This window comes from Phocoena sinus, chromosome 1, assembly GCF_008692025.1.
Source record: "Phocoena sinus isolate mPhoSin1 chromosome 1, mPhoSin1.pri, whole genome shotgun sequence".
Taxonomy (NCBI): Eukaryota; Metazoa; Chordata; class Mammalia; order Artiodactyla; family Phocoenidae; genus Phocoena; species Phocoena sinus.
The window spans coordinates 129214428-129358606 of record NC_045763.1 but is presented as its reverse complement, the minus strand read 5'-3'; the positions used below and the strand labels follow the sequence as shown (position 1 = coordinate 129358606).

General features: G+C 38.2%; 2 protein-coding genes and 1 non-coding gene across 9 annotated transcripts in view; 1 reads left to right on the top strand and 2 right to left on the bottom strand.

Moving 5' to 3' along the window:
- Positions 1-7672, bottom strand: part of FASLG (Fas ligand) — a 7917-nt gene extending 245 nt beyond the window's left edge. The window contains exons 1-4 of the mRNA XM_032603074.1: positions 7161-7672; positions 6541-6586; positions 2244-2300; positions 1-1024 (exon numbers count right to left, since the gene is read on the bottom strand). The exon at positions 1-1024 is cut by the window's left edge and continues 245 nt beyond it. Of these exons, the coding sequence (XP_032458965.1) occupies positions 630-1024; positions 2244-2300; positions 6541-6586; positions 7161-7451 (789 nt within the window). The 5' untranslated portion in view covers positions 7452-7672 and the 3' untranslated portion in view covers positions 1-629. The remainder of the gene's footprint in view (positions 1025-2243; positions 2301-6540; positions 6587-7160) is intronic.
- Positions 7673-61888: 54216 nt separating this feature from the next.
- LOC116745320 lies at positions 61889-61992 on the top strand. The gene has a single exon (XR_004347381.1). It is a non-coding gene; the product is annotated as a U6 spliceosomal RNA (small nuclear RNA).
- A 1415-nt stretch (positions 61993-63407) lies between these two features.
- On the bottom strand, positions 63408-143893 carry SUCO (SUN domain containing ossification factor). 7 transcript variants are annotated; one of them, XM_032634026.1, is made up of 24 exons: positions 143397-143881; positions 123501-123609; positions 121676-121786; positions 118878-119032; positions 113013-113150; positions 112628-112778; positions 109055-109178; positions 108168-108304; positions 107030-107097; positions 99511-99618; positions 97655-97760; positions 95118-95138; positions 94860-94915; positions 94037-94128; positions 92954-93019; positions 87405-87473; positions 86354-86444; positions 82221-83378; positions 79482-79569; positions 76674-76778; positions 74957-75111; positions 74041-74132; positions 66532-66587; positions 63408-65432 (listed from the first exon to the last, which is right to left on the bottom strand). In XM_032634026.1, exons 1-24 carry the CDS (start codon positions 143456-143458, stop codon positions 64989-64991), a joined length of 3762 nt encoding a protein of 1253 aa, XP_032489917.1. In that variant the 5' UTR covers positions 143459-143881; the 3' UTR covers positions 63408-64988. The 7 variants fall into 7 exon arrangements, with proteins under 7 accessions (XP_032489917.1, XP_032489934.1, XP_032489925.1 ...); XM_032634043.1 differs by having other exon boundaries at positions 108168-108292; XM_032634034.1 differs by lacking the exon at positions 95118-95138 and having other exon boundaries at positions 97631-97760; positions 108168-108292; positions 143397-143893.
- Between the last annotated feature and the right edge of the window lie 286 nt (positions 143894-144179).

Below are 144179 nucleotides of genomic sequence, written 5' to 3'. Positions count from 1 at the left end.
TCTAGTCACGCGCGCACACACACACACACACACACCCCTACAATTGCACTGGAAATGTACATGCTGTATAGGGAATGGGCTGAGTCCTCAAAAGATCTCCCTTGCTTCTCTGTTAGCATCACCTGATGGCTCAGGCTATGCATTTAGAAGTAAAGATGCTGCCAGTGGGACACTGGCCTTTTAGTCTCTTTAGCTTATCATGTAAGCCTAGCCCTCTTTTCCCACCCCTTATACATTCATGTTGCATCCATATACGTGAAAGACAGCCTCCCCTGAGGTAGACAGTAGACCCACCCCAAGAGGTGAGTTAAAAGGTGCCATTTTCAGTGTACCAAAGTGTGCTAGGCCACTTAAGATGAGTGTAGAACACCCTGGTAGCTGCTTTTCCCTGTCTCTGCAGCTTCACATGGCAGCCCAGAGTTTCATGTTCATGTCCTCCTCCTGTCTGGCTCGTGGACCTTAGGTGAGATGAGGAACTGTAGAACTGCTGGACCCTGTGGTCTCAAGATCCTCTTGGTTCATGTCTTCTCTCTTGACCTCAAGTGGACTTAAGAAGACCCTCATTCAAGACAACATTCTCAGTGCCTATAACAAGAAACCATAATGGAGAGAATCCCAAAGTGCTTTTCTTAGAGCTTATATAAGCCAAAAAATGTCTTAGATTCCTCAAAATTGACCAGAGAGGGCTCAGATACATTGACATATAAATGGTCAGCATTGGTGAGATTGAACACAGCCCCCAGGTAGCTGCTGCGGGCCCACATCTGGCCAGTAGTGCAGTAGTCCATCATCTTCCCCTCCATGAGCACCAGGTCCTGGGGGTACCTAAAATTCCTCGTGTAAACCTTGTGGTTCAGGGGCTGGTTGTTGCAGGACTGACCCCGGAAGTACACTTTGGAATACACAAAATACAGCCCAGTTTCATTGATCACAAGGCTGCCTTTCTTATACTTCACCCCAGAGACCAGGGCAATTCCATAAGTGTCTTCCCATTCCAGAGGGATGGATCTTGAGTTGGGCTTGCCTGAAACCAAACCAGAGAGGAGCTTTCAGCCAGGAATGCTCATGTATCAACAAACCAAGCCTCCAAGGCAAAATTGTGCACCATGCCTTGAGCAAATGCTTTTTACCCCAAATGACATAGCCCATATTGAGCCAGGTGACGGATCAGGCCTGACCTGTTACTGAATTTCTTCACACCTTTATCAAATTGACGTCTTCAATTTTATCATCCACACAACTGGGACAATAGCATATACCCCTAATCAACTGCAGTGAGAAATGATTGGGATGATTTTAGCTCTCTGGAACAAAGGTTCAGAACTAGTACCAAAACTACTAGGGTTTGAGGTCCCTTCATGAGGTGCAAAATCAAATCCAAGGAACTTTGAAGTTCTAAAGTTGGGAAGGACCTTAGGGATCATCTAGTCCAATCTTTACCTGCACTAAGGATTCTTCAGTGTGGGCGAAAATCCCCTTTCATTTGTATCCCCACAGCATTATGTACATTCTTAAGCAGAGAATGCTGGAATTATTGCTTATGCACCTGTCTTTCCCTGTTAGATTGTAAGCTCCTTGAAGGCAGGAGCCGTGTGTGGTTCATCTCCATGTCCCCCAGGCTTGGCACACAGCATGTGCTCAAGAAATGTCTATTTATCTAAATTGGATCATTTTACAGCCTCTGCTGAAATAGTTTCAGGGACAGCAGCATACCACTTTCCATGATACTTATCCACTTTTCAGATATTTGTGGACTTTACACTGGGAATGCCCATACCACCTTGCTATCAAATCATTTCACTCCGCTACACGACCACTAGTGCCAGGACTGGGGCTCCCCTCTCCTTTTTCTACCCATGGAGAAAGCAGAGTAAATCTCTTACAGAAAACCAAGGAAACACGTACTAAAATAATTCATCATTCCCCATCTCCCCAGCTCTCACCGCTTGGATCTGTGCCCCAAATTCCCTAAGGGTCATTGGAGTGAGTGAAAAGAGTGTGCTCCTTATGGGCAAGGATCACGCCATAAGCAGCTCCATTTCTCCAGTTTAGAACAGGGCCTTGTCCCGAGTAGGGGCTCAATGTGTGTGTGAGGTTGACCTGACTAGAAAGATGTAACTACTCTTGGGTTTCAAATACTGTCACTGGAAAGTATCAACTACTGCAGAGCACAGTCATGGAGACCAGCCAGCTCTTCTGCTTTCTGCCAAAGGCTTTCCCAAGCCCATCTTCCAGATACAGACCTGTTAAATGAGCTGCCTTTCTCAGCTCCGTTTTCTCAGAGGATGGATTGGGGTGACCTGTTTCATAGAGAGATGAAAGATATATGTAAAAAATGACATAACAACTATTCTTTTTGTGGGACTCTAAGCAGGGCATTTAAATAAAAGAAGTTTTATGAGCATAAATGGCAACAGTCTAACATAGCCAACTCATTCAAGTCCAAATTGTAGGAATTACAACAGCCTGTATTTCAGAAACAGAGAGGTAAAAAGGAACTAAATTAAAATAGACACATGCATAAATTATAATGCTACAATAAAATAATAGAAAGGTTAGTTTATAAAGATGTGCCATATAAGTTATTGCATTTATAACTGGCCACAACTCTTTGAGGTAGAGATTACTGTCCCATCTTATAGATGGCAAAATGAGCTTAAAAGTTGGGTGACTTGTATACGTATAACTGAATCACTTTGCTGTACACCTGAAACTAACACAACGCTGTTAATCAACTATACTCCAATATAAAATAAAAAGTTATTTCCTGATAAAAAAAATAACAAGTTGGGTGACTTATCCAAGAAGACCTGTTTACTCAGTGTCAGAGTGGGACTGACACTCAGGTCTCCTGAGTCCAAATCCAAGGCTCTTTCCTCTCTGGCTCAGCTGCCCTTAGGACTCTGCAGGACAAAGCCTGAAGACTGCTAATCTCCAGGCCACTAGGTCTTCCCCAATGGCATTCTACAATCTGCCCCAAATAAATTATCCTAAGATCTCAAACACCTTGAATGCTCCTCATTGAACGTGTAATTATGTACAAGTGTCCCCAACCATGTGATCTCTGCCTATCTGTCCAGCCTTATCTTGCTTACTCACCCACACTAGACATAGCTGTACAACAGTTCTGAACACACCCAGCTTCCCTGCCTCTGTGCCTTTGCCCATGCTGTTCCTTCTGCCTGGGATGCCCTCCCAAACAGATCTCTGTGCTAAATTCCTATCAACCCTGCAAATACCAGCTAAAATACCTCTTTTCTTGCAAAACATTCCCAAGCCTTTCTAATCAAATATGCTTGTTTCCGCCTTTGAAACCTAGAAGCACTCTGTCTTCACCCCTCTTGTCAGTTTTGACTCCTCTTTTTCTGTGGTAACTGTATAATTCATCTTACTCCCCAAATAAATGGCAAATTCCTTACTATATGTTTAATCCACCAGAGTAATTAGCTCGGTTTCTACCCCAAGGCACGTGATCAGTACCTGTTTGCTAAATTAAATGGAAAGATTTAAAATAGACAACAGTTCTCAAAATAGGTACTATTTCTCTGACTTTAGATATTTCAGTGGAATAGCTCTACCACTTAACCAATGAATTTAGCTAAGATGTTCAAGAAAGTTTCATAGAAAGGCACTCATCCACATCAGGCTCTTAATGATTAGCCTGTAAAACTCTATATGGCCTGAGAGTGCTCCAATCAGCTGAGAATATGATGTAAGCAATTATTACCTCTGTAGCCACCCAAGACCACCCACCATGAACGAGGTGAGGTGTTAGTGAACAGGAAAGGCAAAACAGTCTCTTCTATATTCCTACACCACAAACCATCTGTGCAGCTGATCTGGCATTCAGCCATGAACTGACAGGAAATGGAACAGAGAATCACATGTTGTATATCCCTCGCAGTGTTATTCTCATAGAAGGTACTCAATAAAAATATCTGCTGGATAAATGATGGAATAAATAAAGTAGAAATATATCCTATATTTTGGTGATGACTGTATCCTGCTCCAGGGTCTCTGCACATGCCATTCTCAGTGCTGGAATGATGTCCCCAGCCTCCTACCCGCCCATACACATCCACACATCCACATTAACAACGCCTCCTTAGAGGGGACTTTGCAGACCACTCAATCTTAGGTCACACTTAGTACAACTTAAAAGTTTGTTGTCTGCTTGCTTGCTTTTGTTTATCTTCTCTAGCATGCTAAGAGCTCCATGAGGGCAAGCCACTTGTCTCTCATTCTGTCATCACCCACTACCCAACACCCAGCCTGGCACACAGGAAATACTCCAAGAACATTTGTGAACGAATAAAAGATTTAATGAGTTAACTGTGGAAAAATGAAAGTGAACCAAATAAGAAAGTTTAAGTAACCTACAAGAGTACCTTCCAGAGAAAAATCACAGTTAAACTGTTGGAGTATAAATCCTTCTAGATGTTTACTAAGAATATAAAAATATGCATATGTCAATATTAAACTGAACACACTGATTTATAGCTTGTCTTTTATCCAACAATATAGAATGCACAATCTCTATGGCATTAAATGTCCTTCTAACATATAGCTTTTAGTTGCTGCGTACTATGCTCTCATCTGAATACACTGTAATGTATTTAACTAATTTCCTATTAAGAAGTATTTAACTTTCTTCTGACTGGTTTATTATAAGTAGCCTTATAAGGAAGTGATGAACATCCTTATTATAAATTTTCAGGCACATTTTGATTCTTTTCTTAAATACTAAAGCCTTAGTGATGAGATTACAAGGTAAATTAACAGTTTTATCCTGTGATATTTTTTTCCCAACTGCTCTTTAGAAAGGTGTAGCAATTTACATGCCCACTGACTCTCAACTGTTGAAGCAGACCCTTTTCTCTCACATTTTTGCCAACCTGGGGTTCTGTGTTTTTTTTTTAAACTTCACTAATTTGATGGATAAACCTGGGTATCCCCCCTTTTTAAATTTGCATCTCTTAGCTCATTAGTAAAGTTGCTAATTTGATTTCTGTGTGATAATTCACCAATTTCTGGTCCATCTGGGTTGATCTAGGAAAGATACTTGATACTTGTTTAGTGGGACAAGTGGACCTGACTTATCTGTTCACTTGACTTTTAATTACTAAAATGACTCCAGAAAGTGGGTGAAAGATGAGTAATTAGGTACCCATTTTACCAGCCACGTTCCACTGATTTTCAAATCTATCTTATTTTAGAAATCCTCCAGAGGCTTTATTTTTCTAACAAATGTTTTTACTCTGCTTCGGTACATCTGGAATTTCTAACTCTTTAGGAACTCAGACCCAGAACTAGAAACCAGAGGATCCTATGGATGGCTCCTACAAGAGCCTACCTGCTAGGGCAATAGGGTGACTTGGGTTTCTCAGGCATATCCTAAGAAACTGGAACAGCCTCCCCTTATTGGGTAGCCAGTGCTGTCTTCTGTTTTCTTCCCAATTTCTAAGGATGAGATTTAACTATTGTCTTTGCAGAGGCATCTTGCTTGTCATCTTTATTCTCATTCCATGGCCATCAGAAAAAGACAGGAGTTTCCCTATGTCATGAGGCACCAGAGCATGTGCTGGGAAGCACTATAAGTGACAAGGCATTAGGAGCCTATGTTCCTTCTCACCCCAGTTTCACACCAGTAGTGTTGGGCACATCACGTAATCTATCTGGTGTTTTGTTTCTCTTCTGAAAAATGAGATGACTGGACCAGATGTTCTCTAAGCTCCCTTCCAACTCTTACCAAATCTAAAGTTCAGTGAATCTTAGTTTAATGAGTTGCAGTATTCTAAATCTATCTGTCCGCAGTTTCCAAACTATGTCCTGAACTTTAGAAGGTCAATGGTTTAACATTTCATCTTCTTCCTGTCCTGGATCTCATACAAAGGTTTTTCCTTTATTATCAAAGGTAGCTCACGATTGCCTCTGTGAGTGAAGTGGGACTACCCTTTGAACAATGGCAAAAGTCTTCCTCCAAGCTTTCCAGTGGCTGCAAAAGAACCATCCTAATGGGGATGATTGGTTGCCCACTTTTTAAAAGCTTAAATATATCCTATGAAAATATTTAAAATAAGGTCTGACTCTTAACTAATCTCTTATAGAGATTAAATAGGAGAGCACAGGTCTTTCCCAGCAGCAGCTTTCTCTGCCTTTACCTCCCCTTCTCTCCCGAGAAGTTATAGCCACAGCCCTGTGCATGGGAACCAGGAGGCCTGAGGAAGGGGACAGGCCTGGAGCCAACTGCTAAGGGCAAAGGTCCAGGTTGTATATGTGTGTTGCTCTTTCCAAATTCAAGCAGAAATATTTTTACTTTTGTTGTGATACTCAGCTACACTAATTTTGAACAATTAAATTCACTTCATGTTTTAGGGCAGCTCAAAGAATCAAAATGACCAGAGATTCAGTATTGGTTAGGATTCCTCTTCCATAGTATACATATGCCCAGGAATGAGATGGAATTCAAGGCATTCCCCCAACATGGTTCAGCGCTAAGGACTATCTTTCTAACTCATGTACACGCATGAAAGGACTCACCTATTTGCTTCTCCAAAGACGATTCTGTATGCCTTTGGCTGGTGGACTGGTGAAACAAAAAGAGAAAAGGTATATAATAAATATGAAGTTCTTTAAGCAAAGGAGGCAGAATTGGCAAATAAACTAAGCACTGGAAAGGGAATCTAAACACCTTAGAACCTCTGCTAACTCAGACTCCGGCCAAGTTGGGCCTCCCCATGCCTCAGTTTTGTGATTTGGAATAGTTCCAATATTGTTAAGTATTTTCAAGGAAATTTAGTTTGTCCATTTGAACAAATTCACTTGTAAGCAAGATTCCAAGTTCCTTTTCTTTCTTGAATCACTGAGTATAAGGTAGGTAGCAACCAACTGAGAAAAGAACTCTAGTTACCAGTCCTAATTTGGCTCTGATCCTTCCCAACATAGATAATATTCCTTCCACTCATTTGAGCCCCCATTTCTCTGCATATAGAACAGGATGGCTAGAGCGATTCATTTCTAAGACAGGAAAAAAGGATTGTGAAGTACTTTGCAAGCAAGACTGTGGTCCATATGGATCACTGTCACCTTCCTCCCTCCACTACAGCAGGGCTGTCTCACACCCATGCCTTCAGGGCACAGCAATCCACAGGGCAGCTTACCTCTCTGAGTTCGGCCAGTTCCTTCTGCAGGTGGAAGAGCTGAAATAGTCCCAGTCCCAATCCAACCAGGGCCACCAGAACCATGAAAAACATCACAAGGAGACACAGGCCTGTGTTGTGGCCCCTCCTCTTCTTCAGAGGTGGTGGTAGTGGCGGTGGCCTCCTTTGCCCGGGCCTTCCTGGCACAGAGGACGGACAGGGGAAGACTGACCCTGGAGAAGCCCAGGGAGAGCTGGCACTGCTGTCCACCCAGAAAATCTGGGGGTACGGGTAATTCAAGGGCTGCTGCATGGCAGCCAGTGCCTCGGGCCAGCCCCCAGCCAAGGGTTTTTCTCCTTCTCAATCCTGGGGAGTCCCAGGTGTCAAGGACGGGACTCCTGTTTCGTACTGCTCGAGAGAAAGGAGCCGGCTCTCTCTTTATAGAGTTCCCAGAACCCAGGGAAACACCTCTCTTTTGTTCTTTCTTTCCCCCTTTCTGCTTCTCAAAGAGACACCCACTCGCTTTGCATCTGAAGCTGAGAAGCCTCAAGAAGCTCAGAGCAAACCCGGGGCAGTTTCCGCCCACAATCTACTGATAAAAGCTTTCAAAACCCCAATTGCTGCTGCCTTGCTGCCTGAAAGGCTGGTAGGGCGGGCTCGTCTCCTCAGGCCCCGCGAGAGCAGGTAGCAGCAGCACAGCCCTGTCGACTTCGGCCACTGCCCGGCTATGGGGAGAGTGGCCAGTGGGGCTCACTCAGGCACTGAGGGGCGAGAGCACGGAGTCGTGGCCAGAGAAGCCGCTTCTATGTCTCACCTTTTGCAGGAGGGAATCGTCCCCCTGCTGCCAGCCCTTCCCCACACCCAAATACTATTCACCCCGACAGAGCAGAGCAACATAATTTACAGGTTACAAACCTGCTCCACCCACTTTGTAGAGGTCAGATCAGAGGTTACAAACCCGTCACCCATATGCCTTACGGAGCCCACAGACCTGGTTTGCTTGTGCCTCACAAGTGTTCTTTCTACTGATTGTCCCCTTTAAAAATGTGGATATTCCATATATTTTTAAATTTATATTATCTTTATATTATGTTTTGAACCGCTAGACTATTGGACCGTCTGGAGACCCTCTCTGCACAGCCAACCAGCTGGGCAGCAGCTGCTCTTGGGGATGGGACACAGACGTTCCAGGCTGCCCAGCCTGCACACCCTCCACTATATTTCTCACGCACCTCACTGTGTGAAACGGCTTTCCTGGTCCCTGTAGGCCTTTCTGTTTGCCGTATCTGTTATGGTCGTCAGATGGCGCCCAGTTAAATTTGGATCTCAAATAATAACTAGTTTTTTAGGATAAGTACGTCTTAAACATTGCATGGAATATAGTAAAAATTACTCCATTTTTATCTGAAGTTCAAATTTAACTGGTTATCCTATTTTTTTTTTTTTTTAACTAAAGGTGGGACTCTACCTAAACTTATTTCACATTTTCTCTGGCTTCAAATACCATTTACAGTAATTTCCAAGTGCTCAGCTCCACATAACTCATATAAACCTCTCATAAATCCCTATTTTCCATTTTATTAAAGGGTTCTGCCTTTGAAGTTTCATCAGTTATTATATCATGTTTTGGCATTTCTATGACTATCATTCTGGCTCTTCACCTGAACCAAACCAACAACAAACTTATTTCCCTGCCCCATTCTGCCCACCCCCGTTCCCAATACAACCTGTTTCACCTGAGGTCACTCTTTATGGTGACAAATTCCACTCCACCTCTTCCCCTCCTCCAGCATTGCACTAGTCACGCAGGACTGTCGATTTTACCTGAGCCATGTTTGTCACATGAGCACGCTCCCTCCCTACTGTCATTGCCTGAGGTCAGACTTTTATCATCTCACCTGAAATATTGCAGTGATACTCTAACTGGTTTCCAGGCCACCAGCCTTTCCCAAGCCCAAGTCACCCTGCATAATGCTGCAAGAATGATGTTTTAAAAAACATATTCAGTTATCTCACTTCCTTGCCTAAAATCTTCTGTCAGAAAGTTTGATTCTGGGAGTGGTCCAAATGCCTTAGTGTGACACACAAGGCAGTCTGTTGAAATCAGACTCCAACATCTGTCACTGCCCGCTCTCCAGGCACTTCTGCCCACATCCCAGTCTCCATGCATGAAACAGGGAGACAGATGAAATCAGAATGACTGCACAATGTTCTCACTCTCTTTTACAGATGGGCAGAGGTTACGTGTTTTAGAACTCACATACGGCTTTCTTCATAGTCGTGAAAAATGATGTTTATAATTAATAATCAGAAAATATAATTTTAAGAATTCCACCATATGTACAACCAAAAGCACAACCCTTAAAGTATCCTGAAATAACTCTTAATAACAGTTGAATAGAATCATATTTTTTTTTTTTTTTTTTTTTTTTTTAATAAATTTATTTATTTATTTATAATTTATCTTTGCTGTGCTGGGTCTTCGTTTCTGTGCGAGGGCTTTCTCTAGTTGCGGCGAGCGGGGGGCCACTCTTCATCGCGGTGCGCGGGCCTCTCACTGTCGCGGCCTCTCTTGTCGCGGAGCACAGGCTCCGGACGCGCAGGCTCAGTAGTTGTGGCTCAAGGGCCCAGTTGCCCCGTGGCATGTGGGATCTTCCCAGACCAGGTCTCGAACCCGCGTCCCCTTCGTTGGCGGGCAGATTCTCAACCACTGCGCCACCAGGGAAGCCCCATATTTTTTAAACTATAAAAATTTTCCTAAAACTGACAAATATTCAGCTAAATGGAAAAAATACACCATATCCTGGATGAGGAGGATAGAAGGAAAGTGTCACACGATGGTTAGGGTGTGTGCTTCTGGAGTTAAACTGCCTGGGTTCAAATCCCAGTTCTTCCATTTATTAGCTGTGTGAACTGGACAGGTCACTTTCCCTCCTCTGTGCCACAGTTTTCTCATCTATAAAAATGGGCATGATCACAATAGTACCTATTTCATAGGGCATTATGAAAATTAAACGAGTCAAAACATTTGATACACTTAAAATAGTCCTCAACATCAAAGTAAGCACTCAAAAAATGTTGCTGTTCTTGTTGTTGTAAATACAGTGTATCTTCCCACAAATGATTCATCTGTAGACTTCATGTAATTTACCTTCTTTCACTAAGGATAAAAGAAGGTAGAGGGGGTGGAGATGGGGGAGAGATGTTGCAGGGAAAAGTACAAGTCAATGTCTGACATCAGTATCTGAGTGTCAAGTTGAGTCCCTTGACACCATGATGATCTTACCCTATGTCCTCATCTCTACTTGGTATTATCCACTTTTCTAATTTTTACCAAGTGCTAATATTTTTTCTGATTTCTTGTGAGGTTGAACATCTTGTCATATTTTTGTTATACAAATGTTTTCCCTTTTGTGTATATTTCCTGTTTTGTACACCATGCCCATTTTTCAATTGGGTTTCTTATCTCTTTTTGTTTATTCACAGGATTTCCTTGTACTTTATATTCTAGATATTAATCTATTGTTACTTTTAGACATTGAAAATATGTCACACCATCGCAGATTTCGTGTATAGGCTTTAACCTATCTGGAGTTCATCTTTGTTTGTGGTATAAAAGAGTTCATCTTTGTTTTTCTCCATGTATGAACCAGTTTTCCCAACACAATCTATATTTTCCCCAACTGAATTACAGTGGTATATTTATCATATATGAAGTTTATACATGTAGTCGGGTCTTTTTCTGGGTTCTTATCTCTGTTTCATTGATTTATTTCTCTATTCCAGTACTAGGGTCATACAGTTTTCACAATTATGGCTTTCTAAAATGTCTTGAGAGCTAGAATGGTAAAATTTTCCCTCTTTGATCTTCTTTTTCAAAATTGACATAACTATTTGAGTATAGTTAATCTCTCCTATATGTATTAAGAAAAGAAAAACTATCATGGTCTTAAAATGTTCTACTGGACTATTAACAGTAATTGCACTAATTTAGGGGAAGTGTTTTCTTTACAATGTTTTTGCCCTATCCACAGTTTTCCATGTGTTCTTTATGACTTTAAAAATTTTTCTTCAGGATGGTCTTATCCATTCTTTCTTAGATTAATTGCTTGATATTTTGTAATTTTGTTGTGATTATAAATGTTGTAATTTTCTGTGGCTTTTTTAGATTCTGCGGTAAGCAACCTCTAAGATGACCCCAGTGACCCCCCCACCACCTGGTATTCATGCCCTTTCATAATTCCCTCCTCTTGAGTGTGGGCTGGACCTACTGACTCACTTCTAACTAATAGAATACAGTAGAAGTGTTGGGATAGCACTTCCCAGATTAAGTTATAAAAAGACTGCAGCTTCTGCACTGCAGATAGCTGCCTTCTCATTGTATCCTCACATGGTGGAAAGAGAGAGGAAGCAAGCTCTCTCCTGGCTCTTATAAGGGTAATAATCCTATTCATGAGGGCCCCACCTTCATGACATCATCTAATCCTAGTTATTTTCAAAAAGCCCCACTTCCTAATACCATCACATTGGGACACAGAATTTTAAGTTATGAATTTGGGAGGGACACAAACATTCAGTTCCATAACACCCACCTAAACCAACCTTGAATTCCTGACCACAGAAATTTTAAGATAAATATTTTTTATTTTAAGCCATTATGTTTTGGGGTCATTTGTTATGCAGCAATAGATAACTATTACAGATGACTATAACTGGTTTAAATAAATGTTCTTCACTTTGTAACAAATAATCTTGAATCTTACAAACTTGTGGAACTCTCTTTTTATTTCTGATAGTGTGTCTATTGATTTCTGGGGTTTTTTCTATATAGATATACATTATCAGTGGACAAAATGAGAAGTTTTAATCTTCCCTTCCAATCCTTATGCCTCATTCTTTTACTTTTGTTTTTGTATTGTCTCAAACCTCAAAGGAGAACTATATAAAACAGTAACTGTGATTGTGGGTATCTATGTCTTGTCCCTAATCACAGAGACTGCACCTAAAGTTTCTCACAGTAAGTATGATGTTTTCCTAAGGTTTTTGTTTTTTATATATCACTTTTGTCAATAAAAGTTTCCTATTGTATCATCAGCATCTCGTCAGCACACAGATGAAACACAAATTAGGATAGCTTGAGAAGGACTTAATAAAAAGGACTGTTTACAAACATAGAGGTAAGGTGTAGGGAAATCAAAAAGGATAGTATAATATTCTAGCAATATTATAAGGAACAGGGCCGTTATGACCACTAGTCAAGGGGAAAGGTAAGCTATTGGAACCTAAGAAGGAGAGAATTGTGTGGAGAAGACAGCCTAAACAGGAATTGTGACTTCCAGTCAAGAATTGCAGCCAGCCCTAGATGAGCCTGGAGAATAAATACCCTGTCCTACCACCTTCCCCCTTCCCTCCTGCTGGGGCTCCACACTAGGCAAATTCAACCCAAAACCAGAAGGTGAGGAAGTCCATTGATGTAGTCCATACAGGGTAAATTCACAGGAGAGAGAGCAAAATAGAGTCTCATTCCCCACCGTCACCTTCATCATGTTCGTACTGCCTAAAATTTTAATTCTGGCTTGTGATAGAGTCTTATGGTCCCTTTTTACCAATATTTAAATGGTAATTTAATTGGATATATATTTCCAAATCTGATGTTCTTTATCTCTCTTTTTTTCAAAATTTTGCAAATATTACTCTTTGTCTTCTCACATCCAGATTAGTGAGAAGTCTGTGGTCAAACCAACTCCTATTCTTTTCAGGCATTTTTCTTTTTCCCCTCCAGAAAGTTTCAGAATATTCTCTTTGCATTATTAATTTCACTAAAATGAATATATATCACTTGGTTTTTCCAACATAGCCTATGTGGTACTTTACAAGCCTTTTCAGACTAAGGTCTTTTACCTTTCTTTAATTTGGAGAAATTGTTTAAATATTTCTTTCTCTACATTTATTTTGTTTTCTTCTGGAACTCCTATTACAAGGATGCTGACACTTCAATTTCTACTCTCCTGGCCTCTACGCTTTTCTTTCAAAATACTTTTCTACTTTTTTGATGCTTTGCAGCGTTCAGAAATCTTCCAGCTCAGTAATACATTCTTCAGCTGTATCGTTTCCACAACTTAACATAGCCATTAAGATTTTTATTTCAACGATTACATTTTTCAAACCCAATATTTCCAATTAGTTCTTCTTTGAATTGTTTTTCTTGACTAATGTTATCAGTATTTCACCTTTATATTTTTTGAGGGTATTTCTCCTGCTTATTTTAAACTTATTTTCTCTGGTCTGTTCATTTTCTCTGCCCGGTGTATTTTGTTCAGCATGTTGTCTTTCTTATAGAGCAGTGTACTCCTCGTGTGTCTGATGAATTTCCCCTGTGAGCTTGTACTCACTCTCCTGGGAATGTCATCTATCATGGAGGATAACGTGCAGCATGTATGTGGGAGTTGGAGGTCGGGAGAGGTGAAGGTGGCTAAAGCCCAGGGATCCAGGAGTACCTTGTGCCCTTCCTAGAGAGCTTAGGGAGTTGGCAGATGGTCACTCCTTCGGAGGAAGAGCCTCTGGCATTGTACTCTGGGGTCAGTCATCCCCTGTTTGTCACCTACCTACCTTACCAAGTAAAACTTCCCGAGTTTCTGCCTGGCATTGCTCTTTTTCAAGAGATTTCTTCCTCAGTTGGAGTCACCTGCCTATACCTGCTGTTGACTCTTCCCCATCTCAGCCAGATTCCAGCATTATCTTGATATTCCCCCCCAGTGCTGCTGGGCAATCACTGCTGTTTATCTGCCTCAAAATGACAACCAAGCAAGATAGGAAAGAGAAACACCCAGAACCATAAACCTCTGGCCCAACCTATCTTCCTATGACATCTGACCCCCTTCTCCCGTGTGCTGCTGTAAACATATACCCACATGTACACTGAGAGCCAACAACCACCCTTTTCCCCTCACGAGTTTCTCATGCTTATGTCAGTTTTTCAGGCCCATCAAGACACATCCTGTTTCTTGGAGTTGTTTCAAGGGACAGAGTCAGAAACTCATGTTCATATGTCAACTTGTCAGGCCTGCTATGTTCTTTGCAGCCGTTGCCTCTAGCATTACCGTGGGGATTAATTAAATGAGTTCATTCTCGTGAGGCACTTTAAGAGAGTGTTTGGAATATAGTACATGCTCTATACCTGTTAGCTGCAATTATTATTTATCATCATCATTATTAATATACATAATAAGTCTATGAAAATGAGTATATTATCTTCATAGATGAGTAATTGGATTCAGAGGAGAAAAGTAACCCTGGTAAGAGTTTGAACTAGGGTTCAGTCACATCCAAGTCCATTGGATCTCCAAAGAGTGTGCTCTTCCTACTGTTCTTTTTATAGATGGCCCTTTTCTACTCCCACCTCACAAGATCTGATTGGCTCAGGAAAATTTGCAAGATGTTGAAGGCTTTTTAATTCACTTTACTAGGTAGATGACCACAACTTTCTTTGTGCTTCAATTTGATCTCTTGTCTCCAAGAGAAAGGCAACTTTGATGTTCTTTTCTAGTATAAAAGAATGGATTGGGGAATAAGCTATCAAGGGGAACTCTTGTTTCTCCAGGCCACAGCAAGTTGAAGGGGGAAAATCAGGAAGCTGTGGATGACAGTAGCAATGGGGCTAAAATTATCCTTCAGCCCTGCCACCCCATGCAACACTATTATTGGATGTCAAGACTACTCTACTGTCCTTTGTGTATCAGTTGGAGTCTGGTCAGGGAAACAGAAGCCACTCTAAGTATGCAAAGTGGGGAAGGATTAATACAGGAATTAAAGACTGGACAAGCAAAGGTCGGGAAGGACAGTTTTAGGAAAATCTGAAGTGCAAAACCTATGCTACAACCAATAGTTTCAGCTTCCAGCAACACTGAAGTTGGTGATTCTTAGGAGGACAGCAGAAAGCTGTAGGAAAACCCCACGCTACCTCTGTTGTCCCCACACCACACCACACATCAGTAGCTGCTGTGACAACTAATGGCTTCTCCTTTACCATCTTCCAAATCTCATGCAATGGTTTCTCATTGGTGGAATCTAATTGGGATCCCACTTGCAATGGAGTGTAGGAATTGTAATTTCTAGGCTTTATGCTCCTAGGAACAGAAAAGAGGGTAAAAAGACAGGGATAGTACTGAGTATTAACAACTTACCTGTGGTACACTGTGTCTATCTTGTTCAACATCACTGGGTAAAAACTCAACGAACATATACTGGCTGAATTAATCAGTGCAGGAGGGTCCCAGGTCAGGCAAAGCACTCTTTGGTGGGAACTGAGATGCTTCTGCCACCTCATTCAGTGATGCTCTGGGCTCCACCTCCTGATGATACTCTGCACGTGCTACTGGCCTGCTGCTGACTTATTGTAGAAGCATGGCAACATTGTATTTCTTCACCTTCCACGGAGGTGGGCCATGTCACTTCTTCAGTTGTCACTGATGCAAATGTAAATCTGATCATGTCAATTTGCTTTTTAAAAGTATCACTTCAGTGGCTGCCTATTGCCTTTAGAACAAAATCTGAACTCTTTATCATGACTTCCAAGCCCTTGCATTATCTGGGTTCTTCCTAACTCTCCAACTTAGCTCTTTCTACTTTCTTCTTCTCTCACCACACTAAGGCCACACCGACTTTTCAGTTCATCAAATATGGCCAGTTCTTTCCTACCTCAAGACCTTTGCCTGCGATGCTGCCTGGAAAGTTCTTTGCCCCACTTATATTTGACCAGGTGCTAGAACGCTTCAATCCTAAACTAAATATCACTTCCTCAAAGAGGCCTTCACTTGTCACTCCATCTAAATTAGATAATTACTATTTTCTTAATAATACTCTGGGGGTATTTTTCCTCTTCTGGTACTTATCACAATATCATAGTTACAGATATAAAATCCTGTCTATACTCTGCACTTGATTGTATACCCAGCCCAGCACAGTGCCTGACAACTAATAGGCACTCAATAAATAAATGTTGAAACTCTTTGCAGACTCCTCATAAAGTAACTTTACAGAATGCTCAAGTTACAATTTACTTCCTCAATTTCTCTTCAATTGTTGGCTTTTAAACCCTGAGACAAGTCAGAAGGCATTTGAAAGGAAAAACAGACTTACTCCTAAAGTCATCTACGACCATTAACAATCCAATTGGATCCCAAGCATCCTTTGGTCTTTCCTGCCTCCAGATGACCTTCTTCACACCCAAAGTATGTCCCAAGAAGCCAGGGAGATACTCTGTCCTCCCTCCTGGCTCAAACGTTTTAATACCATTCAGTGCATTACTACTTCTCTCAGGAGGTTCATCATGTTCTCCTGCAGTTAGAACCTGGGTGGCTGACCTTGACATGGCAAGTTAGGTATGGCCTTGCAGATTGACCATCTTTTATTCTCAGTCCTTGTATGCGAGCATGATAATACATTGTGTACAACAGGGAACAGTGTCAGAGGTCATACATTGGTTACCTAAATTTTCTCAGTGACTAATTGTTTTAATTTCTCGAAGAGAAATGGCTAAACATGAATTCTAAGCCTAGAATAGTGCCTTGTATTAGAGGCATTCAATAAATATCTATTGATTATATGAATATAGATGAAGAAACTGACACTTAAATAGGTTAAGTGACTTGCTTAAAGCCACACAGACTGTTGGTGTTTGAGCCAAAATTCTAATCCAAAAAGGACACAATGTGAGAGGGATTATGAAACAAGAATACTCAAGACTACACTGTGAGCAGTATTCCCAAGTATATAGGGCTGGGAACCCACTGCCTATAGGGCAGTAAGTAAGCAGGATAGAGACAATATCTATTAAGAATGGAAACGTCTGAAGAAATGTAAAGATCAGAGCAGAAATAAATGAAATAGAGACTGAAAAAACAATAGAAAAATTAAACTAAGAGCTGGTTCTTTGAAAAGATAAACAAAATTTATAAACCTTTAGCCAGACATCAAGAAAAAAAGAGAGGGCCCAAATCAATAAAATCAGAAATAGTAAAGGAGAAGTTACAATCAATACCACAGAAATACAAAGGATCATAGAGATTACTACAAACAGTTAGACACCAATAAAATGGACAATCTCCCAAGATGGAACCAGGAAGAAATAGAAAATATGAACAGATCAACTACCAGTAATAAAACTGAATTAGGAATTTTTTAAAAAACTGGATGTGATGGCTTCACAGATTAAATTTACCAAACGTTTAGAGAAGAGTTAATGCTGATCCTTCTCACACTATTCCCAAAAGTTACAGAGGAAAGAATGCTTTTTAACTCATTCTATGAGGCCAGCATCACCCTAATACCAAAACTAGACAAAGATATCACACAAAAAGAAAATTACAGGCCAATATCACTGATGAACATAGATGCAAAAACCCTCAACAAAATTCAACAATACCTCTAAACAAATTCAACAATACATTAAAAGAATCATACACCATGATCAAGTGGGATTAATCCCAGGGATTCAAGGATGGTTCAATATCCACAAACCAATCAATGTGATACACCACATTAACATATTAAAGAATAAAAATCATATGATCATTTCAATAGATGCAGAGAAAACTTTTGATAAAATCCAACATCTATTTATGATAAAAACTCTCACAAAGTAGGTATAGAGGGAACATACCTGAACATAATAAAGGCCATGTATGACAAGCCCATGACCAAAATCATACTCAACAGTGAAATGCTGAAAGCATTTCCTTTAAGATTAGGAAAAAGACAAGGATGCCCACTCTCGCCACTTTTATTCAACATACTGCTGGAAGTCCTAGGCACAGCAATCAGACAATAAAAAGAAATAAAAGGAATCCAAATTGAAAAGGAAGAAATAAAACTGCTACTGTTTGCAGATGACATGATACTAGACACCACCAAAAAACTACTAGAACTCATCACTGAATTTGGTAAAATTAATATACAGAAATCTGTTGCATTTCTATATACTAACAACAAAGTATCAAAAAGAGAAATTAAGAAAACAATCCCATTTACAACCACATCAAAATAATAAAAATAAATCTAAGGAGAAAAAAGAACTGTACTCAGAAAACTACAAGACACTGATAAAAGAAACTGAAGGCAAGACAAACAGATGGAAAGATATCTCATGTTCGTAGATTGGAAGAATTAATATTGTTAAAAAGAGCATACTACCCAATGCAATCTACAGATTCAATGCAATCCCTACCAAAATATCAATGGCATTTTTCACAGAACTAGAACAAATAATTCTAAAATTTTTATGGAAACACAAAAGACCTTAAACAGCCAAAATGATCTTAAGAAAGAACAAAGCTGGAGGTATCGTGCTCCCTGATTTCAAACTATACCTCAAAGTTAGAGTAATCAAAACAGTATGTACTGGCACAGAAATAGACACATAATTCAATGGAACAAGATAGAGATCCCAGAAATAAAACCACACTATTATGGGTAATCAATCTATGACAAAGGAGGCAAGAATATGATAGAGAAAAAATAGCCTCTTCAACGAATGATGTTGGGAAAACTGTACAGCTACAGGCAAAAGAATCAAACTGGACTACTCTCTCACATCATGCACAAAAATAAATTCAAAATGGATTAAAGACAAAAATAAGAACTGAAACCATAAAACATCTAGAAAAAAACATAAAGCACTAAGCTCTTTGGCATCAGTCTTAGCAATATATTTTTGGATGTGTCACCTCAGGCAAGGGGAAAAAAAGCAAAAATAAACAAACAGGACTACAGCAAACTAAAAAGCTTTGGCACAGTGAAAGAAACTATTGACAAAACAAAAAGTCAGCCTACTAAACGGGAGTGAAGGCGAGAAGATATTTGCAAACAATATATCCAATAAGGGGGTAATATGCAAAATTTTTTTTTTTAAAAATCATACAACTCAACATCAAAAATACAAACAACCCAACTGAAAATGGACAGAGGATCTGAACAGACATTCTTCCAAGGAATACATACAGTTGGCCAACAGGAACATGAAAATATGCTCACATCACTAATCATCAGGGAAATGCAAATCAAAACCACAATGAGATATCATCTCACACTTGTCAGAATGGCTATTATCAAAAAGACAACAATGGAGAGATATACCATGTTCTTGGATTGGAAGAATCAACATTGTGAAAATGACTCTACTACCCAAAGTAATCTACAGATTCAATGCAATTCCTATCAAACTACCAATGGCATTTTTTACAGAACTAGAACAAAAAATGTCACAATATGTATGGAAACACAAAAGATCTCAGATAGCCAAAGCAATCTTGAGAAAGAAAAACACCTGGAGAAATCAGGCTCCCAGACTTCAGACTATACTACAAAGCTACAGTAATCAAGACAGTATGGAACTGGCACAAAAGCAGAAACATAGAACAATGGAACAGGATAGAAAGCCCAGAGATAAACCCATGCATATATGGTTGCCTTATTTTTGATAAAGGAGGCAAGAATATACAATGGAGAAAAGACAGCCTCTTCAATAAGTGGTGCTGGGAATACTGGACAGATACATGTAAAAGAATGAAATTAGAACACTCCCTAACACCACATACAAAAATAAACTCAAAATGGATTAAAGACCTAACTGTAAGGCCAGACACTATAAAACTCTTAGAGGAAAACATAGGCAGAACACTCTATGACATAGATCACTGTAAGATCCTTTTTGACCCACCTCCTAGAGAAATGGAAATAAAAACAAAAAGAAACAAATGGGACCTAATGAAACTTAAAAGTTTTTTACAGCAAAGGAAACCATAAACAAGACCAAAAGACAACCCTCAGAATGGGAGAAAATATTTGCAAATGAAGCAACTGACAAAGGATTAATCTTCAACATTTACAAGCAGCTCATGCAGCTCAATATCAAACAATATCAAAAAAGCAAACAACCCAATCCAAAATGGGCAGACGACCTAAATAGACATTTCTCCAAAGAAGATATACAGATTGACAACAAACACATGAAAGAATGCTCAACATCACTAATCACTAGAGAAATGCAAATGAAAACTACAATGAGGTATCACCTCGCACGGGTCAGAATGGCCATCATCAAAAAATCTACAAACAATAAATGCTGGAGAGTGTGTGGAGAAAAGGGAACCCTCTTTCACTGATGGTGGGAATGTAAATTGATACAGCCACTATGGAGAAAAGTATGGAGGTTCCTTAAAAAACTAAAAATAGAACTACCATATGACCCAGCAATCCCACTACTGGGCATATACCCTGAGAAAACCATAATTCAAAAAGAGTCATGTACCACAATGTTCACTGCGGCTCTGTTTACAATAGCCAGGTCATGGAAGCAACCAAAGTGTCCATCAAGAGATGAATGGATAAAGATGTGGCACATGTATACAATGGAATATTACTCAGCCATAAAAAGGAACAAAATTGAGTTATTTGTAGTGAGGTGGATAGACCTAGAGTCTGTCATACAGAGTGAAGTAAGTCAGAAAGAGGAAAACAAATACTGTATGTTAACACATATATATGAAATCTAAAAAAAAAAAAGGTTCTGAGGAACTTAGGGGCAGGACAGGAATAAAGATGCAGACATAGAGAATGGACTTGAGGACATGGGGAGGGGGAAGGGTAAGCTGGGATGAAGTGAGAGAGTGGCATGGACATATATACACTACCAAATGTAAAATAGATAGCTAGTAGGAAGCAGCCACATAACACAGGGAGATCAGCTTGGTGCTCTGTGGCCACCTAGAGGGTTGGAAAAGGGAGGCTGGGAGGGAGACCCAAGAGGGAGGAGATATGGGGATATATGTGTATGTATAACTGATTCACTTTGTTATAAAGCAGAAACTAACATACCATTGTAAAGCAATTACACTCCAATAACGATGTTAAAAAAATAAATAAAATATAAAAAAATAGTTTGGAAGAAAAATAAAGCAGATATAATTAAAAATGTAAAAAAAAAGACAACAAATAACAAGTTCTTGCAAGGATGTGGAGAAAAGGGAACCCCCCACCATGCACTGTGGACAGAAATGTAAATTGGCGCAGCTCCTATGGAAAACAGTACGGAGACTCCTCAAAAAGTTAAAAGTAGAACTACCATATGATCCACCAATTCCACTCCTGGATATTTATCTGAAGAAAAGGAAAAGACTAATTTGAAAAGATATATGCACCCCTATGTTCATTGCAGCTTTATTTACAATAGCCAAGATATGGAAACAACCTAAATGCCCAGCAAGAGATGAATGGATAAAGAAGATGTATATAATGGAATATTACTCAGCCATAAAAAAGAATGGAATCTTGCCATCTGTGACAACATGGATGAACCTGGAGGGTATTGTGATAAGTGAAACAAGTCAGACGGGGAAAGGCAAATGCTGTCTGATTTTACTTATTATGCGGAATCTAAAAAACAAAGCAAATGAACAAACATAACAAAACAGAAACAGAGTCATAGATAAAGAGAACAAAACAGGTGATCACCAGAGAAGAAGTCAGTTGGCGGTCACGGGGGAAGAAATAGGTGAGGGAAATTAAGAAGTACAAACTCAGTTGCAAAATAAATGAGTCATGGGTATGAAATGCACGGTGTGGAGAATATAGTCAAGAATTATGCAATATCTTTGTATGGTGACATATTGTAACTAGACTTACCATGGCGATGTATATGGTATGTATATGTATAGTATGTATACATATTGGTATGTATAGAAATACCGAATAACAGGCACTACCATAATGTTGTAGGTCAATTATACTTTAAAAACAAACCAACTCATAGAAAAAGAGATCAGATTTCTGGTTACCAGAGGCGGGGGAGGTTGGGAGTGGAATTGGATGAAGGCAGTCAAAAGGTACAAACTTCCAGTTATAAATAAGTCTGAGGGATGTGATGTACAACATGATAACTACAATGAACACTGCCATATGTTACATATGAAAGTTAAGAGAGTAAATCCTAAGAGTTCTCATCGCAAGGAAAAGAGCTTTTCTATCTCTTTAATTTTGCATCTATATGAGATGACGGATGTTCACTAAACTTACTGTGATAATCATTTCATGGGGTGTGTAAGTCAAATCATTATGCTGTACACCTTAAACATATTAAGTGCTGTATGTCAATTATAATTTGATAAAACTGGAAGAAAAAAAGCCTGGAAAGGCCTGGGTCTTGTGGGCTCTTTTACGAACCCCTTATTGATGTTTGAAATGCTTCTTTGCAAAAACATGTGTCTTGGTAGGTTTGTGGGAAAGTCACATGCACTAAGGACTGACGTAAATGTCAAAGTCGTTGTTTTTGTCACCCACTGTTTCCTTTGAGTGTCTAGCAGATGTGAGTTAGGTCTCTGCAGCTGGATGCCTCCAGAGCCTTCCATCCTCAGGGTCTCATGAGAAGAAACTTTTGAGCACACAGCCTCTGATCCTGGGATGTGGTTCACTGTCTGTTATGGACCTTGAGAGAGCCCCAGTCCAGTGAGTGAAGAGCCCTTGGCCTTGTACCAGTTCGTTTTTTGACAAATGAAATGCTGCCCACTGAGCTTTATTTGCAAACTAGCTGCAGTGCTGTCTTACCAACCTAAAACCTTACAGGGCTCTAGAATCTCAGTGCCGGAATAGGGAAGAGATCACTCTGTCGTGTCCCTAATTTTACAGATTTGGACCTGGGCTCCAGAGAGGTGAGAGGATTCTCCCGGGGCCACAGCCAGTGTGTGGAAGAGTTGGGAAGAAAACCTGCTCTGTCTCCTTAGTGTTTCTCCACCACAACTTTCACATGTGGAAATGAAACACAGTAAACATTTGTTTCTGTTCAATTCCATCCATACATGTCTTGAGCACCTAATAGGTGCCACGCAGCATGGAAGGTACAAGGACACAGCCGTGGTCACACACAACTCCTTTAGGAGCTCTTAGTTTGGTGGGTCCTGCCCCTGGTGTCGTCTTCACATCCCCTGAAATTCATCCAGTCTTTTCTGTCCCACCCTGGTCAATCACTAATGTTCTGTTGGGACGGGTGGGAAGGAAAAGGGGAAGGAAAGAAACATTTACTTAGCAACTACACTGAGCTAGGAACACTATACATTACCTTATTTGACACTCAAGCAGCCTTCCATGATTCTTATCTCCATTTTACAAGTGATTTGGAGAAGCTGAAGAACCCACAAGGAGGCTGAGCCTGGATTTGAATTCAGGCCTTCCCACCAGACCACACTGTCCCTCTAGCTTTTACTTCACCTCACAGCTATCTCCTCGTCCCTGAAAATTCTCACGTGCCTTTAGAACTCCTTCGACAAATAAGTTCCCCTCCCCAAACACATGCCATCAAAATCCCTACTTGTCATTCTAAGGAAAACTGAATTCCACACGGAAGCTTCTCATTGTCACTTTCCAACCCCTACGCTCCCAAGCCCACACTCCTCCATGCCTCCTGGGTTTATGAGGTCTACTTGCCTCTGAAGCCACACTCTCAGCTCCTAGCTCTGCTTACCTTCCTAAATGCACTGTATTCTAGAACTGAGACCAGGACTGAGCTACTCACACTCTACCCTCTACCCTCCCTACCCACCACCACAGGACAGGCAGCCCAGTATTGTCACTTCCTCTATCAACAGAAGAGGTAACGGGAGCCCAGCAAGGCTGTGTCCTTCCACAGCAGGAACTCCTGGACCCCTACACCTCTCCTCCTCAGGGTGTCTGCTCCCAGACCTCCCTGACCCACCCTGTGGGGAGGGGTCCCATGTCATGTTGCATGTGATTGTTTTTTCCACCTCCTGGGGATCTCTCTATCATTCCAGCCCATTTCTTCATTCCCTCTATCCGCAGTTAACTCTATTTTATCTTAGTCTAGCATCCTGGGTTAGCCCAATATCCCCGAGTTATGCCAGGTGAACTCTTCCTTCCCAAGTCAGCTCAGACATCGCCTCCTCTGTGACGCCTTCCCAGGCACAGCAAATCCCTCCTTCTTCAAGGCTCCTGTAGCCCGTTTATTACAGCACTTCACATACCAAGTCATTAGAAATCTCTTCTATTTCCTAAACTCAAGCATCTTAACTCCTGGGACACTTTCATGTCAACTTCGCAATCTAATCTCTAGCCCAGAGGCTGGTACACAGAAATGTTCAATAAATATCCCGAGTGTTGCTTGTCTAGATAGACCCTGTGGAGTAGAACTAGAACCAAACAGTGGAAGGTTCTGTTCCACTAGACTCCGAATGCCTCAGAGGCAGGGGGGAGAATCTTCTTCCATCAGTGGGTCCCTACCGTGTTTACAGTCACAGCGCTGCGAACACAGCACGAGCCACCCTGGGCTGGGGTCAGTTCCCAGTTCAGGAGATGCCTAAGCTCGGGATAATGATACATCAGCAGAGATTTGGGGCAAGAGCCGCACTAAATGTTCTGAGGTCCCTTCGAGCTCCAAAACCATGGTTCCATGATGAGGGAGAGGTTGGTTAAAAGATCAAAAGACAGATAAGAAAAGTGGTGGACAGAGGAAGGTAGAGGTGAGAGAGGCACAGGGCAGAAAATAAGGGTCAGTGAGGAAAGGGAGGCTGAAAACTGGAGAAACAGAGGGGACTGGAGGGACTAGGCAAGAAGGAGGACAAAACGAGGGCGTGGGGCCTCACTAACTGCAGGTAGGTGCTCACACACTGGGCATGATCAGATTCCCGAGATCCCATTTCCCATAGGCACAAAGTCATAGAGAAAAGCTGAAATGCTGAAAGCTGCTGCACTTGGAAATCAGTCTGAAATGCACTTAATGTCTCTCCCACCCAAACGGGAAGCTAAATCCTAAGAAAATCAGCTTCAATTGACAAAAACCAAGGCACACAGGAACACAGTTAAAGCACTTACTGCCCTGCGCCATCTGGCCCTTCTCCGTGTGTCGCAGCCTGGCCAGCCCTGAGTCAGCATGCCGGGAGGACCAGTCCTCAAGCAACGAGGCCACAGGGAGGGCAGCCCACCCCGCCAGCTCTGGTGACCCACTGGCTCCATAACCCATCCACCCCCTTTTTCCTAAACTTATTGCACGTTACAAATGGTGACACTGCAGGCCGAGCTCTGGGACCAGACCGATTTCTGAACAGGAAATAACAGGCGCCCTGCACTCTGGTCACCTTGGGGCTGAAGGTCCTGCTCTAACTTCATAACCCGGTTCTTATCAACAAGCAACCATCCGGTGCCCCCAGGAATGTTTACCAAGTATCATGAGTGTCAATATTTACAGAATACCCATCCCATCCAGAGACTGAATCAGATCCTTTATGTGGATTATCTTGTCAATTCCTCAAAATAACCCAGTGAGGTTAAATATCCCCATTGGCAGATAAGGACACCAAAGCTCAGAAAGGTAAAATAATTCTTCCAAAGTTATACACACAATTATTAAGTGGCAGAGTCTGGATTCAAACCCAGGCTGTTGAGCTCCTGCGTCCATAACAAACTGCATCCAGCAATAGGATTTTGTTCCTCTATCCCTGAGGCCATGCCCATGTGCCTGTTGCTCTCATGCTCGGGCCCTGCTTTGCTCACTACTGTCTTCCCAAGGCCTGCTCCCCTGCCCCAGACTCTCCTCCCTGGGCCATGAGCCTGGCACCTGTGCTTGCGTCCCCTGACTCAGCCCCGTGACAGATGCCCCATCAGCCTACCGAGGCACCCCCCCGGCTGTCTCCTGTCCCATGCCTCACTGCAGTGGAGGCCAGCCTGCCTGCCTTTTTATTGTCAGCCTCAGAAACCCGCCCCCATCACCACTACAGAGGTTAACCTCTGCATCTTTCCGTCCACAGCAGGTCTGTCCTTCCTCTGACAGAACTGGTTTTCACATACACTGAGACACCTAAATGCATGCCCAGGACAGTGATTGACAGCCAGCTGAATCAGCTTCCTCTCTGCAGATATCTAATCCACGGGAACCCGGATCCTACAATGCACATCACCTTTACACATCTCATTGCTCACACGTCAAGGTAACTTGACTGTAAGGAAAGGGAGATCTCAGCCCTGGGCCTGGCACTCCTCAGGCTCCAAGCCTCTGTGGGTGGGGATTTTGGCTGAGTGAGCAAACGTGTTGGGGTTTCCTTCATCTCGCAGCTCTGCACCTTCCCTATTCTTGCACAGCAAGTACTGCTCTCACAGTTGCATCCTAACCTGTGTGTGCAACCTACATCCTGACGTGTGTGTGTGTGCACACATGAGTGTGTGCAACAGCTTGCAAAGGCACTGCTAACTCTCCCTGGGCTCATGTAACCCACACCACCACACAGGACAGAGGGAGGGCCCAGAGAGGGTCGGGCAGAGCATAAAGACACCGACAAGGACCCAGTGACTATGGCCACTAAAGCAGTTTCATTTCCACAACTTTCCTGCAGTTGATTCTGTTTCAGCTCCAACTCCATAGAGTGAAGAGTGGGGAGCAGTGGGGTGGGTGGGACACTGAGGAAGTGGTCAGAGTGGCAGGAAGCATTTCCTTTCACAGGCTTTGGGGACAGAAGCTAAGCATCATGACCTCTTGGTTCAAAAATCTCTTCTCCTGGGCTTCCCTGGTGGCGCAGTGGCTGGGAGTCCGCCTGCTGGTGCAGGGGACGCGGGTTCGAGCCCTGGTCTAGGAGGATCCCACATGCCGCGAAGCGGCTGAGCCCTGCGCCATGGCTGCTGGGCCTGCGCTCTGGAGTCCGTGGGCCACGGCTCCTGGGGCCCGCGCGCCTGGAGCCAGTGCTCTGCGGCTGGAGAGGCCGCCACAATGAGAGGCCCTTGCACCGCAACGAAGAGTGGCCCCCGCTCGCCGCGGCTGGAGGGGGCCCGCGCGCGGCAGTGGGGACCCAGCGCAGCCAAAAAAAAAATCTCTTCTCCTGCCCCACAGCCCCTTTCTCCAGCTTATAGACACATATTTTCTGTGTTCTCCATTTCTTCACATTTTCCTAGACCTATGTACTGTCTTCCCTCCTGAAGAGAGATCCCTGTGTTCATGGTCACAGAGTTGCAACTGAAATTCATCTTAGCACTCAGACATCAGTTCATTCATTCATTCTTTCTTTCACTCTGTGTCTACTATATGCCCCTGTGCCAGGCATGGACCCTGCCTTGGGTTTCAACACAGTGTGATCATCCAGTATAACTTCCTCATTGCCCAGTTGGAAATCTGAGATGAAAGACCTTCCCAAACTGACATGAGCATCACGGTTGGCAGCATATCATTTACATTACTTAAATATCTCAGAGCGCTTAAATATGATATATGTTGAATTCAGAGGTTTCCTGTACACAGATGTCTCTCTCCTCCCCTGCTTCATGTCCTCCATGCTTCAGGCACACAGGAGGCATCTGCTTATTTTTGTGGGCAACTTCATGTCACAAGGTCAATGGAAAATTAAGAGTTGGTTGACTGTGTCCCAGAAACTAAGTCTAGTCCACACTGGATCTGAAGATATCCATGACCTAGTGACCTCTCTTGTCCTGAATGAAGGGTTGAACGTTATTGTCACTTACACTCCTCTTCTTGAATCAAGCAGAAAGGTCTTTTTTAAATTTAATCCTACAGTGCCTAAGCTTTGCCATCTACAAATATGGGGGATTTGCAATCCAGAATATTATGGATTTTGAGTGTCAGCCAAAAATCAAATACTTTAGAAATAAAATGGAGTACACTAGAGAGAAAACATCTAGTTGTCCAAACCTAACATTAAAGATGAGAAAACCGGGCTTCCCTGGTGGCACAGTGGTTGAGAGTTTGCCTGCCGATTCAGGGGACGCGGGTTCATGCCCCGGTCTGGGAGGATCCCACATGCCGTGGAGCGGCTGGGCCCGTGAGCCATGGTCGCTGAGCCTGCGCGTCTGGAGCCTGTGCTCCGCAACAGGAGAGGCCACAATAGTGAGAGGCCCGCGTACCGAAAAAAAAAAAAAAAAAAAAAAGATGAGAAAACTGAAACCCAGGAAAAAAGTGAATGACTCAGTCTCACCCAGGTTATGAGTGGCAGAGCCAGGGCCAAAACCTCCAGTCTTCCAACATTCGTCAAGGCCAGGTGCATCCCCCTGCAGGCTCCAAACACTCTGATCGCCCTGGAGATAGGGCTCAAACCACATGACATATGGGTCGCATTCAGATAAATCTATGATGCTCTTTTGTCCCCAGATAACTGGTTTTAGAAACTTTGTGTTTGCCCTCATTAAGGAGCAGAGATTGTGCTTCTTGATGGTTTTCACTGGATTGAAAAAAAAAATGAAATGTTCTTTTTCCTCTTGATGAATGCACTCCACAAGAAAATATTCAACTATCTAAAAAAATTGGGGAGACCCAATTTTAGGAGCCCAGCCCTTAAAGCTTAGATGGAGAGAAATGTTTCTGTATGAACACTCTTGCTTGTAGGAAGGATGCAGAAATCGTTATAGAGTGACTGCGCTTGTTCGTTGTAAAGCAAATTTGCCCTGCAACAATCACTCCATTTTTGGTAACAATGTTCCAATTTTCTTTGAGAAGTTTTCCTCCCTTTCTGTCCATGTGGTTCAGTTGCAGCCGATCTGATCTAGATGCCATCCTGCTGCAGGACTCAGACTCGGTCAATAAAACCATGAGTCTCGCTGGCCTCAGTGACTGGGTCAGAGCTGGCCAAGGGCCCCAAGCTGGGCCATTACTGAGCATCTCTGGAAACTTTGCTGTCGCTGCTGGGAAAGAAGCGCACTTGTTCCGCGGGGCTTGTTAATAACGCAGAGGGGAGGCCTGGCCCTGCTTGTCTAGTCATCTACATGGGAGCGTCTAAGATAGCTGAGCTGAGAGATGGGCAAAGATAGGTACTTGACGATATCACCTGAGTATCTGATTCCAGCGGGGCCTAAATTTTATAAACTGTGGGCGTCAGAACATTTTCTTTCTTTCTTTTTTTAGTGGAGTTGGGTTTCTGTCACCTGAAACCAAAAGAGACCTAATAAACCCACAGCAAGGATACTGAGGGGATGCTTAAAGAGAATAAGAGTTTTAACGAACGGGCACTGACAATGTGTGGGGCAACTGGCCTGAGTCTGGCCAGCCCCTGAGAGGAGGAAAAGTCCACCCCACTCAAATAATCAGGGCTGCCGGGTGGCAGAGCAGAGCTCACCAGGAGAGAAGAGCTCGTCCTGGGCTGACATCTAGACCTCCACCCACCTAACCTTCCAGTGAGATTCAATGTGAGAATATGAAACTGCTCTTGATGAGGTTCACCTCCTCTAACTCCCACAATACTTTCCAGGTCCCCAGAACATAATTTTTATTTTAGAGGCACCCCAAGATGTCTGCTTTATTAGGAAAAAAGCTAAACAGTGGAAAGGGGGAAAGACTGAGAAAGAATACGTGTGTGTGTGTGTGTGTGTGTGTGTGTGTGTGTGTGTGTGTTTGTCTGTGTAAAATGAGGATGTTGGTGACGGAATCCTTCCCAGCCCTGAGTTCCATGAATAAGAGGGGGGCAAGATGCTGCAGCTCTCGTGATCCTGGTCAGACTGGCAGTAAAGGAACCGCTAAACTGAAGACATATGGAGGGCAGGGGTCAGGTCTACCTTATTCACTGTTATATCATCAGCACCTAATTAGAGAGTTTAGCAATCAGGAAATATTTGTTGAAGACAGGAAGGCAGAGCTTGCTATATGCCAGCCAATGATGGGGGTGTGGGGGGAGGAAAGAGAAAGCCGAGACAAAGGGAAGGAGGTAGGAATCTGAGAAAGAAAGAGCACCAAAGGTGGTGAGATGGGACTTGAAGAATTACCGCCACTCATTTATTTTAATTTGATGTCTTTAAAAAAAAGTTTGGGTCCATTCAACCGAAAGCTCATATGAGGCAAGTAATCAATTCAAGAGAAATTGCACATCTGATCTGTGACCTGAATCCTCCTTGCTCCGTGTCATCAGAATCCCCCAGGCATTCCTGCCAGCCTGACTCAGCCTGTTTCCCGAGCAGTGAGGTCAGCTGCAGTCGCATCTCTGACCGTCCTGTCCACGACCAGCCCTCCTCCTCCGAGGTGAGGCACACACGGGTGATGCCCATCGGTGGGCCTTTCCCCACAGCCGCCCTTCCAGGGCACAAGCTTCCCAGACAGCCACCTGTTGCCCAAGGCTTCGCCTCCCTCCTACCGCCACGCACGGTTCAAGCCTGGTCACTTTCTTCTGGAGCGGCTCTGACACAGCTTGAAAGTCAGGGTTTCCAGAGATGAGACACCTCAGAGGCTGCTCTGCCCACAGCCCTCTGTGGTCTGAACTCCAGATCTCAAGCGTTCCAGAGTGCAGTGGAACAAGTGTGTGCTCCACCTGAGAGACAGAAAATCAGCCCTCATCTTGTTCCAGGGGGTGGCAACACATGGGCAGAGGGAGCCCCAGCTCTGGGTCCTCTAGAAAATGAGCCAGCCTCCAGGCACACGGGCCAGGGTTCTCAGAATGTTAGACAAAGGACGCCTTAACCACAGAAACTCAGGCGGCAGGAGCCGTATGGAACCACAGTGGCACAGCAAGTCAGAGATGCTGGTCAGTGATGGGGCTGTGCCAGGAGCAGCTTTTCGTGTTTGATGCTTGTCAATCATAAATATGCATCCTGTTTACCTAAGTTGTGTAGTGTAAGTTCACGTGGTTAAGTCCCAGCCTGTAGGCACGGGAGATATATTCCTCATCTTCTGATGTGTGCACAAATACGCGAATATGCAGATAGGATGTGGGTATATCAGCATCTGTTTCGCAACCAGGTAAAGTCAGCTTTGGCTCTTTTGACCCACTGATAATACAAGACAATATTTTACACTCATTAATAAGCTGTCCCTAAACCAAAGGACACAAACAATGTCCTTTAAGTTGGTTTTCCAAGTAATCACATGCACTGTTCTGTGTTTTGACAACAGAAGAAAGTGCTTTTCTTACTGGAAAAGGGCGTGAAGAAAACAGAGCAGGAGAATTCCCCTCCCACCCAGTGGCTCCCTCACTAAAGATCTTCACAAAGATGTTCCACTGATCACCAAAGATTTATAAAATTTTTTTTTTTTTTTTGCGGTACGCGGGCCTCTCACTGCTGTGGCCTCTCCCGTTGCGGAGCACAGGCTCCGGACGCGCAGGCTCAGCAGCCATGGCTCACGGGCCCAGCCGCTCCGCGGCATGTGGGATCTTCCCGGACCGGGGCACGAACCCGTGTCCCCTACATCGGCAGGCGGACTCTCAACCACTGCGCCACCAGGGAAGCCCTATAAAATTTTAAGGAAGTACAAAAGCCCTCGATTTACTACACACTATCTGGTGGGAGATATTGAAAAGTAAATACAAACTTAAAAAACAGTTATAACCTCATGGTGAGAGTAGGCACAGTGCCATGGAAGCCAGGAGAAGGGTCACCAATCTTCCACAGGTAGGGTGGGGGTCAGAGAAAATATTTCAGAGGTTGTGATGCTCAAGCTAAGTCTCAAGCAGCTAAGCCACAAGGGAGGGAGCATCATTCCCAGCAGACAAAAGAGCAGGACAGGAAAGCAAGGAATGTCTGCGACCCGCCTCGCAAGAGCTCGCCCTGCTTTGTTTTTCTCTATAGTACTTAGTGCCATCAGCCATTTTATACCTTTATTTGTGTATTGTCTGTCACCAGCAACTAGAACATAATTCCCCCGAGGGCAGGGACTTCGTTCTGTTCTCTGCGATAATCCCTGCACCTAAACATTTTTAGCATGTAGTAGGAATCAAATACTTGCTGAATGCATGGATGTTGGCAGGAGTGAGAAATGAAGCTGGACGGTCAGGCAGGGTAGGCTCACCATCATGAGGGCCTTGTATGCTCTGCTAGCGAGTGTGGACATGAACTTGGAGACTTAGTGCAATATTTACAAACTGGCAGCCCATAACTTACAAACAGTTCATGCAGCTGAATATCAAAAAAACAAATAACCCAATCAAAAAATGGGCAGAAGACCTAAATAGACATTTCTCCAAAGAAGACATACAGATGGCCAAGAGGCACATGAAAAGATGCTCAACATTGCTAATTATTAGAGAAATGCAAGTCAAAACTACAAAGAGATATCACCTCACACCAGTCAGAATGGCCATCATCAAAAAGTCTACAAACAATACATTCTGGAGAGAATGTAGAGAAAAGAAAACCCTCCTACACTCTTCGTGAGAATGTAAATTGGTGCAGCTATTATGGAGAACAGTATGGAGGTTCCTTAAAAAACTAAAAATAGAGCTACCATATGATCCAGCAATCCCACTCCTGGGCATATATCCTGAGAAAACCGCGGTTCAAAAGGATCCATGCACCCCAATGTTCACTGCAGCGCTGTTTACAATAACCAAGACATGGAAGCAACCTAAATAAATGCCCATTGACAGATTAATGAATAAAGAAGGTGTGGTATATATATATATATATATATATATATATATATATATATATATATATATAATGGAATATTACTCAGCCATTAAAAAGAATGAAATAATGCCATTTGCAGCAAATAGACAGACCTGGAGATTATCATACTAAGTGAAGTAAGTCAACAGAGAAAGATAAATATCATATGATATCGCTTGTATATGGAATCTAAAAACATGATAAAAATGAACTTACTTACAAAACAGAAACAGAGTCATGGACTTAGAAAACAAACTTATGGTTACCAAAGGAGAAAGATCAGGGGGGAGGGATAAATTGGGAGTTTGAGATCGACATATACACACTACTATATTTAAAATAGATGACCAACAAGGACCTACTGTATGCCAGTTTTAAAAAAACTGGCAGCCCTTGGGCCAAACACAGGAGTGTTTTGCTTGACCTATACTGTGCTTTTTAAATTAGGGTATTTTAAAAAAATTTTATTGGAGTATAGTTGATTTACAATGTTGTGTTAGTTTCAGGTGTACAGCAAAGTGAATCAGTTATACACATACATATATCTACTCTTGGACATATACATACTACTATATATAAAATAGATAACTAATAAGGACCTACTGTATAGCATAGGGAACTCTACTCAATACTCTGTAATGGCCTATATGGGAAAAGTATCTAAATTAAGGTATTTTATTTAAAAATAAAACCTGGATTTCTAGCTTCCCTTTAAAAATCAGAGGGTGCAGTAATATGGGGCCTGTAGTCTTTCCAGGCAAGGTCAGCTTGTGCTAATAGCAGGTAGCCTCTTAGTAAGACCTGTGCTCTCAAGTTCACCGGGGTCTTCTCCAGTCTCAAATGTCTTGTGAGGGCTTCCTTCCTCACGTGTCACCTGCTGTTCCATCTAGATAAATGAGTTTGCAGCCTCTAGCCTGAGTTCAGAATGTCTGGTTTAAAAATCCCAACATGATAGCAAGTCTCCAAAATAATCTCCCAATGGCCCATGCCTCCCAGTATTTATGACCTCCCACAGTGAATCTGAGCTGGTCCTGTGTAACGAATAGAATGTGATGGAAGCAACACTTGTGTGGCTTCTAAAGACAATTCATAAGAAGCTAGTCACCACACAAAAAGTCAGACTCCTCTGAGGCTTCAGTGCTGTGAGGAAGCCCAAGCTAACAATGGGGAGAGGCCACGTACACAGAGAGAGTCCCCAGGTGTTCTAGATATCCCATCTGAGATGCCAGACATGTGAAAGCCATCTTGACACCCAGGCCAGCACCCATCTAGCTACATACAAACATGTCCATCGTATGAGAGGCTCCGAGAGACCCATCCAGCTGAACCCTTTCAACCCACAGAACCATGATAAATATTAGTAAATTGTTTTAAGCCACTGTGTTTTGCGTGGCTTGTTACAGAACAAAAGGTAAGTGAATCACATACACTACCACTTATACAGAATGTGGCCTTAAGCATATTATTTAGCATCTTTAAGCCTCAATCTCTTCATCTTTAAAATAAGGAAATAATAGTACTGACTTCAGAGTTTTTGAAATTCGAATTATATTATGAATGGGATGTACTCAGCCTTGAAGCTAGCACATAAGAAGCACTCAATGAATACTAACCATTATTTAATTTCACTTCTCATTATTACTGCTGTTGAAGTCTGCCTAGTGGGTAGCATATTTCACAACCAGAATACTGAAAAGGGAGGAGACAGGGAAGGTAAAGATGGGCAGATCAGGGTCAAGGAGAGTGTCGTGGAGAAGGCATTTCTCAGTGTGGTAGGTATGTCTTGCTCTCCCAAAGTCTAGAGTGCCAGGAAATTGGCTATTTTCCCCACTTGGGTATCTGCAGTAAGGATTCTGGAAACTCCTATCGAGTCAATTTATTAATTCATAACTCATTCAAAAAGATCACTGACTCTACATGTCAAGCTCGGTACTGAGCATACAGCAGTGCACAAAACAGATAAAGGCCCCTGCCCTCATGGAGCTTCCATTCTAGTGTAGGAGACGATATCAAACAAATAAATAAAAGATGTAGTGTGGTATATGGTGATAAGTACAATGGAAAAAAATAAGTAAGCTAAGGTGATAATGAGTGTGGGGTGGAGGAAACTGGCTTGTAACCGTAAGTAAGTTGGTCAAGGAAGGGCTCCCTGAGCATAGTAGAAAGTGAAAGAGGTATCTGGGGTGGGGAGGGACTATCATACAGAAAGATCCATACATAAAAATGAGCTGAAGTCTCATATTGTTACATCTACTATCAATCACTGATGAATATATATGTCTTCTCCCAATAATTCTGTGAGGCAAATGTTAATGTATGTTATCCTTAATTTACTCAGTTACTTTTTTATCCTATTGTGTTCTATTTCTCTTTAAGCTACTTTAACTTCTTTTTGGAACAAGGCAAGATGATGTATTAGTCATGTTAAGTTAGGTTAAGCAACAAACACTCCCCAAATCTCACTGGCCTCACACAACAGCATGAGTCCACAGTGGCTGGGCTCCATCATGTCTTCATTCAGGGACCTTGGTCAGCTGAGGCATCACCATCTACACTGTCAATCACAGCACCAGGGAGAAGGAAAGATGGAACACTGGCACCAGCTCTTCAGTACTTCTGCTGGAAGGGACACAAGTCATCACCTCTCCTCATTTTTCACTGGCCAGAGCAGGTCATGTGTAGCTGTGTATGAGTGTGTGTGTGATCGTCCTAAATGCATAGAAGTAAAAGAAAATAGATATTGACGAATAGTTTGTCTACCATAGATAGATGGAAATGATAGATGATAGCGGGTAATAATTGGTGAAAGAAAGAGAAGAGAAAGACAGAGAGAGAAAGAGAAAGATAGATAGATAGATAAAGTAGTTAAAAGAAAAGAAAACCGAGGCTTATAAATGGTCATTTGCCCATGGTGAAAAAGTTTGTAAATAGCCAAGTCAAGATCGGAACCAAAATCTACCTGGGTTTCATACTGGTCTTGGAGACAGACTACCTGGATCTCTGGTTCTGAGCAGAGTCCTTTGGTATAGAGTCAGATGTTGTTTCATATCAGGTCAGGCACTGAATGTGCCTCTCTGACTGGGCGGTAAATGTACCTCTGAATTTTGCTTTCATGAAGCACAATTTGAGAACCTCTGCACTTTTTTTCAGCAAATTTTAAAGAATATCATTATTCAATAACCACCACAAAGGACCTCAGTCAGCTCCACAAACACTACTGTCCCATGGGAACATGGTTTGAGAATCACTGTGATGAAAGTCTCACTCTGGGGTATTTTCTAACACCAACAAGCAATTCTCTGAATCTCGACACCAACTGGGTGTTCAACAATTCAGTCAAATTCTGACACTAACTTCCCAGAGTGTCTCACAGTTTAAGGTCTCCATCCCACAGACTGCTCTGGACTTCAGGTGTCAGTCAAAAGTCCTGGGCCTCCCATACTTCTGACTGACTGGCTATAAATCAGGGGTTCAAGCTTCCATGCTGTGTCAGGTCACACCACCCTCCTAGCACCTTGATGTGTTTACCAACCTGCAAGCTCTCCAAACTCTGTTGTTTAGGGGTTTTTATGGAGGTTTCATTACATAGGTGTGACTAAGTAAATCACTGACCACTGGTGATTAATTCAATCTCCAGCCCCTCCACCCTCCCCAGAGATTGGGGGTTGTCTTTCTGGCACCAGTCCCCATCCTGAAGCTACATAGGGAACCCTAGCCAAGTCATCTCATCAGCATACAAAAGATACTCTTATCATTCCAGAGATTCCACAGGTTTAGGAGCTGTATGCCAGGAACCTGGGATAAGACCAAACATTTATTTTTTTATTATATCACATTCACCGTGCTCAGACTAATTTCATTCTAGAATAGTCAAAACTTGCAGCTTTGAATGTGGAGACAATTTGTAACTCTCAAGAAACGGAAACTAGGAGTGGGAGACATCTGAGAGAAGCACATGTCCTCAATATTTTAAAAATGGTTCAGTTGAATTTATTCTGGATATTACTGAAACTATATTTCAATATCTGGATGATATGATTTTATTAATAGGTGGTGTGTGCATGGTTTCTAGAAAATACTTTATTTGTTGAGTTGCAGAGATCTGTGTATATATATGTGTGGAGATATATATATATATATGTATATATATATATATATATATATATATATAATACAGATCTACAATCCTTCTTCCATAAAGGCCTGAAAACTGGAAGTTTTTCATAACTCACTTGGCAGTGGGCCCTAAATTGAATTCATTCGGTGACAGTATTTGACCTGAACTGCCATGAGGCTATTTAGAGTCGATATATAAAGTCTTTGTATAGAGTCTCTTTTCCCACTAGTGTGAATATTCATAGAACTGTCAAAATGTGAATTTTGATCAAATATTAGTTTGATCATGGAAACCTGATCCAGACTGGGGATGTCACCTCATAGCAAAATATGCACTATGTTACCTTTCTAAAATGAAAACATTTTTAAATTTTGAAATACTTTTGGCCCTACAGATCTGAATCAGAAATTGTAACCTAGATTATCATCTTTCTTGCTGATAAAAATCATCAGGTATTTTGCCCATTGAACCAGTTTGAGAGCCATACTCTCCTCTGTGTAGGGACGTCTTTTCTTACCTCCCCAGGCTGAGACAAGACACAGTTTTTCTGCCGGCTCTCTGCCACCAGTGAGCTATGTCACTTGTTGCTGGTGTCCTGATCTCGTTTGTTTATCGTCCTTTAGGAAAAAAAAAAGAGGTCATTGCAGTTTCATGTTGCGCTTTTGCAAGCCTTGCCTCATGGTTTCCTCTTTGCTTTGGCCTTTCTTTTCAGAGTCATACTTATTTGTGTCACTCTTCTGTGTTCGTGCATAAAACCTCCTGCTTCTGTACGGGTTCAGTTTGTATCCAAGCTAGTATAGAAATATGGGCCTCTGTAGATGTCTCCCCATTTCTTGCTCATTAGGATAATTCGTGAGTTATTGCCAGAATTTTGAAAGCAGCCAGGTTAAAAGGGTTCTGAAGTGATTTTTCCTGGGTTCTTCAGATATCTCTTTAGGGAGATGTGATGTAACATCAAAGGGAAGCTCCACCAGTTTTTGTTCCCACCACCAACTTCCCCACCCCCACCCACCCCCCGCAAAAAAAATGTGGGGTGGGGAGAAGGAAGGACTTAAAACATTGTATCAAACTTGGGGTTTAAACCTGCTTGAGAGTGACAGACTCCTTTGAGAAATTGACAAAGACAAATAAGAATAAACTCAAAATTTTGCACAGAATTTCAGGTTCCTCAGACTCCTTCTCTAAGCCCAGATGAAGAGCTTCTATCCAAGACCAGTGCTTTCCAAAGGCTAGGGGCCCTGGGAGATCCCTCAGATCCCTGGGCAGAGAGGTTCAAATTCGACACCACACGTCCCCTTACTCACCTGGAGCCACCATTGAAGAAACCTTTGGAATAAGTGGAAATGGGTCCCACATGTATCTTCAATCTTGAGCTACTAAAGAAAAATAATTCTTCCAGGTGAGTCACCTCTTTGATGTGAAATATTTTGTCTGCAAGGGAGTGTCATTACGGAAGAGGGAAATTTTCCTGAAATAAATACCTATCAGGATTGATCTGGTCCATGATCCAGACTTCTGAACTCAATCTTCCTGGTCATTTTGTGTCTTTAGTTTTTTCCCATGCCAATTACTATTTAAAAATTAAGATTTTTTCTTATTTTACTTTGGAATTTTTTTTCTTTGGCCTCCATGGAGAAAAGCAATGAAGAATATGAGGAAGTGACTCGCTTTTCCCTACCCCTTGCCTGAAAGGGATTAAAAATGCCTGGGTTGCCCATAGGGTATAGATATATGTTAATTCAGTTGATTAGCCCAGAAGAGAACCAATAAAGACCCATAAGGATCCACTATCACAGCAAAGCCTACTTTCTTAATCCCAGCTGGTCATCATCTCAAACATAAGCCTACAGCAACAATGTAACTGAGCAGGACCCTATGGGGCCTTCCCAGGACAGACCCCCTCCCCCATATCCTCTGCTTTAGCTCATCTCTGAAGTACCTAGGTAACAGTATCTGACGCACATTTCCTGAGTTGTTTTACAGAGGCCAAATCCACCACCAGATGGAAGAAATTAATTACCCAATGATCATAAGCACGTAGGCCCCAGACCTACTGGCGCCTAAGGATTGATGATGTTAACCCCTTTGACTCTGCCCTGTTACCTCACCATCAACCAATCAGAGAACTATGCATGAGCTGATCACATGTCCGTGACGCCCCTCCCTCAATTTGCCTTTAAAAATGCCTTACTGAAAGCCATCCAGGAGTTTGGGCTTTTTGAGTACTAGCCGTCTTGAACTCTTGCGTGGAACCCTGCAATCAACACTGCATTTTCCTTCACCGCAACCTGTGGTTTGGAGATCGGCTTTACCGTGGCAGGCAAGCGGACCCAAGTTTGGTTTGGTAACAACAGAGGAGAGACGGTATTTGGAGGTCCCACACCTACTAATTAATCTCCATGAGCAGAAAAGCTCATAATGATGGTTCAGTAAAGGCATCTTCATATCATGAAAGAAAGCCAAGAGTACAGGTAAGAATCTGATGATCTTTGCCCTGGGAGAGAAATTGAAATCCATCTGATTAGTGACCAGCTGTGGTTATGAAGCTTGTTGCACTTTATGCCTCTAGGCTTTTTAGGGCTTTTTGTGGATGAAATGCCCACCTGACGGCCAGTCTTAATTCCTACCCTTCCTGGACAGTGTCTACCACCACTGCTTCCATTGCCTGGTAAACTCCTACTCATTCTTCCAGACACAGCTCAAAAGGCAAAGAAATTTCTCTCTGAAATCTGCTCTGCCCAGGCAGTGGTATACCCTCCGTGTTCCTACAACTTTTCATCATGCCACTACTAGAGCACTTAAACATGATATTATATTAATGGCTGTTTGTTTGCATTTTTCTGTCTACCCCTGCTCACTAGACTATGAGGTTCCTAAGATTAGGGGCTGTGTTAAAACAGCCCTGCCTGGGCTTCCCTGGTGGCGCAGTGGTTGAGAGTCCGCCTGCCGATGCAGGGGACGCGGGTTTGTGCCCCGGTCTGGGAATATCCCACATACCGCGGAGCGGCTGGGCCCGTGAGCCATGGCTGCTGAGCCTGCGCGTCCGGAGCCTGTGCTCCACAGCAGTGAGAGGCCCGCGCACCGCAAAAAAAAAAAAAAAAAACAGCCCTGCCGGAAGCCTTTGCATTTGTTCTTGGGGGAGCTTCAGAATTGCAAAGTAACCCAAATGAAGATATTTCAGACAGAGACCTTAATTAGGAAAACATTAGTTAAGATTTGTAACTGAACTAGGCATATCCTTCGGCATTACTCTAAGACTTCGATCGTAGAAACCTCACAGTTCTAGTGAGGAAGAGGAGACACAGATGTCTAAGTAAATTGTTGCCATTATGCTACTATGGTCAAATGTTAGAATAGAGGAATAAGTGGAGGGATGAAGGTTGTTAGAACGTCTTTTTCTAAATGTATACTTAACCTTCATCTGAAAGTTATGAGGTTTGTTTCCTGGAAGGTACATGTACGTGCACAAGCAAGTGTGTGGATGCCCACGTGGACTTGTCCAAGTTGTGCCCATGGGAGACTGGAGCAGGCCCAGACTAAGGCAGGGCCTTCTTCTCAGGCCACACCATGAAAGAAAATGAAACAAGACTTGACACAGCCCAGCAGCACCTGGATAGGGTCTGCTTGGCCCTTCCAAAGGGTTCCTTATGTTAGGAGAGTGTATTGTTGGATTATGAAGATTTTAAAGAACTGGATGCTGTGCTACTCAGGAAAAGTTTTGAAATGGGTCAGGCAATAAAGGATCCTCTGATGGGTCCTTTTTGAGCTAAGGGTAATAAATCAGTTAAGTTATTCGATTCCACAGAAAGAGCCCTAGACCTATAAAACTTGTGATGAAAGTCAGTAGATTACAGGTGTGGGGGGAATTAGTCCATCTAATTACCAGTGGAAGTTTGTGCATCTGTAATTCCTCTTGTAGGAAGTATGAGATATATTAGCAGTTAATGTTCCTTAGTAGAAGTCTTGAGGGCAAATCATTTCCTTAAATTTCATTTAATTGTCTTTTAGTTATGACTCCTCTTTCATGAATATCGCAGAATGGAAATACAAACCCACAGCCACTTTTCAAATACAGATGAATTGATCATTTCTTTACTGTAAATAATAGTCTCTGAATTACTTTACAGAGTCACCCTAGAATTGACTAAAACTGAGCTCATTAGTACCAGGTTCAGACTCTCATTCCTGATAACATACAAAGAGGCTTACCTATTTTTACAATCAAATAGCTGTTAGAGATAACTCTAAACTGATCTATACTATAGGAAAAAAAAAAAAAGAGTAAACACTAAAATGCCCAGGTTTATCTATTTGCTCTAACTATAATTAGGCAAACAATGGCCAGGTCTAGCCTGGGATAGGCAATACGGCCCTGTGGTAAATATTTAAGGTATTTCTGAGTGACTTGATAAACTTGGTCAATCTGGGATTCATAGAAACATGCAGATCAGAGCTAACAAAACCCTAGTGGGGCTCATGCAATACATGTGAAGGGTGCTATGGGGCTGTAGGGGGAGATCAGAGACTCTTGGGGGAGAAAAGAAGAGCCACAATTTCCGTTCTCTGCCGTGCTACTAGTTGTTATTTTTAAGCTGAGTCTCTTTGATGTGATACACATTAGCATTTCATGCCCCCTCAAATCAATATTCTTTTTCATGTGGGGATTTTGAGTCATTTTTGTACTTGTTCTTTTAAAGTTCCATAAACCCCAATAAATAAGAATTCTGATTGCCTGCTCCTGGGGAGAGCAGACTTTTCTTCACCAGTGATAAAAATACTGTTCATTTCTCCTAAATGCTGCATGGTTCTTAGAATTAGACTGTGTAAACTTCCTTATGCCTTAAAGTTAAGGGTTGTGGCAGTCCATCCCTAATACAAGATGATTACAAAATACTTATTTTACCTCATTGAATAAAATACCTCTTTGAAAGGATTCATGTATCCTTTTTTTATTCTTTTATTGAAGTATAGTTGATTTACAATGTTATGTTAGTTTCAGGTGTACAGCCCAGTGATTCAGTTATACATATATTCTTTTTCAGACTCTTTTCCATTATAGGTTATTACAAGATATTGAATATAGTTCCCTGTGTTATAAGTAGGTCCTTGTTGATCTATTTTATGTATAGTAGTGTGTATCCCTTAATCCCAGATTCACAGTTTATCCCTCTCTCTACGTCTGTGAGTCTACTTATGTTTTCTATAGGTTTATTTATATCATTTTTTACATTTCATATTTAAGTGATATCATATGACATTTGCCTTTCTCTATTTGACTTCCTTCACTTAGTATGATAATCTCTAGGTCCATCCTTGTTGCTGCAAATGGCATTATTTCATTCTCTTTTATGGCTGAGTAATATTTCATTATATATATTATATATATATATATATATATATATACCAACAGTGTAGGAGGTTTCCTATTTCTCCACACCCACTCCAGCATTGATTATTTATAGACTGTTTAATGATGGCCATTCTGATCAGTGTGAGGTGGTAGCTCATTGTGGTTTTCATTTACATTTCTCTTAATAATTAGCAATATTGAGTATCTTTTCAGTTCCCTGTTGGCCATGTGTGAGTCTTCTTTGGAAAATGTCTATTTAGGTCTTCTGCCCATTTTTTGACTAGTCGTTTTGTTCTTTGATATTGAGCTGTATGAGCTCTTTTCTATATTTTGGAAATTAATCCCGTGTTGGTGAAATCATTTGCAAATATATTCTCCCATTCCTTAGGTTGTCTTTTAACTTTTTTTATGGTTTCCTTTGCTATGCAAAAGATCTTAAGTGTGATTAGGTCCCATTAGGTTTTTGGGTTTGTTTCCATTACCCGAGGAGACGGATTCAAAATATATTGCTGTGATATATGTGAAAGAGTGCTCTGCCTATGTTTGCCTCTACAAGTTTTAGAGTATCTGGTCTTACATTTAGGTCATTAATCCATTTTGAGTTTACTTTTGTGTAAACTGTTAGACAACATTCTAAATTCATTTTTTTCTATGATAAGGTAGTTTTATTTTCAATTTTTTTTTACATCTTTATTGGAGTATAATTGCTTTACAATGGTGTGTTAGTTTCTGCTTTATAACAAAGTGAATCAGTTATACATATACATATGTTCCCATATGTCTTCCCTCTTGCGTCTCCCTCCCTCCCACCGGCCCTATCCCAGCCCTCCAGGCGGTCACAAAGCACCAAGCTGATCTCCCTGTGCTATGCGGCTACTTCCCACTAGCTATCTACCTTAGGTTTGGTAGTGTATATATGTCCATGACTCTCTCTCGCTTTGTCACAGCTCACCCTTCCCCCTCCCCATACCCTCAAGTCCATTCTCTAGTAGGTCTGTGTCTTTATTCCTGTCTTACCCCTAGCTTCTTCATGACATTTTTTTCTTAAATTACATATATATGTGTTAGCATATGGTATTTGTCTTTTTCTTTCTGACTTCACTCTGTATGACAGACTCTAGGTCTATCCACCTCATTACAAAGAGCTCAATTTCGTTTCTTTTTCTGGCTGAGTAATATTCCATTGTATATATGTGCCACATCTTCTTTATCCATTCATCCAATGATAGGCACTTAGGTTGTTTCCATCTCCGGGCTATTGTAAATAGAGCTGCAATGAACATTTTGGTACATGACTCTTTTTGAATATTGGTTTTCTCAGGGTATATGCCCAGTAGTGGGATTGCTGGGTCATATGGTAGTTCTATTTGCAGTTTATTAAGGAACCTCCATGCTGTTCTCCATAGTGGCTGAACCAATTCACATTCCCACCAGCAGTGCAAGAGTGTTCCCTTTTCTCCACACCCTCTCCAGCGTTTATTGTTTCTAGATTTTTTGATGATGGCCATTCTGACTGGTGTGAGATGACATCTCATTGTAGTTTTGATTTGCATTTCTCTAATGATTAATGATGTTGAGCATTCTTTCATGTGTTTGTTGGCAGTCTGTATATCTTCTTCGGAGAATATGTGTATTTAGGTCTTTTGCCCACTTTTGGGTTGGGTTGTTTGTTTCTTCGTTATTGAGCTGCACGAGCTGCTTGTAAATTCTGGAGATTAATCCTCTGTCAGTTGCTTCATTTTCAAATACTTTCTCCCATTCTGAGGGTTGTCTCTTGGTCTTGTTTATGGTCCTTTGCTGTGCAAAAGCTTTGAAGTTTCATTAGGTCCCATTTGTTGATTTTTGTTTTTATTTCCATTTCTGTAGGAGGTGGGTCAAAAAGATCTTGCTGTGATTTATGTCATAGAGTGTTCTGCCTATGTTTTCCTCTAAGAGTTTGATAGTTTCTGGCCTTACTTTTAGGTCTTTAATCCATTTTGAGCTTATTTTTGTGTATGGTGGTAGGGAGTGATCTAATCTCATACTTTTACATGTAGCCGTCTAGTATTCCCAGCACCACTTATTGAAGAGGCTGTCCTTTCTCCACTGTACATTCCTGCCTCCTTTATCAAAGACAAGGTGACCATATACGCGTGGGTTTATCTCTGGGCTTTCTATCCTGTTCCATTGATCTATCTTTCTGTTTTTGTGCCAGTACCATACTGTCTTGATTACTGTACCTTTGTAGTATTGTCTGAAGTCAGGGAGCCTGATTCCTCCAGCTCCGTTTTTCGTTCTCAAGATTGCTTTGGCTATTCGGGGTCTTTTGTGTTTCCATACAAATTGTGACATTTTTTGTTCTAGTTCTGTGAAAAATGCCAGTGGTAGTTTGATAGGGATTGCACTGAACCTGTAGGTCGCTTTGGGTAGTAGAGTCATTTTCACAATGTTGATTCTTCCAATCCAAGAACATGGTATATCTCTGCATGTATTTGTATCATCTTTAATTTCTTTCCTAAGTGTCTTATAATTTCTGCATACAGGTCTTTTGTCTCCTTAGGTAGGTTTATTCCTAGATATTTTATTCTTTTCGTTGCAATGGTAAATGGGAGTGTTTTCTTGATTTGACTTTCAGATTTTTCATCATTAGTATATAGGAATGCCAGAGATTTCTGTGCATTAATTTTGTATCCTGCTACTTTACCAAATTCATTGATTAGCTCTAGTAGTTTTCTGGTCGCATCTTTAGGATTCTCTCTGTATAGCGTCATGTCATCTGCAAACAGTGACAGCTTTACTTCTTCTTTTCCGATTGGGATCGCTTTTATTTCCTTTTCTTCCTCTGATTGCTGTGGCTAAAACTTCCAAAAGTATGTTGAATAAGAGTGGTGAGCCTGGGCAACCTTGTCTCGTTCCTGATGTTAGTGAAAACGCTTTCAGTTTTTCACCATTGAGGATGATGTTTGCTGTGGGTTTGTCATATATGGCCTTTATTATATTGAGGAAAGTTCCCTCTGTGCCTACTTTCTGCAGGGTTTTTATCATAAGTGGGTGTCGAATTTTGTCGAAAGCTTTCTCTGCATCTATTGAGATGATGATATGGTTTTTCTCCTTCAATGTGTTAATATGGTGTATCACATGGATTGATTTGCGTATATTGAAGAATCCTTGCATTCCTGGAATAAACCCCACTTGATCATGGTGTATGATCCTTTGAATGTGCTCTTGGATTCTGTTTGCTAGTATTTTGTTGAGGATTTTTGCATCTATGTTCATCAGTGATATTGGCCTGTAGTTTTCTTTCTTTGTGACATCCTTGTCTGGTTTTGGTATCAAGGTGATGGTGGCCTCGTAGAAGGAATTTGGGAGTGTTCCTCCCTCTGCTATATTTTGGAAGAGTTTGAGAAGGATAGGTGTTAGCTCTTCTCTAAATGTTTGATAGAATTCGCCTGTGAAGCCACCTGGTCCTGGGCTTTTGTTTGTTGGAAGATGTTTAATCAGAGTTTCAATTCCGGTGCTTGTGATCGGTCTGTTCATATTTTCTATTTCTTCCTGATTCAGTCTTGGCAGGTTGTGCATTTCTAAGAATTTGTCCATTTCTTCCAGGTTGTCCATTTTATTGGCATAGAGTTGCTTGTAGTAATCTCTCATGATCTTTTGTATTTCTGCAGTGTCAGTTGTTACTTCTCCTTTTTCATTTCCAATTCTATTGATTTGAGTCTTCTCCCTTTTTTTCTTGATGAGTCTGGCTCCTGGTTTATCGCTTTTGTTTATCTTCTCAAAGAACCAGCTTTTACTTTTATTGATCTTTGCTATCGTTTCCTTCATTTCTTTTTCATTTATTTCTTTTTTTTAAAGCTTTCATGTAATAAGTTTTCTTATATACATATTACATGAAAAATGTGACACTTGTACTCCCACAGTAAGACAGATAAAGAATCTTATGAATTATTTTAGACAAAATTATCTTGAAAAGGACATTCTCAGTGGATCTTGAAATAAATTCAGTTCTTTTGAGTGGGATATTCTATTTCTGCTCTGACAAATTATCACAAACTTAGTGACTTAAAACAACACCTTTACTTCAGGTGTTCAGCAAAGTGAATCAGTTATACATGTACATATATCCACTCTTTCTTTCTTTTTTTCAACTCTTTTCCCATATAGGCCATTACAGACTACTGAGTAGAGTTTCCTGTGCAATACTGCGGGTTCTTTTTTTTTTTTCTTTTAAATCTTTATTGGGATATAATTGCTTTACAATGGTGTGTTAGTTTCTGCTTTATAACAAAGTGAATCAGTTATACATATACATATGTTCCCATATGTCTTCCCTCTTGCGTCTCCCTCCCTCCCACCCTCCCTATCCCACCCCTCCAGGCAGTCACAAAGCACCGAGCTGATCTCCCTGTGCTATGCGGCCACTTCCCACTGCCTATCTACCTTAGGAATGGTAGTGTATAAATGTCCACGCCTCTCTCTCGCTTTGTCACAGCTCACCCTTCCCCCTCCCCATACCCTCAAGTCCGTTCTCTAGTAGGTCTGTGTCTTTATTCCCGTCTTACCCCTAGCTTCTTCATGACATTTTTTTCTTAAATTACATATATATGTGTTAGCATACGGTATTTGTCTTTTTCTTTCTGACTTCACTCTGTATGACAGACTCTAGGTCTATCCACCTCATTACAAAGAGCTCAATTTCGTTTCTTTTTCTGGCTAATATTCCATTGTATATATGTGCCACATCTTCTTTATCCGTTCATCCGATGATGGGCACTTAGGTTGTTTCCATCTCCGGGCTATTGTAAATAGAGCTGCAATGAACATTTTGGTACATGACTCTTTTTGAATATTGGTTTTCTCAGGGTATATGCCCAGTAGTGGGATTGCTGGGTCATATGGTAGTTCTATTTGCAGTTTACTAAGGAACCTCCATGCTGTTCTCCATAGTGGCTGAACCAATTTGCATTCCCACCAGCAGTGCAAGAGTGTTCCCTTTTCTCCACACCCTCTCCAGCATTTATTGTTTCTAGATTTTTTGATGATGGCCATCCTGACTGGTGTGAGATGATATCTCATTGTAGTTTTGATTTGCATTTCTCTAATGATTAATGATGTTGATCATTCTTTCATGTGTTTGTTGGCAGTCTGTATATCTTCTTCGGAGAATATGTCTATTTAGGTCTTTGGCCCACTTTTGGGTTGGGTTGTTTGTTTCTTCGTTATTGAGCTGCACGAGCTGCTTGTAAATTCTGGAGATTAATCCTCTGTCAGTTGCTTCATTTTCAAATATTTTCTCCCATTCTGAGGGTTGTCTCTTGGTCTTGTTTATGGTCCTTTGCTGTGCAAAAGCTTTGAAGTTTCATTAGGTCCCATTTGTTGATTTTTGTTTTTATTTCCATTTCTGGAGGAGGTGGGTCAAAAAGGATCTTGCTGTGATTTATGTCATAGAGTGTTCTGTCTATGTTTTCCTCTAAGAGTTTGATAGTTTCTGGCCTTACTTTTAGGTCTTTAATCCATTTTGAGCTTATTTTTGTGTATGGTGGTAGGGAGTGATCTAATCTCATACTTTTACACGTAGCTGTCTAGTATTCCCAGCACCACTTATTGAAGAGGCTGTCCTTTCTCCACTGTACATTCCTGCCTCCTTTATCAAAGACAAGGTGACCATATATGCGTGGGTTTATCTCTGGGCTTTCTATCCTGTTCCATTGATCTATCTTTCTGTTTTTGTGCCAGTACCATACTGTCTTGATTACTGTACCTTTGTAGTATTGTCTGAAGTCAGGGAGCCTGATTCCTCCAGCTCCGTTTTTCGTTCTCAAGATTGCTTTGGCTATTCGGGGTCTTTTGTGTTTCCATACAAATTGTGACATTTTTTGTTCTAGTTCTGTGAAAAATGCCAGTGGTAGTTTGATAGGGATTGCACTGAACCTGTAGGTCGCTTTGGGTAGTAGAGTCATTTTCACAATGTTGATTCTTCCAATCCAAGAACATGGTATATCTCTGCATGTATTTGTATCATCTTTAATTTCTTTCCTAAGTGTCTTATAATTTCTGCATACAGGTCTTTTGTCTCCTTAGGTAGGTTTATTCCTAGATATTTTATTCTTTTCGTTGCAATGGTAAATGGGAGTGTTTTCTTGATTTCACTTTCAGATTTTTCATCATTAGTATATAGGAATGCCAGAGATTTCTGTGCATTAATTTTGTATCCTGCTACTTTACCACATTCATTGATTAGCTCTAGTAGTTTTCTGGTCGCATCTTTAGGATTCTCTCTGTATAGCGTCATGTCATCTGCAAACAGTGACAGCTTTACTTCTTCTTTTCCGATTGGGATCGCTTTTATTTCCTTTTCTTCCTCTGATTGCTGTGGCTAAAACTTCCAAAAGTATGTTGAATAAGAGTGGTGAGCCTGGGCAACCTTGTCTCGTTCCTGATGTTAGTGAAAACGCTTTCAGTTTTTCACCATTGAGGATGATGTTTGCTGTGGGTTTGTCATATATGGCCTTTATTATATTGAGGAAAGTTCCCTCTGTGCCTACTTTCTGCAGGGTTTTTATCATAAGTGGGTGTCGAATTTTGTCAAAAGCTTTCTCTGCATCTATTGAGATGATGATATGGTTTTTCTCCTTCAATGTGTTAATATGGTGTATCACGTGGATTGATTTGCGTATATTGAAGAATCCTTGCATTCCTGGAATAAACCCCACTTGATCATGGTGTATGATCCTTTGAATGTGCTCTTGGATTCTGTTTGCTAGTATTTTGTTGAGGATTTTTGCATCTATGTTCATCAGTGATATTGGCCTGTAGTTTTCTTTCTTTGTGACATCCTTGTCTGGTTTTGGTATCAAGGTGATGGTGGCCTCGTAGAAGGAATTTGGGAGTGTTCCTCCCTCTGCTATATTTTGGAAGAGTTTGAGAAGGATAGGTGTTAGCTCTTCTCTAAATGTTTGATAGAATTCGCCTGTGAAGCCACCTGGTCCTGGGCTTTTGTTTGTTGGAAGACGTTTAATCAGAGTTTCAATTCCGGTGCTTGTGATCGGTCTGTTCATATTTTCTATTTCTTCCTGATTCAGTCTTGGCAGGTTGTGCATTTCTAAGAATTTGTCCATTTCTTCCAGGTTGTCCATTTTATTGGCATAGAGTTGCTTGTAGTAATCTCTCATGATCTTTTGTATTTCTGCAGTGTCAGTTGTTACTTCTCCTTTTTCATTTCCAATTCTATTGATTTGAGTCTTCTCCCTTTTTTTCTTGATGAGTCTGGCTCCTGGTTTATCGCTTTTGTTTATCTTCTCAAAGAACCAGCTTTTACTTTTATTGATCTTTGCTATCGGTTCCTTCATTTCTTTTTCCGTTGTTTCTAATCTGCTTTTTATGATTTTTTTTTTCTGCTACGTTTGGAAGTTTTTGTTCTTCTTTCTCTAATTGCTTTTGGTGCAAGGTTAGGTTGTTTATTCGAGATGTTTCCTGTTTCTTAAGGTGGGCTTGTATTGCAATGAGCTTCCCACTTATAACTGCTTTTGCTGCATCCCATAGGTTTTGGGTCGTCGTGTCTCCATTGTCATTTGTTTCTACGTATTTTTTTTATTTCCTCTTTGATTTCTTCAGTGATCACTTCGTTATTAAATAGTTTATTGTTTTGCCTCCGTGTGTTTGTAGTTTTTCAGATCTTTTCCTGTAATTGGTATCTACTCTCATAGTGTTGTGGTCGTAAAAGATTCTTGATACAATTTCAATTTTTTAATTTTCCAATGCTTGATTTGTGTCCAAGATATGATCTCTCCTGGAGAATGTTCCGTGCGCCCTTGAGCAAAATGTGTATTCTGTTCTTTTTGTATGGAATGTCCTATAAATATCAACTAAGTCCATCTTGTTTAATGTATCATTTAAAGCTTGTGTTTCCTTACTTATTTTCATTTTGGATGATCTGTCCATTGGTGAAAGTGGGGTGTTAAAGTTCCCTATTATGAATTTGTTATTGTCGATTTCCCTTTTTATGGCTGTTAGTACTTACCTTATGTATTGAGGTGCTCCTATGTTGGGTGCATAAATATTTACAATTGTTATATCTTCTTTTTGGATTCATCCCTTGATCATTATGTAGTGTCTTTCTTTATCTCTTGTAATAGTCTTTATTTTCACATCTATTTTGTCTGGTATGAGAATTGCTACTCCAGCTTTCTTTTGCTTTCCATTTGCATGGAATATCATTTTCCATTCCCTTAATTTCAGTCTGTATGTGTCTCTAGGTCTGAGGTGGGTCTCTTGTAGACAGCATATATATGGGTCTTGTTTTTGTATGCATTCAGCCAATATGTGTCTTTTGGTTGGAGCATTTAGTCCATTTACATTAAGGTAATTATCGATATGTATGTTCCTCTTTCCATTTTCCTAATTGTTTTGTGTTTGTTATTGTAGGTCTTTTCCTTCTCTTGTTTTTCTTGCCTAGAGAAGATCCTTTAGCATTTGTTGTAAAGCTGGTTTGGTGGTGCTGAACTCTTTCAGCTTTTTCTTGTCTGTAAAGGTTTTAATTTCTCCGTGAAATCTTAATGAGAGCCTTGCTGGGTAATCTTGGTTGCAGGTTTTTCTCCTTCATCACTTTAAATATGTCCTGCCAGTCCCTTCTGGCTTGCAGAGTTTCTGCTGAAAGATGAGTGGTTAACCTTATGGGGATTCCCTTGTGGGTTATTTGTTGTTTTTCCCTTGCTGCTTTTAGTATGTTTTCTTTGTATTTAATTTTTGACAGTTTGATTAATATGTGTCTTGGCGTGTTTCTCCTTGGATTTATGCTGTATGGGACCCTCTGTGCTTCCTGGACTTGATTAACTATTTCCTTTCTCATATTAGGGAAGTTTTCAACTATAATCTCTTCAAATATTTTCTCCATCCCTTTCTTTTTCTCTTCTTCTTCTGGAACCCCTATAATTCGAATGTTGGTGTGTTTAATGTTGTCCCAGAGGTCTCTGAGACTGTCCTCAGTTCTTTTCATTCTTTTTTCTTTATTCTGCTCTGCAGTAGTTATTTCCACCATTTTATCTTTCAGGTCACTTATCCATTCTTCTGCCTCAGTTATTCTGCTATTGATCCTATCTAGAGTATTTTTAATTTCATTTATTGTGTTGTTCATCATTGCTTATTTCATCTTTAGTTCTTCTAGGTCCTTGTTAAATGTTTCTTGCATTTTGTCTATTCTATTTCCAAGCTTTTGGATCATCTTTACTATCATTATTCTGAATTCTTTTTCAGGTAGACTGCCTATTTCCTCTTCATTTGTTAGGTCTGGTCGGTTTTTATCTTGCTCCTTCAATTGCTGTGTGTTTTTCTGTCTTCTCATTTTGCTTATCTTACTGTGTTTGGGGTCTCCTTTTTGCAGGCTGCAGGTTCGTAGTTCCCGTTGTTTTTGGTGTCTGTCCCCAATGGCTAAGGTTGGTTCAGTGGGTTGTGTAGGCTTCCTGGTAGAGGGGACTAGTGCCTGTGTTCTGGTGGATGAGGCTGCATCTTGTCTTTCTCGTGGGCAAGTCCACATCTCTTGGTGTGTTTTGGGGTGTCTGTGGACTTACTATGATTTTAGGCAGCCTCTCTGCTAATGGGTGGGGTTGTGTTCCTGTCTTGCTAGTTGTTTGGCATAGGGTGTCCAGCACTGTAGCTTGCTGATCACTGAGTGAAGCTGGTTGCTGGTGTTGAGATGGAGATCTCTGGGAGATTTTCGCCATTTGATATTATGTGGAGCTGGGAGGTGTCTTGTGGAGCAGTGTCCTGAAGTTGGCTCTCCCACCTCAGAGGCACAGCACTGACTCCTGGCTGCAGCACCAAGAGCTTTCACCCACACGGCTCAGAATAAAAGGGAGAAAAAGTAGAAAGAAATAATTATTAGAAGTAGAAAGAAAGAAAGAAAGAGGGGAGGGAGGGAGGAAGCAAGGAAGGAAGGAGGGAAGGAAGGAAAAAAAGAAAGAAGTTAAAGTAAAATAAAATTAAGTTATTAAAATAAAAATAATTATTAAGAAAAAAAAATTTTTTTAAATGGATGGATAGAACCCTAGGACAAATGGTGGAAGCAAAGCTATACAGACAAAATCTCACACAGAAGCATGCACATACACACTCACAAAAAGAGGAAAAGGGGAAAAAATCTTGCTCTTAAAGTCCACCTCCTCAAACTGGGATGATTCGTTGTCTAAAGGAGGGAAGGAAGGGAAGAAAGAAAGAAAGAAAGAAAGAAAGAAGATAAAGTACAATAAAATAAAGTAAGCTAAAATAAAATTATTAAGATAAAAATAATTATTAAGAAAAAAAAATTTTTTTAAATGGACGGATAGAACCCTAGGACAAATGGTGGAAGCAAAGCTATACAGACACACTCTCACACAGAAGCATACACATACACACTCACAAAAAGAGGAAAAGGGGAAAAAATCATAAATCTTGCTCTCAAAGTCCACCTCCTCAATTTGGGATGATTCGTTGTCTATTCAGGTATTCCACAGATGCAGGGTACATCACATTGATTGTGGAGCTTTAATCCGATGCTTCTGAGGCTGCTGGGAGAGGTTTCCTTTTCTCTTCTTTGTTCTCACAGCTCCGGGGGCTCAGCTTTGGATTTGGCCCCGCCTCTGCGTGTAGGTCTCCAGAAGGCATCTGTTCTTCGCTCAGACAGTACGGGGTTAAAGGAGCAGCTGCTTCGGGGACTCTGGCTCACTCAGGCCGAGGTCGGGGAGGCGTACGGAGTGCGGGGCGGGCCTGCGGCGGCACAGGCCGGCGTGACGTTGCAGCAGCCTGAGGCGCACCGTGCGTTCTCCCGGGGAAGTTGTCCCTGGTTCCCGGGACCCTGGCAGTGGCGGGCTGCACAGGCTCCCTTGCAGCGGGGTGTGGATAGTGACCTGTGCTCGCACACAGGCTTCTCGGTGGCGGCAGCAGCAGCCTTAGCGTCACATGCCCGTCTCTGGGGTCCGCGCTTTTAGCCGCGGCTCGCGGCCGTCTCTGGAGCTCCTTTAAGCAGCGCTCTTAACTCCCTCTCCTAGCGCACCAGGAAACAAATAGGGAAGGAAAAGTTTCTTGCCTCTTCGGTAGGTCCAGACTTTTCCCCGGACTCCCTCCCAGCTAGCCGTGGCGCACTAACCCCCTGTTGTCTGTGTTCACGCCGCCAACCCCAGTCCTCTCCCAGCACTCCGACCGAAGCCCGAGCCTCAGCTCCCAGCCCCGCCCACCCCTGCGGGTGAGCAGACAAGCCTCTCGAGCTGGTGAGTGCCGGTCGGCACCGATCCTCTGTGTTGGAATCTCTCCGCTTCGCCCTCCGCACCCCAGTTGCTGTGCTCTCCTCTGCGGCTCCGAAGCTTTTCCCCTCTGCCTCCCGCAGTCTCCGCCCGTGGAGGAGCTTCCTAGTGTGTGGAAACATTTCCTCCTTCACAGCTCCCTCCCACTGGTGCAGGTCCCATCCCTATCCTTTTGTCTCTGTTTATTCTTTTTTCTTTTGCCCTGTACATGGGGAGTTTCTTGCCTTTTGGGAGGTCTTCTGCCAGCATTCAGTAGGTGTTCTGTAGGAGTTGTTCCACATGTAGATGTATTTCTGGTGTATCTGTGGGGAGGAAGGTGATCTCCACGTCTTACTCTTCCACCATCTTCCTGGAAGCCTCCTAAATTCATTCTTTTATATGTAGCTGTCCAGTTTTCCCAGCACCACTTATTGAAGGGACTGTCTTTGAAAAACCACTGTATATTCTTGCTTCCTTTGTAATAGATTGATTGACCATAAGTGCAGGGGGTTATTTCTGGGCTTTCTATCCTAGTCCATTAATCTATGTGTGTGTTTTTGTGCCAGTACCATACTGTTCTTTTGACTGTAGCTTTGTAGTATAGCCTGAAGTCAGTGATTCCTACAACTCTGTTCTGCATAAGATTGTTTTGGCTATTTGGGGTCTTTTGTGTTCCCATGCAAATTTTAAAATTTTGTTCTAGTTCTGTGAAAAATGCTATTGGTAATTTGATAGGGATAACATTGTATCTATGGATTGCCTTATGGATTGGGTAGTATAGTCATTTTGACAATATTGATTCTTCCAATCCAAGAATATGGTATATCTTTCCATCTGTTTCTGTCATCTTCAGTTCCTTTCATCAACATCTTATAGTTTCAGGAGTACAGGTTTTTTGCCTCCTTAGGTAGGCTTATTCCTAGGTATTTTATTCTTTTTTATGTGATGGTAAGTAGGATTGTTTACTTAATTTTTCTTTCTGATCTTTTCTTGTTAATGTATAGGAATGCAAGAGATTTCTGTGTATTAATTTTGTATCCTGCATCTTTACCAAATTCACTGAGCTCTAGTAGTTTTTTGGTAGTGTCTTTAGGATTTTCTCTGTATAGTATCACTATCATTTGCAAACAATGAAAGTGTTACTTCTTCTTTCCCAATTTGGTTTCCTTTTATTTCTTGTCAATTTCCATGGCTAGGACTTCCAAAACTATGAATAAAAGTGGTGAGAGTGGACATCCTTGTCTCATTCCTGATCTTAGAGAAAATGCTTTCAGCTTTTCACCATTGAGAATGATGTTAGCTGTGGGTTTGTCATATATGGCATTTTATTATGTAGAGTTAGATTCCCTCTATGCCTGCTTTCCAGAGACTTTTTACTATAAATGGATGCTGAATTTTGTCAAAAGCTTTTTCTGCCTCAATTGACATGATCGTATGGTTTTTATTCTTCAATTTGTTAATGTGGTATATCACTCTGATTGATTTTCAGATACTGAACAATCCTTACATCACTGGGAAAAATCCCAGTTGAGTGTGGTGTATGATCCTTTCACCAAATTGTTGGAGTCAGTTTGCTGGCATTTAGTTGAAGATGTTTGCCTCTATTTTCGTTAGTGATATTGGCCTGTAATTCTCTTTTTTTGTGGTATATTTGTTTTGTTTTGATATCAGCGTATTGGTGGCCTCATAGAATGGGAGTGTTCCTTCCTGTGCGATTTTTTGGAGGAGTTCCAAATGGATGGGTGTTAACTCTTCTCTAAATGTTTGATAGAATTTGCCTGTGAAGCCATCTGGTCCTGGACTTGGGTTTGTTGGAAGTTTTTTAATCACAGTTTTAATTTCAGTGTTTGTGATTCGTCTGTTCATGTTTTCTATTTCTTCCTGGTTCAGTCTTGGAAAGGTGTACCTTTCTAAGAATTTGTCCATTTCTTCTATGTTGTCCATTTTATTGGCATATAGTTGCTTATAAAAGTCTCTTACGATCCTTTGTATTTCTGTGGTGTAAGTTGTAACTTCTCCTTTTTCATTTCTAATTTTATTGATTTGAGCTCTCTCCCGTTTTTTCTTGATGAGTCTGGCTAAAGGTTTATCAATTTTGTTTATCTTTTCAAAGAAGCAGCTTTTAGTTTCATTGATCTTTGCTATGTCTCTATTTCATTTATTTCCGCTCTAGTCTTTATGATTTCTTTCCTTAACTAACTTTGGGTTTTGTTTGTTCTTATTTCTCTAGTTGGTTTAGGTGTAAGGTTAGGTTGTTTATTTGAAATTTTTCTTGTTTCCTGAGGTAAGATTGTACTACTATAAACTTTCCTCTTAGAACTGCTTTTGCTGCATCCCATGATTAGGTTTTGGTTTGTTGTGTTTTCACTGCCATTTGTCTCTAGGTATTTTGTGATTTCCTCTTTGATTTCTTCAGTGACCCATTGTTTGTTTAGTAACATATTCTTTAGCCTCCATGTGTCTGTGGTTTTTATATTTTTCTTCCTTCTGATTGATTTCTAATCTCAGTGTTGTTGTCGGAAAAGATAGTTGATATGGTTTCAATTTTCTTACATTTACTGAGGCTTGACTTGTAGCACAGATGTGACCTATTCTGGAGAATGTTCCATGTGCACTTGAGACGAATGTATATTCTGCTGCTTTCAGATGGAATGTTCTATAAATATCAGTTAAGCCCATCTGCTCTTATGTGTCATTTAAGGCCTGTGTTTCCTTATTGATTTTTCTGCCTGGATGACCTGTCTGTTGATGAAAGTTGGGTGTTAAATCCCCCACTAATATTGTGTTACTATCGATTTTCTCCTTTTATGGCTGTTAGCATTTGCCTTATGTTGAAGGGCTCCTATGTTGGGTGCATATATATTTACATTTGTTATATCATCTTCTTGGATTGATCCCTTAATCATTATTCTTTCTCTCTTGTAAGTCTTTATTTTAAAAAATATTGTTTACTTTATAAGTAAACATGTGAGTATTGTTATTCCAACTTTGTTTTGATTTCCATTTGCATGGAACACATTTTTTCCATCCCCTTACTTTCAGTCCGTATGTGTCCCTAAGATCTGAAGTGGGTCTCTTGTAGACAGTAAATATACGGGTCTTGTTTTTGTATCCATTCAGCCATTCTATATCTCTTGGTTGGAGCACTTAATCCATTTACATTTAAGGTAATTATCGATACGTATGTTCTTATTGCCATTTTGTTAATTGTTTTGGATGTGCTTTTGTAGGTCTTTTCTCTTCCCTTCCTCTCTTGATTTGATGACTATCTCTAGTGTTGTGTTTGGATGGGTTTTTCTTTTTTGTGTGTCTATCTATTGTAGATTTTTGGTTTGCAGTTCCCATGAAGTTTTGATATAGCAGTCTGTATAGATACAAGATAGTTTTAAGTTGCTTATCTCTTAATTTCAAATGTATTTCCAATATTCTGCATTTGTACTCTCCTCTTCTCATGATCGCTGGTTTTGATATCATATTTGTGTGCAGATGATTTCATACCTTTACTTTGTTTGCCTTTACTGGTAAGCTTTTTCATTTGTAATTTTCTTGTTTTTAGTTGTAGCCTTTTCTTTTCCTCCTAGAGAAATTCCTTTAGCATTCGTTGTAAAGCTGGTTTGGTGGTGCTGAATTCTCTTAGCTTTTGCTTTTCTGTAAAGCTTTTGATTTCTCCATCAAATCTGAATGAGAGCCTTGCTGGGTAGAGTATTCTTGGTTTTAGGTTTTTCCTTTTCATCACTTTAAATATATTGTGCCACTCCCTTCTGGCCTGCAGGGTTTCTGCTGAAAATTCAGCTGATATCCTTATGGAGATTCCCTTGTAATTTGTTGCTTTTCCCTTGTTGCTCTCAATATTTTTTTGTCTTTAATTTTTGTCAGTTTGCTTAATACGTGTCTTGACGTGTTCCTCCTTGGGTTTATCCTGCATGGGACTCTCTCTTCTTCCTAGACTTGAGTGTTTCCTTTCTCATGTTAGGTAAGTTTCTGGTTATAATCTCTTCAAATATTCTCGGGCCCTTTCTCTCTCTCTCTTCCTTCTGGGCCCCCTATAATGTGAATGTTTGTGTGTTTAATGTTGTCCCAGTGGTCTCTAAGACTGTCCTTATTTCTTTTCATTCTATTTTCTTTTTTCTGTTCTGCAGCGGTGGTTTCCACCACTATGTTTTTCAGCTCACTTATTCCTTCTTCTGCCTCATATATTCTGGTATCGGTTCCTTCCAGTGTGTTTTTCATTTCAATTATTGTATTATTCATCTGTTTGTTTATTGTTTAAACCTTCTAGATCTTTGTTATACATTTCTTGCATCTTCTCAGTCTGTGCCTCCATTCTTTTTCTGAGATATTGGATCATCTTTACTATCATTACTCTGAATTCTTTTTCAGGTAGATTGCCTATCTCCACTTCACTTAGTTGTTCTTCTGGGGTTATCTTGTTTCTTTGTCTGGAACATATTTCTGTGCTGTCTCACTTTGTCTAATTTTCTGTGTTTGTGGTCTCCTTTCTGCAGGCTGCAGGATTGTATTTCCTCTTGCTTCTGGTGTCTGTCCCCTGGTGGGTGAGGTTGGTCCAGAGGCTTGTGCAGGGTTCCTGGTGGGAAGGACTGGTGCCTGCCCACTGGTGGGTGGTGCTGGGTTTTGTCCCTCTGGTGGGCAGGGCCATGTCAAGGGGTGTATTTAGAGGTGGCTGTGAGCTCAGTACAACTTTAGGTGCCTGTCAGTGGATGGGTGGGGCTGTGTTCCCCCCTGCTGTTTGTTTGGCCTGTAGTCATCCCAGCACTTAAGCCTGCAGGCTGTTGGGTGGGGTTGGGGTCTCAGTGCCAAAATGGAGACCTCCAGGAAATCTCATGCCGATTAATATTCCTTGGGACTTCCGCCACCAGTGTCCTTGCCCTCAGTGAGCCACAGCTGACCCACGCCTCACCAGGAGACCCTCCAAGACCCGCAGGTAGGTCTGGCCCAAGCTCCTATGGAGTCACTGCTTTGTGCTGGGTTCCAGTGCACGTAAAATCTTGTGTGCACCCTCCAAAAGTGGAACCTCTGTTTCCCCCAGTCTTCTGGAGCTCCTGCACTCAAGCCCTACTGGCCTTCAAAGACAAGTGCTCTGGGGGCTCCTCCTACTGTGGCCAGACCCTCAGGCTGGGGAGCCTGACATGAGGCTCAGAACTCACTCCTGTGGGAGAACCTCTGCAATATAATTGTCCAGTTTGTGGGTTGCCCAGCTGGCGGGTATGGAATCTGTCTTATATCATGGAAGTGCCCCTCCTACCGTCTTCTTGTGGCTTCTTCTTTGTCTTTGGATGTGAAGTATCTTTTCTGGTGGGTTCCAGTCTTTTTTGTCAATGGTAATTGTTCGTTGTAATTTTGGTGTTTTACTGAGAGGAGGTGAGTTCACGTCCTTCTACCCCTGCCATCTTGTCTGGAATCAAGGGGCTGCTTTTAGTTTGGATGATTGTTGCCTCTTTCCACAGTGTGTGTGCTGGCTCTTATCCTCTTGATATGACGTGTGCAGGCATGGTGGCCTGTGCACACTCCTGCTATGGCGGGGGCATTGATCAGCACCCGCTCCCGGGTCTCCCAGTGGCAGCAGTGGCCCATGCAGTCCCAGGACAGTAGGGGCAGCAGATGGCGCCTGCTGTTGTGTCTCTTAGCGGCAGCAATAACCTACCTACTTGCAGGACAGTAGGAACAGCAGTTGATGCCTGCTCATGGCCTGTGCGTGCTCCCTATATGGTGGTGGCAGCAATCGGCGCCCACCCACGGGTCTCACAGTGGTAGTGGCGGGCTGTGCAACTCCCCCCGCCAGGACAGCAAGTGGCATCTGCTTGCCGGTCCCCTAGCTGTGGCAGTGGCCCATGTCTGTCTCTGGAGCCCAAGATGGTGGCAGCAGCTTGCACCTGCCCCCAGAACTTGTGTAAGTGGTGCCTTGTTGCCTGAGAGCCCACAGGTAGGAAAAGAAACTCCTATGGCGGTCCTGCCCATCTTCTCAAGTGCCCCCCAACAGTGGTGTTTTGCCTCTCTGGCGGGCCCAGGTCTCTTCTGAGTGCACACTCAGTTGTCACTCTCCAACCTTTTCAGGCTGTCTGCATGCAGCTAACCCTGGTCCTATCCCTGGGTCTGACATCTGAAGCTCGAGCTTCAGCACCCAGCCCCGCCCACACCAGCATACAAGCGTCCCAGGCTGGGGAGCACAGGGCAGAGGTACTAACCATCTGTGCAGGTCCTTCCACAAACTGGTTGCTGCAGTCTCTTCCGAGGCTCTATGGCTCCCCCTCCATCCAGGCTGGTCTCCCCACCATTGAGGGGATTTCCCATGGTGGGGGAACCTTTCCTCCTTCACATCTCCCTCCCTGGGGTGCAGGTCCTGTCCCAATTCTTTCTCTTTTTTTTCTTTTTTCTTTTGTCCTACCCGGTTACATGGAGGTTTTCTTGCCCTTTTGGAAGTCTGAGGTCTTCTGCCAGCATTCAGTAGATGTTCTGTGTGAATCGTTCCACTTGTAGATGTGTTTTTGCTGTATCTGTGGGAAGAGGTAAGCTCCACATCCTACTGCCCCACCATCTTGATTCCTCTTCCATTGCTGTTGACTTTTAAGGGTGTTGAGTTGAAATGGTAAAAGGGAAGTCCATCATTCACCCATTCTTGGAAGTCAAGGACAAAGATAGGAAGCATTGCCTTTGCCCTAATGAAGAATAAGGTTCATTTGAAAATATTTTGAGAGTGTCATTTTTTTCCCTCCCCTATAGGAAAGAGAACTTTCTTTTGAGTGAAAGAAAAGTGATTTGGGAGTGGGACAAGAAAGACCAGGGTGTAAAGGGAACTTAAGAAAGCCATCATCGTTTTATTGTTTTAGGGCATGTCTCATGACTATTGCATGGTTTTGTTTTTAAGGAAGCCTGCTTGGTTTTGTGGTTAGGCAAACCTGCTTTCTTGAGTGATCATTAACTTACAGGGGTCTCCCATACATTTTTCTTATGTTCCCTTAGTGGGATTATCTATTTAATCACCTACTTTGTCCCTTTACTCTGTTATCAGTATGACCAATGGACTGTAGGATTCGGTGAAATCGAAGAATTGTTAGAGTTAGGGTGTGAGGAGACATGAGCTAGAAAAATAGGAGGTGGTGTTCAGAGTTGGGTGCTTGAAATTGGTATTAAGGATTATGGATATTGACAGTGATAAACGCCTAGGATTTAATCATGGGAGTAAGTGGCTGATACAGGCTGGAGAACAAGATCTTAGGGGAAAGAAGGCAAAGAAGTGAGAAACTAGAAAAAATAATGTGTAGACATTGAAATCAAGGATTATGACAGAAACAGTATTAGAATGACAGTGACCCCATGAATGAAGATGAGAGAGGGTGAGAGAAAACAGGGGTTCACTTGCAACAAGGAGAAAGAGTAGATGCTAGAGTTTGTCAATATAAGATACAAAGTGAGGCGTTTTAGGCACTGAAGATTAAGGAGACCATCTATTCTACCTCTAGGTCGAGTGGTATGAGGCAGTCAGGAAGAAAAAAAAGTGACCTCCTGGAAAGGATTCAAGGAAAGTAGTTTCAATTAGAATAAGGAGGTGAAGAGAAGGTTGAAAGAAGTTAAAGATTTAGGAAATTTTACTGATGACTGGCTTTTGAGTTCCAGAGGGCACAGGGGAAGTGTTTTTAGGCGTTGGTGAAGGAACATGGGTCCAGAAAGAAGGATGTGAAGAGCCATATGGGGTTTCTTGTGGTGATAAAATTAATAGGAATCAAAGGCATATGAAATTTGCCTTAATGGTTTTGAGGCATAAAAATTGTGGCAAGGCCTTATAACAAGGGGTAGCAAGGTCTTTCCAGGGGCCCTGCAGAGCTCTGGAGTGACTTATTGATGCCTGCGATGGAAGCACTGAGGGTGGAATCTTACTCAGAGCACATCCAGCTCAAAGCTCCCTGCTGACCCTGCTAATGGATGGTGGTTGTAGACTGAGGCTGGAGAGGACAGTCTTACACCTGCTGGTTGATGCTCTGAGACAAAGGGATGAGATCTCACTCTGAGCATCAAAACATTAATAGCTAACATTGTGTGTACTACATGCTAGGCACATGATAGTTTTACATGTATAAGCATGACTGATCTTCAGAACAATTATCTGAAATAGGTGCTGTTACACATATTTACAGGTGAGAAATCTGATGCTTAATGAGATTATGACTGATTGTGATTTTGTCTAAAGCCAAACTCAAGAGATAGAGAACAAATATGAAACTAGGCAGTCTGATTTAAACACCTGCTCTTAAGTGGGATAGTACACCACCTACATGGGGAACTATTCTGGGTGTAAAACTTGGTTTTTATCCCTTATAAACTTAAAAATCACAAATGCTTCTGTTTGCTCAAAAAGACTTATTTTACAAGTTTTATAACAGAAGGTATTTGTTTGGGTTTTCAGTATCTGATTTGTCAAAAAAATGGAATGCAAAGTTGGTAGTCGTATGACCTTACAAATGCAAGTGATGAACTCTGCTGTAAACAAATATTCTAAAGATTAATTTTGAAAGTAATAGACTAAGTGGAGTATAGTGCAGTGGAGTATAATACATGTTCCAATAGGATTTTTTTTAATGTCTTAATGTCGTATAAATGAATACTTGTGGGTTGGGATAAAATTTATAGTGACAGTGTTGATACATCACTAGAGAAGCTCTTAATAGCCACTTTGGTATCTCAGACACTAAAACTGGAATGATTCAGAGAAAATAAGTATGGCCCTTACACAAGGAAGACATGCAAAGTCATAAAGCAATCTGTACATTTTAAAAGAAACTAGACAATGAAACCAAGTGAAACTTGACTGGCCCTTGGTAAAGAAAGAAGGAAAGGAAAAGAAAGGAAAGAGTATGCATGTGGACCTGTGGAGAAATCTGATCATGGAGTGTGTATTAGATATTAGGGAATTACTGACTCTCAGGTGTGATACTAGTACTATGATCATGTAGGTGAATGTTCTTATTCTTAGAAAATACATGCGTTAAGTATTTAGGGGTTAAGAGCATGATATCTTTTAACTTTCAAAGGGCTCACCCAAAAAATGTGTTTAATATATGTGTATGTATGTATAAAAAGAAAACTACAAATGCTAATTGTTGAACCTGGGTAACGGTGCATGGGAATTCACGTTTTCTATGGATTTGAAATTTCTCAAGTTAAAAAGTTGGGGAAAAGCATGAGGTTTTTAAGTAACTTTGTTCTATGAAATAGTTAAAACGTATTTCTAAATAGACATGTTGCTTATTATACTGTGATCTTAAATTTGTTCAACCAGGTTAACAAATATAAGTTTATATCTACTTCATATTCATGCCGACAAGTTTATATATTCACACTGGGGACACATCAAAAACTGGCAAATCAGTAAGTGGCAAAATAAGCACAGTAACTGGAGACACAGAGTTGAAAATGGTTGCTGCTGGGGAGCAAGGAACGCTTGATGGGGGAAAGGCTGGGGTGTGGGGGACGTGTAGTGGCAGAGAATAGAGAACAGCTGTCTTTCTGTGCAAACCTTACCTTATAAAACAATTTCATTCCTCAAATTATATAACTATTTTTAAAAATCCAATTAAAAGAACTTTACTTTGTGTTCTTGCTCTTACAGATCCCTTCGTTTCTTCTTATTTCTTACTGTTTTAATGCTTTACTTAATATTAGAAGAAATAAAATAAAGTTGACTACCAAGGAACATTGAAAGCCTATTACATATATATATATATATATATATACACACACACACACATACACACACACACATGTATAGCTTTGCTTCTCGTCAGTCACAAATCTATTATTGGCAAGAATTTTCATGTTTTCCCCTCATGTAAGTATAATCTCAGAGAGGAAAAATAAACCCCAAATTGTAAAATGTTATGCTATGTTTATATATGGAAAAAATTAACAATTAGTAGTCTTAAAGATGGCACCTAATAAGAGAAAAGCACATAAACGTAGTCTACTAAATATTCAAAACTCTCATTTCAGTGTTTGAAATGGTGAAATTCTGACTGTATAGGGAACAAAATGTTTCTGTCAAAGTTCAATCAGTTTGTAGTTGGCTGAAATGTGATTAATTATTTAACAGGATGCTGCTGTATTTAACTTTAAAAGTGGCAAAAACAAATCTGTTCAGAGTAACAAGTTTGTAAAAGTTCTCCTTCAAAGAACAGAAGAGCCAGTAATTAATAAAGACAAGTGTTCAGATTTATTTGGAAATTCACAGTTTCTAATGGCACTACAGCTCCGTAGTTACATATTGAAAGTCTTCTTTCCACAACCCTGGATGCTGCACACGGATGGTGTAACTTCCTGCTCTACCTCTGCTCTCATCTGGACCTCTTTTCAATGGGTTTCTATACAATCAGGCCCTCTTGCTCTGAATGGCTAATTGTACAGATTGGAAAAAATTTTAAATCATCTAAAACATACTGTTAACCTAAAGCAGCAACTTAAACAAAAGAGGCTTTAAATAAGTCACATTACAACCAATACCCCCAGAAAGGTATTAGACAAGTTTAAAAACAGTTATTACTAAAAGTGCTCAATAACTTAAACCTTGCAACACAAAACAGTCAATTCTCTCCCTTTCAAAAAGAAACTTTCCACTTTCACGCATTACTGTACAAACACATACTTAAGAAATCATTTGATTCAAATACAGTCACTGCCAATTATTTTTAAAGAAAAAAGACGAAGACAAACCCATTGACATCACACATGTATATCTCTGCACATTTGTAGCCAGTACAAAGCAAACATCAAGGAATTAATCCCTTTAGACTTGACCAATTAGACAAGGCCTGAAAAACTCACTAGCTGGTTCTGTGCATACATACATAGGCAGTGATTATGAGACCTGGACTCATTTGACAAACCTTTGAATTTTCCATTTGTAAGAGAAAACAGTGATCTGAAAGTTGGGAGGATTAGTGCTTATTGTGAAGGTTGAAAATGTAATGTAGCTAAAGAAAACCCTTAAAAGTGGCTAAATGTGTTTAAAAGGTAAGTTTTATAAAACAATTATTTGCAAGTACTAGTTATTTTCAAGAAAAGATCCTGTCGTTTTTTTCTTCCCCTTCTCATTGAATTAGTAACCAAAGAAAACTAGTGTGAATAAGTTAAATGAAAATAACATCAAAAGCATCACCACTTAACTTAAAATAACAGATGTAAAAATTCCATCAAGTGTCTGTTTCAAGTGAGTTTGCTAAACAGAGGTCTAGTTGGCCAAGTCTTTAGGATCTTTACACTGTCTTTACTGATCTTTACTGAACTCCAGGCGCAGATCACATTAAAGCCTTGTAGTGTTTGCAGCTTCAAAAAAACTAACAAAGTTATAAAAGAAATCAAATGACAGGAAAAGTTCTCCCTCCTCTTCCAGTGGCATTATAAATAGACAAAAGGCACATAAATATGGGAAGGTGCAAGAAGTAGGAACAAAGCTAAAGGAAGAGGTTTAGGCTTTCATTCCTATCCCACCCAAGGAACTGGGCTTCCAAATTACTTTTGTCCCAGTAATTAATCTGTGAAAAAAATCTTTATAAAATGTCTACCATTGTCCTTGTAGGAAGTGATCAGCCTTGTAAAACTGCAGCTCACTAACCAAGATTGACACAATCCCACCTACTTTTTAAAAAGGCAGGAATCATAATTTCTGAATACTTTTCCCAGTAATATTTTCTCCCTCCCCCAAACCCTTCAAATACCACAGACTGTTCTTCAAAGAACAACAAAAGTCTCCAGTATGAAAAGTTCGATTAATTTTAAATATGTCCCGAGACTGCTGTAACACCAAGTGTTCCCACGGTGATCTCTTTGTTTCCTTTGATTATGTCATGCAGGCTTGGCAATGATCCTGACTTAGTCTGTATGAGAGTTTTTATCAATTTTCCTTGGTCTTGGACTTTAGACCGCCTTCGTTTCAAAGCCCTCTTCTCAGTTTTTGTCTTTTGGGACTGTCCATTGCACAGACTTGTGCAAGCTGAAATGCCACAAAAATAAGACTCTTCTGACTGTGATGAAGTTTCTGAGCTTCCTTCAGACGGAGGACCCTTATAAGAAGAGTGATAAACTTCTCCCATATTAGAAAAATCTCTCTGGTTCGTAAAAGGCTTTCTTCCTTTTATGTCGCCATTGGCTATAGGGTGCAATGGATGTGCTGGCTTTATGGTCTCAATTTTTTCAGTTTTGTACTTGCAGCGTTTCTTCTACAACACAAGGAAAAGAAAGGGTAGGAATTAGACCTCCAATAGCTACCTAACCAAATTCAGAGAGCTGAGCTACTGGAGTAAAGTGCCATCTCCTGGTGGAAAGTAAAAGAGTATTATAAACAGCAAAACATACTGTTATGTTCTTTACAGATACCATAATTACCTTTTCATTTTGTAAACACTACTCAAACTCTTCTCTGCCACCTCTGAATATAGATTAGGGGGCGATAACTAAAATCTGAATGCCTATTATGTGCCAGACATCATTCTAGTTGCTTTCATGTGTATCTTACTTGCTAACCCTGAAAGGTGAGTATCAATATTTTGTCCCTGGTTACCAAATGAAAAAACCAAGGTTCACAGGTTTGATTCTCTCCCCAAGTTACAAGGCAGTATGTGGTGAAGTTAGGATTGAATCCTAGGCTATTTCAATCCTAACTGCGCCACATACTACCTTGTAACTTGGGCCAAGTTACAAGATAGTTAAGTTCTAATGGCCAAGTTCTTTCACCTGGAGACAATTACCTCTAATCAAAATGAGTACAACTTACTTTAAGAGGCAAAATGGAAAAAGCACACTTTGTAACCAAAAAAGCCTAAGTACAGTCTGATTTTTGCTACCTATTTAATGAGTCATTTAAAGAAGATACAAACTGAGTTTCAGTATTCTCACTTAAAAAATGGGAGAGTATCGTCTTCAGGTTGATGTGAGGATTACAGGACTAGCACACACACTGAGTCATTCTTTATTATCAGTGCATGTCAGACAATCAGCCAGGGGTCAGCAAGTCTTTTCTGTGAAAGCCAGATGATAGTAAATATTTTAGGCTTTTCAGGTCACATACTCTCTCTGCATATTCTTTTTTATTTTACAACTCTTTAAAAATGGCTTCAGGCCCTGTAAAACAGGCCACAGGCCATATATAGCCTATGGGTCATAGTTTGCTGACCCCTGTAAACATTTACATCATTATCATGATTGAAAATAAACAGTAAGTTTAAGGACCACTTAAAGGTTATATTAAAACTTTCAACCTATTTCTTCATCTACACCCACATAACACACCAATATACTTAAAAGGAAACAAAACATTACCTTTTTTTCTGGAGAGAACTTGAGGGGTTCTACAATGTACAGATCATTTGGGTCTACTATAAGTAAGAAAAAAAGCAGACATAAAATGTCGATTATACCATGATTAAATACTATAAATATTATATTATCCCTTTATGATTATTTTCTTAACAGAACCAATGAATTTATATATATATCATATATTTATGCACTTGAAATTAGTAAGCCAAAAGCAATAAGTTAGGAGAGGGCACCATTCTTATTTTGGGCTTCACTGATCATCATCAAATAACTTAAGTTTTTAACTTACTGTGTTGGCTATCAGCTATCAGCCAACACAGCAAGGATCCTTGTTTGGGCCAGCTCTACCCTCTTATATGTAATGAGAAAAATCACATTCCAGGTAAGCTAATACCAAACCTATAGATCATCTGAATATTTTTCCAGAAGACTATACTGTGTTGCAAATATGGGTTAACTGTGCAACAAGCAGTTGTGACTGTATGAAAGCCAGTTAAAGGAACATACAAAAAGAGGTCTAAGAAGTTTTTTCTAATTGTTTATTACTATGATTTACTGCGATCAAAACTATGATTTATTGTGATCAAAACTATGAACTCCAAAATCTTAAAATAGCTTGAATATGCAGTATCAGTGATCAAGCAATAATGAATGAACACTCTGGCATGGTGAGTAAATTAGAAATACTGGCCTTAGGTTGCCCAAATTTCATTACTTTAAGCACATTCACGGCAGCTCTATGCCACCCCCACCCTGACAAGATAAATACGCATATAAAAGAGGCGCTCTGAGACTTCAGTCCTATTCAACCCACTAAAAGTAAATGATTTATAGTCTGATGTAGGCAGAAGTTTATAAGTAGCAAACTCATTATAAAAGTTCATGTACCAGAAATCTACTAATAACATGATTCAACGAATTATAATTTTTTACATTGTCTTAGAAATTTGTTGAGAAAGTCATCAAATATATAAAAGTATCCAAAGATTCCTTTAAATAGTCATTTCTATCAGATTACTAATCTCATTCAAATTGCTTCTTTAAAAAACATGACGTGTACTTCTAGGAATGGTCGTTAATGGTTTTCAGATCAACCTCAAGCAATTAAATGAATTAAAAAAAAATCACTAACAGCACTGAAGGGCTGTCAAGACTAAGTAAGTAATTCCAGGCCACAATTGAAGGAAAAGTAGGAACCCAGACAGTCAAGTGGAACACAAAAGTCATTTCTGTCCTGAGAGCTTGCTGCCACTGCCCAGCATCACGAGAGAATCATACTACATATTACTAGCCTGGGAAAGGTCAAAATTCAAAGCACTATTTTAACTGAATGCATATTGCTTTCACACGTCGTGAAGTTGAAAAATTAAGTCAAACCATCGTAAGTTGGGGACCACCTGTACATTATACTCCCCTTTCAACAAAAAATTATAAGGCATTTAAAACGGGGCAAACACAGTTTGGAAAGACTAAACGTGCATTAGAACCAGAGTTAGATATGGAAGGAATGCTTAAATTATTAGACCAGGAATTTTTAAAAACCATGATTAATACTAAGGACTTAAGTGGAAAAAAGTAGACAACATCCAAGAAACATCCAAGAACAGATAGATAATGTAAGCAGAAAAATTCTAAAAAGGAATTAAAAAGAAATGCTAGAGATCAAACACAGTAACAAATGAAGAATGCCTCTGATGGGTTCATTAGTAGACTGAACACAGCTGAGCAAAGAATAACTGAGGCTGAGGATATGACAATAGAAATTTCCAAAACTAAAAAGTAAAGAGAAAAACGTATTTTAAAAAAATGAAAAGAATACCCAAAAACCGCAGGACAACTACAAAAGGTGTAACATATGAGTAATGAGAATACAGAAAGACAAGAGTAGGAGAATGGAACAGAAGGAATATTGTAAGTAATAATGACAGAATTTCCCCAAATTAATGTCTGACAGTAACCACAGATCCAGGAAACTCAGAATACCAAGAAAGACAAATGCCAAAATTACTACACCCAGGCATTTCATATACAAACTTCAAAAAATCAAAGATGCAAGCTAAAATTGACGAATTGTTGCCAATAGACCTGCTTTTGCAAGAAATGTTAAAAGTAGTTCTTCAGAAAGGAAAATAATACAGGTCAGAAACTCCAATCAGCATAAAAAAAGGAAGAGTATCAGAGAACGAGTAAGTGAAAGTAAGATAAAAACTTTTCTTAATCCATAACATAACAACTTGTTCAAAACAATAATACCAACAATGTATTTGGGTATGCTTATGTAACTATACATGCTTATATAGAAGTAAAAAGAATGACAAATTATATAAGGGATTGAAGGGAGGAATTAGGAATATTTTGTTATTATAAAATATTCATACTACCTGCAAAGTAGTATAATGTGATTTGAAAGGGGACTTGTGGGACGTCCCTGGTGGCACAGTGGTTAAGAATCCACCTGCCAATGCAGGGGACATGGGTTCAAACCCTGGTCTGGGAAGATCCCACCTGCCATGGAGCAACTGAGCCCATGCGCCACAACTACTGAGCCCACGTGCTGCAACTACTGAAGCCTGCATGCCTAGAGCCGGTGCTCTGCAACAAGAGAAGCCACCGCAATGAGAAGCCCTCGCACTGCAATGAAGAGCAGCCCCCCCTTGCTGCAACTAGACAAAGCCTGTGCACAGCCACGAAAGATCCCACGTGCCACAACTAAGACCCAATGCAGCCATAAATAAATATTTTTTTAAAAAAGACTCCATGTAAAATAGGTTGTCTCAAGAGTGAAATAGATATCTACATGAAATAAGATATCTGCAACATTTAACCAACTAATTGGAATCCAAATTTTAAAAATAACTATAAACCAGTATGAAAGAGAGAAACAACCCAGTAAAAGAACAGGCAAAAACCTTTAATGCCCAGGAAAGTCAAATTAATAAACAGCATAAGTAAAAGTGCTCAGCCCCACTAGTAATCAGGTAGTGCAAATTACAATTGCAATGAGGTTAAACACTTTACAGTTTGACAATTCTAAGTGCGTGCTGGTAAAAACATAGAATAATGGGAATTCTCATGGTACTGGTGGAAGGATAAACTGATATGACCACTTTGGAAAAGTTTGCCATTATCTTATAACTCGTAGATAAGCATACCCTACAATCCAGCAATTTTACATCTAGGTAATATTCTTAGAGAAACTCATGCAACTATGTGCCGGTATACAAACAAAGGGAACGTTTACAGCAGCATTATCTGTAATAGCCCCAAACTGTAAGCAACACAGTACAATGGATAACTACATTGTGATTTAGTCAGTTACTGAAATACAATATTGAAAATGAAGTATAATCATGTATATGAACCTCACCAATAGAATGCTGAAAGAAAGACAAAAAAGTATATATGGTATGATTCCATTTATCAAAAGCTCAAAACCAGGTAAAAATCAAATTATATTGTTGAGGAATCCAAACATTGATAGTAAAACTATTAAGAAAATGAAGAATATGACTATTTCAAAAGTCAAGGTAGTTATCTCTACAGGAGCAATACCAAAAGTGCTGGCCTTGTTCTATTTCTTGATCTGGGTGTTAGTTACACAGGTGTTCACTTTATAATTACTTTGCATGTTGTACATTTCAGTTTTGTGCACTTTTTTGTATTTCACTTATTTTATAATAAAAATGTCTTACAAAAATCGAAACAATTTTGGTCCACCTGGCTGGTCAACAAAAGTGAGAGACGTAAATCAAAGTATAAACTACAAAACACTGATGAAAGAAATTAAAGAAGGTACAAAAAAATGGAAAGACATCTCACATTCATGACTGGAGGACTTCATATTGTCAAGATGTCCATACTACCAAAACGCTCTATAGATTAAGCATAATCCCTATCAAAATCCTAATAGCATTCTTTTGCTGAAATGCATCCTAAAATTCATATCAAATCCCAAGTGATCTTAAATAGGCAAAACAATTTTTAAAAAATAAAAACAGAGGACTCACACTGCCTGATTTCAAAACACATCACAAAGTTACAGTAATCAAAACTGTGTGGTACTGGTATAAAGAGACATCAGACCAATGGAATAAAAGAAAAAGAGCCCAGGAATAAATCCTCTCACAAATGGTCAAATAATCTTCAACAAGGGTGGCAAGACCACTCAATGGGGAATGAACGGTCTCTTCAACAAATAGTGCTGGGAAAACTGGATATCTACATGCAAAAGAATGAAGTTGAACCCTTATCTTACATCATATACAAAAATTAACTGAAAATGGATTAAGACCTAAACATAAAACCTAAAACTATAAAATTCCTAGAAGACAACACAGAAGGAAAACTTCATGACATTGGCCTTGGTAATGATTTCTTGGATGTGACATTTAAAGTACAAGCAACAAAAGCAAAAATAGACAAATGGGACTACATCAAACTTAAAAAAATTTTGTCCATCAAAGGACACAATCAACAGAGTGAAAACACAACCTACAAAATGGGAGACTATAGCTGCAAATCATATATCTGATAAGGGATTGATATCCAGAATATATAGAACTCTTACAATTAAACAAAAAATAACCTGATTTAAAAATGAGCAAAGGACTTGAATAGACATTTCTTCATAGATGATTTATAAATGGCCAACAAGCACATGAAAAGATGCTCAACATCACTAATCATCAGAGAAACACAAATCAAAAGCAAAATGAGATATCACCTCACATCCATTAGGATGGCTACTATCGAAATAGAAAACAAGTACTGGTGAGGATGTGGAGAAATCTGGAACCACTGTGCACTGTTGGTGGAACTGTAAAATGGTGCAACCACTATGACAAACACTGTAAAGTTTCTTCAAAAAATAGAACTACAATATGATCCAGCAATCCCATTTGAGTACATAGTTGACCCTTGAACAACATGGATTTGAACTGCATGAGTCAACTTAAACGTGGATTTTTTTTCAACAGTAAATACTACAGTACTACACAATATGTGGTTGGCTGAATCTGCGGATCCAGAACCTCAGATACGGAGGAACCATGGATATGGAGGGTGAACTATAAATTATACATGGATTTTCAACTGCGCAGAGACTCAGTGCCCCTAACTCCAGCACTGTTCAAGGGTCAACTATATATCCAGAAGAACTGAAAGCAAGGTCTTAAACATTTATTTGCACACTCATGTTCACAGCAGTATTATTTCACAATAGCCAAGAGGTAGAAGCAACCCAAATGCCCATCAACAGGTGAATAAACAAAACATGATTATATCTGTACAACAGAATATTATCCAGTCTTAAAAAAGAAGAAAATCCTGTCACATGCTACAACATGGATGAAACTTGAGGACACTATGCTAAATGAAATAAGCCAGTCAGAGAAAGACAACTCATATAAGAGGAATCATATTATTTATCAAAATATTCAAATTCACAGAAACAGAAAAAACAACGAAGGTTATCAGGGGCTGGGAGGAGAGGAAAAAAGGGATTGGTTTAATGGATATAGAGTTTCAGATTTACAAAATGGAAAAGTTCTGGAGATCTGTTTCACATCATTGTGAATATACTTAACATTACTGAACTATACACTTAAATAGTAAATTTTTAAGAGCAAATTAAATTTCAAGATGGTAAATTTTCCATGCCTTTTACTACAGTAAGAAAACAAAATAAGACATGGACCCTTCTCACCGAGCTTAGAATTAAAAATAAAGCAAGTACAGGATGGCTAAAATCAAAGTAGACTATAATAAATGCCTTAAGAAGAGATTTAATTCAAACAGGAGAAGAAATAAATGAATTAACAAACAGTGGAATCATAATTAAAGCCAGCTTCCTGCCTACTGTACTCAACATTTTTAGCTGTAAAGATGAACCAAGATGACACAGTTGTTTAAAACAGAAGTAATTCTATGCTCAGGTACAAAAGGCTATTCTATCTGGCTTTGAAGAGTGACATAGAGAAAAGAAATAGTAAAATAGGATTTCACCTAATTTAAAATGAGACTAGAAATGCTGAGAAGGAAAAACATCTCAACATATTTCCTAATCACATGAACGCAGCTCAAATAAGTAATGCACATACACCCAGCACAACGGCTAAAAGACCAACAATACTAAATGTTAATAGGGATATGGAACAAATAGAACTCTCAAAAAGAGCTGACGGGAGGGCAAATTCATACAACACTCTGCAAAACTGTGTGGCAGTATTTACTAAGGTGGCATATATATAATCTTATGATCCAGCAATCCCATTTCTAGGTATATATCCAACAGATGTGTGTTCATGTGTTCGCCAAAAGATATGTAATAGCCTCAAACTGAAATAATCCAATGTAAATGAATAATGTATGTTTGTATAATGGGATACTATACAGGAATAAGAGTAAACAAACTACAACTATATGCAATAACATGGTGAATCTCACAATATCAAAATATGTAGTGGCTATACTGAGAGGGGATGGGCAGTGTAGAGCACAAGGAAGTTTCTGGGGTGCTAGATAATGTTCTGCTTCTTAATCGGGGTCACACAGGTATGTTCAGTTTGTGAAAATCCACCAAGCTTCACATACGATAAGTACACTTTCCTGTACAAGTTATACTTCATTTAAAAAACTCAGTTATAAAAAGACACATCAGCCAAAAGAAGAAAAAAAGAGAAAAAGGCAGGAACTAGAATGAAATTTACTAATCGTAAGTAAACACACATGTAATGGATTAAGTCTGTAAAGTTTTGTGATAACAGTAAACCAGAGAATCTCAGGAATGATTGCTTAAATGATTGAATCAATTGAAACATGCTGCTCAGTTACTAAATCCTAAAGAAAGAGAATCCAATGATTATTAAGAAAGCACTAGTTGAAATATATCATTAATTTGGTTATTTTAATATTGCTATGAAGATAAGTCTCTCAATAAGCACTAATTACAGTACTAATTATAAAAAGTACTAATACAGGAAAACAACCACTCAGTACACACCCATTCATTTAAATTTAAGTATTCATTAAGTGTTAGACAATGGAATACTATTATAGACCCTGGGCTATGAAAAAGAGAAAGACCTGATTTATTTTTCAGAAAGTGCCTCAAAGACCTAAACTAGAGACAAAAGGGGTCCTACCTGTACAGGAAGAGAAGGCAGATAAGCACAGGATACTATGGGAGCACATTCAGGTTTTCCGTATCTGCTGAACTTTCTCAAACACCCCTTTCTAAAAAGAAATACTTCTAAACAGGAGCATGTGCAAATAAGGCTACCAATGGCTAATTTCACTAAGCCCCGCACCCCACCCTCTGGGCTTTTAGGAACAAAGATAGATTTAAAGTGTGGAAATGGTAAAGTGGCTTTGACACCGCACAAACAAAGGCTACTTATACCCACTGTTCTGTTGCAGATGGTCTCGAACACAACATTGACATTATGCTTCTGCTAGAAGGAAGCTAGATTCACATTTCTATACACATAGTACATATCCACAAAAATCTACCTTCTTTCCCAGTTAATTGTAGAGACTTGGATCTGATGAGTGGGAACGAAGTTCTCCTTTTCAAACTCATATCATCATAGGAAGAGAAACACCTAACATTAAGAAAAAACAACATTGGGCACAATGAGTAAAATACATGTAATTTACTCTGTAGTTGGGGCTAGACAGACACTAGAGAACTGTACATACCACATAGGACTAACCTCTAAAGTAACACTCCAGTTATTGATAACACATGTAAAAAAAATTTAAGGATCATTCTCTAAAAGGTGTTGTATTAGAATACCTATTCTCCTCCTCCCCCTTTAAATTACACATTGAAGCATCTTTCACAACCATTTCAAGGGTTTTTATACACTTACTATCAGTGTTTTCTCTATTAGAGTCTATAGAACCTTCCAGGCATGCATAGGACCATCTCACTAGTTCCAATGATGTTTTTTTTTGTTTGTTTTTTTTGTTTTTTGTGGTACGTGGGCCTCTCACTGTTGTGGCCTCTCCTGTTGCGGAGCACAGGCTCCGGACGCGCAGGCTCAGCGGCCATGGCTCACGGGCCCAGCCGCACCGCGGCATGTGGGATCCTCCCGGACCGGGGCACGAACCCGTGTCCTCTGCATCGGCAGGCGGACTCTCAACCACTGCGCCACCAGGGAAGCCCTCCAATGATGTTTTTAACATTTTGGTTTCAAGATAATCATATGGGGAAAGAAATTACTTCAGTATCCTTTATTTGCTCAAATTTCTCAAAGGTATAAGAGGAACTGGACTTCCCTGGCGGTCCTGTGGTTAAGACACCGTGCTTCCAATACAAGGGGCATGGGTTCGATCCCTGGTCGGGGAAGTAAGATCCCACATGCTGCACAGAGTGGCCAAAAAATAAAAATAAGAGGAAAACTGAAATATAATGCTGACTTACCTTTTAGGGCTTGGATACTGGTTACTTTTAGGAAGTTTTGAAATATAATCTCCATCAAATTGAGAAGTGTTTCGACAACGCTGCATACAAAGCATCAGTCCCAAGATAACACAGAAAACCAAAGATATGACAAGATAGCTTTGTCGATCTGAAACCTGAGATGAAAAGAGGGCTTAATAATAATAATAATTTGAAAACCATATTAGAAAAAAATACAATGGGATCTAAAGTTCAAAGGACAAATCATTTTAAACATTTTTTTTCAGAGTGCTTCAAAACTGTAAATGCAGGGCATGCTCTTTGAAAATGTACTACAAAGGCAATGTTTTAATTTTTCTTCTCCCCCATCCATTCTTTAAAAATTTTCAAACCTATGGAAAAGTTTTTAAAACAGTATAATACAATGAATATACTATAATATGACTTTCACCAATCATTAACATGTTCTTCAATCATTAACATTTTGCCACATATGTTCCATTTTTTCATTTGTACTATCTTCTCCTTGGTAAGAAAAAAAAAAAAATCATGCTCTTACCTATCTTTCCCACCTTACAAAACTAAACCACTAATTGCCCAGTGATTTAAGCCTGGGGATCACCCTTAATTCCTCATGTCCCACATCCAATCTTTCAGCAAGGCTTGTCTTTCTACCTCTAAAATATATCCTGAATTCAGCAACTTCACAATGTTCTCCACTTCTAAAATCCTAGTCCAAGCCGACATCACCTCACCCAGGCTACTGCAATTGCCTCTTTAATTGGTTTCCTCCCCACTTCCACTCGTGCTGGTCTCTAAGAGGCAATTCTCTACAGAGCAACAAACAGGGAGTTTCTCAAAGTGTTTTCAATGAGATGATCCATGTTACTTCTTTATTGAATACTTTCAATGACTTTCAGTGATTAGAATAAAATTCAAACTCTATATTGCCTACAAAGGCCTACATGACCAGGTCTCTGCCAATTTCCTAAACTCATTTCTTACCCTTACTTCTCTCATTAACTCTGCTCCAGCCACACCAGCTTTCTTTCTGACCCCAAACACATTACACTGTTTCTAGTCACAGGCCCTTTGCCCTACTTCTGCTACTAACAAGTTTGTTCTAACCCCAGGCTCTGTGTGGATGCTAACTCCTCTTGAGCACTCAGTTCTAATGCCACCTCCTCAGGCAAGCCTTCCAACATCACCGTAGCTAAAGCAGCAACACTTAAAGCACCACCAGTCCACACACACAAGTTTCACTCTCTACCCCACTGTCTGTCATATATATTTACTGTATGTATTCCCTCTCCCCCCACGTGAGAGGGCCCTGTGAGGCTAGGGACTCTTCACTGCTGTATGCCTCAACCTAGAACTGGACAGCTCATGCTTCACACACACCGGTAGCTCAATAAATACTGCTTAAATTAATGAAAAATTTGTTTCATTAAGCAATTAATAAGCCTATTTGAACTGAAAATGAAGTATATATTGCAACTACCAATGGTTTACAAAAGGCTTAACAGAATTGCTTTATAACTGTAAGTTAGACCTAAACTACGAAAGCCGTGTTTTCCAAAAGATTATGATAATTAATATATTTCTAAAACTTTAAAATGCCATATTCTGGTGTTCTGAAAAAGTTCTTTATAAATGACAATCTTCTTTGATTAAAGTTCTTAGATACGAAGCCTGCCTTTATGACACCATTTCCTACAATACCATCAATAACAATTACCTCATGTTTTAATTCTGCTACTGTTGTTGACAAATTTGAAACAAGCTGTGTCATGTTGGTCAGTTGTGCCTGTAGCAACTGGATGGCTTCAGTTTGCCGCTGATCCTGTAATAAAGGAGGAAATAAATATTTTCCTTTGTGTTTCATGTGTACTTTAACTGCATTATAAATTCAGGTAAAAAATCTGGAAAAACTGTTAAATTCCTCAGGGCGGGGGGGGGACATATTAATAGGAAGCTCTTAATGAATGAATACTGTAAACTTGGACCAGAAATTAAAAAAAAAAAACATAAAACACTTCAAGAATCTAAGACTATTCAACCTTCCTCCCCTGCCCTGAGCCAAAAAAAACAAAAGCCAAAAACCAAAAAACCTTTCACCATTCACTGCTACCATGTAGAATATTGTCTAACAGACGCTAATAAACTGCTTTTCAAGTTAATATGGGCTCCATATGTATAAACCAGTATATAACCAGCTATATGCAGAATAGTCACTTTGTCAAGCATGCTTTTTTTTTTTTAAACCAAAGCAGTCAATACAAAGACATGTTGAAAAATTTTTGAAGAATGTTTCTGGATATCAAGCAGGCTCATACCAAGAAGGTTTTAAAAGTTCTATTTCACAGCATATTAGGATGTCACATAGTCAAAAAACTACAACAGATCCTCTAGTCAACCAGTGAAAAGAAATTCATCAAAAACACCCATCTTTCCAGCTCTGAATTTTAGAAACTTTTATAATCAACAGACATGTCTTTATTTAAAATATCACTTGCATGCATATTTTAGAGACTTATGCAATATACTCATGGTCATGAACCTACGTTAGGTAGACTATACTGAAAATTTCAACTAACTAGTGAATTTAGGAAGAAGGAAAGGAGGGCAGAAAGAAGTCAAGGAAATCTAACACTCTAATTTAGGACCCTCTATGAAATAGCTACATAACCATTTATTATTCTAAACCTAAGTTTTTCAAACTTAGATTTAAGTAATCTTTAAGTCTCCACTGTGTATGTGGGGGTGAGTAGGCGGATGTATAAAACTGTAACAAGAAGTTTCACTTACTTCCCTCACTGTGATCCACTGTGGTACTTTCTATCCTACTTCATATTTTTAAAATGCAGAATGTGATTCATTAAACTGTTTCTTTTGACTCACTTTTGACAAACACTGAGAAATTCTAGACAGTTTTAAAAGATAAGTTATTACAGTTATTAAATTGGTTAACACTTCTAATTAGGATTTACTTCCAATAGTGTTAATGATACACAAGATTATTTAAAAGTACTTAAACAAGTCTTTAAAGTACAGATGTTAAATATAAAGAGAAAATATAGAGGGACAATGTTAATGAAGAACTAAATAAATACTGTGTTCATGGGTCCGAGGACTTAATACTATTAACATGTGAATTCTCCAAATTGATCTATAAGCTCAACACAAACCCAATCAAGATCCAAACAGGTTTTTGTTTGTTTGTTTGTTTTTGGTAGCAACTGACAAGCTGATTCTAAAATCTGTATTAGTCAAATCCAGATTAGCCAAAACAATTTTGGACAAGTGCAAAGTTAGAGGATTCACTCTACCTGATTTCAAGAGTTCCTATAAAGCTACAGTAATCACAACAGTGCAGTATAAGCAAAAAGACAGATACAGATGAACAAAACAGAAGAGAATTCCAGAAACAAATCCACATGTATATAAATTGATTTTCATCAAAAGTGCAAAGGAAATCCAGTGGAGAAAAGACAGTCCTCTCCACAAATGATGCTGGGAGAAAGGAATATTCATGTTTCTCAATCCTCTCCCTCACAAAAAAAGAACTTTGATCCATTCTCTGTGACACGTAAAAATTAAAATGGATCATAAACCAAATGTAAAACTAAAACTATGCAAATTCTAAAAGAAAACAGAGGAAGATAATCTTTGTGACTTTGGGTTAGGCAAAGAGAAAACAGGTAAATTGGGCTTCAACGAATTAAATTCAGCTCTTCAAAAGATATGTTTAAGAGAATGACAAAACAAGTAATGGACTGGGAGAAAATATTTGCAAAGCCTGTCTCTGATAAAGGACTCATACTAAGAATATGTAAACAACTTTCAAACCTCAATTTCAGAAAGAAAAAAAAAGAGGGGTGGGGAAAAACTGTGTGTAGAACCACAATTATAACATGTCACAAACTGGGAGTAAGATGCAACTAAACTGCAACCTGAGGCCTCCTCACCTCACCTCACCTTCCCTTAGTCCCAAATAACCTTTTAGAAAAGTTAAATATAAAATTTCTTCATGACGGTAACACACTATAAAAACTTATTAATGAACATCACATTTAATGCTGCAATACTGAACTCAATCCCTTAAAATCAACAAGACAGGGGAATGGCCACTATCAGTCCTATTGCATCACTGTACAGCTCTAGGCAAGAGATAAGAGGAAAAAAGAAGAAATAAAAAGGTATAAGGATTAAAAAGAAATAGAGCTGTTTATTTGCAACCAATAAAACTGTCTACACAGAAAACCACAAATGATTTTAGAGTTTAACAAAGTTGCCAAAAAGTCCACTGCACTTCCACACACATACACGTACATACAAATCTTGAAATGTAATACAAATAATGCTCAAGAAAATTTTCTCTTGAGCAGATACTGATGCTAACAGCTAGAAAACATCACATTACAGCTTAATCATCAGCTATCAGGGAAAAAGTGAACCAACATTACTTATCCTTCTTACCAGAGAGATCCTACAAAATTCAATGGAAATTTATATAAAAATTAAATAAGATATGAAGATGACCAACCTGCTCCTCTGCTATTCTTGAAGTATTCTGAAGTTTTACTATTGTCATATTGAAAGCCTTTTGCATTTCTTCCATTTGTTTTCGGTACCTATGGAGTAAGAATTGATTTAAATTGGTTTTAATTTCTTATTAATTTATTACTGGAAACACACTTCTGATCTCAATATATAAGATAAATCCATATTTCTGAAAATGACTCTTACTGAACCCCGTGCAATACAGGAAAACTTACAAAGGTAAAATAAAGAGGTCCCTTGAGGTATTTGCTACCTCAACATCAATTCTATGTTCCTCACTGCTATAAAAGATTTACTAGTCGCATATATAGTCAATAATTTATGACAAAGGACCCATGAATATACAGTGGGGAAAGGACAGTCACTTCAATAAATGGTGCTGGGAAAACTGAACAGCCACATGCAACAAAATGAAACTGGACCCCCTATTTTATACCATACACAAAAATTAACTCAAAATGTATTAAAGACTTGAACATAAAACCTGAAACAACAGAACTCCTAAAAGAAAACACAGGCGGTAAGCTCCTTGACATGAATCTTGGAATGTTTTTTGGATTTAACACCAAAAGCAAAGGCAATAAATGCAAAAAAAACAAGTGGGACTACATCAAACTGAAAAACTTCTTACAAAGCAAAAGAAACCATCAACTTAATGAAAAGGCTACCTAGAGGCCTGCGCTCTAGAGCCCACGCACCACAACTACTGAAGCCCATACGCTCTAGGGCCCGCGTGCTTGCAACTACTGAGCCCGCACACCTAGAGCCCGTGCTCCGCAAGAAGAGAAGCCACTGCAACGAGAAGCCCCGCACCACAACAAGAGTAGCCCTGCTCACCACAACTAGAGCAAGCCCGCGTGAAGCAACAAAGACCCAATGCAGTCAAAAATAAATAAAACATTAAAAAAAGAAAATTGGCAGAGAATCTCAATAGACATTTTTCCAAAGAAAACAGATAGATGGTTAACAGGTAATAGATGAAAAGATGCTCAACATCATTAATCATCAGGGACATGCAAATCAAAATCACAATGAGTTATCACCTCACATCTGTTAAAATTGCTATTATCAAAAAGAGAAGAAATAACATGTTGGTGAGGATAGAGAAAAGGGAACACTTGTACACTGTTGGTGGGAACATAAATTGGTGCAGCCACTATGAAAAACAGTATGGAGGTTTCTCAAAAAATCAAAAATAGAACTGCCATATGATTTAGCAATTCCACTTTTGAGTATTTATCTGAAGGAAAAAAACACTAACTTGAAAAGATATCTGCACCCCCATGTTCAATGCAGCATTATATACAATAGTCATGACCTGGAAGCAAACTAAGTATCCATCAATAGAAGAATAGATAAAGAAAATGTGGTATGTGTATACCAAGGAATATTATTCAGCCATAAAAAAGAAGGAAGTCTTGCCATTTGCAACAACATGGTTGGACCTTGAGGGCATTATGCTAAGTGAAATAAGTTAGACAGAGAAGGACGAATATCGTATGATCTCACTTACATGTGGAATCTAAATAAAAGGAAAAAAATCTTGAACTCATAGATACAGAGAACAGATTGGTGATTGCCAAGGTGGGGGTGGGCAAAACTGATGAAGCGGGTCAAAAGGTAAAACTTTAAATGAATAAGTAACAGGAATATAATGTACAGCATGTTGACTATAGTTGATAATATTGGATTGTATATTTGAAAGTTGCTAACAGAGTAGATCTTAAAATTTCTTACCACAAGGAAAAAAGAAAAGCTGTATGTGGTGATAATATTAACCAGACTTATTGTGGTAATCATTTAGCAATATATACAAATATCAAATCATTATGTCATATGCCTGAAACTAATACAATGTTATATGTCAATTACATCTCAATTAAAGAAAGATTTATTAGTGATTTCTGTGGTTCCTTTAGTGGGGCAAATAGGTTGGGGGTGGGGAGAGGCAAGAACAGGTATGATGTAGGCATGCAAACACACCCACAGAAAATTTGCCAATAAATTATATGTATGAATTAAGAAGAAACCCCTTTTAGGATATAATGATGACCGTAGTGACATTTCATTAGCAGCATTTTAATTTAAGAAGATTATGAAAAGGTAGCATTTCAGAAATTCTGGGCATTGAGTGCCTAGGTGGTTACAAAATGTTGGAAAAGCCCTAAGGACGCTGGATACTTAAGGAACAACAAAAAAAAAGTAAATAGGCTTAAAAAGTGGAGAACTGTGCCTGAGATCTTCATCACTGCATAAGCAAACTGGCATGGCCTCTGGCATTTTTCTTATCTTCACTTATTTAAACTCTTAAAAAATATCTGGTCAATTTCCACATAGAGCTTTAAAGTATATAGTCTAATTTTTCCCATGAGTGCTCTGGGAATCAAACAGCAAAAGTGGCTAAAGTTAAGCAACAGAAGAAAGGAGAAACTGATTATAGATAATGATTAGAATATAGAATCATATAGAATATGATTATAGATAATTCAAACTTGTTATCAGCCTAATAATAGTCACTTAGTAATACTTCCAGAAAAGGAAATCAATTCTTAAGATCACTGATCAACATCCAAATAACTTTCTTTCTCTCTCCAGCTAAAATGGTGCTTATTACTATTATACCATGAGATAATTAAATCCTCTCCTTCTCTAGTCACAGATTATACTTTGCTACTTAACTCACTGTGCAAAGTGTATTGTGCTAATTCATAATAAAGCTTACCTTTGGCTAAGTTCCTCCAGATAGCGACCACTGAGAGACATGTTAACTTCTAAGGCTTTAATACGGTTATTAAGTCTCATAAATACTGATTCCTTTTGGTTTGATCCATGTATAAGATTTCCATTAGCATATCCTAGATCTGAAGAATTTTGTAATTCAGCATAAAAATCTGTAGCTGTCCTCTGTAACCCTCTTAAAAGGGCATCTTCTGGAGACTGTTCTTCCTCTTTTGCTTCAGGTAATGAAGAAGAATCCACAACAGGAGTCAAAATTTGCTTTGGTGTGTCAGCTATGTTCATTTTGGCTTCCCCATCTTCACTGTCTGGCACAATAGCTGTGTTTACAGGTGACACTATTGTTTTGGATAGCTTTGTGATAATTTGCATGGAGTCTTCTTTTACAATATTATCCATTACTTCATCAAGTTTTTTTGTTTCATAGATCACAGTTGGTTTCTCTATAGAACTAAAACTGTCAGACCTTTTTTCTGTTTCATTATCAACCTCAACAGAACTCTCTTGGGGAATCACTTGTGATGGTGTACGCCCTGCCTCATATTTAATAGGCTCAGATACTTCTATTTTAGATAATGAATTGATTTCTGGAGTAACATCTAAGAGAAGAGACTGAGAAAGAGTTTGAGGATGGCTTGGTTCAAGTTCAATTGCATCTAAAGTGTGATTAATCAAACCTCCCTGGTGCACACTACTTAAGTCACCTAGAACAACAGTTTCAGCTTTCTTTTCCTTACTCTTACTGTCTGGTTCTCCAGCTGGAGGTTGCAATACTGAAACATCTACTGATTCTTCAGGAAGTACTAATGGTGATTGAGCTGACACAAGATACTCTTTTTCTTTACTCATAGCAGTTCTGCTGCGTTGCCGATAATGAGCAACTCTAACTGAACACCATTTATATATGTATTCCGAAAAACTAGAAATACAACAAATTGTGGTCAGTTCACTGCAAAATATTTGTGTCTCTGACTCAAACCAAGGTGACATTTCATCCTCTTGTTCACCACTACCCAGAAGGGTCACTGTAGAAGGACTTGCCTCCTCTTCCTCTTCTTGAACTAGTTGTACAATGGGACCCTCTTTTGTAGTATCTGGTGATGATGGCTCTGTGTCATGTACAAGTCCTTCAGTAGTTACAAACCTAGGAATACATATCCATAATTATGTTTAAGGAAAATAAATGTATCATACATAAGGTAAAAGGAATGCTGGAAATACAGAAAACACTCAATTTACTTTGGATGAATTATTTCCCTTCAAATCACTTTCATTATAAAAACAGTATTATTCATAAATGGTAACAGAAAGATAATTTATCAAGTGACCAGCCAGATAATTCAAATCACCATATTTACCAAATCAAATTTTTCTTTAAACTCTGTTTAAGAGTTGTTTGTATGTGAATATTTCCATTTACTGAAAGTTTCATGTAACTTTCCTCCCATAAATATTCACCAATATTACAAGCCTCATCACCCCTTATATCAGAAATTGAGCTACCCAGAGCTAGTCCCAGAGCTAGAACTAGAAGGCAGGACTCTTATTATGAATGCACTTTGTGCTGGAATATCCTACTTTCAAAAGGCAATTACTGTTGACCCTTGAACCGTGCATGGGGAGTTAGAATTGTTGGCCTCCATGCAGTATAACTTAGTCAGCCCTCTATATCCACAGTTCCTCTATATCCACGGTTCCTCATCCACAGATTCAACCAACCAAAACCATCAATCATCTGTACTGTATTTCATTAGTATTTACTAATGAAAAAATGCCATGTATAAGTGGATCCATGCAGTTCAAACCCATGTTATTCAAGGGTCAACTGCAGATTTCTCAGAGATTATTTCTCTATGGATGATTTGAGGAATTTCAACATGGCATTACACACACACACACACCCCCCCAAACAATTATCTGCAAAGGGAGAAGAAACATATCCCCACTCCCCCCAGATAATCTCAATATCACCTTGGCTAACTTTCAATTGTTGAAAGCTAAATACTTAACCATTTTAATGAAAATCCTGACTAATAATAAACTAGTAGTGCCACTAACCCAGTCCTATCTTTGGGCTCTGGAGTATGTGTGTAGGGTAGGGAGAGTGAGAAATGGAGCAGGTGGGAACAGTGTTATAAATTATAATATCTGTGGTCCCTTCCAAGATAAAGATAATGAATTTCCGGGTGCAGCCCTTGCAGCACCAAAGGTATAATTTGAGAAAACAAAGTAATTTCAAAACCAAAAAAAAACACCTTCATATGCAAATTTTCCTACTGTGAAACACTACTAAGAATGCCAGGAAATGTCTTCAAACAAAGCCTAATATCAAAATAGCAAAAGTAGGAATAAAAAAGATAATATCTAAAAGCAGGACTTTCATCTTGTTGATAATAAAATAGTAAATGGACTAAACTAAAACATAATTAGGCTATGCTTCCCTAAATAGATGATATAGATACAGATATCAATATATACTCACTATACAACATTTCTTACATACTCAGGTGGTATACTGCTTATTATCTACCCAATAAATTATAACAGTAAAAAGGAGGAATGTCTGAAGAAGGGGAGGGAAAGAAACTAAAATGAATTAATTTGGTAAAAATTAAGTTATATAACATATATATACACCCTAATCAGAGTTACACTTTTAAAAAACTCAAACCTGGGAAAAGAAAGTAAGTCATCTTTTCATAATAACTTTAAAAGTGATACCCTACCACGGATTCTTTTATTTTCTTCAGAGGACTGCCATATAACCATCAAAAAGAATTTAAGGCAAACATACATGAAGAAACATTAAGTAAAGAAACAAACAATTATGCAATAATATCTATTAAAAAACTCTAATATAGAAAAGTAAAAACTGCTACATTAGCCTGATGTGATACCTTTCAACAAATATTCATACATATGTATGAGGGGTGAATGTGTATAGGATGTATATTTGTCTATGTGTGTATATATGTGTTAAATGAAATTAATTTCATTTAGTTTTGAAAAATAAGACATACTATTGATATATGTTATTAACTAAAGAATTCAGTTACAAAAACCGGTCAGCTCCACATAACTAGAAACACTAAGAATCTCTATCCCAAAGAGATTTCTTAGGACCTTCTAGGAATCAATAGCACATAATGCTATATATTTCACTCTGATCACCCAATAAATATCTTTAGTCACTTTCAGAATTAATACAGGAAAATACAAATTTGACACTGTGCACTTCAAAGGACAAAAATCTCATTTTTTAATTAAGATAGTACTTAGGAATTACAGCTTGAAGCACACCCACTGGAGGTTTCATTAGTTATAACCCTGAACTAACTGCTTCTTGTTCAAATATCTTATCCCATTAAGTAGAGTTCCTCTGAGAGAAAGAGCTGTCAAAGTTTACAGGGAGTATATCCAATGAAATATATGGAAGTTACATTTGTAATAACTATATCCAAATTATCCCAATTATTGTCCCAATAACCCAAATCATTAATGAGCCTATCTATTATAGATCAGAAGTTGAGGTACCGACAAACCTTAATCACCTCTGGTATAAAGGACCAAATGAGGTTATTTCATATGTTACCTACATATATACATCCCTGCCCAAAGTGCCCACTGCACCCTGGGAAAAGACCTATATCATTCGATTTCAGAAACTGAACACTGTAAGAGTATGCTGTGTGGCAAACAAATCATTTAAAAATCACTGCTCTAAGTATTTCAGGTACCCTTTTTAGCTTTCTAGGCATAGCACAGATACTTAATCAATGCTTTTAAATTTGAACTTAATAAAAACAGGCCTTTAATATTTGTCCTCAAACTTATACCTGCAGAGTTAGGTTAATTATGTGCAACAAGGAAAAGATTAAGTATTGTAAATAATAAAAGTAACACATAAAATCAAAACAACAAACATTTGGTCTGGAGTGAAGTGAATTCCCAGTACCCAAAAAGCAACTCAAAGATGTTTTAAGTGGCTGTGCAATATCTGTCCCATGATCCAGAGCTTTCTATGGATAATCATTTCCCACAAGTTACAAGTACCTTTTTATGTACAAGTATACTTAGCTTTCCATTTTAATAGAACTCTAATATCACAATATAACTTACTCATGTGATGGAACAGGAGTTGAAACAGGAGCTGATTCAGGCATTTTAGGTGCAGTTGTGGCAGTGGCATTCTCAGATATACTTTTATTTCCTATTTTAAGAAAGATGCCCATATTGAGTTTAATTTTAAAAAGCTATACCATGAAAGTATTTCACTATAACAAATAAAGGACTTTAGTTTCTCGAGGGAGAAGAAAAAAAGTCAAATACGTTTACTACTGCAGACTTTGTGGGTTTTTTTCATCAAAGTTCTTTTGGAAAGAAATAATCGTAGAACGTCACAACTATAAGTAGTGCATATTCTTTCACACCTTCTCAGATAATTAAAGCAAGTAAGATGACTATGAAATTTGTGTAATCTTACATGATTAATAAGACACCTGAGTTACTAAAAGAGAATGAGAAGAAATGGGTCATTTTAAGTTTGCACTTGGAACTAAATTTTTTTTATTGAAGTATATTTGACATACAATATTATATTCATTTCATGTGTACAACACAGTGATTTGACATTTGTATACACTGCAAAATGATCACCACAATAAGTCTAGTTACCATCTGTCACCATATTGTACTTCCCATGTTGTACATTACAACCCCATGACTTACTTATTTTATAACTGGGACGAAGTATTTTTGAAAACAAAAAAGGCAAGATTGTTTCCCGTTGCTAATAATATTGTTATCTGACATTCTTTAAGGAAATAATTGCTTTCTTAATTGAATAGCTGTTTGATAAATGAAAGCATACTTGAAGTACCTCTAGAGCACCAAAACCTCAGGAAAGAGATAAGGGATAAAATCATTACTTCTACAGCAGGGAAGAATCAAAAAACAAATTCATGATTTTATATAGACAGGATCCTATTTTTTAAAGAGAACTTGTGAAATTCAAATAAACAATGAATAATAGAAAACTGGTAAGTTCCTTTGAATGGTTTCTATATTTCTAAATGAAAAATCAAATTGCTTGGCTTATTAATTAATTTTACTAACTAGGAAAATCCCTGGAGTATCATATATTTAAAAGACCCATAAAATGATTAGGTACCTTCTGTCAGGTCTTCAGTTTTTGCTCCCAGAATATTAGCGGCAATATTCACCATATTTAGAATGGCATCTAAAACAAAATTCAATCAGAGAAAAATACCAATACACCTAAATATTTTCATATAACTCAGTATCAGATAGTCAAAAACCATTTGTAATGGTCTTTTTTCATTTTTTGGACTAATTACCTTTTTGCTTGCCTTACTATATAAGTCCAATATAGGACACAAATTTCAGGCAAAAAGTATTACGCATAAATCTGAATTTTTATGTTCAGAAGGATTTTAAAATTTAATTATACTTTTTTGTAAAACTTCCCCAAACCTTTTAGCAAACACTACCTTCAGCATATTATAAAATTCAAGTATAATTCAACATATAGCCTGTACTGAGATAGGAAAGAAATGTGACAACCAAAATTTGTATTTTATAGAAAAGTCTTTTTCTTTAGAAAGGGGTTTTACAGTTTAAATCAAAAACAAGAAAGCCTGAAGAAATAAAAGTTTTTCCTAAACATGTGACTATCATAGGTAAAAATAAATGAAATGGGAAGATTATTATCCAAAGGGCAGCAGAAAGACTTTATTTTCAACTAAAATATCTAGGTAATATGCTTAAATCCAAAATGATACTGCATAGAATCATGTATTTGATGACTTTTAACAATGTTTTATGGCCAATAAATGACATAAATTCTTTAGTGAACTGGATAAGTTATGGGCAAGGGCAGATGAATTGAAAGTCAAAGACATAAAACTTAGCTGGCTGCGAACAGAAGACTTCCTTCTAGTAATATAATGTAATTTCAAGGGAAATTAACTTCCAACTCCAATCTAATCTCTGAAATTCTATTAGAAGTTAATTCACCAGGTATTTATCCTATTAAAATACTAAGATCTGGCAGGGGATACATATTAAGCCTCATCAGTTTTTTCCATTTTAGTTTCCTTTCCTAAAAGAGATCCATAGAGTTTTCATCACACTTTCATGAAAACCATAGATGTGAGAAGTACAAAAGGATCTAAAGAAGTAAAAGCTAGCACATCAGGAAGGCTGGGAACAAGCCAAGCACTGTCACCTGGCACTGATACTGTAAAGATATGCTTTATGGCAGGTAAAAATAGTATATTTTAGACTTTTAAAAGTGACAGTGTCTGGTAGACAGTTATTAATTTTAATCTTTACATTAACTATGATTCTATATTCTGAAAGACAATAAGCAGTGGTATTTTGTTTCCAATCATCAGTTTGACACACAAAAGCTTTATATTTGCTTTTTAAATATCTAGGACTACAGATCAACCTTGCCCTTTGACCTGGCAAATTGTTAAACAGAGAAGCAGTCTTGGATCTTAGGCTAAAGAGATGCCTCAGCATGAGATAAAAACAGGAATGGAAACTCTATTTTCTTACAAACCAAGATAAAGTAGCAAAGGAAACTCTGTTATTTCCTCATAAATACAATTTTAATGTCACCCAATACTGCAATAGTAGTATGTGATCCTCTACTTAGCCTGACAGCTGAAGTTCAGTCAAAACTGATGGCTTGGGCTTCCCTGGTGGCGCAGTGGTTGAGAGTCCGCCTGCCGATGCAGGGGACACGGGTTCGTGCCCCGGTCCAGGAAGATCCCACATGCCGCGGAGCGGATGGGCACGTGAGCCATGGCTGCTGAGCCTGCATGTCCGGAGCCTGTGCTCCGCAACGGGAGAGGCCACAACAGTGAGAGGCCCGCGTACCACAAAAAAACAAAACAAAACAAAACAAAAACTGATGGCTTCACAGAACCCCAATTTTGTAACCAAGTCTATATTCTAAGTCCCTTGTGCTTCAAAGGGCAATCTTACCACAGGTTTCAAACTTTCTGCATTAAAATTTTCTGGTATTATTAACAATTAAAAAAAAATCTGTTATCTATTAATCTGTGTAGAGAAAGAAGCTTTAGAGTATTACTTTTTAACCTAAATTTTAATACTAGTACCTATAATAAGGAAGATTTATGCTACCCATCATTTAAAAATATTATTATCCTCATTTCAGGGGGCCACTTGATAACAAAAGCAAAATCTGGCAAATGTCTTCTTTCTCAGCCCATCTAACCTGTAAGAAAGAATCTTGCTATGTTCACAGAACAATGACAAATACAATCTTTTTCTTTTGTCTTTTGAGAGAAAGGAGCTTTGTGAATTTTCTTAACCATTCTCACTTTGCATCCGAACACGTGACTGCTTGTCAGGACGATAATCTGGCCACTAAAAAGCCTTCAGAAAGGCTAAAGGGTAAAAGTATAATTTGGAATATAGTGCCAAACGAGATATCCATCCTTAATTTCTTGTGGATTAGCCAACTCCTTTCTCTTTGAGTTGGGCAACTATTTATCCCATCCCATTCCTTTAGGGATGAAATTCTCCTAGGGGCCAAATATCAATATGTTATACTCAGTCTCCAGCACACCAATGGCTCTTTTTGAGAGAGGAAACAAACTGCCTACACTACAACACAAGACAAACCAATGAAAAAACTACTTCCTCCCATGTGTACTGAGCATGCCTACCTTCATTCTCTTTTCCTTCTAGGACCTTAAAATATAAAAAATACTGACTTAAAACAAAAACTATACTTTGTCTTAAACATATATAGAAACATAATCAGAAACCTGGACTTTAGCAAATCTGATGATTCTAATAAAATGCAGACCACATATAGGAGTAAAGGCAGACTTGCAAGAATGTCAAGGTAGAGAGTGGTCAGGAAGATCCACATGACCAAGCACAAGTAGAGCAAAGTGATACAAAGAATTTCTGGTGATATAAAATACTTAAATGTTCTGGTTCAAGAATGTAAACAAAAGATTCAGGCAGGGGCTTCCCTGGTGCCGCAGTGGTTGAGAGTCCGCCTGCCGATGCAGGGGACACGGGTTCGTGCCCCGGTCCAGGAAGATCCCACATGCCGCGGAGCGGCTGTGCCCGTGAGCCATGGTCGCTGAGCCTGCGTGTTCAGAGCCTGTGCTCTGCAACGGGAGAGGCTACAACAGTGAGAGGCCCGCGTACCGCAAAAAAAAAAAAAAAAGATTCAGGCAGAAGAGTTGCCAGAACTGGCATATGTAAAAGCCAAGAATGCTGCTCTAAAATAGTAGTTTCTCCCTTTCCGGCAGTTCAGTAAATTATGTAATATCAACAATGTCTAAATATGCAGCATGCATGCTCTTTGACAACCAAGTCCAATCAGAAGCAACATACTCTAGTGAGGTATATTTCCTATGACTACTAATTGCTCAACAACAAAAAGAAAAAAAGAGTTTCTCTTTAGATTAAAGCCACAGGATTCTGTTTTGGAGACATTACATAAATACTGAAAATAAATTAGGTGCAAAATTGGCCAATTTCAAGCTAATTTAGAAAGTGGTGATGATTATAGTCAAATTCAGGCATTCCAGTGCCAGAGACTAGCTCTTTGGCCTGATTCCACATTGCTATTTACGCCTTAAAGTTATACTACATTGGAGGCAGTAACTAGGTCAGGCTCAAAACCAGTCCTAGACTGTTCAGAGAAAACTAGAAGGATACAGGTATAGAAGGCAGCAGTGTTAGGTCATGCCTATAAACTTTATGACAGCAGTCTTATCACTCAGTTACTACTGCCTCTCTTGTTCTGAAACTTCAAGAAATAGAGATCTTTTTAAACCCCATTTTTCATGCTTAGGCTCAGCTGACATCCTCCCACCCATCTTGTCTCACTACACAAAATCTTTCAACATCTAGAACAGTGGAAGGTAAATGGACTGTCCTTCTAGAAAGCCACAAAAAAGAAAAATGATGTGTTACCAAGAAACACACCTTCGAGGAAAAAGATCCAAATAGTAGGATCTAAAAAAATTCTATGTCTCATTAATTAAAATAATATATTAGTCAGAGAAGTGATTACAAATAGGGAAATGTCCTCCACTGAAAACGTGTTAACGGTGTCTTGGAGTTAATCCCATAGGAAGATAGAAAAAGAAAGCAAGAATATCAACAGTTTTCCCTTATCTAAAACTTCTAAGTCATTACTTCTGGAAGGTGCCTCTTCCTTCCCAGTAACCATTGGATACTAGAGAGCTTTTAGTCTGGGGCTATTTTCTGACCCCATAAAATAAAAATTCCTCCTCACAGCTAAGTCAGCATTACTGAGCTATGATATGATGACTATTATATAACATAGAGTTTTTTATTACAAATTTAAGGACATGAACAATAATATCCAGATAAATAAAATAGCATCATTTTTTCACTCCTAAAAAACTATACCCCATAGCAGTGAATGAGGCACCTGTTTTAATGCTATCATCAGCTAGATATAGCTAAGGAACCTACTTAAAAGTAGTCTATAATATCTAAAATGTCAGTTGACTAGCAATAGAGTAAAACAAAATATATTGAGCTAATCTGTAACAAGGCTAAATAGTACATAAAAGCATTCCCTTTATGCAGGTATTTTTAACACTCTTCTTCCTATTCCCTAAAAAGTCCACTGAAATCTATAGTCTTCTATGGAGAGGAAGAGGACACGAAGGGAAGAAAGGGAAAAAAAGATGAAAAGAAATAGAAGTGACTCAACTCCATATACTGTAGCCACCCAAATATCTACCTAAAGTATATGTACTACTGGTTGAGTATCTTAAAAAGCTATAAGGACAATGTACACAGTGAGACTGGGATTCAAGCAATTCAACTCACTAAAAGAGAAATGCACAAATAGTTTTCTATTTTACTAAGACTTACTTTCATTAAATTCAATTATTAATCTCCAAATAAAAAGAAAATTCCTTCAAGTTCCATATTCTTCAGGAACAACCAAAGATAACAAACATAAAATATACCTACCTGCATTCTAACAGTAAAACTAAAGTGTCAGTCGGTAATGGTCTTTCAAGGAGTCTACTTAGTTAGCCTACCACTAAGTTCGGATAATAGGTTGGCATGACAAGAAATTAAACAACTAGTATGTTAGTCATTGTTTTTTTTAGTTTACAAAGAGTATATTGTTATTGCTATTATTGTTACTGGTTGGGAATCATCATTATTATGAATAAGAAACAGCCTTTATGTTTTATAATTAAGTAGGAAACTAACCATACCCATACATTAACAAAATCCTCATTTGGTAGGATTTCATTGATGAGTACCACCTCTAAAACTAATTCCTTTCCCATCCAGTATGATTACCCAGATGCTCTTACTCATATGGTCTAGGACTTCTTTAATAATTCTTTCCCCAAGTAAATTCACAGCCCATTCTTCACTGTAAGGAATTTGCCTAAAAATATAACTGCTTAATTTTAGAAGAACCAACTTGTGCTTGTATTTTTCCCTCTCTTGTTTTCATATATTCTTCCTATGTTATTTCCATGGAAATACTTTTCAAAAGTATTTTCTTTGATTTCAACTCAAAGTTTAACACTGGGAGAGCAGGAGCTCCCTAAACTATACCACAACAAAATGTTCACATATGCCAGGAAAAAAAAGTTGAGAAATACTTTAATTTTAGTGACTGACAAAACCCAAAATACTCACTTGTAGCAGATCCAAGAAGGTTTTTTGAGGATTTATCCTCCCCAGTATTATAATCCAGTGGGTAATCTGTTCAAAGAGAAAATGAAGGTACTTATGCTAAGAACTATCTCCAATATGTTTAAAAGCTCAAATTATATCCCATCAAAGTCAGCTGACATTTAAAACAATTTTATAATTTTTATTAGACATCTAAAACACATTCACAAAAAGAAAATGAAATTCACAAGCCATTTATCAAACAGATATAAACCAAGGAAAATATTTCTACTGCTTACCAAAATTGTAATCACATTTATAAGACTTTTATTCAACCTTTCAATGTAGTTTACCAACCCCTAGTAAATGTCTTCACTTCACTTATGGGAAAACTAGGGAAGGGAAAAATTAGGTTTTTCAGACTACAGTTTAAGACATCTTAAAACAAGAACTGGATAAAGTAGAAATGGAGGGTATCATAAAACCTTCTCCGACTTCTGCAGGTTCATGGGAGTTTCTCAAAAACTCAGGCCTCAATATGCTTGCTCTGAGGCTAAAGGCAAATCAAAGAAATTAATTTTCAATTCTACTATTTCTAACAGGTTTTGGGGGCTGGCACTGGGATATAACCATAATTTATAGCACTGATGTTATGGAAGGGAGTTCCAGTCACAAATAACTGATTGATAAGCTTGGAGAACAGCTCAATTTACAAACAGAAAATTATTTTAGAAAATAGGTTTAAGAAAAAATTAGTTACTAGGGTTAAAAACAAGGAAAAAGGGCTTCCCTGGTGGCGCAGTGGTTGAGAGTCCGCCTGCCGATACAGGGGACATGGGTTCATGCCCCAATCCGGGAAGATCCCACATGCCGCGAAGCGGCTGGGCCCGTGAGCCATGGCCGCTGAGCCTGCGCGTCTGGAGCCTGTGCTCCGCAACGGGAGAGGCCACAACAGTGAGAGGCCCGCGTACCGGGAAAAAAAAAAAGGAAAAAACTAAAGACAACCATCACATTGATTTTTTTAAGTGACCTACATTTACCCATTACCGTTAGATTTTAAAAAGCAAAAAATAATACATAAATAGTCACTGTTTTAAAGTCACTTACCATAGTCTTCATCAAATAGTTCTTGACGTTCTGACTGGTACTGGGAATCAGCAATCTCTTCATATTCTTCCACCATGCTAGTGCCAAATACCCTATTAACAACAATTTCATTAAAGTCTTTCAAAACTAAACAGTTGTTAAGACTCATCTCTTCATAATAAATGACAAAATATAATAACTTTGGTTATGTTTTGAGGGCCACTAACTTCCGGACTCAAAAATAATGACCACTGTTTCTCAATCCACTGTTCCCATTAAAATGTTAATCTATTTAAGGCATTTAAAAATACAACGACTGGGGCTTCCCTGGTGGCGCAGTGGTTGAGAGTCTGCCTGCCCTGACGATGCAGGGGACACAGGTTCATGCCCTGGTCCGGGAGGATCCCACATGCCACGGAGCGGCTGGACCTGTGAGCCAGGGCTGCTGAGCCTGCGCTCCGCAGCGGGAGAGGCCATAACAGTGAGAAGCCCGCGTACCGCAAAAAATAATAATAAAAAATTAAAAAAATATAATGACTAAGTTTTGTATCAGTCTAAAATGTTTCCATATATTGTCATCACATCAAGCAAGCTAAATCGAACACATAAAATGAAGGTTCTTTTTTCTTAAAGGAAATTTTTACATTTTTCTAAACGGTATTCAAGAGTAAGAAAGGTATAGTAGCTTATATTTCTTTTTTGGTTTTTTTTTAGTAGCTTATATTTCTATGGTGCTATCTTCACATAGTAGAACATTATTTCTTCACTTTAAATATAGTGGGATTTTTATGTATCCCTTTTTTTCTTTTTAAACCACTCAGTAATTTTTTTAATTCTGTATTACCTTATAAGGCTTAATGGACAAAAGTGCTCTGATCCAAAATGTGATACCAACTCCACCTAAAGAATAAAAGCACATGAAATGGGAAGCCAGTACAGTGCATGTGAGATTATCTAACAATATATTCATTTTTTCATTATAACATTTCTAAAAATAAAGTCCTCATTTCCCCAAAAATCAATACTTGTAAAGTTTTGCTTTTTGCCATAAATAATATGCCATGCCCTGTTATTCAATATTGCAAAAGAGAAGGTTGCTAACCTTTATGTACTTGATGAACATCTGAAGCAAGAGAAAGGAAAAGAAAAAGAGATCAGTTCCAAAGTCAGGATAACATACCATAAGCAACATTTAATATTTGTAAATTATTGTATAATTAAGGAATAGAAAGCAATGTACTGTGATGGATAACATTGTAGTACTCTTATTTCTTTGCAGAAACCAAAGCAATGATTTAAATTTTTACCAACACAACTAGAAAGTATAGTCTAACTATAATGAAATAAATTAACTTTAACCTAAAATTCATTGCTGCTGTTTTATATATCCATTAGATATGAAAGCATTCTAAAAGTAATTATAAAGAGTATCTAGAAATAACCTGTCTTATATTACTTTAAATATTATAGATATGTTATCATGTATATACCCACATATGAATTTATATATTGATACATATGCAGCTACACATATCTATGAACATTCATATTGATAAAAAAAATTAACTAGCATAATATGAAATATTTATTCTTGCACAGTACTGTATACAAATTGTTTTAGGGAAAGCATGAATTTTTGATATGCTATGCTATTTCAAGTATAACTTATAGAAGTAGAAGATATTTATCAATACATTTTTAAAATACAAATTATTAAAAAGTATTTTGTAAATCTGGATTTAGTTCTTTTGGGATGAGGAAAACCCAGGTAAACTTACATAACATTTATCAGTATAAAATAAGAATCAGAAGTAAATATTTTTTGCTTTCAGACTTAATTCTACCAAAAAGGGCTTTTAAGAAAACCAATCACCAAAATGCTCTATAGTCTCCCATCATAAAAAGGACAAAGTAGGGAGTTTTATATGGCATTTTTTGTATCACCAATAAAATGTTTTTCCATTATTAACAAAGTAGATGATATAAAGAATGATTCTTGGAACTATTTCATAACATGTCAGTTGTCTTAATTGTAAAATTAGGTACACTTGTTATCACCTGCCAAATTATTTTTAACATTTTTTTTTCCTCATCACAGTGTAGAAACTGTGTTATATAAAAAAGTCATTAAACAACTGTTTCAGTATTCACTTTAAAAGAAACTGAAAATGTACCTTTGACTTTTCTGAACACAGCTGAATCATTAACTGAGAATATCAACTGTACTTTAAAAACAGCATTTTTATAAAATCATTTTTATACAGACACTAGGAATACTACAAGTTTACCCATTTACAGAAGCCAATTTAATACATGCTTAAAAAAGACACAGACAGTAAAATCCCAAAAGACAAGTAGGTAGCTATAAGTTTTCACACTTAAAGAAGAAAAGATTAGAAAGAAAATTAGAGCTGCTGTCATTCCAAAAGGTCTTATTATTAACACAGTTGTACTTTAAGGTATGGCTGTATTATTTTAAAGAAAAAAAGGAAGAAATAAGAGGAGTAAGAAATTCCCATATTTTGTCTAAATTCAATTCAAGAATGATTAATTCTACTTTGGTAGATAATTCCACCTCTACATTGGGGCAGGAAGCAGCAGGAATTTATTTATTTATTTATTTATTATTTTTATTAAGAGTATAGTTGACTTACAATGTTGCGTTAGTTTCTGCTGTACAGCAAAGTGTTATCAGTTATACATACATCCATTCTTTTTTAGATTCTTTTCCCATATCGGTCATTACAGAGTATTATAGAAGAGTTCCCTATGCTATACAGTAGGTCCTTATTAGTTATCTATTTTATACATAGTAATGTATATGTGTCAATTCCAGTCTCCCAAGTTTTCCCTCCCCGCACCCTCCACTTTCTCCCCAGTAACCAAAAGTTTGTGTTTTGTTTCTGTTTTGTAAATAAGTTCACCTGTACCATTTTTTTTTTTTTTAGATTCCACATATAAGTGATATCATATGATATTTATCTTTCTCTGTCTGACTTATTTCACTCAGTGTGACAATCTGGAGGTCCATCCATGTTGCTACGAATGGCATTATTTCAGTCTTTTTTATGGCTGAGTAGTATTTCTTTGTATATATGTACTACAACTTCTTTATCCATTCCTCTGTTGATGGACATTTAGGTTGCAGCAGGAATTTAAATGGTTAAACCTTTATTTGAAATTGTTACTTAGACATAATATTTCACTTGAGTATACAAAAGGCAAAAAGCTATAATGATAAATAACTAGATATGAAAATGGAAATGATATTAGATTCTAATAATCAGAACTGCTTTAAAGACTGCAGTGACTAACTGATTTGGGTTTTAAAATATAAAGAAATATAATACTATAAAGATGACATTTTATATCAAGACTCCAAAAATATTACAAGTTATAATTTGGAATTTCATCAGAGCCACAGATATCAAAAAATTAGCCTAGGTTTCCAGTTATACAAAAGGGACTTTATTAGTATTTGTCCCATAAAATAATATATCCAAGTAAGAATTGTTTTATTAAAAGGAATATTGCAGTAAATTTCCTCTTAATTTTTCTTATTTCTAAACAGGTGAGGTACAAAGTATGAATAACAGGTATGTTTCATTATAGAACATAGTTCTGCAAATATAAACATACCTTCACATATTTTGCATACATCTGTTCATCTAAAGGGAAACTCTGGACATTCCTCTCATCTCTACCATGGAAAGTACCCAGCTTAATCCATTTATTTGTGGGGTATCTAGAAAATATAACATAAATATTCCTTTTTAGAAAATCATAAATCACATATTGAGAGGTTCCATCACATTTTCAAAACAGATCCTATTGCATTATTTTTCCCCTCTCCAGGTAAACACACTCACTTAACATAGTTTAAATATGAGTTAAGCATCGAGTTGAATAAATACATTTTTCTCTTCCAGCTAAACTCTGACAGGTTCTTCCTTATGAGGAAAGATGGTCTTGAAAAATTACACCATTATCAAATAGAAGACAGAGGAAGACAAAAGTAGGACCAGGACTGCTTCTTGGGGTTTGGGAGGGCTTCCAAGTAAACTGGAGGTTTTAAAACAGAAAGTAGCCAAGAGATTGTTTTGGAAGAAAGAGGTACTATTCTTCATGTACCGATAAGTGTGTGATGACATGAAGTATAAGTACTGGTGGAAAGGGAAAAAGAAAAAATCCTTTACTATATTTGAATTTCACAGCTCTTATATAGCTTTTCCCCCTTTAAAAGGAAATCTAATGTAATTAGCACAAAACTATTATTTTTACTACAGCATTTAAAGAATCCCTCAAAGTAACGAGTGTTCTCTCATCACATAAAAAAAAACACTTTAGCTGTCAAAGCTGAATATTCATTTGACATATAAGAAAATTACAGCTTAGAGAAAAGGAAATCATCTGAGCAAGATTAGTAAAAGAAAAATGAAGGAGAGATTTTGAGAATTCATTTCAAAAACTGTATATAGGCAATGCTAAGTGTGGGGTGAGGGAAGAAACACCACAGAAAACCCTTAATCATCAATGATAAAAGAATGGTAGGGCTTCCCTGGTGGCGCAGTGGTTGAGAGTCCACCTGCCAATGCAGGGGACACCGGTTCGTGCCCCAGTCCGGGAAGATCCCACATGCAGCGCAGCGGCTGGGCCCGTGAGCCACAGCCGCTGGGCCTGCGCTCCACAACAGTGAGAGGCCCACGTATCGCAAAAATAAAACCAAAACAAACAAACAAACAAAAAACAGCATCCTACATGGTATATTATGGGCACTCAAAAAGGATTTATGGAAGGAATAAACACCTCCACAGGGAGGAAAATATCAAGTATTCATTAAAAATGATGTGCTTAAAACACAAAAGGATATATTCTCAAGATGTAAGCATTAAAAACTGACTTTTTTGGTAGAATAAATGTGTAGAAAAGACTGGAAGGAATGTATTAAAATGCTAATACGGTTATATATGGTTGACAGGATTGGGGTTCTCTACCAAATTCCTTACAACGTATGTTTATTTCTCTTATAATCACACATATATACCAAAGTTTTTAAAATATATTTTAACAAAAATATACCTCATGATATAAAATGCTCATGTATGTTTTTAATAACTTTTTAAAGAAATATCTGAAAGCAATAGGTCATAATATATTAAAAGTAAGGATTTTAAAGTCATACAGATCTACATTTGAATCTTGGTTGTCCAAGTCACAAGTCATGTGATCTAGGCAAGCTACTTAATCTCTCCTTGTCTGTTTCCTCATCTCATAAGGGAATAATATCAGAGGGCTGTTATAAGCACTACATAAGTTAATGAAAGTAAACTAACAAGTGCCTTTCCTACAATAGTATTACTACTGTTCTTACAAATTGATACAAGTTGATTAAAATAAAAAATAAAATTAATTAAAGTTTTAAAATGTGACCTGTTTTTAAATTTTTATTCTGAAAATCCAATATAAACTCTGTAGAAACCAGCTTTAGAATTTACCTGTCACTGATAGAAACCAGAAAGTCTTTAGGAGTAGAAGAAAATAATTCATAATTTGCAATATCAAACTGTTTTACTTGAATTGGTTCACAGAGTTCAATAACAAACCTTTAAAAAGAACACAAGACAATTATTTAGATAAACCAACCAAAATAACAGTTCATATTAAACATGACATAAACAGCTTACATAAACTAGACCTCCATGAAGTTACTCATTAAAAAAAATGTAAGGAAGGAAGAGGATTAGCAACCTTGGTTATAAAAAAGGAACACCCTTAAGTATTTCCCAGCCATATCATTAGTGGGAAAAAAAGATACTGATTTTGTCCTATAATATTTTTTTAGAAGATTCTTTTCTAATGACAAACCTCATTCTTGGAGAAGGAATGACTTGACTAAGAACAGCTAGTACGAGTGTAACCTGACCACTCTAGAGGGCAGTTTGGCCATATTGTCTCAAAAGGTACCATAGCCTTTGATTCAGCAATATACTTTTAGAAATTTAATCTACGGACACACGTCTCCAAATGATCACCCTTGAATGTACATCTTAATAAATATAACAAAGCACAGTTTATAAGAGCAGGGGGGGAAAGTCAACCTAAATGTTTAGCACAGAGCATTGATTAACAAATTATGGCCCCACCCAGACAATGAAATACCAAACAGCTATTAAAAATGGTACTAAAGGGCTTCCCTGGTGGCGCAGTGGTTGAGAGTCCGCCTGCCGATGCAGGGGACACGGGTTCGTGCCCCGGTCTGGGAGGATCCCACATGCCGCGGAGCGGCTGGGCCCGTGAGCCATGGCCGCTGAGCCTGCGCGTCCGGAGCCTGTCCTCCGCAACGGGAGAGGCCACAACAGTGAGAGGCCCGCGTAACGCATAAAAAAAAAAAAAAAAAAAAAAAAAAAAAAAAAAAAAAAAATGGTACTAAAAACCATACATTCCATTTACATAAAAATCTAGAAAATATAAACTAATGTATAGTGATATAAAACAGATCTTTAATTGCTATGGGGTTAAGGCGGGGAGGGAAAAATTATAAAGGGGCATGAGGACTTTTGGGGGAGATAGACATGCTTGTTATCTTCATTGTGGTGATGGTTTCATAGATGTATAAATGTCAAAACTTATCAAATCGTACACTTTAACATTTCACAATTTATTTTACATGCAGTTGTTTATGCCAATTATTCCTCAATAAAGCTGTTTTTAAAAATACAATAAACTAGTAAATAAAACAAAAAAGAAGCAGACTCACAGATATAGAGAACAAACTAGTGGTTACCAGTGGGGAGAGGGAAAGGAGGCGGGGAAATAGGGGTAGGGAAGGGGAAAAAAAGGGTTATTATGGGATTATATGAAATCATGTGTATGAAATTTTTGAAAAAAATGATACTTGAGATATTTATGGACATGGAAAGATGCCACAAAATATTGCTGTTTAGGAAAAAATTAAAAGTATGGTTCTACATGTGTAAAATAAAACTGCATAAAGCATGGCATTTAGGGAAAAGAAATACTCATGACATCTAGCACTCCAATACTTTAATAAACTAAGTATTATATCAAATGAGATCACATACACTGACAATTAAATGTTAAATAAATTAAAGGCATTGAAATTAACACATTGTGTTAATCCTGGAAAGCAACAGAACTGAGTTCCAGGAGATGGTAAAGACAGCCATGATTCAGAGAAAAGCTCATGAAAAAAAGGAAACTAACATTAGCTGAATGCTTACTCTGGGTCAGATACCATGGTAGATGATTCATACCCATACTCTGATTTAATTCGTACAACCAAACTGCATAGGACACTATCTCCATTTTATAGAACCATTCAATAATCACTAATTGGTTACTTCACATTTTTCCCTTCTGCCTTTTTAGTAACAGAACCTGTCCCCCACCTCCAAAGATGTAGCCAAGCATACGGCCACCCATCAAAGATTTTTTCCCAGACTTGGCAATGTTTCTTAGTTATGAGTCATGGGATGTGAGCGGCGTATCCAGTGCAACTTCCAGGTCAAGCCTTTAAAAAGAAGCTGCTACCTCTCCATTTGCTTTTTCCTACCTTGCAGGCTAGAATGAGGGTGTGGTAGGAAATCATCTCAGCAATGCAGGCAGAGACGACATCTCAGGGGTGGTAGAAAAACATGACAGAAGGTGTGTGGGTCCTTTCATTGTTCTCTGTTCCCTGCACCATCTACCAGCTTGAGGTTTTTATGTCAGAGAAAATTAAATACCTATCTTTTTTAAACCACAGTTATCTGGTCTCTGTTAAAACAGCAGAATCAAGAGCCCAAACTAATTAGCCAATACATAGTAAAGCTCAAAGTCAAAACAAACATCTGTCTGGCTCCAAAGCCTAAACATTGTCCATACCACCACAACACCCTGGGGAGAGGAAACTAAAGAAAATCAGACTCAAGACTTTGCTTTTTATTTACAACGGAGAAAATAAATCTAAAAGAGCATTAAGAAGAAAAAGCAAATTCTCCTCTACCTCCTTTTTTCGCATACAATGTGTTCTCAATTTCTAAGAAAATAGAAGCTATATTACTAACAGTTAAAATAAACTTTTGGACAAATGTATTTCCAGGTGTAAAGAGTCAATTCACTGGGCAAATTTAACAATTCTAAAACTTGTATGAAACTAACAGACTCATAAAACATTAGTACATATGTAATTATTCCACATGAAAGTTGATTTTAAAATGCTTTCTTATCTTACTGCCTCACCTTTTCTATTTTCTTAGAGGCAGACAACACTGTAAATTAATAGAACTACATAAAAAGCTGACAAATCTAATTTCAACATACTTCCCTTTATTATTTATAGGTCAGGAATTTTAAAAGATCAGTAAAGCAGCAGATCTAAACATAATAGTTTGATAAAATACCATGTGTCAAAATTTAGATGATATGAACATACTACCCAAAGCAATCTACAAATTCAATGCAATCCAATGGCATTTTTCACGAAACTAGAACACATAACTTTAAAACGTATATAGAAACACAAAATACCCCAAATAGCCAAAACAATCTTGAGAAAGAACAGAGCTGGTAGAATCACATTCCCTGACTTCAGACTATACTGCAAAGCTACAAAGAAAAGATCTTTAAACAATAAGAGAATACCATAAACAGCTTTACTACAAAAACTTTCAAAATGGATTAAAGACAAATTCCTAGAAAAATGTAATTTACCAAAACTAACTCAAGAAGAAATAGAAAACCTATATAGTCTCATAATTATTTCTTTTAAAAATAATTTTTAAAACTGCCCATCTATTCACACAAGTATAAAACAGTACTTGCACAAGCTTATTTATAATAACTGCCTGTCATGGCAAAAGATTATAAACAACCCAAATACCATCAACAGAAGACTAGTTAAATCTTGGTACAATCATATAATGGATTTTCATGCAGCTATCAAAAAAAAAAATGAGAAAGTTTTATATGAGTGAAACAGAAACATGACCAGATATTTTTAAGTTAAAACTTAATTCAAGGTGAGATAGTATAATATGCTACTGTGAAAAGTGAGAGATAAATAAAAATCTCTAATTTTTTGCATAAAGAAACTAAAAAGATACCTAAAAATTTAACACTGAATAGGAAGATAGATGACAGACTGGAAGTATATTTCTCACTGTAACTCCCCTACCTCTTTTAAATACTTTTTTGGGTTTGAGCCATGTGACTGTACTAAATATTTATTTTTGAAATCACATACTTAATTTAATTTAAAATTAACATCTTCCCAGAGGCCTGGAAGGTTTTACAGTTGAGTTCCAAACACTGAATCTTGAGAAAAACGAACAAAGCTGGAGATATCATGCTCCCTGACTTCAGATTATACTACAAACCAACAGTAATCAAAACAGCATGGTACTGACACAAAAACAGACAACAGATCAATGGAACAGGATGGAGAGCCCAGAAATAAACCCATGTACTTATGGTCAATTAATCCATGACAATGAAGACAAGAATATACAATGGAGAAAAGACAGTCTCTTCAATAAGTGGTGCTGGAAAAACTGGACAGCTAAATGTAAGAAAAATGAGATCAGAACATTTCCTCACACCATATACAAAAGTAAACTCAAATGGATTAAAGACCTAAATGTAATAAGACCTGAAACCACAGACCTCCTAGAAAAGAACATAGGCAAAACACTCTGACATAAATCACAGGACTATTTTTTTGGATCTGTCTCCTAAGGCAAAAGAAAAGCAAAAGTAAACTTAAAAGCTTTAGCACAGCAAAGGAAACCATCAACAAAACAAAAAGACAACCTACGGAATGGGAGAAAAAATTTGCAAATGATGACCGATAAGGGGTTAATATCCAGAATTTATAAACAACTCATACAACTCAATATCAAAGAAAACAAAGAACCCAGTTTAACACATTATTTTATTTATTTATTTTTATTTTTATTTTTTGGCTGTGTTGGGTCTTTGTTGCTGCAAGCGGGCTTTCTCTAGTTGTGGTGAGTGGGGGCTACTCCTCGTTGTGGTGTGCAGGCTTCTCATTGCGGTGGCTTCTCTTGTTGCAGAGCATGGGCTCTAGAGCTCAGGCTCAGTAGTTGTGGCGCACGGGCTCAGCTGCTCCGTGGCAGGTGGGATCTTCCCGGACCACGGCTCGAACCCGTGTCCCCTGCACTGGCAGGTGGACTCTTAACCACTGTGCAACCAGGGAAGCCCAACACATTACTGACCGGGGGATTTTTGCAGAAACTAACGCCTGTGGCCATAATACGCCTCTGGTCAAAAATGTGTTAAAAATGGGCAGAAGACTTGAATAGACATTTTCCCAAGAATATATACAGATGGCCAACAGGCACATGAAAAATGATCAACATAGCTAACCATCAAAAAATGCAAATCAAAACCACGATGAGATATCACCTCACATATGTCAGAATGGCTACCACTGAAAAGTCTACAAATAACAAACGTTGGCAAGGATGTGGATAAAAGGGAACCCTAGTACACTGTTGGCGGGAAACCTAGTACACTGTAAATTGATGCAGCCACTATGTAAAACAGTATGGAGGTTCTTCGAAACATTAAAAATAAAACTACCATAAGATCCAGCAATTCCACTGCTGGGTATAAAACTGAAGAAAATGAGAACATTAATTTGAAAAGATACAATACGTGCACCCCAATGTTCATAGCAGCATTATTTACAGGAAAAACTGGTGCATGAAAATATGTTCAATCTCATTAGTGATTAGGGATTGACACCTTTCTAGGATCTCAGCCTAATTGGTGAAACAATGTTATTTCTAGTATCAGCAACCTCACATAACAGGTGCTCAATAAACATAGAAAGAATGAAAGAAGGAACAAACGAATGAATGAACAAATGGACAAACTATCAAATGAACAAGAAGGCTCAAAATCCTAAAATGGCAATTATCCTGAAATTCATCTAGACATTTGATACAATGTCAATAAAAATGCCAGCATGATTCTTTTTTTAGAATTCAACAAGATGATTCTAAAATTTAAAAGAAAAAACAAAGGGACAAAAATAGTGAAGATACATCTGAAGATGAGGTATAAACTTATTCTACCAGATATCAGGATTTACAAAGCTATAATAAGACTGTGTGGTCTTAATATACCTTAGGTGGGTCAACCCAATCAAATCAGGTGAAATCAGTAAAGGTGTTCTGAGGTTTTTAAATTATACAATGAAAAGACGCATAAATGGATGAGCAAAAAGTAAAATATACAGTAAACACATATACACGAATACATGCTGTCTGCAAAAACGTTAAAATACAGGGCTTCCCTGGTGGCGCAGTGGTTGGGAGTCCACCTGCCGATGCAGGGGACATGGGTTCGTGCCCCGGTCCGGGAAGATCCCACATGCCGCGGAGCAGCTGGGCCCGTGAGCCATGGCCACTGAGCCTGCGCGTCCGGAGCCTGTGCTCCGCAACGGGAGAGGCTACAACAGTGAGAGGCCCGCGTACCGCAAAAAAAAAAAAAACAAAAAAACGGATAGCTATGATCACTTATTCTGTAAACCAGAATAAAACAAAATGATTGCTTCATATAACTTCATCCCAGCATGTCTCTGCTTAAAATACAAAATTTTAGAGCATAAAAGCTGAGTTGTTACTGACTACAGGGGCTTTTACAAACAAAAACAAAAGCCAAAAAATAACATTTTGATTATGATCTCAGATAACTATTTCCTCAAATTCAGTTTCCAGGCCAAATGGCATATGGGAAAATTAAGTTTTTTAATATTATCCCTTAATACTCTTAAATAGCTTGGTGTTAATTTTCAAACTGAACTTAAATATGTATATTAACAAAAGGAGTGAAAACCAAAAGTAGAAAAGAATAAGCATTATCTTTAAAGAGTTTCTCTTTAAATTAAAAAAATGTATATATATATCATATAAGTTACTCAATTTGATGGTGGTGATTTACCTCAATTCTTTTTTAAAACAGCTGCTTTTGATCAATGAAATCAAGTAATCTAATAAAATTGTTGGTATATCAATTTATTTCCCACATAAATCGGTTCCTTTGCCTATATTCTTAGTTAATGGCAGAATCATAGATCCAAGCAGGGAAGCCAAAATCAAGGGAGATTAACAGATGCCTCTCTCTTCACATCCAATTACTAACCAAGAGCTGTCAATTTTATCTGCTATACAAAATTTTCAGATTCCCCTCTCTTCTTTATCCAAATTGCCAATGTCTTAATTAAAGCCCTCATTTCTCACCTGAGCTATGACAACAGGTTCCTAACTGGTTTCCCTGCTTCCAACGGCATTATGCTGTAGGCCATCTTTTAAGGATAAGCCTTCCTAAAATGCCAGTGAGGTCATGTCATTTCCTTACTTAAAACAAACACTACGCTCCACGGTCTTTAAGATAAACTTCAGAAACTTTTAAGCTGGGTATGTGTAGCATGGAATGGCCTGGTTATTGCTAAACTGACTCTGCTGTCTCATCTTCCATGATTACTTTAATTGTACCTCTATTCTTGTAATCACTAAAATAACTTCTTCAGGTTGCTTCTACTTCATAGTTGCCCAGAAATATGCTCCTTTTAGTGCTATCCCCTTATTCTTATAGTTCCTGAATACCTCTGCCTCCCTCATCTGTGACTTCCTATAAATTCAAGGAATTCAAGATTCAGCTCATGAACTACCTCTTCTAGCAAGCTCATCCTCTTCTGCAGTGATATATCATCTCTTTTCCTATAATATCTTTGCAGCAGTACTTTTTATACCATTTGAAAACTGTTGAACTAGATCTGTCAATTTTTTTGTGTGACGTCGTCCTTAAAAGGAAAGACATTTTTGTCTTCAATTTTGTACCCCAGGACCTAAGGTAAGTACAGTACCAGCACCAACCAATCATAAATGCTTATTAAGTGACTATATGAACAAATCAATCTAATCCCAAAATAAAAGCTGAATATAATACATGTATAGAGTACACTTTATTAAATTTTATATTACTTACCAAATTTTAGTGCTGCAGGGATTCAACATATAAAGATCCATATTTTCTATAAGAATAGCAGATGTGCTCTATTTTTAGAAAGGGGGAAGGGAATAAATTACTTAAAGAAAAAGATTTATTTCAACTATCAAGCTTTCTAGGTTTTCTATATTTTTAGATCTTAAAATACAGCTAAGACTCAAACATTCACTTTGGGAAGAAAGCATAAAAGTAGCTAAAATTTATAAGTTTTGTCTATACTGTGCTAAGTTAGCCTTATAACAAGACATTTAAAATTAAATGTCTGTTACTATAGGGGAAAAATTATTTTTCTATTAGCTGTTTCCTTCTGTAAATTTCACACAGGTTTTAAAAGTTTAAAAACAGAGTGTATGTCCTTCAGTAGGTGAATGGATAAACTGTGGTACATCCAGACAACGGAATATTATGCAACACTAAAAAGAAATGAGGTATCAAGCCATGAAAAGACATGGATGAATCTAACATGCACACTAATAAGTGAAAGAAGCCAATCTGAAAAAGCTGCGTATGGTATGATTCCAGCTATATGACATTCTGGAAAAGATAACACTAGGGAGATAGTAAAAAGATCAGTGGTTCCCAAAAGTTGGGGGAAGGAAGCAGTGAATAGGCAGAGCACAGAGGATTTTTAGAGTAGTAAAAATACTCTGTATGATACTATAATGGTAGATACATGTCATTATACATTTGTCCAAAACCACAGAATGTTTAAGAGTGAACCCTAATGTAAACTATGGACTTCAGGTGTGTCAATATAAGTTCATTAACTGTAACAAATGTACCATTCTGGTGGGAGATGTTGATGATGGAGGAGGCTAACAGGCATGGGGACAGGGGGTATATGAGAAATCTCTGTACTTTCCTCTCTATTTTGCTGTGAACCTCTAACTGCTCTAAAAAAATTGTCTTTAAAAAGAAAAAACAAAAATAGGGTGCAATGTATCAACCAATACACTAAGAATCCATGCAAGAAAATGTCTTTAAAAGCATAATCCTGCATTTATTAGTGGATTAGGAAAATAGCTCATGTTAAAATACAGTTCCCAGGAAACCACTGCTTACATTTAATAAAGTCACTAGTTTTCTATATGTACAGAAGAATTTTACACTTCAGTACCTTGGCTTCTGGGTTAGCTGCCAAAATTTTGGCACCACATTCTACTGAAGCATAATTATTTCGATTTTTCTGGACCTTTTTTGTGGCATGTAGACCTCCATTAGAAGATGGATGCATTGACTGACCTGCAGACAAACCTTATTATGAACATATATATATGATGATTATGATTGAAAATACCCAGAGCAAACAATCTCAAGAGCAACAGGCTGCCATCTAGAGAACAGGTTTTAATGCTTTAAATACTTTAAACACTTAATAAAATTCAAATACTTTAAATACTTAATAAAATTAATGTTTTAATTTTAAAAACCCACATGAAAATCAAAATGTTTCAGCTCAGTAACTTTAAAATATCCCTAATAAACAAATTAACTACAAAAATCCACATTACTCGATTTATGCCTAGTACAATTCACAAAATGAAGCTTATCCATGAAAATCAAAACTTTTTGCATATACATTTTATTCTATTAAGGACGAATGCTATCCTTCTATCTCTAATCCCAATCATAATAATTTTTAACTCTGAGATTTAATTTACAACAAAAAGAGTATAATAATTTAGTTCAATTCTGTTTACGGTTTAAAGCTTTATGACTCAGAACTTTCCATGCCTCAACTTTCCTCTTATAAACTGAGATGAAAAATCACTGCTCTGCCTACTTTATTTTAGCCTCATTTAATAATTTACAATAATGGATTTTCATCAGGATTAAGACATACGCACAGGTAAATTACATGTGGGTAATCAAAGGTATCTTGGTAAGTTTCACCTTTAAAAAGTTTTCAAAAATGTTACTTTGTTTTACCAATTAAAAAGAGAACTACATATTTAAACCAGTCTCTTTAAAAAAAAGAAAAAAAGAGTCACAGTGCTTCCTTACTTTTTTCTTTTTCTACCTCCATAACTTTCTTTTTCCATTCATCAAATGTTGGTATATCTTCTGGATCTTTGGGATTTGTTACAGATGCAGGGTCAATTTCTCCTGGTTTTGTATAATCAGAACTCTGACAGAAATGTCAAAAATAAACAGATTTCAGATTTCAAAGAATATAGAGAAAACAGATTAATAAATTATAATAGTAAATACAAATGTTTCTGTCAAATAGAAGTCCAATTTTATAATGAAGGATAGTATTTTGAAAACAAAAACAAAAAATGTAAAAAGAAAAGTTTTGGTTTAACTTAAAAGTTGAGTTTCTCTTCGAAGAATTAAAATCTTCTACCTAAGCACCACAGGATGAATCCCTTCACATGTTAGCAATATTAGCACAGGCTGTAAAAAAAACCTATATAATATCGTAAGCCAAAAATTACCCATACAAAAACTGTACAAATACTATAATTTTAATGCATCCATCTTAAAATCTACATTAATATATACAATAAAGGAAGCTAACTAATTTTACATGTCATATATTGTTTCTACAAAATCCTTAACAAGAAGTACCATTTACATAACTAATAAAGACCTAGTGTATAGCAGAGGGAACTCTAAATACTCTATAATGACCTATATGGGAAAATAATCTAAAAAAGAGTTGATATATGTATAATTGATTCACTTTGCTATACAGCAAAAAGTAATACAACATTGTAAGTCAATTATACTCCAATAAAAATTAAAATAAAAAGAAGTACCATTTATATAAAAATTTTACGGTGGATATGAAAACCTAAATGTGAAAAGCAAAGCTTAAAGAAAGTACAGAAAAACATCTTCATGATTCAGGTTATAAAAGGATTCAACAAGATGAAGAAAGAAATCATTTTTAAGAAGGCTGATACATTTGGATAGATTATAATTTAAAAATTAAATATATCAAAAGACCATAAACCACATGGTTCAAATAGCCAGAGACAGAAATAAATACCTGCAACACATTCAGCCAACAAACAATTATTACCAACTATAAAGACTGCCTACAAATCAATAATGGGGGAGAGTAAAGGAATAACAATAAACTAAGCAAAGAGAAAATACAAAATGTTCACTCAGTATAATCAGGGAATGCAAAGGAAAGCTAAAGATACTAAATAAATTATACTAATCTGAGGTTAAAGTGTGACAGCCTATTGAGCCATGGTACATCTTATTAGACTGCTAAAGTAAAAGATATGCATACCCTATGACCCAATAATTCCACTCCTATGTATAAATATCAGTGAAAACACACATATGTGCCTAAGAAAATATGCATAAGGATACTTACTGCAGCACTATGGATAACATCAAAAAAATTAGAAACAATCTAAATATCCATTAATTGAAGAATAAATTGTGGTAGAATTGAACAATGAATAGACAAAACTCAAAAACAATGTTGAGTAAAATGATACTTAAGACAAGAACGATACCATTTTACATTGTTTCAAAATATGCCAAATAATAGTATGTATTGTTTGTAGCAATGCATATTTGGTAAAAGTTAAAAAACATGCTCTACCAATGTAAAAAACACCAAATTCAAGACAATGGTTATATCTGAAGTGGAGAGAAGAAATGTAACTGGGAAGGGCATAAAATTCAATCTGTAATTTTTTTCTTAATTGGAAGAATGTATGCAATGATGTTCATTCCATTTTTAAATTATTTCTGTACTCCTAAAACAACACATAATGTACTTATTAACAGTACCTTGAGAAGTGTACAAAACATCTATTTAGACAGCGTACTTTGGTAAACAGCACAAATCTCATACAGTATATATTTGCTGTATTAGGGCACATTTTCGAGTACTAATACTAATTAGTGTATTAGTGTAATACATCAATACAAATACCTATTATCTCCCTTTAGGAAGACTTATTAGCAAATTGGTTCCTATACAACCTCCACGTCGGAGCGTTTTACAGAACACACTAACTTATCAAATAAAGTATGTGGCTATTAAAAAAATACATAGCAGAAAATAAAATTAAAGAAGTAGCATTATACTAATTTAATTTAAAAATTAAATAACAAAAATCTAGTTTGAATGAGAAAATAAACAATTATTTATAAAAATTAATATAGTTGAGATACTTAAGAGTAAAGCCCAAATACTAAAAGAAATACATAAGAACGTACACACACTCTGTGAGACTCAGGCAGAGCAATCACTATCGCCTCTTAGCAACAAATAAGAGAACTAAACAATACAATAAAATTACTTTGTAAAGCATTGTAACAGGCAAAAGAGTGGAATTTTTAACTGCATTAATTACCTCCTAAATAACTTAATATTCCAGAAAAATTGTCAGATAATGAGCATATTATAAAGTGTCCAGTAGTTTTGTATACTATCCAGTTCAGAATAATTCTGCCCTGTTAAGTTTGTGTGAGTAGGAGAGAGTTTATCCCTGTTATCTCAAGGATCTGCAAGACACTGCTGCAAATGGTTAAGGAGAACAAGCAAATCTTGGACAAAACTGGCTGCCATGCTTGAATTTTACATTTGATACTTAAATAGCTCAAAGAAGACATTTTTGTAATGTTTGTCTAATTTTATTTATGCCTGTGGTATTTGACAACTGAACTGTAACACATGCTTGATTTGGTTTCACTGGGAAAATTACTTCCTTCAAGATGTTGGACTAGGAAATGGGGACCTTCTATATTTATAAAAGACATCAAATAAACAGCTGGCCCAATGATAGTAAAGTCTCCAGAATGAAGTTTAGTTAGTTATGAGTGCAGATTCACAGAAAATATGTGAAAGAAAAGGTGGAGAACAGAAGATCCAAATTATAAAGAAATAAATGTGGATGTGGTACTCAGTATTTTAAAATACTCTGATTCTACGCGTTTTGAAGTGCATAGAGTGGCCTTCATCTCTTTTATTTAGCTATTTCTTAGCTGAAGGGAGCAGACTTCTCTGTCAACATTTCTTCAGGAAGTTCTGTGCTGGCCTCTACGTGAAGTCAAAGTAGAACTCGAAAGAAGAAAAGAAAGTAAAACTGCTACACAGGAATGAGCCCTGTCTTTATTTTAAGAACCATATTCTTTAATATAAGCTGGTCTAGTTGTATTCTGCACACAAATAACAAAGGGTAAAATGTCCCTTTAAAATAATTCTGGTTGAAGAGACTAAATTTAATCTTGTATTATTGAGTTAAATTTTTATTCTGAAGATACTTAACAATCATAACTTCTATATAGCTCTCTTAACTGCCTAAATAAGGACTTTATGTATCTGGTTATCAAATAATCAATGGTGGCAAAAAACCTTTATAATTAAATATAACCCAAGAGAGTTCATACTTGGGACAACACTATGTATAAACAGTATACTGGCAGTAGTTCTGTGAAGTAACCACTTGCTATCTGGGAGCACAGTTCACCTCAGTGCCACATTCATCACTAACTACTGATCCCCTGACTTTACGGCAAATACGGACAGCAAATTACAAGATTAGCTAATAACAAAAATGCATTGTATAATAAAGTAGGATATAGTGCAAGTTATTTACCTACCTCACTTTTTAAATTATCTGAAGCATTCAATGCAGATTTTGGGTCACCACCACCCTGATCACTTGATGAAACTTTTGATTCAAATTCCGATTTTGTTATCTTTCCTTTAGCATGCAAAGATGACACATTTTCTATGTGCTGGCTGACAAGGCTATTTGAAAGCAAAAGGCATATTAAATAAACAAATTTTAGCTGAATAACGAGTATATGCAATCTAAACTATTATAAGTGTACATGTGTACAAAGTAAACCAAGAAAGGAGTACAAATGGATCAGTTTCCTCTCAGCCATAAAGTGGAATTAAGCATGCACCAAAGTCTACTCAAACGTGACACTGCTGTTTATTACAGAACCATACAAAGGGCAAACAACTGCTCACACCCACCTTTCAGGTGGACTGACAAAGGAAGGCTGGTCAACTGGAGCATTTGCATCAAGGGCCTCACCAACATCACAATCAGTTTCAGATTGCTCAGTTTCACTTGGCTTGGCTATAGGAACAGTACCAGATTTTTCTATTTCACTAAAATAGAAACAAAAAAGACAATCTGACAATTTAATGGATATAATGAACCATAAGTTAAAAGTGATATTACTGGCTTCCAAAACAAATCTAAGCCAGAAAAGAATGCTTTAGAGCTCTGCAGACGATTTTCAAGAATTCAGATATTTTAAATCATGTAAAGATTTAAATTACATAAACTGTTGACTCGATCTGTTAGTGCCCTTGCTTGGCCTTTAAATATTGGGTTGGCAAAAAAGTGCCTTCGGTTTTTAAGGAAAAATAAAAGACACATTTTTCATTTTCACGAAGAACGTTATTGAACAACATATTCACCCTTTTGTTCCACTACCTTCTGCCATTTTTCAGGCAACTTCATAATTCCATCTTCCCAAAACTTTTTAGCTTTTTGAGCAAAGAACTGTTCCAGGTACCTTTTACAGTCTTCCAGGGAACTGAAATTTTTTCCATTAAGAGAATTTTGTAAAGACCAAAGTAAATGGAAATCCAAAGGTGCAACGCCTGGTGAATATGGCAGATGAATCAGAACTTCCCAGCTAAGCTGTAACAGTTTTTGCCTGGTCATCAAAGAAACATGCAGTCTTGTGTTATCCTGATGGGAGATAATGCATTTTCTGTTTACTAATAACAAAATGCTAATTAACAATTCCTGACGCTTTTTGTTGAGTGCTGCTTTCAGTTGGTCTAACTGGGAGCAGTACTGTTGGAATTAATCATTTGGTTTTCTCGAAGGAGCTCATAATAGAGGACTCACTTCCAATCCCACCATATACACATCACCTTCTTTGGATGAAGACCAGACTTTGGTGTGGTTGGTGTTGGTTCATTTCACTTGCCCCATGATCTCTTCCATTCCACATTATTGTACAGTATCCACTTTTCATTGCCCGTCACAATTTGTTTTAAAAACAGAATGTTTTCATTACATTTAAGAAGAGAATCGCATGCGGAAGTACAGTCAAGAATGTTTTTTCCACTTAATTTATAAGGAACCCAAACATCAAAGCGATTAACATAACCAAGCTGGTGCAAATGATTTTCAATGCTTGATTTGGGTATTTTGATATGTTGGCTATCTCCCTCCTGGTCTAACGTTGATTGTTCTCAATTAATGTCTCAATTTGATCTCTATCAACTTCAGCTGGTCTACCCGACCGCGGAGCACCGTCCAGCGAGAAATCTCCAGCATGAAACTTCGCAAACCACTTTTGACATGTTCGATCAGTCACAGCACCTTCTCCATACTCTGCACAAATCTTTTTGTGTGTTTCAGTTGCTTTTTTACCTTTCTTGAAATAATAAAGCATAACAGACTGAAAATGCTTTTTTCTTCCATCTTCAATATTAAAATGGCTACACAAAAATTCACCAATTTTGATGTCTTTTTTTAAATGCATGGTGATATGACAGCTGTCACATACAATCTAACAAAACTGCTTCAAATGAAGTTAAAGACGACTAAGTGCTACTAGAGTCATCTTACGGAAAAAAAATGAACGAAACTTTTGGCCAACCCAATAGTTAATTACCAAATTTTAAAACAAAATATTATAGATTAATATCTGATCTTGCCAAAAATAGGATTTTTTTTAAACATCTTTATTGGGGTATAATTGCTTTACAATGGTGTGTTAGTTTCTGCTTTATAACAAAGTGAATCAGTTATACATATACATATGTTCCCATATGTCTTCCCTCTTGTGTCTCCCTCCCTCCCACTCTCCCTACCCCACCCCTCCAGGCTGTCACAAAGCACCGAGCTAATATCCCTGTGCCTTGCGGCTGCTTCCCCCTAGCTATCTACCTTACTACGTTTGTTAGTGTGTATATGTCCATGACTCTCTCTCGCCCTGTCAAAGCTCACCCTTCCCCCTCCCCGTATCCTCAAGTCCGATCCCCAGTAGGTCTGCGTCTTTATTCCTGTCTTAACCCTAGGTTCTTCATGACATTTTTTTTTTCCCTTAAATTCCATATATATGTGTTAGCATACGGTATTTGTCTTTTTCTTTCTGACTTACTTCACTCTGTATGACAGACTCTAGGTCTATCCATCTCATTACAAATAGCTCAATTTCATTTCTTTTTAAGGCTGAGTAATATTCCATTGTATATATGTGCCACATCTTCTTTATCCATTCATCCGATGATGGGCGCTTAGGTTGTTTCCATCTCCGGGCTATTGTAAATAGAGCTGCAATGAACATTTTGGTACATGACTCTTTTTGAATTTTGGTTTTCTCAGGGTATATGCCCAGTAGTGGGATTGCTGGGTCATATGGTAATTCTATTTGTAGTTTTTTAAGGAACCTTCATACTGTTCTCCATAGTGGCTGAACCAATTCACATTCCCATCAGCAGTGCAAGAGTGTTCCCTTTTCTCCACACCCTCTCCAGCATTTATTGTTTCTAGATTTTTTGATGATGGCCATTCTGACTGGTGTGAGATGATACCTCATTGTAGTTTTGATTTGCATTTCTCTAATGATTAATGATGTTGAGCATTCTTTCATGTGTTTGTTGGCATTCTGTATATCTTCTTTGGAGAAATGTCTATTTAGGTCTTCTGCCCATTTTTGGATTGGGTTGTTTGTTTTTTTGTTATTCAGCTGCATGAGCTGCTTGTAAATTTTGGAGATTAATCCTTTGTCAGTTGCTTCATTTGCAAATGTTTTCTCCCATTCTGAGGGTTGTCTTTTGGTCTTGATTATGGTTTCCTTTGCTATGCAAAAGCTTTGAAGTTTCATTAGGTCCCATTTGTTTATTTTTGTTTTTATTTCCATTACTCTAGGAGGTGGGTCAAAAAGGATCTTGCTGTGATTTATGTCATAGAGTGTTCTGCCTATGTTTTTCTCTAAGAGTTTGATAGTTTCTGGCCTTACATTTAGGTCTTCAATCCATTTTGAGCTTATTTTTGTGTATGGTGTTAGGGAATGATCTAATCTCATACTTTTACATGTAGCTGTCTAGTTTTCCCAGCACCACTTATTGAAGAGGCTGTCCTTTCTCCACTGTACATTCCTGCCACCTTTATCAAAGATGAGGTGTCCATATGTACGTGGGTTTATCTCTGGGCTTTCTATCCTGTTCCATTGATCTATCTTTCTGTTTTTGCGCCAGTACCATACTGTCTTGATTACTGTAGCTTTGTAGTATAGTCTGAAGTCAGGGAGCCTGATTCCTCCAGCTCCTTTTTTCGTTCTCAAGATTGCTTTGGCTATTCGGGGTCTTTTGTGTTTCCATACAAATTGCGAAATTTTTTGTTCTAGTTCTGTGAAAAATGCCAGGGGTAGTTTGATAGGGATTGCATTGAATCTGTAGATTGCTTTGGGTAGTAGAGTCATTTTCACAATGTTGATTCTTCCCATCCAGGAACATGGTATATCTCTCCATCTATTTGTATCATCTTTAATTTCTTTCATCAGTGTCTTATAATTTTCTGCATACAGGTCTTTCGTCTCCTTAGGTAGGTTTATTCCTAGATATTTTATTCTTTTAGTTGCAATGGTAAATGGGAGTGTTTTCTTGATTTCACTTTCAGATTTTTCATCATTAGTATATAGGAATGCCAGAGATTTCTGTGCATTAATTTTGTATCCTGCTACTTTACCAAATTCATTGATAAGCTCTAGTAGTTTTCTGGTAGCATCTTTAGGATTCTCTATGTATAGTATCATGTCATCTGCAAACAGTGACAGCTTTACTTCTTTTCCGATTTGGATTCCTTTTATTTCCTTTTCTTCTCTGATTGCTGTGGCTAAAACTTCCAAAACTATGTTGATTAAGAGTGGTGAGGGGCTTCCCTGGTGGCGCAGTGGTTGAGAGTCCGCCTGCCGATGCAGGGGACGTGGGTTCGTGCCCCGGTCTGGGAGGATCCCACATGCCGCGGAGCGGCTGGGCCCGCGAGCCATGGCCGCTGAGCCTGCGCGTCCGGAGCCTGTGCTCCGCAACGGGAGAGGCCACAGCAGTGAGAGGCCCGCGTACCACAAAAAAAAAAAAAAAAAAGAGTGGTGAGAGTGGGCAACCTTGTCTTGTTCCTGATCTTAGTGGAAATGCTTTCAGTTTTTCACCATTGAGGATGATGCAAAAATAAGATTTTTAAATTATTTATTCTAAATGCATATTCTCTAATGTTTCATTTCTATTAGTACATTCTACCAATATTAGAATTGTTGCCTATAGTATCAAGAAATCATCTATTATCTCAAAACGCTTCACTAAAATTCTTAAAGCACGTCTATAATTTCATTTTAAAAATATATACCTTAATATTTTTCTTTACCTCACTCCCATTTCACTAGACTGTCATGTTCAATATAATGAGAAAATAAGATGTACTGTTCAGATACACAGTATCTAGCCTTAAATTCTTTCTAAGCATTTAATATTTTAAAATGTTAAATACTATCATTATTTCTAAGCATGTCTTTTGTTACCTTGTCCCTTACCAGGGCAAACTCCTAAATGGTAACTAACATCTCTGTGTACAATTCCTTCAACCCATTCCCTTACATTCTTGAAGAGAATAGGTGTCTAAAAAGTGCTGTGGTTAAAAAAAAAAATAGTAGTGATGATAAAAATGATGATATTAACTGACACATGTATTTTTACTATGTGCCAGATATTGTCCTATACATTTTATATAAATTAACTCATTTGATAAAGGATATGTTTAATGTAGTATTAAGAGAAGGGAATTTTGTTTTGTTCTTTGTAGTGTTGCTGGAGCTAGGAGTATAAAAGAGATTTTCTAAATTAAGGAAACCTTCAACATCACTAATCATCAGGGAAATGCAAATCAAAACCACAATGAGATATCACCTCACACCTGTCAGAATGGCTATTATCAAAAAGTTTACAAATAACAAATATTGGCAAGGATGTGGAGAAAAGGGAACCCTTGTACACTGTTGGTGGGAATGTATATTGGTGCAGCCACTGTGGAAAACAGTAGGGGGGTTTCTCAAAAAACTAAAACTATGACCCAGCAATTCCACTCCTGGGTATATACCTGAAAAAAACAAAAACACTAATTTGGAAAGATACATGTACCGAATATTCACAGCAGCATTATTTACAATTTCTAAGACATGGAAACAACCTAAGAGTCCATCAACAGATAAATAGATAAAGAAGCTGTGGTGTGTGTATATATATATATATATATATATATATATATATATACACACACACACACACACACACACACACACACACACACATACACACATACCCACACAAACAATGGAATACTAGTCAGCCAAAAAAATGAATGAAATTTTGCCATTTGCAGCAACATGGATGGACTTGGAGGGCATTATGCTAAGTGAAATAAGTCGGAGAAAGATAAATACTGTATGATATAGCTTATATGTGGAATCTAAAAAATACAACAAACTAATAAATATAATAAAAGTAGCAGACTCACAGACACAGAGACCAAACTAGTGGTTACCAATGGGGAGGGTGGGAAGGGGCAATATAGGGGTGGCAGGGTGGAAGGTACAAAGTACTGGGTGTAAGATAGGCTCAAGGATGTATTGTACAACATGGGGAATATAGCCAATATTTTTTAGTAACTATAAATGGAAAGTAAACTTTAAACAATGTATAAGAATAAAATAGGCATTATTACTTAGAGCTGCTATATAGCCTAAATGCCAAATTTGAGGATCAAAGAAATTTTTCTGTCATTATCTAATCATATTTTTTTTCTTTGTAATGACTTACTCAAGCTTTGAGATTGGAGTGATCTCTGAGGTAGATGAGCTGGAAATATTTTCCACGTTTTCACTGTCCACAACTATACTGGAAGAGTCTTCATGTAGATCAACTGTAGGGAGTGTTTCAATCACAGATGGACTTAACTTTTTTGACTCCGTATTCTGTTTTTAAAAAAGTCAGTTATATTTAATGTTGGGATTAATAAATTATCTCTTTAGCTGAAGAGGGTATCATAAGAAGTATATCTCAAAAGTAATAATATAAATAAATAATGTTCACTAAAAAAGTATTTTTATAAAAATCCTTTCTTCCAACATTACCACCCTAAGGAATATATTTCATATTAAAATACAGGCTCTACACATTTTTCATGGCATTTCATAAACTAGGACAAAGCAGCTTGTCTTTCTTCTTTCCTATTTTATACCAGGACCCACAAAATTTCCCTCTTACTGTAATTAATTAATGCTAATAGAAACACAGAAATCCTATATAAATATATAAAATAGTACAGGCATAGTTTTTGCCCCTGAGCAGTTTAGAAGACAATGTGTATCAACAAATAACAACAGAAGGCATGTATAAATAACATTACAAAGCAATACATGATTCTTGCTGCTCCTTCAAGGCCCATATGCTCTGGGCCATTCACTCCTCCAAAACACAAACTGAAACGTACTTAATACCTCCTCATGTTTGAAAACCTCTTATCAGTACCTCCTCCCCCACAACTAACCCTAAATAGAATTAGCTATTCCCCTTCCTCTATGCCTCCACTTGTTCTCTGTACAGACTTTAATCACAGGATCTATAACACCTCAATTGCCCTTATTTATTTCTTTCTCTTCAACTACACTATAAATGTTTGAGTAAGGACTATGTTTTCTTTCTTTTTTTTTTTTTTTGCGGTACGCAGGCCTCTCACTGTTGTGGCCTCTCCCATTGCGGAGCACAGGCTCCGGACGCGCAGGCTCAGCGGCCATGGCTCACGGGCCCAGCCGCTCCGCGGCATGTGGGATCTTCCCGGACCGGGGCACGAACCCGTGTCCCCTGCATCAGCAGGCGGACTCTCAACCACTGCGCCACCAGGGAAGCCCGACTATGTTTTCTTGATCTTCATGTTCCTAGTGCCTAGCACAGTATCTAGCACACAGTAGACATTTAATAGTTACTAAATGAATATCAAGTGAGAGGTACTCATGCTCAGTTCAAGGTAAAGAGAAACTAAGGACTACTCTGGACTAGAAGAACTAGGGTTCTGAAGAATAGGACGGCCAGTACAGCAGCAGAAAGAAAACATGAGGCAGAGTCAGAAGAATACAAAATAAAATGTCATCATTTGGGAATTATTTACACTGGAACGAAAAATTCACAAAAGAGTACAAATAGTTTGCATTTTATGATGGAGACTTTTAGAAAAGAACCATTACAATATTATCAAATACTGCATTATCATTCAATATGCATTCAATATAAAAAAATCAGTAAGATATTTTACACTTTTTTTTTTCTTTTACTAAGTCTCCAAAATCGATGTGTATCTTATACTTAACGGCAAATCTCAACTTCGACTATCCACATTTCCAATGCTCAACAGCCACAATAGCCACAATAATGGCTACTATATTGAACAGCACAGGTCTCTAAGATGCAGTGAGCACTTCAAAGTATTTGAACAAGAGAATACCATAATAAAGATTCAGGAAAATGAACAATGGCTGGACTGTTCAGGATACTCATAAAACTGAAGGGCTACAGAGATCACTTTTCTCTTATTCTTATGCACAAATCTTTTCCAAATGTCCTCCAGAATCCAATAAAATGAAACTTACTATATCTCCTTAGATAACCCAATTAACTTATAAGATAACTCTGGCTGCATTTTTTTAAGAGAATTCTCCCTCCTTTTAAGCTGAAATTTGTATTTGTTAATACTTGAGATACTTAGTTTTTCCTTAGTCTTTCTTCCCTCCAGATCAAATATCCCCAGTTCCTTCAGTCGCTCCCGATATTAAATGGTTTCCAGATGCTTCAGCATTCTGATCAGCTTACATTCTGGTCTAGTTTTTAATATCTTTCATAAAATCTGGTATACAAAATGGAAAATAACATTTAGGATGTAATATGAGAGAAAAAGGAAAAAACACACTCAACCTATTGTTTATTAATCCATATTCCACACTAAGTGGTAAAATTTTGGTATCAAAATGCTCTGTGTTCTACATACAAATATGTTAAGTCAGAAAATAATTTCCCCTGACATCTGAAAAACTGAAGAGACAAGATAAACTACAGAAAGCCAAAATGGAATCTAGAAGAAAGGAGGACTTACAACCAAACCTATACTACAGAGAGAAGTCACATTTACTACTAAACCTGTAATTCCGAATTTTCTCAAAAGTAGTATTCTTAGCAGGTGACTAGTATTAAGGCCAGTTGCATGGTACTACAAAAAGAAAAAAATAAAAATACACAATATGGTGACCAAACAGGTTTTCTGTTTTGTGAAGCAGTTTGAAAAGGCATATCATTAAAAATCAAAGCAACATGGGGCTTCCCTGGTGGCGCAGTGGTTGAGGGTCCGCCTTCCGGTGCGGGGGACACGGGTTCGTGCCCCGGTCCGGGAGGATCCCGCGTGCCGCGGAGCGGCTGAGCCCGTGAGCTATGGCCGCTGAGCCTGTGCGTCCGGAGCCTGTGCTCCGCAACGGGAGAGGCCACGGCAGTGGGAGGCCCGCGTACCGCAAAAAAATAATAAAAAAAATAAAAATAAAAAAAAATAAAAAAATCAAAGCAACAAAGCTTACTTGTACATTCACAATGTAGTCATCTTTTAACTTGTGTTCTTCTGGAGGAACAGGTAAGCTTGAACCCACTTTTCCCAATAATTCGGCATTGATAGGTCCCTCTCTTTCATCCTATATTGCAACAAAGAAAAGGTCAACGGATAAAACTGTTTCACAAAACAGTCCTGAAGCAACGTTAAAGACCATCTTTCTATACTTTACAACCAAAACACTTTACTGTGACTTTAATGTCTTTTATTTGTTTCCATGCTTATTGTCTACCTTCCTGCATTACCCTCCTTACTGCTTCACTTCAAATGTATACTACATGTGTGCGCTGGTGGTATAGTGATGAGCATAGCTGCCTTCCAAATATACACTACATCTGATTTCTTAATAAACACTTTAGTCCTACTACCCAGCACTGTATGTCAGTAAATACTTGATAAATGAATGTACTTAAGAGTTCTTTGTGTCATCTCTCTTGACACTGAATTTCAAATTAGAATTTCAGATATATTGTCCTTAAATTTATCTTCTGGCATATAAGCTTCATAAAAGCGAAGTTCATATTCATCATTATCTAAGCCTGTATAGCATATATACTAGGTACCCAAATGTTTGCTGAAAGAATGTTTCCCCTTCCTTAATGCTTTGCTTAAACTCATTCTTACAACATTTAAGTTTTCAAATTTCTCATCAAAGAAGATATTAGCTCTAAATCTTACAGACTGTAGATAGAAGCACACAATTATACTTTATTCGGAGAGATACCCAGCAATAGTCTTCAAAATTTTAACTGCTCCATCCCAGAAATATATCCTGTGTAACTCAGAAATTTAAATAATCTAAACACAATATCATGCCAAAAATAAAAACAGCCCAAGCATGTAATTGTAAGTTTGTGCATTCACACACACACACACACAAACGTACACACAAACATGCATGCACACACACAGCTGAGAAACAATGCAAAAGTCTATCAATAAATAAATGCTTAATAAATTGTGATATACCCATGACAGAATAAAAATGTAGCTATTCAGAAGAATACAGTAACATGCAAAGGTATCCATGAGATATTACTGGAGAAGAGGAGAAATAAATTTGTACAATACTTTTTGAACAAAAATTAAAACATTAATTTGTGTGCTATAAAATGATATATCTATAACCACAGAAAATGGTCTGAATGTTCTCACAAGAAACCGTAAATTGTGGTTCCTTTGAGGAGGGGAATGGGATATAAATATGAATATCTTATAGTGGGTATAAATTACATCTGTAATTTAAAATAAGTATATTGAGTTGGGGGGAGGGGGGAGCCAAATCTAGCTAAAGTCAATACTCACCTTTAATCATTTAAAATGATAAAATAATAAATTATTTAGACACCATCAGATTTTTTGGACTCTGTCTATTCACTCCACACAATTATATAAAACAAAGTACATAGCCACTAATTGCAGACTTTCCCTACAATCCTCATTTCTAATAGTTTTTAATTTATAAGACTGGGGTTTCTTTAGAAACCCTTTGCTAGTTAAAGCATTAAAAAGAGAACCCTAGTTTTCTCTCTGAATAGGCACTATTTTTTCTCCTTACTGTAGGACTAAGGATGTTATTACAACATTCCAAATATAAGCAATAAGAATATATAAATATCTCAGAGTCACATTAATTTCAGAATTACCTGAGTAACTCCTCATATTACAGCAAAGAAAATTACAAACCTCCACCAAAATTATGTCATAGTATTTGTGAAATACTTTTATTCCAAATGTTTTGAGGAAGTCTCAGAAAGCTAATACACAAATTACAACTTCAACTTCATTTAAGGTACCTTTTTCTGGAATTGTACATCTTCATTTTCTAGTGCACAATTGTCATCTTGAGAGTAGTATGATGAAGCTGAAGAACTCTCTTTGCAACATACATGCCAACTGGGAAGCCTGTAAAACATCCACCGTCACCACCACCAAAAAAAACAGAAGAAAGAAAGAAGAAAAAAAAGTTGTTAAGCCAACATATTCCATACCTGGACTAGAATTTGAGGCAATAAACAGATGGTTCTTATCCTAATGCCCTTGAGAACTTAACAATTTAACGATGAAGACAAATGTACGTAAGATGAAGATTTTTTATTTAATGTCCTAAGAAAACCATAAACAGTGTTATCAGCACTCCAAGTAAGGCATCATGAATCTCATGAAGGTAAAACAGTAAAAACTTCACAAAAAGAGTATCTGATAATTATCACAGAAGGAACAGAGAAAGCTGTCAAAGAGCTAACCTCCTCAGACAGCATCAAATGCCAATGATATTCTAAATTCTACCAAATATTTAAGAACAGATAACTCTAAAGCTACCTCAACTATTGATATTTCAAAGCACAGAAGCCTCCAAATTATTTTTATATAGGGAACATAACAGTGATATCAAAAATTAACAGAAAGAGCACATACATATAAATACTATAGGTTAATAATATGAAATCAGACACAAAACAGCTAAAGAAAAATTTTAAAAGTCTCCAATAACATACCAAAGATATAAAATACTACTGTTATGGTCAAGTAGAACTTAGCTCCGCTATTCAAAAATGGTTCAATATAATATAACCTATTTAGTTTGCCATGCAAAAATATCAGGGAAAAACATCTCATGATTACCGTCACCAAAAGACATCTGATAAATTTACACAACCATCAAGATTTTTGAAGTCAATAAAAGAGTAATAAGTAGACATTTAACATGGGAAACATATGCATAACACATAAGCCTAAAAGCCAGTATCATACTCAGTGAAGAAACCAAAAAATACCCCTATTTAGATCTGAAACAAGACAAAAATGTCCATTGTCACTAGTATTACATAATATGAGGACAAAAGCAGTGTAAAATGGGAAAGGAGACAGTAACATTATCATTAATTGCAGATAATGAGTTTATATAGGTGGTAAACTAAAAAGAAACACCTATTAAAAGAAGTCTTGGAAAAAAAGAAAAAAGAAGTCTTGGGTATAAAATTATATTCCTAGGTATAAAATTTAGAAAGAAATCAACAGACTCTCTACTCAAATCATCACCACCAGTTATAAGATTTAACAGAAGATTTAGCCACAGCAATCAGAGAAGAAAAGGAAATAAAAGGAATCCAAACTGGAAAAGAAGAAGTAAAGCTGTCACTGTTTGCAGATGACATGATACTATACATAGAGAATCCTAAAGATGCTACCAGAAAACTACTAGAGCTAATCAATGAATTTGGTAAAGTAGCAGGATACAAAATTAATGCACAGAAATCTCTGGCATTCCTATATACTAATGATGAAAAATCTGAAAGTCAAATCAAGAAAACACTCCCATTTACCACTGCAACAAAAAGAATAAAATATCTAGGAATAAACCTACCTAAGGAGACAAAAGACCTGTATGCAGAAAATTATAAGGCACTGATGAAAGAAATTAAAGATGATACAAATAGATGGAGAGATATACCATGTTCTTGGATGGGAAGAATCAACATTGTGAAAATGACTCTACTACCCAAAGCAATCTACAGATTCAATGCAATCCCTATCAAACTACCCCTGGCATTTTTCACAGAACTAGAACAAAAAATTTCACAATTTGTATGGAAACACAAAAGACCCCGAATAGCCAAAGCAATCTTGAGAACGAAAAAAGGAGCTGGAGGAATCAGGCTCCCTGACTTCAGACTATACTACAAAGCTACAGTAATCAAGACAGTATGGTACTGGCACAAAAACAGAAAGAGAGATCAATGGAACAGGATAGAAAGCCCAGAGATAAACCCACGCACATATGGACACCTCATCTTTGATAAAGGTGGCAGGAATGTACAGTGGAGAAAGGACAGCCTCTTCAATAAGTGGTGCTGGGAAAACTAGACAGCTACATGTAAAAGTATGAGATTAGATCACTCCCTAACACCATACACAAAAATAAGCTCAAAATGGATTAAAGACCTAAATGTAAGGCCAGAAACTATCAAACTCTTAGAGGAAAACATAGGAAGAACACTCTATGACATAAATCACAGCAAGATTCTTTCTGACCCACCTCCTAGAGTAATGGAAATAAAAACAAAAATCAACAAATGGGACCTAATGAAACTTCAAAGCTTTTGCACAGCAAAGGAAACCATAATCAAGACCAAAAGACAACCCTCAGAATGGGAGAAAATATTTGCAAATGAAGCAACTGACAGAGGATTAATCTCCAAAATTTACAAGCAGCTCACGCAGCTCAATAACAAAAAAACAAACAACCCAATCCAAAAATGGGCAGAAGACCTAAATAGACATTTCTCCAAAGAAGATATACAGAATGCCAACAAACACATGAAAGAATGCTCAACATCATTAATCATTAGAGAAATGCAAATCAAAACTACGATGAGATATCATCTCACACCACTCAGAATGGCCATCATCAAAAAATCTAGAAACAATGAATGCTGGAGAGGGTGTGGAGAAAAGGGAACACTCTTGCACTGCTGGTGGGAATGTGAATTGGTTCAGCCACTATGGAGAACAGTATGAAGGTTCCTTAAAAAACTACAAATAGAATTACCATATGACCCAGCAATCCCACTACTGGGCATATACCCTGAGAAAACCAAAATTCAAAAAGAATCATGTACCAAAATGTTCATTGCAGCTCTATTTACAATAGCCCGGAGATGGAACAACCTAAGCGCCCATCATCGGATGAATGGATAAAGAAGATGTGGCACATATACACAATGGAATATTACTCAGCCTTAAAAAGAAATGAAATTGAGCTATTTGTAATGAGATGGATAGACCTAGAGTCTGTCATACAGAGTGAAGTAAGTCAGAAAGAAAAAGACAAATACCGTATGCTAACACATATATATGGAATTTAAGGGAAAAAAAAAATGTCATGAAGAACCTAGGTGTAAGACAGGAATAAAGACGCAGACCTACTGGGGAACGGACTTGAGGATATGGGGAGGGGGAAGGGTGAGCTTTGACAGGGCGAGAGAGAGTCATGGACATATACACACTAACAAACGTAGTAAAGTAGATAGCTAGGGGGAAGCAGCCGCAAGGCACAGGGATATTAGCTCCGTGCTTTGTGACAGCCTGGAGGGGTGGGATAGGGAGAGTGGGAGGGAGGGAGACGCAAGAGGGAAGACATATGGGAACATATGTATATGTATAACTGATTCACTTTGTTATAAAGCAGAAACTAACACACGATTGTAAAGCAATTATACTCCAATAAAGATGTTTAAAAAAAAAAAAAAAGATTTAACAGAAGAAAAGTCCCCGTTTATGATAGAAACAATAAAATATTTAGTATTTTATAGTATTACAATGTAATACTATTATTTTGCATTTTATAGTATTTTATAATATTACAATAAAATACTAAACTTAGTGAGAAATGTTCTATACATATACTAGTACATATTCTATGTTGTTAATAGTAGGAATGGTTGAAATTGCCATTATTGACAATTCTTTAAGTTGAAAAAAAGAAGTCAATTTTACACAATTTAAGGTAATATGTATGGAAGATCTGAAAACCACATACTGAAGTGGCAAAAAAGGAAACTTAAAAAATTAGACAGACTGACTCTAAACTTTATATAAATAGAATAGTCAAGAAGATTTTAATGTGGGGAAACTAGACATCTAAGAAACCACAATAATCACAACAATATGGTAGTGAGATGAGAGAGGAAAAGGGAATCCCCAGGGTGACTGGAAAGAGAATTCCTAGGATGACAGCTGTACGTACACAAAGAACAGAGGGCAACCATACTAAATTGGAGGTCATCAGAAGCTCTGGAAGAGACTTCTTTAGGAGGATGAAATTAACAGCACAACTGATGAGTCTGAAAATCTCAAGAACAGATTTACATAACTGGCAGATAATTTGTAATTAAATAGAAAAATAAGCAAACATAACAAAACAAGTCAAATATTAGTACCATGAGAAAGGAAAAGTAGAACAGAAAAGGGAAAAGTAATCATGTTTTACTACACAGCTCAGTTGTATCATTTATAGTCATAATATAAACACTGAATACTCATCTAACCCAAATTATGACTAAACTGTATTACTAGCATGGGCTTAAGAGAATCTGATCATCTGTAGTAAAATACTTAAAACTGACATTAAAGCAATTATTTTAGAGACAAAGAGGTAAACATAAAATTCATCAGCCAAGAGATAAAAGTGGCTTCCTTGAAAGAAATAATGGGGAAAGAGGGATGAGGGAATGGCTTATTTGCAAAAGCAAACAAACAAAATCCTTTTAGAGCTATCTGACTTTTTGATATGAATACATCATTTTGATAAAAATCAAAACCAAAAAAAAAAAAATAGAGAAGAGCAAAGTACATAATAATATATACATATAGTATGCTACCGTGTGTGCATATGTGTACTAAAGGCACCTGTATGTGCATAAATTTCTCTGGAAGAATTAAAAAGAAAAGAAAAAAAAGCACCACCTTGGTTGCCTCCAGGGTAGAAAACTGAGTGACTGGGTGACAGGATAATGGATATTCTTCACTCTATAATACTCTATGTCTTTTGAACCACAAGAATATATTACTTATTCAAAATTTCATACAGATATATCATTATTTATTAAATATTTCTTTACTGATAGACTTTTGCATTGTTTCTCAGCTGTGTGTGTGTACACATGTGTGTTTGTAGGTACATTTGTGAGTGTGTATATATACACATATTTGGGACAGCAAAAAGTTTCAGATATTCAAAACTGTGGGTGTTAGAATTTTCGAGATTATGCCCCCTTATTTTCTATATTCCTTTCTATACTTTTGGAATTTCTACCATGAGCACATACTAGTTTTATCATCAAGAATTCTGCATGTGTATGTGTATATGTGTGTATAAATCCTAATATTCACAGTTAATGTGAAGATGTCCAAAAGACATTTAAATCTCATGATCCTTACTTTTACTATCATATAATCAAATCCCATTACCCAAAGTTAGGAGTTTTTTGGGTGAGGTTGGCATTTGAATCAGTGGACTCAGTAGACTGCCCTCCCCAATGTAAGTGGGCATCATCTAATCCTTTGAGGGCCTGAATTGAACAAAAATCAGATGAATTTGCCCTTTTTTCCTCTGCTCACTATTTGAGCTGAGGCATCTCATCTTCTCCTGCCCTTTAACTGGGATTTATATCTTCAGCTCTACTGGTTAATAGGCCTTCAGACTTGGCCTGAATTAACCACTCGGTCTCCAGCTTTCAGATTGCAGACCGTGGATCTTCTCAGCTCCCATAATCGTGTGACCCAATGCCTCATTATATACATATATATATATATATATACATATATATATATATATATATATAGAGAGAGAGAGAGAGAGAGAGAGAGAGAGTTGGTTCTATTTCTCTGAAGAACGCGAATACACCTGACATTAATACAGACTACATTCTTTACCTATCTACCCTATTCCTCCAGCTTTATCAATAGTATCACTTAAATACCTCTAACATCAGTCCCTATTTAAGGACAGATATTAATTAAGGACAGACCTGTAAAGATAACCTTAATTTTGTGTATAAGAAAAAGCCTAAAATAGATAAAATTTATCACCAACTAATAATTGTCAAGGAATTTTAAATCACCAAAGTAAAATGAAATACCCCAAACCCACTCCAACTCTACTGAAGAAGAATGAATCTCTATAATGGGGTCTTTACTTTCAACAAGTTCCCCCAGGTGAATTAGATATGCATGCCCCCTCATTAACAATCAGTGGGTCACATTACAATGGCTGAGGGCACTTTGTTGCATGATTAAATGGGTCTCATTCCATACTACTTAAGCAAGTTTCAAAAACTGTACTATGAAAATCCCATGCCTGATGAGTTTCAAAACTTTTAAGAAGTTCAGCACCACAAATCACATCAAGATAAATAGCAGTCTGTGAGCCTCTGACACTCTCCCTCAGTTCAAAATGAGTACTCCCCTCTACTATTTGTAAGTTGATTCTGTGCCATGTATATCCTCTCTTACACTTAAACTCTTTGAGAATCAATTCCATATTCCTAACTATTGATACTTTAGCCCCTCCCTACAAAGCCAAAACCTGCAAACATTATGTGCTTAATAAATACTTATTAAATGAATAAGGGTTCTAAGGGAAACTGTTTTGTAGCAAGTAGCAGAAAGGAAATTAGGTCACTTTTCATTCCTCTTCCCATCAGCCCCATCACCTCCACCACTACCACTCCCCAGCTCGCCCACCCACCCACCCACCATCCCCTCACACACACACAAGCTCAAAAAACAGAATCTGGAAACTAAGAGGACATTTATCCCTTTTTGCCAATTCCTCCCCAATAATGTGGCATGGATTCACCATTCATATAGAAAGGTATTAACTTTCTGAGTAAATGTAATTTAAAGTCTTGTAAAATTCACATTTGAGTGTCATTTAGGATTAACAACAGCTAACAACATTCTAAAGCCTGGAAACAAAATTATGCAGCAGAATAATCCTTTGGTTAAAGAGGAAACAATAGGGAACATTACAAAACATTGTGGCAGAAGACTACAGGTAGAAATTGGTGGGATGCCAGTAATGCTGGTAAGACAGCAGCAGGAAAACTATGCTTCTGAGCACATTTGGAGACACTGATTACAAAACAGCTAATCTTTCAACTCAAGAAGATAAAGGACTGTAAATCTAAAGAAAAAAGGAAGACTATAAGGACAGAAATCACTGAAATAAAAAACAAAACCAGAAAAAAGCAAAGAAGATTAAGAAAACCAAAAGTTAGTTCTTCGACGAAAATATTAAAAAGATAAACCTCTGGAAAAACCGATAAAGGAGAGTTGGTGACGTGAATTAACAAAATATGTTCTAAAAGCATGAAATAACCACAAACAAAACAGATTTTTTTAAATTACAAAATATTACCAGCTATATATACTAATACATTTGAAAACTCAGAAGAAATGGATGTTTCTAGAAAAATAACAAAATTGGCACAAAGTATACCATCAATTAAAGTATTTCTTTAATTGATGATAATTAAAGAAATCTGAGTGGATTAATCAACACCATACACAGAGAAAAAGGAAACCCCACTCTTTTTTTCCCCACTTTTTATTTGGAAATAATTTCAAACTTTCAGAAGAAATGCCAACATAGCACAAATAACATCCACAAACCCTTTGCCCATATCAACCTATTGTTAACATTTTGACCCATTGGTTCCATCATTTGCCATTTGCTCCTGGCAAGCACATAGCCCTCCCTCTCTCCCCACTCCATGTAATTTATCTCTAAATACCTTCTGTACGTATTTCTTCAGAATAAGGATATTCTCTTATACAACCATGCCACAATTATCAACCTCAGTAAATGTTACATTGACACAATAATCTATGTCCCCAGTAGTGTCCTTACAGCATTCCCCCTCTCCCCACCTCAAGTACAGAATCGAGTGTAAGACCATATCCTGCATTTTTCATGTGCCTTCAGCCTCCTTTAACCTGGAATAGTTCTTGGCCTTTACCTTATGTGGCACTGACATTTTGAAGGACATAGTCCTTTTATTTTGAAATAATATGGTCCTTTTTTGAGGTTTGTCTGATGTTTCATCACCACCAGATTCAGGTTATGTATTGCTGGCTGGAAGCCTTCATAAGCGATGTTGTGTCTTTCTCAGGGTATGATATCCAGAAGCATGCGATATCCATCTGTTTTGGCGTTTGCAATTCCACTTTTAGGTACTTCTTAAGAGAAATGAAAACTATGTATACAAAAATGTCCCCTGTAGCTTTCACTCCTAACAGCCAAAAACTGGAAGCAGCCCAGATGTTCAACAGGAGAATGTAAACAAACTGTAGTATATTCATACAATGTACTACTTCTCACAATAAAAAGGAATGAATTACTAATGAATGAAACAAGATAGATAAATCTTGGAAGCATTACACTGAGTGAAAGAAGCCAGACACCAGAATAAATACTGTATAATTCCATTTAAACAAAGTTCCAGAATTAGCAAAACTAACCATGGTGATAGAAATCAAATCACCGGTTGCTTCAGGGAATTCTGTAGAATGGGACATGAAAAAACATGGAGTGATGGAAATGTTCCGTATCTTGATGGGGTGTGAGTTACACAGATGTATGCATTTGTCAAAACTGATCCAACTATACAGTTGATAACATATGTGCATTTCACTGCATGTAAATTATTTCAATTTAAAAATATAAGCAAAAAAGTCAATATTTTCCTCCCCAGCAATAACAAAATAGAAAATAAACTATTAGCAATAACAAAACTTATAAAATAATTTATAGAAATTAACCTTAAAAATTACAAACACTTATAGAGAAAAAGTGTTAACTCTAATAATGACCATAAAATGAAGAGACAAATAAATGAAGATCTAATATGTTCATGGATGGAATGCTACTAACAGCAGAGTAAAGACAGCAATTCTCCCCAAAGTAATTCACCACTCAAATATAACTCCTATCAAAATACCTGAAGGGGGACTTCCCTGGTGGCCCAGTGGTTGAGAATCAGCCTTCCAATGCAGGAGATGCGGATTCAATCCCTGGTTGGGGAACTAAGATCCTACGTGCCACAGGGCAACTAAGCCCGCATGCTGCAACTACTGAGCCCACACGCTGGAACGAAAGATCCTGCGTGCTGCAACTAAGACCTGACGCAGCCAAAACAAAGACAACAAAAAACCCTGAAGGATCCTCACTGTATAGGGCAGGAAACCCTACTGAACACTCTGTAATAACCCATATGGGAAACGAATCTGAAAAAGAATAGATATATGTATATGTATAACTGAATCACTTTGCTGTACACCTGAAACTAACACAACATTGTAAATCTACTATACTCCAATGTAAAATAAAAATTAAAAGAAAATCCTAAAGACAAAAACAAACAAAATAACCTGAAGGATCCTAATGTTCTAAATATGATATGGAAAAACCGGTCTAAGAATAACTACATTAACAAAAAAAGCAAAGACAAGTGTTTCACCTTGCCAGATAATTAAGATTTACTACAAAACCACCCTAATTCATCTGTAGTACTGGGAGTGCAAAAGACAAGCAACTGGAACAAATACTCCCAAATGCATTTGTTGGCATAAAGTCTCTCATTAGAAGCAGCCTGCACACAAAGGGCTTGATAAATACCCATTGAATGAACGAATAAATGACATCAGGCCTTCCTGAGGCATCTGCCACATCATTAACTACGTAGAATTCACTTAATGATGATTCTAGTAACAAAAACAAGCTTCTAAAAGTGTTCAGTGGAAAAAAGTAGGAAAAAGAATGAGATTAATAGCATTATACCCCGTATGTAAATTTTAAAACATATAAACAAAACATTATTTTGGAAGAAAACACAAATATATGAAGTAAATACCTGAAGGTCAACTGGAAAAACACATCAAATATACTCTAGGGTAAATGCCTAACATGGGGGAGATAGGCATGAAAACGAAGACAGAAGATAAAAGAGTAATGATGTAAAATGGAGGAAAAAGGGGGACCCATACAGAAGGTGGCATAAACAGAGTATGATCAATCCAATCCTAAATATCTGATGTCTCTAGAAGAAAACAGTCTTTTTTTTTTAGTGTGTCAGGCAGTTTAGATTAAAATATTAATCTAACTTTTACAAATAAACTAAAGCTCAGAAGTTAACTGGCCCAAAGTCACTCACTTTGTGACTACAAATCTAGATCTACCTCTCCAAAGCCTACGATCTTTCTCTAGTGCTACATTTCTTATTTAATACTCTCTGGTCAATAGATAAATGAAAAGAAAGGTGAGAAAATAACACTAATCCATTCCCTTAAGAACTGATGATGTTAGTCATGGCTAGTTACAGCAGAACATAAAAATATAAGAACTATTACAAGGGAGGGGCAATATTTACCTCTTGATTTAGAAAGCAGCCACAAGAGATAAATACAAAGCTTTGTAGTGTAGTGGCTAGGGCATGGACTTCAGAGTCAAAAGACCCAAGTGTTAATCCCAGGTGCATTCTCTTGGACAAATTATAAAACCTGTATGTCTCCACTGTAAAATGGGAAAATGAAATAATGCATGTGCAATGCTTAGCCCGGCACAGAATACGCACTCAAATGTTAGCAATTGTTATCAGCTACTATCCTTATCTTCTTTCATTTATCAAATTCCAGAGTAGTGTAAACAGTTGTCCCTAGGTATCTTGGTTCCAGGACCCCCTGCGGATAGCAAAATCCACAGATGCTCAAGTCCCTTGCAGTAGGCCCTCAGTATCCCTCCTCAAATCGAAATGGGTTGAATGGTTTGAAACATACAAGTATGAGGCTACTCCAGCTTCCTGTATCCCGTCTGGCTGCGAAACAAATGTGTACGAGCTCACACTTAACCACTCTCCAAATACCTTCTATTTCCACTCACAAAAACTTATCAATCACCTCTCTCTTTTGAAAACAAGGCCCTTCTCTCAATTTTCAAGCTTTTCAGGCTATCTTGAGACTTTTAAATTGCTGACCATTCAAATGACCTCCTTAAACCTCTTTCCACCTTCCCTAGTTTCCGCTCTCAGAGCTTTACTTTGCTTGTCACCTTTGTTTGTTCTAGATATCTGCAGAAACTCCATGTTCAAAGGTTCTGTTTCAAAAATGATCCCCTCTATGAGGACAGCTCCAGCCCAAATCTCATTTTCACTGAAGTCTGCATTTAAGTGCCTACATAACGTTTCCACTAGGGTATTCTACTCGCCTCAACTAACATCTCCTTCTCCTTTAAAACTCTTTGCAACTCTTCCAGTTCTTTTTTAACACCTCCAATTCTTCTAGTTGCCCAAGTTAAAAGAAAAAAAATTAACTCCTCTTCTCTCTTTGAACTTTACTTCACAGATTCATCATTTTAGACCCTAGAATTTATTCTCTCAACCACAGTAGGCTCCAAGAAAGCAGCTACTTTTTCTGTTTTGTCCACCAGAATCTTGCACAGAAGGCAGCACATAGAAAAGCCTCGGTAAACATCTCTTGACATTGAGATGGACAACAGAAAGGTGGTGTTGAAGACAAGGAGCTGGTTAGAGGCAAACTAAAACCCAGTTCTTCTGAATCGTAGCCCAGTGCTGTTTCTACTGTACTGCATTGCCAACTTGCCAACCTATCACCAAACCAGATCATTTACTTCCTCAAAATCTCTGCTCAATGAACCCTCTTCATTTCTGCTGCCAAGTCCTTGTTATGAAAAACTTGAACTATTCCAATTGCTTTTCATTTAGTATTCATCCCTCCAGCCTTTCTCCTCTAACACAATGATGTCAAAATAACACTCTCCAAACACCACTTCTTTTGCTGGATCTTTACTGCCTTACTCCTTGGTTTAGCTTGCAAAACCCATCACAATTTCCAGAATACACTCAGCCCTCCGCATCCACAGGTTCCACATCTGGGTAGAGGGAGGGCTGAGTGTACTACGCCATTTTACATAACAGACTTGAGCATCCAAGGTTGGGTCCTGGAACCAATCCCCCACGGATACCAAGGGATGACTTTAGCTTTTATTTTCTACTCAGGCTTGTCTGCTATCACTTCCACCCATATCAAGTACATGGTCTCTTTTACTCATAACCTTTCTCATTTCTCCTGACAATTAAGTACTATCTGCCCACTGCAGGCCGGCAAGCAGACACACACACACAAACTAGGTAAAGGCCACTATTCATATCAGCAGCACCAGTGTATCTTGTTTCAGTTCATGAAGCACCTGTATTCCACAGAAGTAAGGTATATGAACCACACATGTCATTTCTCTTAAAACCAAGTCTTCCTTGACAACTCCAGTTCAGTTTTTCCCTTTTTTAAGAAACTACTAAACAATTCAGCTCTTTGTATTGTTCACTAATGCTCAAATCAGATACCTTAGAATATTAAAAGTGCAAAAGAAAAATCTCAGAATTCATTTAATTTAGCAGTAATGACTGGAATGCACAAGAGTATCCCAAACTTAACAAAATCTCCAAGGTTAAGTGCCATAGGCATGTTTGTTTTTTTTTTAAAGCTTCATGAATAATTCTATTATTCATTCCTTGTAGAGCCAATCCAGTCAGCCTCATTTTTTAGATTAAAAAATTGACAAAGAAAAGGTAAAGAAACTTGCCTAAGGCCACCTCCCGGCCTACAGGCAGCAGAGAGTAGTGGTTAAGAGCACAGGCTCAGATTCAGGCTACTTAAATTCCAGCTCACTGCTTACTGAGAATGTAGGCAAGTTGGTTAATTTCTTTGTATCTTTCTTAATCTCTTTAAAATGGTGTGTCTATCTCAAAAGAGTTAATTAGGACAAAATGAGTTAGTGTATATAAAACACTTAGAACAGAAATAAGTGCCCAGAAAAGCTGCTCAACATCACTAATTATTAGAGAAATGTAAATCAAAACTCCAATGAGGGGCTTTCCCTGGTGGCGCAGTGGTTGAGAGTCCGCCTGCTGATGCAGGGGACACGGGTTCATGCCCCAGTCCGGGAAGATCCCACATGCCGCGGAGCGGCTGGGCCCGTGAGCCATGGCCTCTGAGCCTGCGCGTCGAGAGCCTGTGCTCCGCAACGGGAGAGGCCACAAGAGTGAGAGGCCCGCGTACCGCAAAAAAAAACAAAAAAAAACTCCCATGAGGTATCACCTCACACCAGTTAGAATGGGCATCATCAGAAAATCTACAAACAAATGCTGGAGAGGGTGTGGAGAAAAGGGAACTCTCTTGCACTGCTGGTGGGAATGTAAACTGATACAGCCACTATGGAGAACAGTATGGAGGTTCCTTAAAAAACTAAAAATAGAATTACCATATGACCCAGCAATCCCACTACTGGGCATATACCCAGAGAAAACCGTAATTCAAAAAGACAGATGCACCCCAATGTTCACTGCAGCACAATTTACAACAGCCGGGTCATGGGAGCAACCTAAATGCCCATCAACAGACAAATGGATAAAGAAGAAGATGTGGTACATATATACAATAGAATATTACTCAGCCATAAAGAGAAACGAAATTGGCTCATTTGTAGAGACGTGGATGGATCTGGAGACTGTCATAGAGAGCAAAGCAAGTCAGAAAGAGAAAAACAAATATCGTATATTAACGCATATATGTGGAACCTAGAAAAACGGTACTGATGAACCGGTTTGCAGGGCAGAAATAGAGACACAGATGTAGAGAACAAATGTATGGACACCAAGGAGGGAAAGTGGCCATGATGGGGGGCGGGGGGGATGAATTAGGCGATTGGGATTGACATGTATATACTGATGTGTATAAAATGGATGACTAATAAGAACCTGCTGTACAAAAAATTTAAAAAAAGAAATAAGTGCCCAACAAATGTTCACTGTCAATACTGGAAATAAAGGATTACAGCCAAGCTCTAACTTAGTTTCATGCCCTTTCCACTACACCAGTACCTACCTATATTTTGACAAGCAGCTTGTATACTCCTGAGGGCAGAGCTCAAGTCTCCTGCTTCTTCAGCCACCCCCACCACACCAAATACATTGTTGGCAACAAAATAATATTGATATTTTGAACAGATGTATGGATTCCTACTTCTAAACTCTGATACCTCAGCCTAGGATCCTACTTCTGCCAAAGCACCCAGGATGAATGAATACTAAGAACTTACATAATAGGGCTTACTGTGAGCAAAGCACTGTTTTAAGCACTTTACACATTTTCTCCTGTTATCGATTTCAAATACTCCATAACAAGAAATATAGGGCTTCCCTGGTGGCGCAGTGGGTGAGAGTCCGCCTGCCGATGCAGGGGACATGGGTTCGGGCCCCGGTCCGGGAAGATCCCACATGCCGTGGAATGGTTGGGCCCGTGAGCCGTGGCCGCTAAGCCTGCGCGTCCGGAGCCTGTGCTCCGCAACGGGAGAGGCCACAACAGTGAGAGGCCCGCGTACCACCAAAAAAAATATATATATATATATAAAATAAGCTTAGTACTTATGAGCCATGTTAATGCTACAAAACATTTTCTACCAAAGCTAGTTGTTACTTTTACGGAAAATATAAAATAATTTTAACTAGTGATTCATTACAAAAACAAAGTCCTAAAATAAAACCAAATTTTCTTTCAAAAAATTCGGCATTTATGAAACTAGTCTATCGCAAAGGATTGACATTCCTATACTACAAATACTCAAAAGCAATTTCCATTCCCTTGAGACAGGTACAATTTTATTTTTGGAATCTACTTTAAAATATGGTCTTGAAAACAAAACAGGTAACGTACACCTGGCACTAAAGTACAATCTGCAACATGTAGTTTCTTACTAAAGTATTTTAAACATATAAATGTTTCTACCTAACAAAATGTTTGTGGATATCTATCCACAAGATATTGTGGATATCTATCAACTCTCTCCTAGTATGACTGCCACTTTAGGGCTCCCTGTCTCTAATGTCTGTCCTTTCCAATCCACTCTATCCCCCAGTGATCTAACTAAAAGATCAATCTGACCTCACTCTCCGGTTTCTCCTGTTTAAACTAATTCACTAATTCTCCTCTCAGTCAGGTTAAAATCAGAGTTCACCTGCACAATAATCAAGTCCCTTCAAAATCTGGCTCTAACCTCCCTTCCCATCTCTCTCCACCAACAGGAATCTTTCCTCTGCCTGAAACAAAATTCTCCCATCTTGAACTAGCCATTCTGCAAAGCATTTTATGGATGAGAACTGAGGCTCATAGAAATAATCTGTCAGAGGACACACAGCTAGTGATAGACCGTTACCTAGAATACAAAGTCTTCCTTTCGAGTTTCTAAAGACCTTTTAAACTATTTTTGGTACCTATTTGTCAAATGTATGAGAATTGTCTGAATGTCAGGCTCTTCTCATTAGCTCTATATATGAGCTTCTCCAAGATGATCCTTTTGGGTTCAGGAAGAAAAAAATAGATTTTTTTAGTCTTAAAAAATAAATTAAACCACTCTGCTGGGGGATGCTGATAATGGAGGAAGCCGTGCACGTGTGGGCACAGAGAGCAAGTACTAAAGGTAATCTCTGTACTTTCCGCTCAAGTCTGCCATGAACCTAAAACTGCTCTAAAAAATAAAGGCTATTTTTAATTAATTTAGCTTTATCAAGATTAATGTAAGGACTCACACTTGATCTGAAGGTCAGCTGGTCATAACAGCAGAGACTATATAGTCAGAAACCTGAGGAAAGAACAGAAGGTCCACAAACAGTGGGCTTTACTTCCAGCACACTGTGAGGCACTGCAATTTATGTGTGCTCAATGAAGCAAATTTAGGGATTATATTATTTAGTTTTAACTAAACTGACTCTCACAACATGGAGAAGTAGCTTTGAAAAAATTCCTGCAAAGACTGCAAAGATAATAATAATGCAAGCACAAGCCAACAAGAAAATAGCAGCGCTAAGTACAAGCTATTATTCATCCACATTCTGATGTAAAATAATCTAGTCAGTCAATCACACACCTCTCATCAAACTACTACTTTTTAAATAAGAACAAAAAGGTCTGTTAACATAAAGTTTTAGACTATTTTCTTTCTCATCTTTCTTAATCATCTAATTTGTGTAATTTATTATGTATACCAATATGCTATTAGTATACTAATACCATATTTACATATGTATAAATCTTATAAACAATTAATTACATATTAAAGGTGCATGCACAATGCTTTTCTGATGGGGGGAATACAAAAAAATTTGAATATCCACCACTTAAGGCACTTGACCAAGTCTTTTTGTTTCCTCTTTAGGGTGGTCAGCAATCTTCCTAGTTTACCAGGACCAAGGCGGGGTATGCTAGGCTGCATAATGGCCCCTCCAGAGATGTCTGAGTCCCAATCCCTGAATATGTTGACTTACAGGGTAAAAAAGGTCTTTGCAGAAGTGATTAAATTAAGGAATTTGAGATGGGGAGATAATCCTGGATTGTCTGGGTGGGCCCAATGTAATCAAAAGAGTCCTTGTAAAAGGAGGCAGGAGGATCTGTTATTAGTAGATGTGGAGACTGAAGCAAGAGGTTGGAATAATCCGAGGAAGGAGCCACAGAATATAAGCAGCCCCTAGAGGCTGAAAAAGTCAAGAAGCAGACTCTTCCCTTAGAGTCTCAAGGAACCAGGCCTGCTGACACCTTGACTTTAGCCCAGTTAAGACTTATTTTGGACTTCTGACCCCCAAAACTGTAAGATAATAAATGTGTGTTGTTTTAAGTCACTAAATTTTTGGTAACTTGTTACAGCAGCAATAGGAAACTAACATAGGGGATTCCTGGGACTTAGGACTTTCACTGCTAAAACCAGGATAAGTTGGTCACCCTATTTTCACATTTTCAATGCCCATAACAACATCTGGTACTTAATGAACATGAGAAAAACTCTTGTTGAATGACTTTATGATGAAACATACAGATAATGTACCCGTAACTATTTTACAAAGCTCTACCATATATGTTATCTCATGTTATCCTCCTAACAACCCTGTGGGGTGTGAATGGATTAGTTTTCCCACTTTGAGGATATAAGGACTAAGGTTCAAAGAAATTACAAAACATGTCCAAGGATGCAGATCTAGTAAGTGATGGAGCCGTATCTACAATATAGGTTTCCTGACCTACAGTCAAAGGATTACAGTAGTCAGGATCCCATGAATCAGGCGGCCTAGGTTCAAATCCAAGCTCCAAAACTTAATAGCTGCTTTACCTTAGTCAAGTTATTTAACTTTTCTACTTCCTTAACTATAAAATGTAAAAGTAAATTATCAATAATACTAATAGGGTTGTTGTGAAGATTAAAGGTGCTAAAATGTGCAAAGTACACACCATAGGTTTGTCAGAGATACTTGACAATAAATAATAGCTATCATAATTATTCTTGCCGCAGCTATAGTACATTTATGCCTAAAATACTCTGTACTATTTGATAAAGAATCACATGAAGTATGCAAAAGGAAAAAAATAGCAACCAGAATGAATAATAAGGATAGGGTGAGTCTTTTGTGAAAGTAATCTAAGATTAGGACTCCAGGCTGGAAAGACAAAAGGAGAGGGGAGACATAAGCAAGATCTATAAATATGTGACAGTATAAATAAAGTGATTGCAAAATTCAGTAATATTCGTAGGATGAGGAGTTTAGAAACTTATAGAGTATTGTAGTATAAACACATAGCACTCATAAATCTACAAAATGGTACGGCTTAAAAAAGAAATGGATCACAAAATCTTGGAACACTTTATAAATGACAGAAACAAAAGTGACTCTTTGCAAAACTTGTCAAACCCTACAAGAGCATTAGGCTAAGGGAGAATGGAGATGTTGAGAAATGACCTAACAGACCATCTTGCAGCAAGAGTTAGATCTCCAGCTGAGTCAGTGACATAATTTAATTATTCCAATTTCCCAAGGAAGAACAGCCTCAAAAGACACAACATACCCTTTGCCAATCACACCACACACCACTTCTCTTCCCTGATGTCATCATCACCCTTCCAAAAAATTCTCAAGACTTAATATCCTATAATGCCATTCCACGGCCTCAGTAAAGAACAATTAAAATATCTTAAAATTTAGCAGCGCAAACAAATCTCAAAACAAACTAACCCAATTGTTTCTTAAACAAAAGTTTCTTAAACTATGCACTATTTAATCCCTCAACATCCATTTTTCACTGTGAAAGTCAACAAACTTTACAGAACTTTATGACTATTATTTTCAATACTAGGCTGATTTTTTTTTCTTCCCCTAACAGGTCATGATCTCCTCACTACTTCCAATGAATAAAGTTGAGAAACCATATTGAGGTCAGCTTAAGCAAAAGACAGCCCGAAATTAAACAAAGTAATAGAAGTATGGTTAATTTAAATCTGCAAATGATTTTAAAAACCACACTGTAATGTTTGATTTCACTGCCACCAGCCAATTAATTTTTTTTAAATCATGTTTAAGGGTAGAAACTTGCAACTGGTAGATAAGTTAGTCCTGGAGATCACAGTATATTGAGTATAGACAACACTATTGTATTATAATTATCAACTTGCTAAGAGACCAGATCTTAATTATTCCCACCACAAAAAGAAATTATTATGTGATGTGATAGAGATGCTAACTACTGCTACAATGGTAACCATATTACATTATGTAAATGCATCAAATCAACATGTTGTACACCTGAAATTTACACAATGTTATATGTCAAGTATATTTCAACTAAAAAAAAAAAATCAGAGATCCTGGTGTTTTAAACTTGAATGAAAAGTGTAACCTTTTTGCAGTCTCAACCATTTCAGAAAGTGATGAAGAATAACATGGCCTAAAGATGGGCAAGATGAAGTAGAAAGAGGAAAGAAAAAACATATATAACCTACAAACAACTAAACAGCCCCCAGAAAGAAGTGGATATGAACACAAGGTTTCTGTATCTCATGTACAAATTTAAATTTAAAATGAGGTGAGTGGACTCATCTCCTACATGCACTTCTTGGTAACCAACATGATACTAAAAAGGAGAAGGTGAGATAACATTGGTCTCATTAAAGGGTTCGGAATGAACGTCAAGAGACCAAATTTCTTGTTCTCTAAAACGTCTATCAACCTGCCAATCAAAATTGTTCAGCCAGGCAAGTGTTTTCTTTTCTTCTTATTTACATATTATTTTCTATGAACAACAACTCTACAACTTCAGTGTCTTTGGAATCCATTAGGCACCCACATAAATGAAAAAAAATTGTTGGTGTTTTGCAGAAATAAGCTGAACAAGAAACTTAGTTTATCTAGATTTTAATGTAACAGCAAATCACTTTGACTGAAGAAGCATCTTTACAGTCAGCAAATGTCACACATCTCTGAAGAAACTCCCTCGGAGGGCAGAATAGATGTTCCAAGTATAGTAGTAGCGATCCTTTGACAAGCTTTCTCTTCTCCTTCAAAAAACCCCAAATGTGCCAGGGACTAACAGAAACTCCACAAACTTATAGACAAAGCACTCTTCCCGCCTTCAAAATGCAGGACTTATCCTTCCATTACTACGGGGCATTATCCAATCCACACTACCAGAAACCCCTGTACACGCTACACCCTAAGACACTGTCTGCTAAACAGCTTCTTATCATCTACCCCTTGAAAAAGTGCTTCATAACGCCTCCCCAAAGTCTCGAAGAACAGCAACCCCAAGTGTACCCGAGGCCAAAGACTAGGAGAGAAAGGTCCAGGAAAACCAGTGCTCGTACATTAGTCACCTTCACGACAAGTCACGTTTTTAAAATTGCCTGTGGGGAACACATCACATCCGACATACCTTATGCCCTTCCCACACCATGAAAACAAGTGGCTGCTACTAAGCCCGAGCAACTTGCCCAGCCTCTATCTGAACACTTCCCACACACAACCCACCATCACCAAGGGGCAGGGTAACCGGGTACAAAGGCACCCAGGCGCTTCCCTCTCCCACTTAGTCTCTGTAAATTCCAAAACGCACCACGAAAACCTCCGCAGAGAGGGCTGCCAGGCCAGCCCGCCGAGGAGTCAGAGTAATCGGTTTGTCGCTTCATAGGAGCCTTGGAGACCCGCACCCTAAAAGCCGGGATGATTTGGGGGTGTGACCTGGGCCGCTCCCTGCCCCCCTCTCCCCTCACGGGAAACTCCCGTGTGGTCGCGGCTACTCACCAGACCAGGGAACACAGAGAGAGGAAGGAGACTAGGGCCAAGGCCCGCCGGTACTTCTTCATCTTCTCCTCCTTCTTCCCTCTGCCAGAAGGCGGCACATCCTCTCGGCAGCTGCTACTGCCGAGGCCAAGATGGAGGAGCCGGAACAGGAGAACGAGGATGAGACCGAGAGTCCGAAGGGCTGCGGCGCTGGAAGAGCTCCTCCTGAGCGGCTCGCGCGCTGGCCGCTCTCTCCCAGGGGCCCACAGCGGCGCCGACGGGTGCGCTTCACAGGAAGCTTCCGGGGACCGCCGTTGCTGCCGCGGCCGCCAGCTCGTCCTCGCCCGCCTCCTCCAGCTGCCGCCGCCGCTGCCGCCCCATATCACCCCCGCCCTCCCCGGTTCTCGCTCCGTGCTGCCGGCGACCAACGGCCGCGGCGTATTAGCCTCTCAACAACCAATCACCGGCGGGGCCGCGACACCTCATACACCGCTGAGCTGGAAGAATACGCGTCACCCACGTCCCGCGGCGCTCGCACCCCCAACTAGCCTCCGCGCGGGCCACGCCCCCTCCGACGTCTCAGGCGGCTGAGCCAGAGGGAGGAGGACACAAAGCAAGAGAGGCGGGGGTGGCCACCGCCCCGCCCATCTCAAGTCCCGCCCACTTCAGGAAGTCCGAGAGGAGCCTCGTGACCCTCAGCCTTCTTCGTACGATGGCCCGCCCTCTAGCCCAGGGCGCGCCGAGTCCGTGCAAGGGCCCTTGGGAGCTGTAGTTTTCTCTCCGGAACCCTTCCCTTTCCCTTTC

Excerpts from the sequence above, each read along its gene's own strand:
- SUCO (XM_032634017.1), bottom strand. The coding sequence starts at position 143,458 with ATGAAGAAGTACCGGCGGGCCTTGGCCCTAGTCTCCTTCCTCTCTCTG. Across the intron at positions 79,570-82,220 it reads CTGGAGGAACTTAGCCAAAG|GTACCGAAAACAAATGGAAG; the intron begins GTAAGCTTTATT and ends CTTACTCCATAG. Across the intron at positions 75,112-76,673 it reads TAGCAGAATTAAAACATGAG|GTTTCAGATCGACAAAGCTA; the intron begins GTAATTGTTATT and ends TTTTCATCTCAG.